Source organism: Drosophila miranda, assembly GCF_003369915.1.
Source record: "Drosophila miranda strain MSH22 chromosome Y unlocalized genomic scaffold, D.miranda_PacBio2.1 Contig_Y1_pilon, whole genome shotgun sequence".
NCBI lineage: Eukaryota > Metazoa > Arthropoda > Insecta > Diptera > Drosophilidae > Drosophila > Drosophila miranda.
The window spans coordinates 6361593-6478518 of NW_022881603.1; the positions used below are offsets into that span (position 1 = coordinate 6361593).

The 116926-nt window shown below is 44.4% G+C and overlaps 9 protein-coding genes and 5 pseudogenes across 9 annotated transcripts; 1 reads left to right on the forward strand and 13 right to left on the reverse strand.

Moving 5' to 3' along the window:
• Positions 1–2646: 2646 nt before the first annotated feature.
• On the reverse strand, positions 2647–4110 carry LOC117191389 (annotated as a pseudogene).
• A 24473-nt stretch (positions 4111–28583) lies between these two features.
• On the reverse strand, positions 28584–30009 carry LOC117190977 (annotated as a pseudogene).
• A 20765-nt stretch (positions 30010–50774) lies between these two features.
• On the reverse strand, positions 50775–52115 carry LOC117191752 (annotated as a pseudogene).
• Positions 52116–56034: 3919 nt separating this feature from the next.
• Positions 56035–57066, reverse strand: LOC117191323 (endocuticle structural glycoprotein ABD-4-like). The gene is made up of 2 exons (XM_033396223.1): positions 56942–57066; positions 56035–56838 (listed from the first exon to the last, which is right to left on the reverse strand). Exons 1-2 carry the CDS (start codon positions 56951–56953, stop codon positions 56272–56274), a joined length of 579 nt encoding a protein of 192 aa, XP_033252114.1. The 5' UTR covers positions 56954–57066; the 3' UTR covers positions 56035–56271.
• A 2351-nt stretch (positions 57067–59417) lies between these two features.
• On the reverse strand, positions 59418–59903 carry LOC117190371. Its single transcript, XM_033395451.1, has 2 exons — positions 59835–59903; positions 59418–59783 (listed from the first exon to the last, which is right to left on the reverse strand). Exons 1-2 carry the CDS (start codon positions 59895–59897, stop codon positions 59418–59420), a joined length of 429 nt encoding a protein of 142 aa, XP_033251342.1. The 5' UTR covers positions 59898–59903.
• Positions 59904–60145: 242 nt separating this feature from the next.
• LOC108157996 lies at positions 60146–60796 on the reverse strand. The gene is given in 4 exon segments (XM_033395452.1): positions 60146–60292; positions 60348–60575; positions 60578–60673; positions 60737–60796. Coding segments are annotated over 4 exon segments (531 nt in total).
• Positions 60797–61538: 742 nt separating this feature from the next.
• LOC108157995 lies at positions 61539–62224 on the reverse strand. The gene is made up of 3 exons (XM_017290138.2): positions 62144–62224; positions 61772–62092; positions 61539–61718 (listed from the first exon to the last, which is right to left on the reverse strand). Exons 1-3 carry the CDS (start codon positions 62222–62224, stop codon positions 61539–61541), a joined length of 582 nt encoding a protein of 193 aa, XP_017145627.2.
• Positions 62225–68322: 6098 nt separating this feature from the next.
• On the reverse strand, positions 68323–68955 carry LOC108160970 (endocuticle structural glycoprotein SgAbd-3). The gene is made up of 2 exons (XM_017295268.2): positions 68707–68955; positions 68323–68640 (listed from the first exon to the last, which is right to left on the reverse strand). Exons 1-2 carry the CDS (start codon positions 68871–68873, stop codon positions 68403–68405), a joined length of 405 nt encoding a protein of 134 aa, XP_017150757.2. The 5' UTR covers positions 68874–68955; the 3' UTR covers positions 68323–68402.
• Positions 68956–71198: 2243 nt separating this feature from the next.
• On the reverse strand, positions 71199–71798 carry LOC117191348 (endocuticle structural glycoprotein SgAbd-3-like). Its single transcript, XM_033396243.1, has 2 exons — positions 71608–71798; positions 71199–71546 (listed from the first exon to the last, which is right to left on the reverse strand). The coding sequence occupies exons 1-2, from the start codon at positions 71718–71720 to the stop codon at positions 71279–71281; spliced, it is 381 nt and encodes a 126-aa protein (XP_033252134.1). The 5' UTR covers positions 71721–71798; the 3' UTR covers positions 71199–71278.
• Positions 71799–72964: 1166 nt separating this feature from the next.
• On the reverse strand, positions 72965–73564 carry LOC117191379 (endocuticle structural glycoprotein SgAbd-3-like). The gene is made up of 2 exons (XM_033396266.1): positions 73374–73564; positions 72965–73312 (listed from the first exon to the last, which is right to left on the reverse strand). Exons 1-2 carry the CDS (start codon positions 73484–73486, stop codon positions 73045–73047), a joined length of 381 nt encoding a protein of 126 aa, XP_033252157.1. The 5' UTR covers positions 73487–73564; the 3' UTR covers positions 72965–73044.
• Positions 73565–77413: 3849 nt separating this feature from the next.
• On the reverse strand, positions 77414–80438 carry LOC108160857 (endocuticle structural glycoprotein ABD-4). The gene is made up of 3 exons (XM_017295120.2): positions 80354–80438; positions 79188–79315; positions 77414–78376 (listed from the first exon to the last, which is right to left on the reverse strand). Exons 1-3 carry the CDS (start codon positions 80372–80374, stop codon positions 78109–78111), a joined length of 417 nt encoding a protein of 138 aa, XP_017150609.2. The 5' UTR covers positions 80375–80438; the 3' UTR covers positions 77414–78108.
• A 3945-nt stretch (positions 80439–84383) lies between these two features.
• On the reverse strand, positions 84384–86658 carry LOC117190372 (annotated as a pseudogene).
• Positions 86659–87564: 906 nt separating this feature from the next.
• On the forward strand, positions 87565–88270 carry LOC117192109 (annotated as a pseudogene).
• Positions 88271–106032: 17762 nt separating this feature from the next.
• Positions 106033–106465, reverse strand: LOC117190374. The gene is made up of 2 exons (XM_033395455.1): positions 106314–106465; positions 106033–106258 (listed from the first exon to the last, which is right to left on the reverse strand). Exons 1-2 carry the CDS (start codon positions 106463–106465, stop codon positions 106033–106035), a joined length of 378 nt encoding a protein of 125 aa, XP_033251346.1.
• Positions 106466–116926: the final 10461 nt, after the last annotated feature.

Below are 116926 nucleotides of genomic sequence, written 5' to 3' on the forward strand. Positions count from 1 at the left end.
TAACGAGCGGTTGGGGCGCAGTTGCTGGTCTTCTTGCAGCATGTGTATTTACAGTGCGTCGACTCCAGTGGTCCAGGTCAGTCCGCTGGGCATCTTGGTTCCGGTTTAGTTACTATTTGTTTCCAACTTTCGGCTTCGTTGCTGCCTATATTGTCGCTTTGCTGCTGCTGCTGCTATCGTTGTCGTTATTGTTGCTGCTGTTGTCTTTGAATCTTTTTATTTTCACTCCAAACTGTATTTATTTACATGTTCTATTTATATTTAACATGTTCGTGACACTTGTCACGGTCGCCATGTTATATTATGTTTTAAAAAGAAGACGTCTCCTTTTTTCAGTTTTACTCTGAGACTTACATAGAATATCCTAAGGAAGTTCCCTGCCGTACAGGAGACAAAAAATATCCTCAACATCGTCGATAATATCAGCTCGTACACTCTAAGTCTTCGTCTCATTGCTTGGATGGTTAGGTTCATAGGGAGATGTCGGAAGCAATCGACGTTTACCACAACATCACCGACGCCAGATGAACTTTGTTTTGCTTCACATTGTCTTATTTGGAACATTCAACAAACTCATTTTGCAGAGGACATCCGTAACAACGAAGGTTTTGATTCTTGCTGTGTTTGCTGCCGTCTGCCGTCGTTTTGTCGCTTCTGCTCTCTTTGGAACGAACGCGCTCAGATTGTCGTCTCTGTGCCGCTTGTCTCCTTGTAGCTCTAGCCTCTCAGACGCAATGCACAACAACAACAACGAAGGTTTTGATTCTTGCTGTGTTTGCTGCCGTCTGCCGTCGTTTTGTCGCTTCAGCTCTCTTGAATGTCTGCTCACACTAATGCGCCTTTTTCGACAAGTGTCTCTCTCGCACTTCTAGGCCAGACTGCCATTCAATTTCGCACCGCGACCGATCTCTTGTGTCACCAGTCTCGTGTTCGCCAAAATTTCCAAATACACGCACAAATCTCACTTGCAAATGTTGTTGTCTTGGGCTTATTTTCGGACGAGCCCCCAATTTGTAGTAGTTTAAGTTGCTTGATGGCAACGAGTAACATTTATTTGATAAGTATGTTGGACTTAAAATTATAACAGCTCCAAGTTTTACAAGTATGTTTGTGACTAATTATATGCGTGTACGTCTGATGCGTGGCTGAACTGACAACTGACTGATCTCTCTCTCTTGCTATCGGCTCTCTCAGAGCCGATTACTGGTCTATCCCGACGACACGACGAAAACACGACCGCTTCGTGTCTCTCTCTTTCCTTCGTTTCCTACATGTATTCAAGATCAATAGAGTGGAGACCTAAGAACATTTTCCATGTCTTTCGATGGGTGTTCTGCTCTCTTTTGAAAAATTTTTTTGAAAAGCTAAAAAAGGAAGCAGTAGATTGTTTTATATTTTTTGGCGTGTTAAAAATGAATCATTTGAATCAGAGCACATTATTTAAAAGAGTAGAGTACTCATTTATCGTTGTGTTTGTATCATGGCTCTCACTATCCTCAGCCATTCATGATAATATTCGCTTTTTATACCCGATACTCAAAATGAGTATTGGGGTATATTAGATTTGTGGTAAAAGTGGATGTGTGTAACGTCCAGAAGGAATCGTTTCCGACCCCATAAAGTATATATATTCTTGATCAGCATCAATAGCCGAGTCGATTGAGACCTGTCTGTCTGTCCGTCCATCCGTCTGTCCGTCTGTCCGTCCCTTCAGCGCCTAGTGCTCAAAGACTATAAGAGCTAGAGCAACGATGTTTTGGATCCAGACTTCTGTGATATGTCACTGCCACAAAAATATTTCAAAACTTCGCCCCGCCCACTTCCGCCCCCACAAAGAACGAAAATCTGTGGCATCCACATTTTTGAAGATACGATAAAACCAAAACGCAGAATCGTAGACGATGACTATATGTTCTAGAGTGTAAAATCTCAACCAGATCGTATAATTATTATAGCCAGAATTAAGAAAACAATTTCATTCTTTCTCTCTCTGTCTCTCTCTAACACACAGGTTTCATGGTCGGTTTTGCCAATTGCAAAATCACTCCTGTGATATCGGACCTTGACCGTTACGTGTCCAAATTTCGCCACACCCCCTTCCGCCCCCGCAAAGGACGAAAATCTGGGGCATCCACAAATCTCAGAGACTATTAAGGCTAGAGTAACCAAATTTGGTATCCGCACTTCTGTTAGATCTCACTATAAAACGTATATCTCAGAATTTCGCCCCACCCCCTTCCGCCCCCACAAAGGACGAAAATCTGTTGCATCCACAATATTGCAGATTCGAGAAAAATAAAAACGCAGAATCATAGATAATGACCATATCTATCAGATTGCTGAATCTGGATCAGATCAGATCATTTTTATAGCCAAAAGGAACAAATCAATTTGCACTGGCTACGCAGCGCCCGACGTCACGCTCAGACTGATCTTCTGTCTCTCTCGCACGCACTCTTTGTCGTGTCGTTTAGTATGGGGTATAACTGTAGAGTTGCGGTGTCCGCAGCAACTCACAACGTTCCCCCTCGTTATTAATGGAAACGTCTTATCGGACCAATAAACATTGATAATAGCTTATCGTTCAACGTTCTCCGATTGGTAAATAAACAAATAGCATCTGCAGAGCCGATAGGATGGGTGTGCTTTGCTTTTATTGTGTAACTAATTGTATATTACGATTAGCCCCTGAGTTATTAAGTGATCTGTGGTAAGTCTAATTCTAAATCAAAATCCTTGGCCAGATACAGTAGCCGATGAGGAGGAATAGCGTCGCAGCGAGTGTGCTGGTTGTCTGGCTGGACCCGGCTGTCACCTCGGTTGGCATTGGCTGCTCCGAAGTGCTCCGTGGCACTGTCCGAAGCCAGAGATGTCTCTGTGACGGTTAGGGGCACGCATATGGTAGGCTCCTCGGCCGCGTTCCGCTCCTCGTAGGGTATCCCAACGCGGGTGATATTGAGCGGCCGTTGCGGCACCAGCGTCTCCGGCACACTCAGCTCGCTGTGCATCTGGGCGGAGTTGAGCGAGTCCTCGTAGTACTTGTAGTCATCCACAGAATCCCCAACGCTATCGTCGCGCCTGTCAATGTTCATGCTGAGATTCCTATCCACGCGTTCGGGTTCGGTGCTCGCGGTGTTGGAGGAGCTGTCGATAAAATCCGTGGGCCAGTTGAGCGAGACCGTTGTTGACCTCGTGGCTTGAGTGGGCGCCGGAGGGTGCACCATGGATGACTGCGGCAGGCTTGAACTCGAGGAGCTAGTTGAAGATGGAGCCAGCACTGTAGTGTCATAGGGATAGGGATACGGCAAAGGCATCCAGCTGTCGTCCGTTGTGGATTGGGCAGGTCTACGTGCCGCCGTTGTCGTCTCCACAGATTCATTGATTTGCTTGGCCATGGCCTTAAGTAGAGGCTGCTGGGAGCTTATGCGCCGACGTCCGTGCTTCTCCGGCGATCGCTCAAAGCTGGCGGGACGAGCAAAGCCTGGACTCTGATATCCTCCAGGAGCGATGGGAGCCTGCTGTTCCTCGCTGGATCTGGATGGCTGCGCATCAATGCCTGAAACGGAGGCGTTTAGGGTTTGAACACACCGAAACATGCACTCTTACCTTCGGCTGGCACTCCCATCAGCATGGCCTCCAACCGCCCTCCAACCCGCTCCTTGGGCTGTTGCTCCGTGTCCGCCTCGTAGGGGTTCTCTGGATGCTCCGGCTTCCAGTTGCCAACTTCGTAGAATTGGGTCTGGACCAGGAATCTGTGCTTGCATATCCGAAATGCGTATACGTCCCCGGGGACGGGGCGGCGGCCCCTGCAGCTGCTGGGTGCTGATCAGGTGACATCCACTGAGGGCCACTAGCCACAGCATCCACTCGTGCGGGTGAATAATCATCTTCGGATCTCACTTATCGGATGGGATTTTGTTTTCGATTTCTGTTTATATTATCGCGGCCTCTCGTGTGCCACTTCTGCTGATTGCTGGAGTATACCTATTCGTATATTTTACAGTTAGTTTTTCAGCGGCTTTATTGTTTCATTCTCGTTTTCAGCGGCGGCCACAATAACAAACCATTGTGCGCGTGCTTTAACGGAGCTTCGATGTCAATTCAATATTCGTTGTTGCTCTCCCCGCCTCCACTTCTCTGCATTTCTTTTCACCCCACTCCACGCCACTACACACACTCCACTCCACTCCACACTTGTAGGGGTACCGCTACCTCTTCTCGGTACCTCTTCGCTCCCGCGAATTCGACCAACCGACGCACACCTGTCCGCCCCTTCTAGATTCTCCAGGTACCTCTGTTCCTCTTTTCCCCAATATCTTCGGGTTTCCCGTAGACGATGAGTTGTGATCTGCACGCGACGGCTTCTAAACGGCAACTGACGTTGGCCAAATCAATTCAAAGCCCAAGCGCTGGTCAGACAGAAACCGAGAAGAAAGATTCTTTCTAACCACAGGCCATAGAAATTTTTCCATTGTTAAACTTATTTTTTTTTCAATTTTTATACCCGATACTCAAAATGAGTATTGGGGTATATTAATTAGATTTGTGGTAAAAGTGGATGTGTGTAACGTCGAAAAGGAATCGTTTCCGACCCCATAAAGTATATATATTCTTGATCAGCATCAATAGCCGAGTCGATTGAGCCATGTCTGTCTGTCCGTCTGTCCGTCCGTCCGTCTGTCCGTCTGTCCGTCCCCTTCAGCGCCTAGTGCTCAAAGACTATAAGAGCGAGAGCAACGATGTTTTGTATCCAGACTTCTGTGATATAAAAGCTAGAGCACCCAATTTTGGGTCCACACTCCTAATATATCGGACCGAGACGAGTTTGTTTCAAAATTTCGCCACACCCCTTCCGCCCCCACAAAGGATGAAAATCTGGGGATATTCACAAATCTCAGAGACTATTAAGGCAAGAGTAACCAAATTTGGTATCCGCACTCCTGTTAGATCTCACTATAAAACGTATATCTCAAAATTTCGCCCCACCCCCTTCCGCCCCACAAAGGACGAAAATCTGTTGCATCCACAATATTGAGGATACGAGAAAACTAAAAACGCAGAATCATAGATAATGATCATATATATCAGATTGCTGAATCTGGATCAGATCAGATCATTTTTATAGCCAAAAGGAACAAATCAATTTGCAAACTGCCGGAGGAGAGCCATACTGACTTAGTATCGGGTATAACTGTAGAGTTGCGGTCTCCGCAGCAACTCACAACGTTCCCCCTCGTTTTCAATTTTAATTATGCGCAAGAGCGTTGAAACTTAATGGCGAATAAACAGTCTTTGGAGTTTTGCTTTTGGGGTCTATGCTTTGCCTGCCATGGCGGTGAAAATGCAGCGGAATTGATTTATTTTTTGGTGGACTCTCCATATTTCTTAACACTTACCATACGACAGTTTGACGACTATAAAAGGTGGTTTGTAGAACTTGTTGAAATTTTGAATAACTCTTAATAGAAAACTCAAAGCATTATAAGTATTGCTTGATCTTATCTGAATAGTTTTATGGTTAAAACTATTGTGATTGACACGTTCTAAACACGAATATATTTAGTTTGTCTTCTTATAGTAGTAGCACCTTCCAAGGCTTCTAAATAATGGCACCAAATTTAATCAAAGTTAAATTATTAGCCATAGAATACTATATTAAATCATACAAACATTCGATTTTTTATTTTTTTTTTTATTTTTTTATGAAGTGTTGAATCCGTACATTGCATATTACGTATCTTAACATCACTGGTAAATAATATTGGGGTAGCCAAACCTAATGCTAAATGCGAGAGGACTTACAAAAAATATAATATTATAATATTGGGAGGGAAACTTAGAGTTGGCCAATAGTTTTTGCAAAACCCAATCTCTTCAACCGCCTCAAAGGCCTGGCAGGTAGTAATCGTCTGGCGAGCATACTATGGTGTCTAATTAGCCTGTCACTGTATCTGCTGGTGTGCCTTCCAATCTGCCTCTACTGTATGCAGATTCAAATCCCGATGTAGGGTGGATCCGCGCACGTACCAAGGGCAGTTCGTTATTTGCCTCATGGCGCGATTCTGCAAGACCTGTATCCGTTTATAGTTCGATTTGGCAGCTATACCCCAAATCTGCACACCGTAGAGCCAGATCGGGGCTACACAGTGTACATAAACTGCTCTTTTGGCTCTCAGTGACATTGTGCTTCTTCTGTTAATCAGCCACCGCAATTGCTGCATTCTTTGCCCCCATTTACGAGCCGTAGCTTTCAAGTGTGGACCAAAAGTAAGACGCTTATCAAGGGTGATACCGAGATACTTTGCTTGCTCTGGTTGGTCCAAAGTTACGCCTTCAAACTTTATGGGTGGGGTGTGGTCTATGAGCGCTTTCAGGGTGAAGCATGGATTGGTGGTCTTCAGTGGGTTGACTTTTAAATTCCATCTTTTGCACCAAGCTGCCAAAGAGTAGAGGTACTCTTGGAGACCATCTGCTGCCTCAAGGCGGCACTTGGAGCTGTAGAACAGTGCTATATCGTCCGCGTAGGTAGCAAGCAGAGCCTTACGGGGGGCCTCCATATGTTGCTCGCTTGGGGAGGGTAGATCTGCAGTATAGATAGAGTAAAGCAGCGGGCCAAGGACGCTGCCCTGTGGAACTCCAGCTCTCATTTGGCAAGGTGTTGAATGTGTGTTCCTGAACCTGACCATAAACTGACGTCCTTCCAAGTATGATCGTAGGACACCGTAGTATGGTGCTGGGAACAGTTTTTTAATTTTGCTCAGTAGGCCGATATGCCAAACTCTATCGAAGGCTTGCTGCATATCAATGAAGACTGCATTGCAGTATTCTAGATCATCATAGGCCTGTAGGATGTGTCCTGCCAATCTGTGGACTTGCTCCACTGTGCCGTGTCCCTCCCGAAAGCCAAACTGGTGATCCGGCAAGATACGGCATTCCTTGATTATACTACCAAGACGATTGGCAAGAAGCCTCTCCCATACCTTAGATAAGGAAGACAAAAGACTTATTGGCCGATACGACTCAGGGTCGTCCTCCGGTTTTCCAGGCTTATGGATCATCAGGATTGTTGCTATCTTCCACTGCTTAGGGAAAAACTGCATCCTTAACATGGCGTTAAAAATGAGCACTATGTAAGTATCGCCCGAGTAGGCAATGCTTTCAGTGTGGAATTGCACACTCTGTCAATGCCAGGAGCCTTCTTCCTCGGTAGGGTCTTGATGACTTCAACAATCTCCTCAGCCCTGGCTGGTTTAATGGGTAAGGCCATTTGTAGAGGTGTTTGCAGACTATCTTTTGTCTCTTTGTACTGCGCCTCCGTGGCGAATTGGTAATGGGTGAACCTGTCCCCTAAATGATGTGCAAACGAATTGGCCTGCTCTTCTTCGTTTCTAGCAAGTTCACCGTTGGGACACCGGATGGAAATCTGTCTGAACGGTTGTCTCTTAAGAGACTTAGTGGTCTTCCAAAGCGAATATCCAGCATCCACGGTGTAATCCATGGAAGCAAGCTTTTGTTCAAAGAAGTTGCTTCGAAGTTCTCTCAGGGTGTTTCGAAGTTGCTTGGCAGCCCGGTTCCATAGAATTCGGTCCCATGGGTCTTGAGATCGGATTGCGCGTCTGCGAAGTCTCCTTTTTTGTGACCAAAGCTCTCTGGCCTCTTTTGTAAGAACTATTCCATAGGCGGCGCTTGTCGGAGGATGCGAGGGCGTTGAGGCAGCAGCAGCCATGTGTATACTCTCTGTGATGTTATCTACAGCCATCTCGATATCTTCCTCAGAGTTTAGCGTGACGTTCAGTTGAATCGACCTCTCCAAATGTTGCCTAAATGCGAGCAGATCAGTGTGCTTGGTGACTAGATGAGGGCTTGGATTTTCTATAATGCCATCTGTTTTAATGCTGATGACTAAGGCCAGATGGTCGGAGTCCAGATCCCAGCTCTGACTTATTGTTGCTCGAGAATCCGGAATACCATGATGTACTGCGAAGTCTATGCAGGACGGCGTGTGATTGAGTACATATGGGTACCTGGTTGGTGATCCAGTTGCAAGGATCTTAGCGCCAGTAGCAGAGATGGCTTCCGCTAGCTCTCGCCCCCTAGGGGAATTGTAGGTGTCTCCCCACAGCCAGTGTCGGGCATTCCAGTCACCACCAACCAAATACCTTTGCCCGCAAGCACGGAGTGCATCGATGTAATGTCTTTCCTCAATCCTGACTCTGGGAGGGCAGTAAATGGCGCAGAACTCCACATCGCCCAGTCCTGTGGCTACTTTTACTGCTGACATTTGCATGCTGCGTGTCTCAATGACCCTTTGTGGAAAATGACGAAGCGAAGTCTTAACTAAAACCGCAACTCCACCAACGCTATTATTATTCCGCGATGGCTTGAAGGCTGGATAGAAGGCATATCCATGTATTTTTACAGCTGCCCCTCTTTTAATTCTGATCTCCGTCAAAAGAAGAATGTCAACGCTATTCTTGTGCGCGAAGAGCTCAACTTCTTTTGCTTTCCCTGAAATGCCGTTAGCATTCCAGATGAGAACCTTTAGTGGGTTCATTGAGATGCTGAAACGTTGTTCTGGAGCTGAAGATTAGATCCAGCCCATTGCTTAATCGTGTTGGCCAATTCAAAAACCATTTTTTCAAGTTTTTCAAGGCGTTGATTGGCTTGACTATTATGCTGCTGCTGTTCTTGCTGCTGTTGCTGTAGCCACATAAGAAACTGCTGCTGCTGCTGCTGTTGGAGCTGTTGTTGCCATTGTTGAAATTTTGTCTGCTGTTGTTGTAGCAGTGCATGAACTTCATATGAATTCTGTTGCTGGTTATTCAATCCTTGTGGCTGATGCGCTTGTAGACTATGAAAACGACGCTGAGCAGGTGTAGCAGGTATTGCATTTGAATTACCATTTGCTACGGCAGCATAGGAGGCTCCTGTATTACTTCTAGTGCCTACCAAAGGTTGCTGCTGAACAATATTTCGCTGGTGCTGCTGTATTGTTGGTCTATTAGCCCCCTTTTTGTGACTAGACTGCAAGGTAGGAAACTGTTGCTGGTCTCCAGGAAGTGTGGTAGAGTAAGCATATGCCACTTGATTATTTAAGGGGACATGACCCGTCCTGTTCGTATTAATTGCCTTCTTTGCGGAGCCCATTGATCGGCGTAGAAACTCCTGATACCATTGGCATCCTTTGTAACTGGCCATATGGCTTCCAGAGCAGTGAATGCGGGTTGGCTGTGCATCTAGGGGGCGTGTGCATTGTGAGGTTTGGTGATTTTCACCGCATCTGGCACAGTTGTGATGTCGGCGGCAGTATTTGTCTGTGTGGCCGAAATCCTGGCATCGACGACATTGAGCAATCTCTGTGGATTTTCGCATCCTTTCAATCCTTATTTTTTGGCGGCAAAGGGTCTTGACTTGGTAAATTTCGTTAATTTTTGCACAAGGCTTAATATTAATGAAAAAAATATTAAGTTTTTCGTCCTTGTTAGTCCTTGAGCTTGGATTATGGATGTGAAGGACCTCGAAGCCCAACATTTTAAAATCGGCGGTAATATCATTGTTTAGGGTGCTATGATGTAGGTCTCTTACAACAGTTCTATGAGGCTTTTCAGTCTGCAATTGGTATGTGTGGAATTCTATTCCAATGGCATCGAAACAATCCACAATTGCTCTATAGGTATCACTGTCTTTGGGGAGGATTCTGACCGTTTCCCCCTGGTTAGCTTTGACGACAACGTTATTCAAATTTGCAACGTCCTTTATGACATCAAATAAGTCATTTAAGTTGCTAATATTGACAACTATTTGCGGTGGTTTTGGAGGGCCTTTAAGCTGAATACCAGAGCTCGTTGATTCTCCTTGAAGACACTGGTCTGACACTGGTTCATCCGAACTTCCTCATTATTACTATCACTTGGGATGTTCGTGTCAAGAATGGAAAATCTGTTGTTGGTGTTTGCCTGTTGGCTTGTAGTGGGGGGCAAGCCCAGGTCCCGGCCGCCGCTCCCTCGTTTAGATTTAGATGACAAAGTCTGATCGTTTTTTCTTTTGCCCGTTCTCCGTTTTTGAGCATCCAGAAGTCGTTCGGCAGCAGTGCGAAGTGTTTTTGCCTCAGTGTCGTCGGGGCATGTGAATATGGAGTTTTCTTGGCTATCAAAGCTTAGTGCAGGGCAGATACTGCTTATTGTAGCAGTTGCCATGGTGTAGGTGGTGTTGTTGGTGGCACTAGTGAATGTTACTGTTGTTGTGGTTTCTGTGCATGTAGAGCGTTCAGCCTCTGAACGGTACTCAGAACGAATCTCAGAAGGTAATTTGCCTGATATTAGAAGCATTATCTCATGATCAGTCCGCTTATTTCTAAGCCGAGAGTCAGATGAACTATTCGCATTCATTATACCGTAGCTGATAAGCCCCTCTTGTGCGGTTGTGCGCAGACTGAGGGGAATGTCTTGCCCGAAGGGCAGTGAATACAGTTGTAAAAACGTTCACAAATGTGTTTTTTGTTTTTGTCCAATTGCCGACACCGCACAAAGCAGCACCCGAATTTACGATGTATGCTATTTTTAGCACACAAGAGAATGCTCCGCTAAAGCAGAATAAAGAAAACAACTATGCACAAGCGCGACACAACCGATCTCTATGAAAGTTCATTCGAGACTCATACAAACATTAGATGATAATAAAATGGAGCTCTTCAAACCCATCCTTATACTTGTTGTAGAACTAAACGGCTTTTTGGTTTTATTTTATTTTACTGATGAGCTTTTTGGCCATACCAATATTTTGACCGCAGGAGTATGCTTACACTTATGCAAATATGTGGCCAAATCGCTTGCCGTTTCGTGGCACAAAAGATTTAGCTGGTTTTAGCCCGTTTGCTGTTTGTTCTTGTAGCCTGTTGATGACAGCTATTTTTGTTTCTTCTTGTTGCTTGTTTGGCTAAGGGCTACTTTTCACCGAAGGCCAACGGTTAAATAGTTTTGGGCCATGAGCTTATGAAATAATTCGCCGATTGAGTGGAGAGACCGGCTGGAGTTGGGCCACTAACCCATTCATGGACCACTACGTCTGTACGGCTCGATTCTCCCCGTTCCCATTCCCGTTCCCAATCCCAATCTCGCAAACTGTCATAATAATGCAACCAGCAACCAGTCGGAGGCGCTCTACAGACAATTTCCATGCATACATCAAGCAGCAGTAAGTGCAACAGCAAGCAGCACTAGAAGAAGATGAAGAGTCGACGGCAGTCGATGTAGAAATATGGAAAATTGGAAAAGCTCAACCTGCGCTGCATGGAATGGGATCAATAAACTGACAGAGGAAACTCGATCTGCGAAAAAGACAGTAAACCAGCAACGAAAAAGATAACAATAAATAAGAAAAAAAAAAAAATAATAATAATAAGACCCATAAACGCTTTGTCACGTCTGTCTGAGCATTATGGACACCAGACGGTGGATGGGGAGGGTGGAGGATGGAGGATGGTGGAGGAGCAGTGGCTCGTAGTGAAATGGGAAAAATGGGAAAATCATCAAGTCGGTTTGGCGTAATGGAAACGTTAGTTTTTCTTTTATTGTTTTATAGCGGCAAAACTTTCACACTCGTTAACAAAATTATAATTTATTGAGTGCCCGATGCGATGAGTGCGAGTGCGTGTGCGTGTGTGTTTCTCAAAATGAGTATTGGGGTATATTAGATTTGTGGTAAAAGTGGATGTGTGTAACGTCCAAAAGGAATCGTTTCCGACCCCATAAAGTATATATATTCTTGATCAGCATCAATAGCCGAGTCGATTGAGCCATGTCTGTCTGTCCGTCTGTCCGTCCGTCTATAAGAGCGAGAGCAACGATGTTTTGGATCCAGACTTCTGTGATATGTCACTGCTACAAGAATATTTCAAAACTTTGCCCCGCCCACTTCCGCCCCACAAAGAGCGAAAATCTGTGGCATCCACAATTTCGACGATACGAAAAAACTAAAAACGCAGAATCGTAGAAGATAACTATATCTTTTAGAGTGCAAAATCTGAACCAGATCGTATAATTATTATAGCCAGAATCAAGAAAACAATTTCATGTTTTCTCGCCCTGTCTCTCTCTAACACACACGTAGCATAGCCGGCTTTGCTTAGAGTAAAACATTAGCGCCTAGATCTCAGAGACTATAAGAGCTGGAGCAACCAAACTTGGTATCCACACTCCTACTATATCGGACCGAGACGAGTTTGTTTCAAAATTTCGCCACACCCCCTTCCGCCCCGCAAAGGATGAAAATCTGGGGATATTCACAAATCTCAGAGACTATTAAGGCTAGAGTAACCAAATTTGGTATCCGCACTCCTGTTAGATCTCACTATAAAACGTATATCTCACAATTTCGCCCCACCCCCTTCCGCCCCCACAAAGGACGAAAATCTGTTGCATCCACAAATTGAGGATACGAGAAAACTAAAAACGCAGAATCATAGATAATGATCATATATATCAGATTGCTGAATCTGGATCAGATCAGATCATTTTTATAACCAAAAGGAACAAATCAATTTGCAAACTGCCGGAGGAGAGCCATACTGACTTAGTATCGGGTATAACTGTAGAGTTGCGGTCTCCGCAGCAACTCACAACGTTCCCCCTCGTTTTCAATTTTAATTATGCGCAAGAGCGTTGAAACTTAATGGCGAATAAACAGTCCTTGGAGTTTTGCTTTTGGGGTCTATGCTTTGCCTGCCATGGCGGTGAAAATGCAGCGGAATTGATTTATTTTTTGGTGGACTCTCCATATTTCTTAACACTTACCATACGACAGTTTGACGACTATAAAAGGTGGTTTGTAGAACTTGTTGAAATTTTGAATAACTCTTAATAGAAAACTCAAAGCATTATAAGTATTGCTTGATCTTATCTGAATAGTTTTATGGTTAAAACTATTGTGATTGACACGTTTGTTCGGAGCAGAACCCAGCCGATTAGCTGCTTGCCAAATAGCACCTAATTCTTGGCCCTCAGCCGCTTATTTTGTTTGTTACTTATGTCTATGTCACTCATTTGTTTGTTAAAGCTCTGCGCTTGCTTGCCCTGCTAAACGCTCTCTGCCAGCTCGCTCTTCGCTATCTCCGCTTTGCGTCTGCCTACCGACGTCGGCCGAGCGAAGCTGCGCTTAGCGATGGGGGCGGCAATGTAAAGGGCAGGCAAGCCACACTTGCAATTTGGATGTCACGCATTAAAGAACATATCGTAATTTTATTTCTGCGCCGAGTTTTATTTAATTCGAAATAATTAGTCGGCCGATTGGGGATAAAAAACATTATCTCCACATAAAATTTGGTGCCCCCGACGTGATCTCTGAGTTGCAGTGTCAATTAATAATCATTCGCGATCGACATTTGTTAGCCCTAGCAAATTTTCGGCGGTTAAGCACAATTCGGTGCTAAAACACACTTACATACACCTACATACACGCATTGCTGGCTATTAATTTCTCTGTCGCGACAATTCGGTCAGTGCAGTGCGGTAGGCAGTGCAGCGAACTCACTAATACACACAAGCGGAGTACAAAGCGGAATCGGACAGCTCGCACAGCCGCACAGCTAAAGGCATTAGCTGTAATCCCTTTGCTTTCGGTTCCCACGTTTATACGTATACAGGGTGTCTTTTTCGGTCGTGCTGAGAGACTCTTTTAAAACCTCAACATGGCAGCACCTGAGCCTACCAATGTCGCGAACGCAGCAATGCCGAGTGATGTAGATTTCTACAAGCACAAGGCCGAGTCCATCGCGCGCCAACTAAAGGCCATGGATCGCTTTCTCACCAAGGAAGAGCTTGCCGAGTTAGATGAGGCAGAACTTCAAGCTCGCTTAGAGCAAATCGAGCGAATGAATGCGGATTTCGATGCCGCTCAAACGAGCCTTGAAAGGCTGGATTTCCTGCAGTTAGCCCATGATGCCCGACTGGACTTTTCGAATGTTTATGTGAAGGTTAGGTCCAGGCTGTCGCGGGAGTTGATGGCTGCTCGCACGGTAAATGTTGCCAATTCAACGGCTCGGCATACTCTCGAGGGGAATTCGTCGTTGTTCGCCTATAATAGTATAGGCCGTTCTCGAATGCCCGAGTTGCAGCTTCCGCGATTCGGGGGGAACTACATGGATTGGCCAGAATTCCACTCGATGTTCTCGACAATGGTGCACAAAGACCATCGTATACCAATCATCGAAAAATTCCAATATCTTCGTGGATGTCTAGATGGTGCTGCGCTGGATACGATTCGTTCCTTGGAACTTTCTGAGGAGAATTACGACAAGGCGTTGAATTTGCTAATGTTGCGATTCGATAATAAACTGTTACATTTTCAGGCACACGTCAAGGCTATTTTCGGGCTGCAAGGGGTGGAGAAGGGCTCAGCTATCGGCTTGCGCGCGCTCAGCGACAAAATCAATTCGCACTTGCGTGCACTTCAGACCTTGGCGACCCCGCAGGAGATTTCGGATGGGTTGCTGATCTTCATCATAGGCACGAAACTGGACCACAAAACAAAGGAGAAATGGGAAGAGAACTTGCCGACGTCAGGATTGCCTCGGTGGTCAAGCATGGCCTCATTTTTGGAAGCGAGATGTCGGATGCTGGAGAATTTGGGATCAGCCATGGCAACAAGTCCTAGTCAACAGGTGGGAGAAGACAAACCTGTCACCCTTATCACCTCCAGTAACGACCATCCTAACCCCATATGTAACCATTGCAATTCCTCCGAGCATTACATATCTAGATGTCAGGCATTCCTGAATCTCTCTGCGTTTGAACGATACAAAGAAGCAAAGAAGAGCCGCTTGTGTTTGAACTGCCTCAACAAAGGCCATGAATTGCAGAGGTGCAAGTCAGGACTTTGCAGGCATTGCCAGGCCAAACATCACACGCTACTCCACATTCCATCGGGAACTGGTGCTTCATCTTCCTCTTCACCGGCCGAGGAATCGATCCAGCAAGAGGCCGCGACTGTGCTTCTAGCAAGCGGGTGTTCTAGCCCTCCCCCTCGATCCAGAAATCTCAGCCTAGCCAGAACGTGTTGCTACCTACTGCCCTCGTCCATGTAACAGATCGTTATGGAGCACTTATCCCATGTCGTGCCATTTTGGATTCTGCATCACAGGCAAACTTTGTAACATCTAGACTTGCTGATCAGTTGCAGTTGGATCATCGCTCGTCTTATGTTCACATCTCTGGAATCGGAGATTCCATTCTACCTTCGAGCAAGTCTGTACATATAGTTGTACAATCCCAGGACGCAAGCTATCGAGCTTCCTTCGCTGCAATTGTCACCAACTCAATTACGGAAATGCAGCCTAACTTCGGCGTAGACGCAAAGGATTGGCCAATGCCGAATAATCTAAAACTAGCTGATCCTAATTTCTCCAAGCCCCAACGTATCGATCTGTTGATAGGTGTTGGTTTGTTCTTCGATTTAATGTGCGTCGGACAGATTCGACTATCAGCCCAATTGCCAACATTGCAGGAGACAAAACTTGGTTGGATAGTATCAGGAAGCATTGATAGCTCGGAGAATAAGCGTGCAGCTTTAACCGCTTTTGAAAATTCCTCGTGCATCTCTATTGACGATTTTCGACCCACAACGCTGGAGTACCAAAACTTAGAGCAGCAATGCAGGAAGCAGCTGCTCGAGTGCCAGGTGCAAGTGGAAAAACTGCGATCGGAGAATCAGGAACTGCAGCGCGAACTTTTCCATATATTAAAAACCTACATATCCACGCCAAATGAAATTCAACTTTCAACAGTTTCTACATTGCCAAATTTCCTGCCATTCTATGAAATTACAGAGGTTCCCGATGATCAAGACGTAGTCACGACAAGCCGCCTTCGTAAAGAAGCGCCGATTGCTGCGTTCGACGATCATCCCAGCGTAGCCGCCAGCTGCGCCCAAGCAAGCATCTTCAAGAGGGCCGTTGGAAAAATAGCGGTTCTGCCCTTCAGGATGGATCTGTTGAAAGCCTTTGCCTTCCAACGGGGGGTGAATGTTCGGAGCAGAACCCAGCCGATTAGCTGCTTGCCAAATAGCACCTAATTCTTGGCCCTCAGCCGCTTATTTTGTTTGTTACTTATGTCTATGTCACTCATTTGTTTGTTAAAGCTCTGCGCTTGCTTGCCCTGCTAAACGCTCTCTGCCAGCTCGCTCTTCGCTATCTCCGCTTTGCGTCTGCCTACCGACGTCGGCCGAGCGAAGCTGCGCTTAGCGATCGGAGCGGCAATGTAAAGGGCAGGCAAGCCACACTTGCAATTTGGATGTCACGCATTAAAGAACATATCGTAATTTTATTTCTGCGCCGAGTTTTATTTAATTCGAAATAATTAGTCGGCCGATTGGGGATAGCACCCTCCAAGGCTCCTAAATAATTGCACCAAATTTAATCCAAGTTAAATTATTAGCCATAGAATACTATATTAAATCATACAAACATTAGATGATAATAAAATGGAGCTCTTCAAACCCATCCTTATACTTGTTGTAGAACTAAACGGCTTTTTGGTTTTATTTTATTTTACTGATGAGCTTTTTGGCCATACCAATATTTTGACCGCAGGTGTATGCGTACACTTATGCAAATATGTGGCCAAATCGCTTGCCGTTTCGTGGCACAAAAGATTTAGCTGGTTTTAGCCCGTTTGCTGTTTGTTCTTGTAGCCTGTTGATGACAGCTATTTTTGTTTCTTCTTGTTGCTTGTTTGGCTAAGGGCTACTTTTCACCGAAGGCCAACGGTTAAATAGTTTTGGGCCATGAGCTTATGAAATAATTCGCCGCTTGAGTGGAGAGACCGGCTGGAGTTGGGCCACTAACCCATTCATGGACCACTACGTCTGTACGGCTCGATTCTCCCCGTTCCCATTCCCGTTCCCAATCCCAATCTCGCAAACTGTCATAATAATGCAACCAGCAACCAGTCGGAGGCGCTCTACAGACAATTTCCATGCATACATCAAGCAGCAGTAAGTGCAACAGCAAGCAGCACTAGAAGAAGATGAAGAGTCGACGGCAGTCGATGTAGAAATATGGAAAATTGGAAAAGCTCAACCTGCGCTGCATGAAATGGGATCAATAAACTGACAGAGGAAACTCGATCTGCGAAAAAGACAGTAAACCAGCAACGAAAAAGATAACAATAAATAAGAAAAAATTAAAAAAAAAAATAATAAGACCCATAAACGCTTTGTCACGTCTGTCTGAGCATTATGGACACCAGACGATGGATGGGGAGGGTGGAGGATGGAGGATGGTGGAGGAGCAGTGGCTCGTAGTGAAATGGGAAAAATGGGAAAATCATCAAGTCGGTTTGGCGTAATGGAAACGTTAGTTTTTCTTTTATTGTTTTATAGCGGCAAAACTTTCACACTCGTTAACAAAATTATAATTTATTGAGTGCCCGATGCGATGAGTGCGAGTGCTTGTGCGTGTGTGTTTCTCAAAATGAGTATTGGGGTATATTAGATTTGTGGTAAAAGTGGATGTGTGTAACGTCCGAAAGGAATCGTTTCCGACCCCATAAAGTATATATATTCTTGATCAGCATCAATAGCCGAGTCGATTGAGCCATGTCTGTCTGTCCGTCTATAAGAGCGAGAGCAACGATGTTTTGGATCCAGACTTCTGTGATATGTCACTGCTACAAGAATATTTCAAAACTTTGCCCCGCCCACTTCCACCCCCACAAAGGGCGAAAATCTGTGGCATCCACAATTTCGACGATACGAGAAAACTAAAAACGCAGAATCGTAGAAGATGACTATATCTTCTAGAGTGCAAAATCTGAACCAGATCGTATAATTATTATAGCCAGAATCAAGAAAACAATTTCATTTTTTCTCGCCCTGTCTCTAACACACACGTAGCATAGCCGGCTTTGCTTAGAGTAAAACATTAGCGCCTAGATCTCAGAGACTATAAAAGCTAGAGCAAGCAAATTTGGTATCCACACTCAGAATATATCGGACCGAGTCGAGTTTGTTTCAAAATTTCGCCACACCCCCTTCCGCCCCCGCAAAGGATGAAAATCTGGGGATATTCACAAATCTCAGAGACTATTAAGGCTAGAGTAACCAAATTTGGTATCCGCACTCCTGTTAGATCTCACTATAAAACGTATATCTCACAATTTCGCCCCACCTCCTTCCGCCCCCACAAAGGACGAAAATCTGTTGCATCCACAAATTGAGGATACGAGAAAACTAAAAACGCAGAATCATAGATAATGATCATATATATCAGATTGCTGAATCTGGATCAGATCAGATCATTTTTATAGCCAAAAGGAACAAATCAATTTGCAAACTGCCGGAGGAGAGCCATACTGACTTAGTATCGGGTATAACTGTAGAGTTGCGGTCTCCGCAGCAACTCACAACGTTCCCCCTCGTTTATCAACTGGCACTGGGAACTTTTCGACTGCCCTCGTCGTCTCATCACTTGGTCTTATCGTATTCTTTTCTATTATATACCCAGAAAATTAACCTTTTGTCGTATCAGCTGACACTTTCTCCAATTTATACGTAGCCCATTCATTTCCGCTATCTTCAGTACTTTTCTCAACTTTAACAAACCCTCTTCTATATCTTGACTACAAATAATAACGTCATCCATATAGACTGCTTTTTTTTTATTTTTTTTTTTATTTAGCGTTGAATCCGTACATAGCATATAACGTATCTTAACATCACTGGTAAATAATATTGGGGTAGCCAAACCTAATGCTAAATGCGAGAGGACTTACAAAAAATATAATATTATAATATTGGGAGGGAAACTTAGAGTTGGCCAATAATTTTGGCAAAACCAAATCTCTTCAACCGCCTCAAAGGCCTGGCAGGTAGTAATCGTCTGGCGAGCATACTATGGTGTCTAATTAGCCTGTCACTGTATCTGCTGGTGTGCCTTCCAATCTGCTCCTCTACTGTATGCAGATTCAAATCCCGATGTAGGGTGGAGCCGCGCACGTACCAAGGGCAGTTCGTTATTTGCCTCATGGCGCGATTCTGCAAGACCTGTATCCGTTTATAGTTCGATTTGGCAGCTATACCCCAAATCTGCACACCGTAGAGCCAGATCGGGGCTACACAGTGTACATAAACTGCTCTTTTGGCTCTCAGTGACATGGTGCTTCTTCTGTTAATCAGCCACCGCAATTGCTGCATTCTTTGCCCACATTTACGAGCCGTAGCTTTCAAGTGTGGACCAAAAGTAAGACGCTTATCAAGGGTGATACCGAGATACTTTGCTTGCTCTGGTTGGTCCAAAGTTACGCCTTCAAACTTTATGGGTGGGGTGTGGTCTATGAGCGCTTTCAGGGTGAAGCATGGATTGGTGGTCTTCAGTGGGTTGACTTTTAAATTCCATCTTTTGCACCAAGCTGCCAAAGAGTAGAGGTACTCTTGGAGACCATCTGCTGCCTCAAGGCGGCACTTGGAGCTGTAGAGCAGTGCTATATCGTCCGCGTAGGTAGCAAGCAGAGCCTTACGGGGGGCCTCCATATGTTGCTCGCTTGGGGAGGGTAGATCTGCAGTATAGTGAATTGCACACTCTGTCAATGCCAGGAGCCTTCTTCCTCGGTAGGGACTTGATGACTTCAACAATCTCCTCAGCCCTGGCTGGTTTAATGGGTAAGGCCATTTGTAGAGGTGTTTGCAGACTATCTTTTGTCTCTTTGTACTGCGCCTCTGTGGCGAATTAATAATGGGTGAACCTGTCCCCTAAATGATGTGCAAACGAATTGGCCTGCTCTTCTTCGTTTCTAGCAAGTTCACCGTTGGGACACCGGATGGAAATCTGTCTCAACGGTTGTCTCTTAAGAAACTTAGTGGTCTTCCAAAGCGAATATCCAGCATCCACGGTGTAATCCATGGAAGCAAGCTTTTGTTCAAAGAAGTTGCTTCGAAGTTCTCTCAGGGTGTTTCGAAGTTGCTTGGCAGCCCGGTTCCATAGAATTCGGTCCCATGGGTCTTGAGATCGGATTGCGCGTCTGCGAAGTCTCCTTTTTTGTGACAAAAGCTCTCTGGCCTCTCTTGTAAGAACTATTCCATAGGCGGCGCTTGTCGGAGGATGCGAGGGCGTTGAGGCAGCAGCAGCCATGTGTATTCTCTCTGTGATGTTATCTACAGCCATCTCGATATCTTCCTCAGAGTTTAGCGTGACGTTCAGTTGAATCGACCTCTCCAAATGTTGCCTAAATGCGAGCAGATCAGTGTGCTTGATGACTAGATGAGGGCTTGGATTTTCTATAATGCCATCTGTTTTAATGCTGATGACTAAGGCCAGATGGTCGGAGTCCAGATCCCAGCTCTGACTTATTGTTGCTCGAGAATCCGGAATACCATGATGTACTGCGAAGTCTATGCAGGACGGCGTGTGATTGAGTACATATGGGTACCTGGTTGGTGATCCAGTTGCAAGGATCTTAGCGCCAGTCGCATAGATGTCTTCCGCTAGCTCTCGCCCCCTAGGGGAATTGTAAGTGTCTCCCCACAGCCAGTGTCGGGCATTCCAGTCACCACCAACCAAATACCTTTGCCCGCAAGCACGGAGTGCATCGATGTAATGTCTTTCCTCAATCCTGACTCTGGGAGGGCAGTAAATGGCGCTGAACTCCACATCGCCCAGTCCTGTGGCTACTTTTACTGCTGACATTTGCATGCTGCGTGTCTCAATGACCCTTTGTGGAAAATGACGAAGCGAAGTCTTAACTAAAACCGCAACTCCACCAACGCTATTATTATCCCGCGATGGCTTGAAGGCTGGATAGAAGGCATATCCATGTATTTTTACAGCTGCCCCTCTTTTAATTCTGATCTCCGTCAAAAGAAGAATGTCAACGCTATTCTTGTGCGCGAAGAGCTCAACTTCTTTTGCTTTCCCTGAAATGCCGTTAGCATTCCAGATGAGAACCTTTAGTGGGTTCATTGAGATGCTGAAACGTTGTTCTGGAGCTGAAGATTAGATCCAGCCCATTGCTTAATCGTGTTGGCCAATTCAAAAACCATTTTTTCAAGTTTTTCAAGGCGTTGATTGGCTTGAATATTATGCTGCTGCTGTTCTTGCTGCTGTTGCTGTAGCCACATAAGAAACTGCTGCTGCTGCTGCTGTTGGAGCTGTTGTTGCCATTGTTGAAATTTTGTCTGCTGTTGTTGTAGCAGAGCATGAACTTCATATGAATTCTGTTGCTGGTTATTCAATCCTTGTGGCTGATGCGCTTGTGGACTATGAAAACGACGCTGAGCAGGTGTAGCAGGTATTGCATTTGAATTACCATTTGCTACGGCAGCATAGGAGGCTCCTGTATTACTTCTAGTGCCTACCAAAGGTTGCTGCTGAACAATATTTCGCTGGTGCTGCTGTATTGTTGGTCTATTAGCCCCCTTTTTGTGACTAGACTGCAAGGTAGGAAACTGTTGCTGGTCTCCAGGAAGTGTGGTAGAGTAAGCATATGCCACTTGATTATTTAAGGGGACATGACCCGTCCTGTTCGTATTAATTGTCTTCTTTGCGGAGCCCATTGATAGGCGTAGAAACTCCTGATACCATTGGCATCCCTTGTAACTGGCCATATGGCTTCCAGAGCAGTGAATGCAGGTTTGCTGTGCATCTAGGGGGCGTGTGCATTGTGAGGTTTGGTGATTTTCACCGCATCTGGCACAGTTGTGATGTCGGCGGCAGTATTTGTCTGTGTGGCCGAAATCCTGGCATCGACGACATTGAGCAATCTCTGTGGATTTTCGCATCCTTTCAATCCTTATTTTTTGGCGGCAAAGGGTCTTGACTTGGTAAATTTCGTTAATTTTTGCACAAGGCTTAATATTAATGAAAAAAATATTAAGTTTTTCGTCCTTGTTAGTCCTTGAGCTTGGATTATGGATGTGAAGGACCTCGAAGCCCAACATTTTAAAATCGGCGGTAATATCATTGTTTAGGGTGCTATGATGTAGGTCTCTTACAACAATTCTATGAGGCTTTTCAGTCTGCAATTGGTATGTGTGGAATTCTATTCCAATGGCATCGAAACAATCCACAATTGCTCTATAGGTATCACTGTCTTTGGGGAGGATTCTGACCGTTTCCCCCTGGTTAGCTTTGACGACAACGTTATTCAAATTTGCAACGTCCTTTATGACATCAAATAAGTCATTTAAGTTGCTAATATTGACAACTATTTGCGGTGGTTTTGGAGGGCCTTTAAGCTGAATACCAGAGCTCGTTGATTCTCCTTGAAGACACTGGTCTGTATTAACTGCTTCATAAAGGTGTTCATCCAGTTGGTCATTTCCAGCGTCTGCATCTACATTCATCCGAACTTCCTCATTATTACTATCACTTGGGATGTTCGTGTCAAGAATGGAAAATCTGTTGTTGGTGTTTGCCTGTTGGCTTGTAGTGGGGGGCAAGCCCAGGTCCCGGCCGCCGCTCCCTCGTTTAGATTTAGATGACAAAGTCTGATCGTTTTTTCTTTTGCCCGTTCTCCGTTTTTGAGCATCCAGAAGTCGTTCGGCAGCAGTGCGAAGTGTTTTTGCCTCAGTGTCGTCGGGGCATGTGAATATGGAGTTTTCTTGGCTATCAAAGCTTAGTGCAGGGCAGATACTGCTTATTGTAGCAGTTGCCATGGTGTAGGTGGTGTTGTTGGTGGCACTAGTGAATATTACTGTTGTTGTGGTTTCTGTGCATGTAGAGCGTTCAGCCTCTGAACGGTACTCAGAACGAATCTCAGAAGGTAATTTGCCTGATATTAGAAGCATTATCTCATGATCAGTCCGCTTATTTCTAAGCCGAGAGTCAGATGAACTATTCGCATTCATTATACCGTAGCTGATAAGCGAAGTTTTTATTGCCCCTCTTGTGCGGCTGTGCGCAGACTGAGGGGAATGTCTTGCCCGAAGGGCAGTGAATACAGTTGTAAAAACGTTCACAAATGTGTTTTTTGTTTTTGTCCAATTGCCGACACCGCACAAAGCAGCACCCGAATTTACGATGTATGCTATTTTTAGCACACAAGAGAATGCTCCGCTAAAGCAGAATAAAGAAAACCACTTTGCACAAGCGCGACACAACCGATCTCTATGAAAGTTGATTCGAGACTATATAGACTGCTGCTTCATTATTCTTTACCAAATCTCTCAACACAGCCATTATAAATCTGGTAAACACCGCTGGAGAATTTGAAATTCCAAATGGTACATATAAAAATTCGAACTGACCATTCTGAGTCACAAAAGACGTATATTTTTGAGACTCGACTTCTACAGGCACATGGAAAAAACCATTTGTTAAATCCAACGTGGTGAAATACTTTGCACCCTGCAGTTTCTCCAACACTGTATCCATATGTGACATTGGAAAGTTATCGCGAACTATTTTCTCATTCAGTTTTCTGTAATCACAGCATAGTCTCTTGCTACCGTTCTTTTTGGGTACCAACACTACTGGTGATGCATACTCCGATGTAATTGGCTTTATAATCTTCTGAGCCAGCCACTCTTCCACTTGCTTGTCCACGATTTCCTGTTCACACAACGGTAATCGTCTCGGATGCTGGAAAACTGGTATCTCATCCACTAATACAATTTTCATTTTTATCGGCGCATCTACATTTCTCTGAGGTTGGTACTTTCCTACCATACCCCTAACCTCTCTAGCATGTGCTTCACTGAGATGACCAACATCAATTGTAAACTCCTTCTCAACTTCGGCAATACTTGACATGCAAATGCCTTTATATTCATTAAACAATTCCACGCATGAGGACGATGCTACCTGATCAAGTTTCTTATCTTTATCCTCGCCACAAACTCTACGAACAAATCTTGTTCCTGTCTTCCTGCATGTCCACATGATCCAGAATAGTCCTTCCTAAAATGGCTTCAAAACCAATATCCTCGTCTGGAATGACATGAAACTCTACCTCCATTTCAATCTCATCGATTTTCACTGGTATCGAAAAGCTACCAAAAGTTACAACTTGGCTATCTCCAATACCTGTTAAACATTTCTCCTGGCCGATCAGTTCAAGATTTCCAAATTTCAAAAATACCCTTCTGCGAATTAAACACAAATCTGCTCCAGTATCAATGAAACCTTGGAATACCAAATTCGCGTACTTAATAACCTTTAATTCCAAACCTGATGGAGTGAAAATACCTGACGGCTTATCAACGACTTCCTTATCTCGAATAATGTTCGTATTCGATCTCTTTTCTTGTCTGGTTTCGACCTTGACATTACAGCTTGCAGCACGGTGTCCTGGTTGGCCACATTTGAAACAACAAAAATCATTTTTGGGACAATCCTTCCTCAAATGCGATTTGTCTCCACACTTAAAACATTTCCTAAAATTCTCTGCCATCGACCCTTTCACCGAACTCTCACTTTTATTACTCAGCGGCCAATTCTTACTCATCGGCTTGGATCCGCCTCTAGCTTTCTGGTAAACATCGATCTGAAATTTAAGCTTCTTTAAGTTTCTAGCTTGGTACAGCATTGCCTATGTTGCCCTAGCGTGTGGTATACCATCCACAAAATATTCGATTAAACTCTCATCATCTAGTTTAATTGGCTTAGCTATCTCCATTAACGCATACAAAAACTCATGCAACGACTCTCCTTTTTTCTGCTGGCGCTTTTGCAACATTTTATTCACTTCTACGGACGACAGTTTAACACTAAACTCATCCAACAGAGTTGCCTTCAACAAATTCCAGTTACGAATATCACGCAAACTACGAGCGAAAGATTTTGCTGCACCAACTAACAACTGCTTGGCATAAATGAATAATTGTAATTGACTCCATTGAACAGTAGCTGCGCATTCTTCTAATTCCTCTATCCATTGATTGATGTCGGGGGTATTAGAACCAGAAAATTGTGACACACTACCTTCCACGTCTTTTAGCGTAAACCAAGATTTATACTCTGCCTGTCGCGTACCTGGTCGAACTGCTACGGTATCATCCACTTCTGTTACTACGGACTCATCCTCTGACTCTTCTTCATCCTCAACTGGAAAGCCGTGATGTATTAATAGTCTATCTTGCAAATCGCGCTTTCGTCCCGTCGTCTGCAACGCAAGCTCTCTTAACTTCTCTCGCAAATCTGCGACTCTCAGTGTCATTATCTCTTCAACTTGCATCGTGACGATTTAAATACAAAATAATTGATATTAGCTTACATATATCTAAGAAAATGTAATTAAATCAACTTAAACAACCTTATTACTGCTGGCCTGTTAACAATTTTCCAGTTAACATCGACTCCGAAAACGCCTTTAAAGTCGTCACTGTTAACGATCGCTTCTCTGTTAACGCTCACCTTACTATGGGTTTACCCTTGTTAACTCTCGCTTTTTTTTTTTTTTTTTTTTTTCATGTGGAAAATTTGTATATTATTGTAAACAAGTTTACTGCTACCTTTCGTGGCAACTTAATCTAGTTTTACATTTAAGGGGAAAAACAATTGATCACAGGAGATACATACTTAAACTTAATGTTACATATATGGAGTAGGTACATACATTATTTAGAATATTTACAAAAAGTTAATGAGATGTTATAGGAGGGATCTAGTAGGGAGATCCAGTGGATGACTCCTTTTGAGTCTTCTTTTCCTTGGCGGGTTAATTAGACGTCTGGCTAGCGCATTAGGGTGACCACCAAGGCGTTGCAAGTACCTTGCTGCATGTAATTGTATAACATCGCCCACTTTGGGAACCTTTAGGTCCCTCTCGATGTCGCTGTTTCGTATGTACCATGGAGCATTGCATATTCGTCAACTCTCGCTTCTGCGCAGAACTTTCCAGACTCCAAATTTGACGCACACACACCACCACATCCAGATCTCGCTTGCCTGTCGATGTCGCTGTTGCCGTCCTCTCTTTGTTGCCTTGCCTTGCTCTCGCTGTTCGCCGTTAACTCGTTGTCGCTTCCCGAATCGTCACTGCTTCTGCTGTTACAAAATGGTCGTCTCCTTGCTGCTTGTCTCTTCTTGTAGTTGTAGTCTCCGTCCGACGCAGTGCAACACAACAACAATCAATGTTCTTTGATTCTTGCTGTTTGCTGCCGTCGTTTTGTCGCTTCTGCTTCCTTTGGAACGAACGCACTCAGATTGTCGTCTCTGTGCCGCTTGTCTCCTTGTAGCTCTAGCCTCTCAGACGCAATGCACAACAACAACAACGAAGGTTTTGATTCTTGCTGTGTTTGCTGCCGTCTGCCGTCGTTTTGTTGCTTCTGCTCTCTTTGGAACGAACGCGCTCAAATTGTCGTCTCTGTGCCGCTTGTCTCCTTGTAGCTCTAGCCTCTCAGACGCAATGCACAACAACAACAACGAAGGTTTTGATTCTTGCTGTGTTTGCTGCCGTCTGCCGTCGTTTTGTCGCTTCTGCTCTCTTTGGAACGAACGCGCTCAGATTGTCGTCTCTGTGCCGCTTGTCTCCTTGTAGCTCTAGCCTCTCAGACGCAATGCACAACAACAACAACGAAGGTTTTGATTCTTGCTGTGTTTGCTGCCGTCTGCCGTCGTTTTGTCGCTTCTGCTCTCTTTGGAACGAACGCGCTCACTGTGCCGCTTGTCTCCTTGTAGCTCTAGCCTCTCAGACGCAATGCACAACAACAACAGCGAAGGTTTTGATTCTTGCTGTGTTTGCTGCCGTCTGCCGTCGTTTTGTCCGCTTCAGCTCTCTTGAATGTCTGCTCACACTAATGCGCCTTCTTCGACAAGTGTCTCTTTCGCACTTCTAGGCCAGACTGCCATTCAATTTCGCACCGCGACCGATCTCTTGTGTCACAAGTCTCGTGTTCGCCAAAATTTCCAAATACACGCACAAATCTCACTTGCAAATGTTGTTGTCTTGGGCTTATTTTCGGACGAGCCCCCAATTTGTAGTAGTTTAAGTTGCTTGATGGCAACGAGTAACATTTATTTGATAAGTATGTTGGACTTAAAATTATAACAGCTCTAAATTTTACAAGTATGTTTGTGCGTGTACGTCTGATGCGTGGCTGAACTGACAACTGACTGATCTCTCTCTCTTGCTATCGGCTCTCTCAGAGCCGATTACTGGTCTATCCCGACGACACGACGAAAACACGACCGCTTCGTGTCTCTCTCTTTCCTTCGTTTCCTACATGTATTCAAGATCAATAGAAGGGAGACCTAAGAACATTTTCCATGTCTTTCGATGGGTGTTCTGCTCTCTTTTGAAAACATTTTTTTGAAAAGCTAAGAAAGGAAGCAGTAGATTGTTTTATATTGTTTGGCGTGTTAAAAATGAATCATTTGAATCAGAGCACATTATTTAAAAGAGTAGAGTACTCATTTATCGTTGTGTTTGTATCATGGCTCTCACTATCCTCAGCCATTCATGATAATATTCGCTTTTTATACCCGATACTCAAAATGAGTATTGGGGTATATTAGATTTGTGGTAAAAGTGGATGTGTGTAACGTCCAGAAGGAATCGTTTCCGACCCCAAAAAGTATATATATTCTTGATCAGCATCAATAGCCGAGTCGATTGAGACCTGTCTGTCTGTCCGTCCCCTTCAGCGCCTAGTGCTCAAAGACTATAAGAGCTAGAGCAACGTTGTTTTGGATCCAGACTTCTGTGATATGTCACTGCTACAAAAATATTTCGAAACTTCGCCCCGCCCACTTCCGCCCCCACAAAGGACGAAAATCTGTGGCATCCACATTTTTAAAGATACGATAAAACCAAAAACGCAGAATCGTAGAGGATGATTATATGTTCTAGAGTGTAAAATCTCAACCAGATCGTATTATTATTATAGCCAGAATCAAGAAAACAATTTCATTCTTTCTCGCTCTGTCTCTCTCTAACACACAGGTTTCATGGTCGGTTTTGCCAATTGCAAAATATGAGTTCAAGGATCTCAGAACCTATTAGAGCCAGAGCAACCAAATTTGGTATCCACACTCCTGTGATATCGGACCTTGACCGTTTCATGTCCAAATTTCGCCACACCCCCTTCCGCCCCGCAAAGGACGAAAATCTGGGGCATCCACAAATCTCAGAGACTATTAAGGCTAGAGTAGCCAAATTTGTTATCCGCACTTCTGTTAGATCTTACTATAAAACGTATATCTCAGAATTTCGCCCCACCCCCTTCCGCCCCCACAAAGGACGAAAATCTGTTGCATCCACAATATTGCAGATTCGCAGAATCATAGATAATGACCATATCTATCAGATTGCTGAATCTGGATCAGATCAGATCATTTTTATAGCCAGAAGGAACAAATCAATTTGCACTGGCTACGCAGCGCCCGACGTCACGCTCAGACTGATTTTCTGTCTCTCTCGCACGCACTCTTTTTCGTGTCGTTTAATATTAGCGGCGTCTGCCAGAGGAGAGCCATACTGACTTAGTATCGGGTATAACTGTAGAGTTGCGGTGTCCGCAGCAACTCACAACGTTCCCCTCGTTATTAATGGAAACGTCTTATCGGACCAATAAACATTGATAATAGCTTATCGTTCAACGTTCTCCGATTGGTAAATAAATAAATAGCATCTGCAGAGCCGATAGGATGGGTGTGCTTTGCTTTTATTGTGTAACTAATTGTATATTACGATTAGCCCCTGAGTTATTAAGTGATCTGTGGTAAGTCTAATTCTAAATCAAAATCCTTGGCCAGATACAGTAGCCGATGAGGAGGAATAGCGTCGCAGCGAGTGTGCTGGTTGTCTGGCTGGCCCCGGCTGTCACCTCGGTTGGCATTGGCTGCTCCGTTGGTTCCATGTCCATTTCGGGGACTTCTCCCCGACTCGACCTTGTTATCTGTTCCACCTGTTGGCGTATGACGCTGCCCGGACGGACCTCCACTTTTGGGCAGGGGAAAGCAGTAGACACGCTCAACCTCCAACACTAGAGGCGTGGCACTGTCCGAAGCCAGAGATGTCTCTGTGACGGTTAGGGGCACGCATATGGTAGGCTCCTCGGCCGCGTTCCGCTCCTCGTAGGGTATCCCAACGCGGGTGATATTGAGCGGCCGTTGCGGCACCAGCGTCTCCGGCACCCTCAGCTCGCTGTGCATCTGGGCGGAGTTGAGCGAGTCCTCGTAGTACTTGTAGTCATCCACAGAATCCCCAACGCTATCGTCGCGCCTGTCAATGTTCATGCTGAGATTCCTATCCACGCGTTCGGGTTCGGTGCTCGCGGTGTTGGAGGAGCTGTCGATAAAATCCGTGGGCCAGTTGAGCGAGACCGTTGTTGACCTCGTGGCTTGAGTGGGCGCCGGAGGGTGCACCATGGATGACTGCGGCAGGCTTGAACTCGAGGAGCTAGTTGAAGATGGAGCCGGCACTGTAGTGTCATAGGGATAGGGATACGGCAAAGGCATCCAGCTGTCGTCCGTTGTGGATTGGGCAGGTCTACGTGCCGCCGTTGTCGTCTCCACAGATTCATTGATTTGCTTGGCCATGGCCTTAAGTAGAGGCTGCTGGGAGCTTATGCGCCGACGTCCGTGCTTCTCCGGCGATCGCTCAAAGCTGGCGGGACGAGCAAAGCCTGGACTCTGATATCCTCCAGGAGCGATGGGAGCCTGCTGTTCCTCGCTGGATCTGGATGGCTGCGCATCAATGCCTGAAACGGAGGCGTTTAGGGTTTGAACACACCGAAACATGCACTCTTACCTTCGGCTGGCACTCCCATCAGCATGGCCTCCAACCGCCCTCCAACCCGCTCCTTGGGCTGTTGCTCCGTGTCCGCCTCGTAGGGGTTCTCTGGATGCTCCGGCTTCCAGTTGCCAACTTCGTAGAATTGGGTCTGGACCAGGAATCTGTGCTTGCATATCCGAAATGCGTATACGTCCCCGGGGACGGGGCGGCGGCCCCTGCAGCTGCTGGGTGCTGATCAGGTGACATCCACTGAGGGCCACTAGCCACAGCATCCACTCGTGCGGGTGAATAATCATCTTCGGATCTCACTTATCGGATGGGATTTTGTTTTCGATTTCTGTTTATATTATCGCGGCCTCTCGTGTGCCACTTCTGCTGATTGCTGGAGTATAACTATTCGTATATTTTACAGTTAGTTTTTCAGCGGCTTTATTGTTTCATTCTCGTTTTCAGCGGCGGCCACAATAACAAACCATTGTGCGCGTGCTTTAACGGAGCTTCGATGTCAATTCAATATTCGTTGTTGCTCTCCCCGCCTCCACTTCTCTGCATTTCTTTTCACCCCACTCCACGCCACTACACACACTCCACTCCACTCCACACTTGTAGGGGTACCGCTACCTCTTCTCGGTACCTCTTCGCTCCCGCGAATTCGACCAACCGACGCACACCTGTCCGCCCCTTCTAGATTCTCCAGGTACCTCTGTTCCTCTTTTCCCCAATATCTTCGGGTTTCCCGTAGACTATGAGTTGTGATCTGCACGCGACGGCTTCTAAACGGCAACTGACGTTGGCCAAATCAATTCAAAGCCCAAGCGCTGGTCAGACAGAAACCGAGAAGAAAGATTCTTTCTAACCACAGGCCATAGAAATTTTTCCATTGTTAAACTTATTTTTTTTTCAATTTTTATACCCGATACTCAAAATGAGTATTGGGGTATATTAATTAGATTTGTGGTAAAAGTGGATGTGTGTAACGTCGAAAAGGAATCGTTTCCGACCCCATAAAGTATATATATTCTTGATCAGCATCAATAGCCGAGTCGATTGAGCCATGTCTGTCTGTCCGTCTGTCCGTCCGTCCGTCTGTCCGTCCCCTTCAGCGCCTAGTGCTCAAAGACTATAAGAGCGAGAGCAACGATGTTTTGTATCCAGACTTCTGTGATATAAAAGCTAGAGCACCCAATTTTGGGTCCACACTCCTAATATATCGGACCGAGACGAGTTTGTTTCAAAATTTCGCCACACCCCCTTCCGCCCCGCAAAGGATGAAAATCTGGGGATATTCACAAATCTCAGAGACTATTAAGGCAAGAGTAACCAAATTTGGTATCCGCACTCCTGTTAGATCTCACTATAAAACGTATATCTCAAAATTTCGCCCCACCCCCTTCCGCCCCACAAAGGACGAAAATCTGTTGCATCCACAATATTGAGGATACGAGAAAACTAAAAACGCAGAATCATAGATAATGATCATATATATCAGATTGATGAATCTGGATCAGATCAGATCATTTTTATAGCCAAAAGGAACAAATCAATTTGCAAACTGCCGGAGGAGAGCCATACTGACTTAGTATCGGGTATAACTGTAGAGTTGCGGTCTCCGCAGCAACTCACAACGTTCCCCTCGTTTTCAATTTTAATTATGCGCAAGAGCGTTGAAACTTAATGGCGAATAAACAGTCTTTGGAGTTTTGCTTTTGGGGTCTATGCTTTGCCTGCCATGGCGGTGAAAATGCAGCGGAATTGATTTATTTTTTGGTGGACTCTCCATATTTCTTAACACTTACCATACGACAGTTTGACGACTATAAAAGGTGGTTTGTAGAACTTGTTGAAATTTTGAATAACTCTTAATAGAAAACTCAAAGCATTATAAGTATTGCTTGATCTTATCTGAATAGTTTTATGGTTAAAACTATTGTGATTGACACGTTCTAAACACGAATATATTTAGTTTGTCTTCTTATAGTAGTAGCACCTTCCAAGGCTTCTAAATAATTGCACCAAATTTAATCAAAGTTAAATTATTAGCCATAGAATACTATATTAAATCATACAAACATTAGATGATAACGAGGAAAAACGTTGTGAGTTGCTGCGGACACCGCAACTCTACAGTTATACCCGATACTTAGTCAGTATGGCTCTCCTCCGGCAGACGCCGCGAAATATTAAACGACACGACAAAGAGTGCGTGCGAGAGAGACAGAAAATCAGTCTGAGCGTGACGTCGGGCGCTGCGTAGCCAGTGCAAATTGATTTGTTTCTTTTGGGAATAAAAATGATCCGATCTGATCCAGATTCAGCAGTCTGATAGATATGGTCATAATCTATGATTCTGCGTTTTTAGTTTTCTCGTATCCTCAATATTGTGGATGCAACAGATTTTCGTCTTTTGTGGGGACGGAAGGGGGTGGGGTGAAATTCTGAGATATACGTTTTATAGTGAGATCTAACAGGAGTGCGGATACCAAATTTGGTTACTCTAGCCTTAATAGTCTCTGAGATTTGTGGATGCCCCAGATTTTCGTCCTTTGCGGGGGCGGAAGGGGGTGTGGCGAAATTTGGACACGAAACGGTCAAGGTCCGATATCACAGGAGTGTGGATACCAAATTTGGTTGCTCTGGCTCTTATAGGTTCTGAGATCCTTGAACTCATATTTTGCAATTGGCAAAGCCGACCATGAAACCTGTGTGTTAGAGAGAGACAGAGCGAGAAAGAATGAAATTGTTTTCTTGATTCTGGCTATACTCATTATACAATCTGGTTCAAATTTTACACTCTAGAACATATAGTCATCCTCTACGATTCTGCGTTTTTGGTTTTATCGTATCTTTAAAAATGTGGATGCCACAGATTTTCGTCCTTTGTGGGGGCGGAAGTGGGCGGGGCGAAGTTTTGAAATATTTTTGTAGCAGTGACATATCACAGAAGTCTGGATCCAAAACATCGTTGATCTAGCTCTTATAGTCTTTGAGCACTAGGCGCTGAAAGGGACGGACAGACGGACAGACGGACGGACGGACAGACGGACAGACAGACATGGCTCAATCGACTCGGCTATTGATGCTGATCAAGAATATATTATACTTTTGGGGTCGGAAACGATTCCTTCTGGACGTTACACACATCCACTTTTACCACAAATCTAATATACCCCAATACTCATTTTGAGTATCGGGTATAATAAAATGGAGCTCTTCAAACCCATCCTTATACTTGTTGTAGAACTAAACGGCTTTTTGGTTTTATTTTATTTTACTGATGAGCTTTTTGGCCATACCAATATTTTGACCGCAGGTGTATGCTTACACTTATGCAAATATGTGGCCAAATCGCTTGCCGTTTCGTGGCACAAAAGATTTAGCTGGTTTTAGCCCGTTTGCTGTTTGTTCTTGTAGCCTGTTGATGACAGCTATTTTTGTTTCTTCTTGTTGCTTGTTTGGCTAAAGGCTACTTTTCACCGAAGGCCAACGGTTAAATAGTTTTGGGCCATGAGCTTATGAAATAATTCGCCGATTGAGTGGAGAGACCGGCTGGAGTTGGGCCACTAACCCATTCATGGACCACTACGTCTGTACGGCTCGATTCTCCCCGTTCCCATTCCCGTTCCCAATCCCAATCTCGCAAACTGTCATAATAATGCAACCAGCAACCAGTCGGAGGCGCTCTACAGACAATTTCCATGCATACATCAAGCAGCAGTAAGTGCAACAGCAAGCAGCACTAGAAGAAGATGAAGAGTCGACGGGAGTCGATGTAGAAATATGGAAAATTGGAAATGCTCAACCTGCGCTGCATGGAATGAGATCAATAAACTGACAGAGGAAACTCGATCTGCGAAAAAGACAGTAAACCAGCAACGAAAAAGATAACAATAAATAAGGAAAAATTAAAAAAAAAAAAACGATGGGGAACGTTGTGAGTTGCTGCGGAGACCGCAACTCTACAGTTATACCCGATACTAAGTCAGTATGGATCTCCTCCGGCAGACGCCGCTAATATTAAACGACACGACAAAGAGTGCGTGCGAGAGAGACAGAAAATCAGTCTGAGCGTGACGTCGGGCGCTGCGTAGCCACTGCAAATTGATTTATTCCTATTGGCTATAAAAATGATCTGATCTGATCCAGATTCAGCAATCGGATAGATATGGTCATTATCTATGATTTTGCGTTTTTAGTTTTCTCAAATGTGCAATATTGTGGATGCAACAGATTTTCGTCTTTTGTGTGGGAGGAAGGGGGTGGGGGGAAATTTTGAGATACACGTTTTATAGCAAGATCTAACAGGAGTGCGGGTACCAAATTTGGTTACTCTAGCCTTAATAGTCTCTGAGATTTGTGAATATCCCCAGATTTTCATCCTTTGCGGGGGCGGAAGGGGGTGTGGCGAAATTTTGAAACAAACTCGTCTCAGTCCGATATATTAGGAGTCTGGATACCAAATTTGGTTGCTCTAGCTTTTATAGTCTCTGAGATCTAGGCGCTAATGTTTTACTCTAAGCAAAGCCGGCTATGCTACGTGTGTGTTAGAGAGAGACAGGGCGAGAAAAAATGAAATCGTTTTCTTGATGCTGGCTATAATAATAATACGATCCAATACAGATTCTGCAGTCTAAAATATATGGTCATTCTCTACGATTCTGCGTTTTTGGTTTTCTCATATCTCTAAAATTGTGGATGCCACAGATTTTCGTCTTTTGTGGGGGCGGAAGTGGGCGGGGCGAAGTTTTGAAATATTTTTGTAGCAGTGACATATCACAGAAGTCTGGATCCAAAACATCGTTGTTCTAGCTCTTATAGTCTTTGAGCACTAGGCGCTGAAGGGGACGGACAGACGGACGGACGGACAGACGGACAGACAGACATGGCTCAATCGACTCGGCTATTGATGCTGATCAAGAATATATATACTTTATGGCGTCGGAAACGATTCCTTCTGGACGTTACACACGTCCATTTTCACCACAAATCTAATATACCCCAATACTCATTTTGAGTATCGGGTATAATAATAAGACCCATAAACGCTTTGTCACGTCTGTCTGAGCATTATGGACACCAGACGATGGATGGGGAGGGTGGAGGATGGAGGATGGTGGAGGAGCAGTGGCTCGTAGTGAAATGGGAAAAATGGGAAAATCATCAAGTCGGTTTGGCGTAATGGAAACGTTAGTTTTTCTTTTATTGTTTTATAGCGGCAAAACTTTCACACTCGTTAACAAAATTATAATTTATTGAGTGCCCGATGCGATGAGTGCGAGTGCGTGTGCGTGTGTGTTTCTCAAAATGAGTATTGGGGTATATTAGATTTGTGGTAAAAGTGGATGTGTGTAACGTCCAAAAGGAATCGTTTCCGACCCCATAAAGTATATATATTCTTGATCAGCATCAATAGCCGAGTCGATTGAGCCATGTCTGTCTGTCCGTCTGTCCGTCCGTCTATAAGAGCGAGAGCAACGATGTTTCGGATCCAGACTTCTGTGATATGTCACTGCTACAAGAATATTTCAAAACTTTGCCCCGCCCACTTCCGCCCCCACAAAGGGCGAAAATCTGTGGCATCCACAATATTGAGGATACGAGAAAACTAAAAACGCAGAATCGTAGAAGATGACTATATCTTCTAGAGTGCAAAATCTGAACCAGATCGTATAATTATTATAGCCAGAATCAAGAAAACAATTTCATTTTTTCTCGCCCTGTCTCTCTCTAACACACACGTAGCATAGCCGGCTTTGCTTAGAGTAAAACATTAGCGCCTAGATCTCAGAGACTATAAGAGCTGGAGCAACCAAACTTGGTATCCACACTCCTACTATATCGGACCGAGACGAGTTTGTTTCAAAATTTCGCCACAATCTGGGGATATTCACAAATCTCAGAGACTATTAAGGCTAGAGTAACCAAATTTGGTATCCGCACTCCTGTTAGATCTCACTATAAGACGTATATCTCACAATTTCGCCCCACCCCCTTCCGCCCCCACAAAGGACGAAAATCTGTTGCATCCACAATATTGAGGATACGAGAAAACTAAAAACGCAGAATCATAGATAATGATCATATATATCAGATTGCTGAATCTGGATCAGATCAGATCATTTTTATAGCCAAAAGGAACAAATCAATTTGCAAACTGCCGGAGGAGAGCCATACTGACTTAGTATCGGGTATAACTGTAGAGTTGCGGTCTCCGCAGCAACTCACAACGTTCCCCCTCGTTTTCAATTTTAATTATGCGCAAGAGCGTTGAAACTTAATGGCGAATAAACAGTCTTTGGAGTTTTGCTATTGGGGTCTATGCTCTGCCTGCCATGGCGGTGAAAATGCAGCGGAATTGATTTATTTTTTGGTGGAATCTCCATATTTCTTAACACTTACCATACGACAGTTTGACGACTATAAAAGGTGGTTTGTAGAACTTGTTGAAATTTTGAATAACTCTTAATAGAAAACTCAAAGCATTATAAGTATTGCTTGATCTTATCTGAATAGTTTTATGGTTAAAACTTTTGTGATTGACACGTTCTAAACACGAATATATTTAGTTTGTCTTCTTATGGTAGTAGCACCTTCCAAGGCTCCTAAATAATTGCACCAAATTTAATCCAAGTTAAATTATTAGCCATAGAATATTATATTAAATCATACAAACATTAGATGATAATAAAATGGAGCTCTTCAAACCCATCTGTTGCAGCAGACGATCGTAATTACCCTATCGTAGCGTGTGCGATGTTGTGAGCAGAGCTTTTGCTCTCACACGCCGCGCTCTTGTACTGCTCTCTGCGCATTCAAGATCGGCTCGACGGTGGAGTCGGGGAGTTTTGCTATCTCTGGCTGCGACCAGTCCAATAAATGCTTTGAAGTCGAGCACTTGTTTTTTTTAGTCATACATTACCTGACAATTTAACGTAAAAACCGAAACTAGAGCCCGCTGGACCGGAGTCATCATCACGTTTGTTTTTGGAAAAAGTCTTCCGAACTTTCATTGGCGCCCGAGCAGGGACATCGGCATCCAGCATTTCGTGTAAATTCGCACGACAAACCAGTGACCTACAGTGCATCTTCGTTGTCTCGGCACAAGTCATTGGTTTTTTTTGTTCTGTTGCGAATAGAGCTCTAGCTGGCTGGTTTTGTGCGACAAATTGGATTCATCTTTACTCAACAAAAAAGGAAAGTGTTCGGCTAATCTATGCCGAATTCTCAGGTATTTAGTGCGAAAAAAATTGAGTGCTAGAACCAAGCCACCATTTTGTGCGCTGTGTTTTGGCCACTGATCTCAATTTCATTGGCACCTCGTTGAATTGGAATACCAATTAAATAAAACACAAAGTAATAAAATAAACCAAAGTGAACAGCCAGCAACATAAAATATTTATTATATGCGGAATATTGGTGGATTGAAGAAAAGTGCAAATTGATGAGGGTTTACGGTACTTGCTAATCAGACGCTCCGGTCATTGCCGCTGTTTTCAATTCTCTTTTGCGAAGTACCGCTTATTGGTGCTGCCTTTACTTCGGTAACGCTATCGTTGCGCCAAATTGTGCATAATTTGGCTGCGTTTGGTTGTGTGCATTGGCAGCATAATTTGTGTTTGTTTCGCTGCGTTTACCCTTTGAAGCCGATACATAGTTTTTTGTGGAAATTTCGCGTTCTTTCATAGTTTTTTGCATACCCTACAGTATTTTGTTAGTTAACCATTGTCTAAACCCAGTGCATTACTTTCCGACCCTCTTGAAGCAAGAGAAAGCGCCAGAATGAGTGAAAAGGAAAGGGAAATTGTTACCAGGGAAGGAGGTTCAAAAGAAGGAGGGGGTCCAAAAGTCCTGCAAAAGTTAGCAACAGCAATGCAAAGACACGATAGGGTGATGGGCGGTCTAAGGCGTGTGAGAACGGCCTTTGAAGAAAAAACTAGTTCGTTCGACTCTCTTCAAATTAAATGCAGACTCGAGCTGATCGAAAATTATTGTGAAAAGTTGATGGATATACAGGCAGACGTGGATTGTTTAAATCCCAACAACGATCTACGAGCATCGGTCGAGGATATGTGTGTTACCACAAAGGCTCTGTACATGTCTGCACTTAAAGAACCCGAAACTCAGCGAATACAGAGGAGGGATAGGAGTAGCCAGCGTCATTCATCACATCTGCCTAAAATGAATCTCCCCAAGTTTAGTGGAAAACATTTTGAATTTAAAAACTTTATAAGCCTTTTCGAGAGTTTGGTGCATAACGACCCAATATTATCAAATGTGGAAAAATTCAACCACTTACTGTCGTGTCTCGTTGACGATGCATTGGGAACAGGGAAGGCGTTTCAGATCTCTGCAGAAAATTATGAGAAGGCTCTTGATAGTTTAAAGGAGGTTTACGACAAAAAATATTTGATCTTTTCTGATACTGTTTCGCAGTTGTTTGAAAGTCCCAGCACAACAAAAGCTTCTGCTTCATGCCTTAGGTCCCTCATTGACAAGGTGTCAGCCATATATTCTTCTCTGCAGTCGTTAGGAAGTGAAAAAGACATAAATAGCGCGATGCTAATTCACATAGCGCTGTCTAAAGTAGATCCCACAACGAAGTCTCGGTTCGAAGAGCAACTGGATTACGATAAACTACCGTCTTGGTCCGAGTGCGCAGCCCAGCTGAATCGGTGCTATCAGCATCTAGCTGCCGAAGAGTCAACACGGAATAAGGGTAAAACTAAACAAGAGACAAGTAAAGGACCCACTAAATCGTCATTTTCATGTGCAAAGACGGATAGGCGAGCTGATTCGTAATGTAGCTATTGCCACGCGGGGAATCATACCATAAGCAATTGTCAATCGTTTAGTGCTCTTCCTGTTCTACAACGGTTCGATATCACCAAGCAACTCCGACTGTGCATAAATTGTTTGAAGCCAGGTCATACAGTGACGAGGTGCAAGACAGCAAAATGTCGAGTGTGCTCTAAGCCCCATAACACTCTGCTTCATCGATACGGGGTTGAGCCACAGCAAAATTGGCCTAGTTCTGTGCCAGTAGAACATTCGTCATCGTCTGAGCCTCAGACAGCTTATTCTAGTCACGTTGCTAGTGCTGACCAGGTTATTCTTGCTCCCGCTGTTGTAAATGTGCAAGATCGGTCCGGACAATTTCAGTATGCACGGGCACTTCTAGATTCCGGCTCCCAAATTAATTTTATATCCGAGGATCTAGCCCAGCGCTTACGATTGCGCCGTGATGAGTCGTGCCTTAATATCACAACTGTTGGAAAAAACTCGTCCGTCATACTTCTGTCCAATCTCGTATCAACGATCACAACTTTGATTCCGATTTTTGGGTGTTAAGGTCGATTTCCACATACCAACCCGATAATGTTGTCAATTTCGCTCAACGGAAGATACCAGCAAACCTGCAGATGGCAGACCCGCAGTTTTACAAGCCTGCTAAGGTTGACTTATTGATAGGGGCAGAAACCTTTTTTGAGTTAATGTGTGTAGGCCAATTAAAGGAAAGTTCCGAACATCCAACAATCCAGAAAACATTGTTGGGATGGATTGTATCAGGAAAATATAAGGCATCAGCACAGGATGCTGTATGCAATATCGCTGTTGGTAGCGATCATTGTTCTCTCGACTCTCTGGTGGAGCGCTTTTGGGAATTGGAACAGGTCCCAGAGAAGTCGAAGGCTGTATATACAGCTGAACAATTGGCTTGCGAACAAAACTTTAAGCAGACTTTACGCAGGCTCGAATCGGGTCGTTTTGAAGTGGGGCTGCCATTTAAAATAAATCCCAACGTGTTGGGTTTCTCGTTCGAGACGGCAAAACGCAGCTTTCTATCCCTAGAACGCAGACTTGCACGAGATCAGTATTTGCATGATCTGTATATGGAGTTTATGAAAGATTATCTCATCCTTGGCCACATGTCATTGCTTCCAGACACTCCTCCAGGACGCCATTACTACATTCCACATCAATGTGTCCTGAGACCTGATAGTAAAACCACCAAGCTACGCGTCGTTTTCGATGCATCGAGCAAAACATCGACTTCAATCTCATTAAATGAGACTTTGATGGTGGGTGCAACTATTCAGAGGGAGCTTTTCGCAACTCTTGCCCGATTTCGATTAAATCGTTTTGCGCTCACAGCTGACATCTCCAAAATGTATAGGCAAGTTCAGGTCGCCGAAGAAGACCGAAATTTCCAATTGATTCTGTGGAGGGATAAGGCAAATGTAGATGTTCAAACGTATCGCCTGAATACGGTTACTTATGGGACAGCCTCAGCTCCATTTCTGGCCATCCGCTGTCTCGTTGAATTGGCAGACGTTTATGCTGAGTCCCATCCTATTGCATCACAAGTCATAAAAAGTGACTTTTACGTCGATGATATGCTTACTGGAGCAAAGAGTCTGGAAGATTTAGAACGTATTCGGCTGGAAGTGTGTGAGGTCTTAGAATCCGGGGGTTTTAAGTTGGCCAAGTGGGCGTCAAATCATCCCCAGCTGCTGTCCGATAGTGGCCAGGAGAAATCGCTGCAGTTTGATCCTTCGTTGTCTGTTAAAACGCTCGGAATTAGATGGAATCCGCAAAATGATTTGTTCCATTATCATTTACATGACTCATTTGATTCATTGACCCCTACAAAGCGAAACATTTTGTCAGTTCCGTCCCGATTGTTCGACCCATTAGGGTTATTATGTCCCTTAATAACGAGGGCAAAAATATTGCTGCAGCAATTGTGGCGGCAAAAGTTGGATTGGGACGAGTCGGTTCCCATGAGTTTGCACACTAGTTGGAACCACTTCAAGCAAAATTTGTTTGAATTAGACAAGATAACCATACCTCGCTACATTGGCCTTCACACGCATAAAAGCGTTCAGATTCACGGATTCGCAGACGCATCAGGTGAAGCGTACGGATGCTGCATTTACATCCGTACCAGTGATGGTAAAAATGTCGTGTCTAAGCTTCTTACCGCAAAGTCTCGAGTAGCTCCTCTCAAAACGAAATCGATTCCAAGACTCGAATTGTGCGCAGCACTCCTGTTATCCACTTTATGGGCTCCTGGACAAGTTCATGATCGAAAGTGTGAACTTTTGGTCGGACTCCCAAGTCACCTTGTACTGGCTGGAAAGGGATCCAGCCACGCTCGCAACGTTTGTGGCCAATAGGGTTGCTGAAATCCAGGAATCGTCAAGCGGTGTGACTTGGCGGCACGTTCCTACTGAGCAAAACCCAGCCGATTTGGTGTCACGTGGCACAGACGTAGACGGTGTAACGTGCTCATTGTGGACTGAGGGTCCCCAGTTTCTGCTCAGGAATTCTGAGGAGTGGCCATGTCTACATCAGGTTGAGTTGTCCCCAGAAATGGAACGGTCGGAAAACAAGAAGTGTTTGGCAACACATTCAGTGGCAAAGTGTCAGGCCAATGATTTCATCGAGTTGATTGAATTGAATTTCTCTTCCTTTGAGAAATTTCTTCGGATTATGGCATATGTAAACCGGTTCCTACAAGGAAGCAAGCGTAGTCGAGAGGTCGTTCTGTCAGCCAAAGAACTTAAGCTCTCATTTCTAAGGCTGGTAGAAGTAGTCCAAAGACACGAGTTGGGACCAGAATTCCACAAGCTAGCGAGGTCGGAAATCCTGTCACCGCATCTTCAACGACTAAACCCGTTCATACATACGAGCGAACTCGACGGAGTAACGCTGCGACTGATTCGAGTGGGAGGAAGGTTGCTCAACGCAGAGATTCCGTATGACGCCAAATTTCCTCTGCTGCTGTCGCAAAAGTCGCAGTTCGTGACGCTTTATCTTCGCAATTTGCATCGGACTCACTACCATGCAGGCGCCAAAGTCATGGTTTCGTTGCTAAGGCAGCAGATATGGCTAATCAATGCTCTAGAAGCATGTACAAGGATCCTGAGAAATTTTGTGCACAGCTTCCGATACATGCCAGTCCTACAGGGACAGATCATGGGAAACCTGCCAGCTGATAGAGTGCGAAGAGCTCGGCCCTTTTTGATTTGTGGGGTAGATTTCTACGGCCCATTCTACGTGTCTCTCAAGATTCGAGGCAGGCCCCCTATTAAGACATATGTAGCCGTCTTCGTCTGCTTTGTATCAAAGGCTGTTCACCTGGAGCTTGTAGCAGATTTGTCCACTGATAGTTTTTTATCTGTTTTTAAAAGGTTCATCGGGAGAAGAGGCCTTCCGGAGAAGGTGTACAGCGACAACGCCACCAACTTCGTGGGCGCGAGCAAGGTGCTGAACGAGCTGCATCAAGCGTACCAGAGGGACCAGGACCGGCTCAAGGCGTACGCAGCGCGCCAAGGCGTCGAGTGGTGGTTCATACCACCGAGAGCACCACACTTCGGCGGATTGTGGGAGGCAGCCGTCAAATCAGCCAAGCAGAGGTTGGTACGCGGAGTGGGCAACGCCAAGCTCACCGCGGTCGAGCTGTGCACCCACCTGGTAGAGGTAGAGGCTCTTCTTCTCAACTCCCGGCCAATCGCGTCCCCAGGCAACGATCCCAGCGATGGAGAAGCGCTAACGCCAGGGCACCTGCTGATCGGGCAGCCGCTTCTTTCGCTGCCGCCCGAATCAGCTCACGACGACAGATGCAGCAGGGGAAGCTTCGCGTACTTGAAGCGGTGGCGAATGCTGTCAGCGCTCAAGCAGCAGTTTTGGCAGGGCTGGTCCAAGGACTACCTGGTCAGCCTGCAGAAGCGTCACCAGTGGGCTACCAAAAGGCCAGACTTGGACATTGGCTGTCTAGTGCTCGTCCACGAGGACAACACACCGCCACAGAAGTGGACCACAGGACGAGTGGTGGCCGCAATCAAGAGAGAAGATGGGAGAGTGCGCGTCGCCGAGGTGCGAACACCCGCGGGCGTAATTAAACGCCCCATACACAAATTGGCAAAACTGCCAATAGACGGTTGAAGCATCGGAGGTCTTCAACGGGGCCGGAATATTGCAGCAGACGGTCGTAATTACCCTATCGTAGCGTGTGCGATGTTGTGAGCAGAGCTTTTGCTCTCACACGCCGCGCTCTTGTACTGCTCTCTGCGCATTCAAGATCGGCTCGACGGTGGAGTCGGGGAGTTTTGCTATCTCTGGCTGCGACCAGTCCAATAAATGCTTTGAAGTCGAGCACTTGTTTTTTTTTAGTCATACATTACCTGACAATTTAACGTAAAAACCGAAACTAGAGCCCGCTGGACCGGAGTCATCATCACGTTTGTTTTTGGAAAAAGTCTTCCGAATTTTCACCATCCTTATACTTGTTGTAGAACTAAACGGCTTTTTGGTTTTATTTTATTTTACTGATGAGCTTTTTGGCCATACCAATATTTTGACAGCAGGTGTATGCTTACACTTATGCAAATATGTGGCCAAATCGCTTGCCGTTTCGTGGCACAAAAGATTTAGCTGGTTTTAGCCCGTTTGCTGTTTGTTCTTGTAGCCTGTTGATGACAGCTATTTTTGTTTCTTCTTGTTGCTTGTTTGGCTAAGGGCTACTTTTCACCGAAGGCCAACGGTTAAATAGTTTTGGGCCATGAGCTTATGAAATAATTCGCCGATTGAGTGGAGAGACCGGCTGGAGTTGGGCCACTAACCCATTCATGGACCACTACGTCTGTACGGCTCGATTCTCCCCGTTCCCATTCCCGTTCCCAATCCCAATCTCGCAAACTGTCATAATAATGCAACCAGCAACCAGTCGGAGGCGCTCTACAGACAATTTCCATGCATACATCAAGCAGCAGTAAGTGCAACAGCAAGCAGCACTAGAAGAAGATGAAGAGTCGACGGCAGTCGATGTAGAAATATGGAAAATTGGAAAAGCTCAACCTGCGCTGCATGGAATGGGATCAATAAACTGACAGAGGAAACTCGATCTGCGAAAAAGACAGTAAACCAGCAACGAAAAAGATAACAATAAATAAGGAAAAATTAAAAAAAAAAATAATAAGACCCATAAACGTTTTGTCACGTCTGTCTGAGCATTATGGACACCAGACGATGGATGGGGAGGGTGGAGGATGGAGGATGGAGGATGGAGGATGGTGGAGGAGCAGTGGCTCGTAGTGAAATGGGAAAAATGGGAAAATCATCAAGTCGGTTTGGCGTAATGGAAACGTTAGTTTTTCTTTTATTGTTTTATTGCGGCAAAACTTTCACACTCGTTAACAAAATTATAATTTATTGAGTGCCCGATGCGATGAGTACGAGTGCGTGTGCGTGTGTGTTTCTCAAAATGAGTATTGGGGTATATTAGATTTGTGGTAAAAGTGGATGTGTGTAACGTCCAAAAGGAATCGTTTCCGACCCCATAAAGTATATATATTCTTGATCAGCATCAATAGCCGAGTCGATTGAGCCATGTCTGTCTGTCCGTCTGTCCGTCCGTCTATAAGAGCGAGAGCAACGATGTTTTGGATCCAGAATCGTAGAAGATGACTATATCTTCTAGAGTGCAAAATCTGAACCAGATCGTATAATTATTATAGCCAGAATCAAGAAAACAATTTCATTTTTTCTTGCCCTGTCTCTCTAACACACACGTAGCATAGCCGGCTTTGCTTAGAGTAAAACATTAGCGCCTAGATCTCAGAGACTATAAAAGCTAGAGCAACCAAATTTGGTATCCACACTCCTAATATATCGGACCGAGACGAGTTTGTTTCAAAATTTCGCCCCACCCCCTTCCGCCCCTACAAAGGACGAAAATCTGTTGCATCCACAATATTGAGGATACGAGAAAACTAAAAACGCAGAATCATAGATAATGAACATATATTAGATTGCTGAATCTGGATCAGATCAGATCATTTTTATAGCCAAAAGGAACAAATCAATTTGCACTGGCTACGCAGCACCCGACGTCACGCTCAGACTGATTTTCTGTCTCTCTCGCACGCACTCCTTGTCGTGTCGTTTAATATTAGCGGCGTCTGCCGGAGGAGAGCCATACTGACTTAGTATCGGGTATAACTGTAGAGTTGCGGTCTCCGCAGCAACTCACAACGTTCCCCCTCGTTTATCAACTGCCACTGGGAACTTTTCGACTGCCCTCGTCTTCTCATCACTTGGTCTTATCGTATTCTTTTCTATTATATACCCCAGAAAATTAACCTTTTGTCGTATCAGCTGACACTTTCTCCAATTTATACGTAGCCCATTCATTTCCGCTATCTTCAGTACTCTTCTCAACTTTAACAAACCCTCTTCTATATCTTGACTACAAATAACGTCATCCATATAGACTGCTGCTTCATTATTCTTTACCAAATCTCTCAACACAGCCATTATAAATCTGGTAAACACCGCTGGAGAATTTGAAATTCCAAATGGTACATATAAAAATTCGAACTGACCATTCTGAGTCACAAAAGACGTATATTTTTGAGACTCGACTTCTACAGGCACATGGAAAAAACCATTTGTTAAATCCAACGTGGTGAAATACTTTGCACCCTGCAGTTTCTCCAACACTGTATCCATATGTGACATTGGAAAGTTATCGCGAACTATTTTCTCATTCAGTTTTCTGTAATCACAGCATAGTCTCTTGCTACCGTTCTTTTTGGGTACCAACACTACTGGTGATGCATACTCCGATGTAATTGGCCTTATAATCTTCTGAGCCAGCCACTCTTCCACTTGCTTGTCCACGATTTCCTGTTCACTCCTGCGAATTAAACACAAATCTGCTCCAGTATCAATCAAACCTTGGAATACCAAATTCGCGTACTTAATATCCTTTAATTCCAAACCTGATGGAGTGAAAATACCTGACGGCTTATCAACGACTTCCTTATCTCGAATAATGTTCGTATTCGATCTCTTTTCTTGTCTGGTTTCGACCTTGACATTACAGCTTGCAGCACGGTGTCCTGGTTGGCCACATTTGAAACAACAAAAATCATTTTTGGGACAATCTTTCCTCAAATGCGATTTGTCTCCACACTTAAAACATTTCCTAAAGTTCTCTGCCATCGACCCTTTCACCGAACTCTCACTTTTATTACTCAGCGGCCAATTCTTACTCATCGGCTTGGATCCGCCTCTAGCTTTCTGGTAAACATCGATCTGAAATTTGAGCTCCTTTAAGTTTCTAGCTTGGTACAGCATTGCCTTACTTGCCCTAGCGTCTGGTACACCATCCACAAAATATTCGATTAAACTCTCATCATCTAGTTTAATTGGCTTAGCTATCTCCATTAACGCATACAAAAACTCATGCAACGACTCTCCTTTTTTCTGCTGGCGCTTTTGCAACATTCTATGTACTTCTACGGACGACAGTTTAACACTAAACTCATCCAACAGAGTTGCCTTCAACGAATTCCAGTTACGAATATCACGCAAACTACGAGCGAAAGATTTTGCTGCACCAACTAACAACTGCTTGGCATAAATGAATAATTGTAATTGACTCCATTGAACAGTAGCTGCGCATTCTTCTAATTCCTCTATCCATTGATTGATGTCGGGGTTATTAGAACCAGAAAATTGTGACACACTACCTTCCACGTCTTTTAGCGTAAACCAAGATTTATACTCTGCCTGTCGCGTACCTGGTCGAACTGCTACGGTATCATCCACTTCTGTTACTACGGACTCATCCTCTGACTCTTCTTCATCCTCAACTGGAAAGCCGTGATGTATTAATAGTCTATCTTGCAAATCGCGCTTTCGTCCCGTCGTCTGCAACGCAAGCTCTCTTAACTTCTCTCGCAAATCTGCGACTCTCAGTGTCATTATCTCTTCAACTTGCATCGTGACGATTTAAATACAAAATAATTGATATTAGCTTATATCTAGAAAATGTAATTAAATCAACTTAAACAACCTTATTACTGCTGGCCTGTTAACAATTTTCCAGTTAACATCGACTCCGAAAACGCCTTTAAAGTCGTCACTGTTAACGATCGCTTCTCTGTTAACGCTCACCTTACTATGGGTTTACCCTTGTTAACTCTCGCTTCTGCGCAGAACTTTCCAGACTCCAAATTTGACGCACACACACCACCACATCCAGATCTCGCTTGCCTGTCGATGTCGCTGTTGCCGTCCTCTCTTTGTTGCCTTGCCTTGCTCTCGCTGTTCGCCGTTAACTCGTTGTCGCTTCCCGAATCGTCGCTGCTTCTGCTGTTACAAAATGGTCGTCTCCTTGCTGCTTGTCTCTTCTTGTAGTTGTAGTCTCCGTCCGACGCAGTGCCACACAACAACAATCAATGTTCTTTGATTCTTGCTGTTTGCTGCCGTCGTTTTGTCGCTTCTGCTTCCTTTGGAACGAACGCACTCAGATTGTCGTCTCTGTGCCGCTTGTCTCCTTGTAGCTCTAGCCTCTCAGACGCAATGCACAACAACAACAACGAAGGTTTTGATTCTTGCTGTGTTTGCTGCCGTCTGCCGTCGTTTTGTCGCTTCTCTCTTTGGAACGAACGCGCTCAGATTGTCGTCTCTGTGCCGCTTGTCTCCTTGTAGCTCTAGCCTCTCAGACGCAATGCACAACAACAAAACGAAGGTTTTGATTCTTGCTGTGTTTGCTGCCGTCTGCCGTCGTTTTGTCGCTTCTGCTCTCTTTGGAACGAACGCGCTCAGATTGTCGTCTCTGTGCCGCTTGTCTCCTTGTAGCTCTAGCCTCTCAGACGCAATGCACAACAACAACAACGAAGGTTTTGATTCTTGCTGTGTTTGCTGCCGTCTGCCGTCGTTTTGTCGCTTCTCTCTTTGGAACGAACGCGCTCAGATTGTCGTCTCTGTGCCGCTTGTCTCCTTGTAGCTCTAGCCTCTCAGACGCAATGCACAACAACAACAGCGAAGGTTTTGATTCTTGCTGTGTTTGCTGCCGTCTGCCGTCGTTTTGTCGCTTCTGCTTTCTTTGGAACGAACGCGCTCAGATTGTCGTCTCTGTGCCGCTTGTCTCCTTGTAGCTCTAGCCTCTCAGACGCAATGCACAACAACAACAACGAAGGTTTTGATTCTTGCTGTGTTTGCTGCCGTCTGCCGTCGTTTTGTCGCTTCAGCTCTCTTGAATGTCTGCTCACACTAATGCGCATTCTTCGAAAGGTGTCTCTCTCGCACTTCTAGGCCAGACTGCCATTCAATTTCGCACCGCGACCGATCTCTTGTGTCACCAGTCTCGTGTTCGCCAAAATTTCCAAATACACGCACAAATCTCACTTGCAAATGTTGTTGTCTTGGGCTTATTTTCGGACGAGCCCCCAATTTGTAGTAGTTTAAGTTGCTTGATGGCAACGAGTAACATTTATTTGATAAGTATGTTGGACTTAAAATTATAACAGCTCTAAATTTTACAAGTATGTTTGTGCGTGTACGTCTGATGCGTGGCTGAACTGACAACTGACTGATCTCTCTCTCTTGCTATCGGCTCTCTCAGAGCCGATTACTGGTCTATCCCGACGACACGACGAAAACACGACCGCTTCGTGTCTCTCTCTTTCCTTCGTTTCCTACATGTATTCAAGATCAATAGAGTGGAGACCTAAGAACATTTTCCATGTCTTTCGATGGGTGTTCTGCTCTCTTTTGAAAACATTTTTTTGAAAAGCTAAGAAAGGAAGCAGTAGATTGTTTTATATTGTTTGGCGTGTTAAAAATGAATCATTTGAATCAGAGCACATTATTTAAAAGAGTAGAGTACTCATTTATCGTTGTGTTTGTATCATGGCTCTCACTATCCTCAGCCATTCATGATAATATTCGCTTTTTATACCCGATACTCAAAATGAGTATTGGGGTATATTAGATTTGTGGTAAAAGTGGATGTGTGTAACGTCCAGAAGGAATCGTTTCCGACCCCATAAAGTATATATATTCTTGATCAGCATCAATAGCCGAGTCGATTGAGACCTGTCTGTCTGTCCGTCCATCCGTCTGTCCGTCTGTCCGTCCACTTCAGCGCCTAGTGCTCAAAGACTATAAGAGCTAGAGCAACGTTGTTTCGGATCCAGACTTCTGTGATATGTCACTGCTACAAAAATATTTCAAAACTTCGCCCCACCCACTTCCGCCCCCACAAAGGACGAAAATCTGTGGCATCCACATTTTTAAAGATACGATAAAACCAAAAACGCAGAATCGTAGAGGATGACTATATGTTCTAGTGTGTAAAATCTCAACCAGATCGTATTATTATTATAGCCAGAATCAAGAAAACAATTTCATTCTTTCTCGCTCTGTCTCTCTCTAACACACAGAAACCTGTCGGTTTTGCCAATTGCAAAATATGAGTTCAAGGATCTCAGTATCCACACTCCTGTGATATCGGACCTTGACCGTTACATGTCCAAATTTCGCCACACCCCCTTCCGCCCCCGCAAAGGACGAAAATCTGGGGCATCCACAAATCTCAGAGACTATTAAGGCTAGAGTAACCAAATTTGGTATCCGCACTCCTGTTAGATCTCACTATAAAACGTATATCTCAAAATTTCACCCCACCCCCTTCCGTCCCCACAAAAGACGAAAATCTGTTGCATCCACAATATTGAGGATACAAGAAAACTAAAAACGCAGAATCATGGATAATGACCATATCTATCAGACTGCTGAATCTGGATCAGATCGGATCATTTTTATTCCCAAAAGGAACAAATCAATTTGCACTGGCTACGCAGCGCCCGACGTCACGCTCAGACTGATTTTCTGTCTCTCTCGCACGCACTCTTTGTCGTGTCGTTTAATATTAGCGGCGTCTGCCAGAGGAGAGCCATACTGACTTAGTATCGGGTATAACTGTAGAGTTGCGGTGTCCGCAGCAACTCACAACGTTCCCCCTCGTTATTAATGGCAACGTCTTATCGGACCAATAAACATTGACGAGGTGGAACGTTGTGAGTTGCTGCGGACACCGCAACTCTACAGTTATACCCGATACTAAGTCAGTATGGCTCTCCTCCGGCAGACGCCGCTAATATTGAACCACACGACAAAGAGTGCGTGCGAGAGAGACAGAAAATCAGTCTGAGCGTGACGTCGGGCGCTGCGTAGCCACTGAAAATTGATTTCTTGCTTTTGGGTACAAAACTGATCCGATCTGATCCAGATTCAGCAATCTGATAGATATGGTCATTATCTATGATTCTGCGTTTTTAGTTTTCTCGAATGTGCAATATTGTGGATGCAACAGATTTTCGTCTTTTTTGGGGGCGGAAGGGGGTGGGGCGAAATTCTGAGATATACGTTTTATAGTGAGATCTAACAGAAGTGCGGATACCAAATTTGGTTACTCTAGCCTTAATAGTCTCTGAGATTTGTGGATGCCCCAGATTTTCGTCCTTTGCGGGGGCGGAAGGGGGTGTGGCGAAATTTGGACACGAAACGGTCAAGGTCCGATATCACAGGAGTGTGGATACCAAATTTGGTTGCTCTGGCTCTTATAGGTTCTGAGATCCTTGAACTCATATTTTGCAATTGACAAAACCGACCATGAAACCTGTGTGTCAGAGAGAGACAGAGCGAGAAAGAATGAAATTGTTTTCTTGATTCTGGCTATACTCATTATACGATCTGGTTCAGATTTTGCACTGTAGAAGATATGGTCATCCTCACCGATTCTGCGTTTTTGGTTTTATCGTATCTTTAAAAATGTGGATTCCACAGATTTTCGTCCTTTGTGGGGGCGGAAGTGGGCGGGGCGAAGTTTTGAAATATTTTTGTAGCAGTGACATATCACAGAAGTCTGGATCCAAAACATCGTTGCTCTAGCTCTTATAGTCTTTGAGCACTAGGCGCTGAAGGGGACGGACGGACGGACGGACGGACGGACAGACAGACAGGGCTCAATCTACTCGGCTATTGATGCTGATCAAGAATATATATACTTTATGGGGTCGGAAACGATTCCTTCTGGACGTTACACACATCCACTTTTACCACAAATCTAATATACCCCAATACTCATTTTGAGTATCGGGTATAATAATAGCTTATCGTTCAACGCCCTCCGATTGGTAAATAAACAAATAGCATCTGCAGAGCCGATAGGATGGGTGTGCTTTGCTTTTATTGTGTAACTAATTGTATATTACGATTAGCCCTTGAGTTATTAAGTGATCTGTGGTAAGTCTAATTCTAAATCAAAATCCTTGGCCAGATACAGTAGCCGATGAGGAGGAATAGCGTCGCAGCGAGTGTGCTGGTTGTCTGGCTGGCCCCGGCTGTCACCTCGGTTGGCATTGGCTGCTCCGTTGGTTCCATGTCCATTTCGGGGACTTCTCCCCGACTCGACCTTGTTATCTGTTCCACCTGTTAGCGTATGACGCTGCCCGGACGGACCTCCACTTTGGGCAGGGGAAAGCAGTAGACACGCTCAACCTCCAACACTAGAGGCGTGGCTCTGTCCGAAGCCAGAGATGTCTCTGTGACGGTTAGGGGCACGCATATGGTAGGCTCCTCGGCCGCGTTCTGCTCCTCGTAGGGTATCCCAACGCGGGTGATATTGAGCGGCCGTTGCGGCACCAGCGTCTCCGGCACACTCAGCTCGCTGTGCATCTGGGCGGAGTTGAGCGAGTCCTCGTAGTACTTGTAGTCATCCACAGAATCCCCAACGCTATCGTCGCGCCTGTCAATGTTCATGCTGAGATTCCTATCCACGCGTTCGGGTTCGGTGCTCGCGGTGTTGGAGGAGCTGTCGATAAAATCCGTGGGCCAGTTGAGCGAGACCGTTGTTGACCTCGTGGCTTGAGTGGGCGCCGGAGGGTGCACCATGGATGACTGCGGCAGGCTTGAACTCGAGGAGCTAGTTGAAGATAGAGCCGGCACTGTAGTGTCATAGGGATAGGGATACGGCAAAGGCATTCAGCTGTCGTCCGTTGTGGATTGGGCTGGTCTACGTGCCGCCGTTGTCGTCTCCACAGATTCATTGATTTGCTTGGCCATGGCCCTAAGTAGAGGCTCGGTGGCAATCAACTGTACCACTTTGAACTGGTGTGGCGTCTGCTGGGAGCTTATGCGCCGACGTCCGTGCTTCTCCGGCGATCGCTCAAAGCTGGCGGGACGAGCAAAGCCTGGACTCTGATATCCTCCAGGAGCGATGGGAGCCTGCTGTTCCTCGCTGGATCTGGATGGCTGCGCATCAATGCCTGAAACGGAGGCGTTTAGGGTTTGAACACACCGAAACATGCACTCTTACCTTCAGCTGGCACTCCCATCAGAATGGCCTCCAACCGCCCGTAGACCCGCTCCTTGGGCTGTTGCTCCGTGTCCGCCTCGTAGGGGTTCTCTGGATGCTCCGGCTTCCAGTTGCCAACTTCGTAGAATTGGGTCTGGACCAGGAATCTGTGCTTGCATATCCAAAATGCGTATACGTCCCCGGGGACAAGGCGGTGGCCCCTGCAGCTGCTGGGCGCTGATCAGGTGACATCCACTGAGGGCCACTAGCCACAGCCTCCACTCGTGCGGGTGACTAATCATCTTCGGATCTCACTTATCGGATGGGATTTTGTTTTCGATTTCTGTTTATATTATCGCGGCCTCTCGTGTGCCACTTCTGCTGATTGCTGGAGTATACCTATTCGTATATTTTACAGTTAGTTTTTCAGCGGCTTTATTGTTTCATTCTCGTTTTCAGCGGCGGCCACAATAACAAACCATTGTGCGCGTGCTTTAACGGAGCTTCGATGTCAATTCGATATTCGTTGTTGCTCTCCCCGCCTCCACTTCTCTGCATTTCTTTTCACCCCACTCCACGCCACTACACACACTCCACTCCACTCCACACTTGTAGGGGTACCGCTACCTCTTCTCGGTACCTCTTCGCTCCCGCGAATTCGACCAACCGACGCACACCTGTCCGCCCCTTATAGATTCTCCAGGTACCTCTGTTCCTCTTTTCCCCAATATCTTCGGGTTTCCCGTAGACGATGAGTTGTGATCTGCACGCGACGGCTTCTAAACGGCAACTGACGTTGGCCAAATCAATTCAAAGCCCAAGCGCTGGTCAGACAGAAACCGAGAAGAAAGATTCTTTCTAACCACAGGCCATAGAAATTTTTCCATTGTTAAACTTATTTTTTTTTCAATTTTTATACCCGATACTCAAAATGAGTATTGGGGTATATTAATTAGATTTGTGGTAAAAGTGGATGTGTGTAACGTCGAAAAGGAATCGTTTCCGACCCCATAAAGTATATATATTCTTGATCAGCATCAATAGCCGAGTCGATTGAGCCATGTCTGTCTGTCCGTCTGTCCGTCCGTCCGTCTGTCCGTCTGTCCGTCCCCTTCAGCGCCTAGTGCTCAAAGACTATAAGAGCGAGAGCAACGATGTTTTGTATCCAGACTTCTGTGATATAAAAGCTAGAGCACCCAATTTTGGGTCCACACTCCTAATATATCGGACCGAGACGAGTTTGTTTCAAAATTTCGCCACACCCCCTTCCGCCCCCACAAAGGATGAAAATCTGGGGATATTCACAAATCTCAGAGACTATTAAGGCAAGAGTAACCAAATTTGGTATCCGCACTCCTGTTAGATCTCACTATAAAACGTATATCTCAAAATTTCGCCCCACCCCCTTCCGCCCCACAAAGGACGAAAATCTGTTGCATCCACAATATTGAGGATACGAGAAAACTAAAAACGCAGAATCATAGATAATGATCATATATATCAGATTGCTGAATCTGGATCAGATCAGATCATTTTTATAGCCAAAAGGAACAAATCAATTTGCAAACTGCCGGAGGAGAGCCATACTGACTTAGTATCGGGTATAACTGTAGAGTTGCGGTCTCCGCAGCAACTCACAACGTTCCCCCTCGTTTTCAATTTTAATTATGCGCAAGAGCGTTGAAACTTAATGGCGAATAAACAGTCTTTGGAGTTTTGCTTTTGGGGTCTATGCTTTGCCTGCCATGGCGGTGAAAATGCAGCGGAATTGATTTATTTTTTGGTGGACTCTCCATATTTCTTAACACTTACCATACGACAGTTTGACGACTATAAAAGGTGGTTTGTAGAACTTGTTGAAATTTTGAATAACTCTTAATAGAAAACTCAAAGCATTATAAGTATTGCTTGATCTTATCTGAATAGTTTTATGGTTAAAACTATTGTGATTGACACGTTCTAAACACGAATATATTTAGTTTGTCTTCTTATAGTAGTAGCACCTTCCAAGGCTTCTAAATAATTGCACCAAATTTAATCAAAGTTAAATTATTAGCCATAGAATACTATATTAAATCATACAAACATTAGATGATAACGAGGAAAAACGTTGTGAGTTGCTGCGGACACCGCAACTCTACAGTTATACCCGATACTTAGTCAGTATGGCTCTCCTCCGGCAGACGCCGCGAAATATTAAACGACACGACAAAGAGTGCGTGCGAGAGAGACAGAAAATCAGTCTGAGCGTGACGTCGGGCGCTGCGTAGCCAGTGCAAATTGATTTGTTCCTTTTGGGAATAAAAATGATCCGATCTGATCCAGATTCAGCAGTCTGATAGATATGGTCATAATCTATGATTCTGCGTTTTTAGTTTTCTCGTATCCTCAATATTGTGGATGCAACAGATTTTCGTCTTTTGTGGGGACGGAAGGGGGTGGGGTGAAATTTTGAGATATACGTTTTATAGTGAGATCTAACAGGAGTGCGGATACCAAATTTGGTTACTCTAGCCTTAATAGTCTCTGAGATTTGTGGATGCCCCAGATTTTCGTCCTTTGCGGGGGCGGAAGGGGGTGTGGCGAAATTTGGACACGAAACGGTCAAGGTCCGATATCACAGGAGTGTGGATACCAAATTTGGTTGCTCTGGCTCTTATAGGTTCTGAGATCCTTGAACTCATATTTTGCAATTGGCAAAGCCGACCATGAAACCTGTGTGTTAGAGAGAGACAGAGCGAGAAAGAATGAAATTGTTTTCTTGATTCTGGCTATACTCATTATACGATCTGGTTCAGATTTTACACTCTAGAACATATAGTCATCCTCTACGATTCTGCGTTTTTGGTTTTATCGTATCTTTAAAAATGTGGATGCCACAGATTTTCGTCCTTTGTGGGGGCGGAAGTGGGCGGGGCGAAGTTTTGAAATATTTTTGTAGCAGTGACATATCACAGAAGTCTGGATCCAAAACATCGTTGCTCTAGCTCTTATAGTCTTTGAGCACTAGGCGCTGAAAGGGACGGACAGACGGACAGACGGACGGACGGACAGACGGACAGACGGACAGACAGACATGGCTCAATCGACTCGGCTATTGATGCTGATCAAGAATATATATACTTTATGGGGTCGGAAACGATTCCTTCTGGACGTTACACACATCCACTTTTACCACAAATCTAATATACCCCAATACTCATTTTGAGTATCGGGTATAATAAAATGGAGCTCTTCAAACCCATCCTTATACTTGTTGTAGAACTAAACGGCTTTTTGGTTTTATTTTATTTTACTGATGAGCTTTTTGGCCATACCAATATTTTGACCGCAGGTGTATGCGTACACTTATGCAAATATGTGGCCAAATCGCTTGCCGTTTCGTGGCACAAAAGATTTAGCTGGTTTTTGCCCGTTTGCTGTTTGTTCTTGTAGCCTGTTGATGACAGCTATTTTTGTTTCTTCTTGTTGCTTGTTTGGCTAAGGGCTACTTTTCACCGAAGGCCAACGGTTAAATAGTTTTGGGCCATGAGCTTATGAAATAATTCGCCGATTGAGTGGAGAGACCGGCTGGAGTTGGGCCACTAGCCCATTCATGGACCACTACGTCTGTACGGCTCGATTCTCCCCGTTCCCATTCCCGTTCCCAATCCCAATCTCGCAAACTGTCATAACAATGCAACCAGCAACCAGTCGGAGGCGCTCTACAGACAATTTCCATGCATACATCAAGCAGCAGTATGTGCAACAGCAAGCAGCACTAGAAGAAGATGAAGAGTCGACGGCAGTCGATGTAGAAATATGGAAAATTGGAAAAGCTCAACCTGCGCTGCATGAAATTAAATCAATAAACTGACAGAGGAAACTCGATCTGCGAAAAAGACAGTAAACCAGCAACGAAAAAGATAACAATAAATAAGGAAAAATTAAAAAAAAAAATAATAAGACCCATAAACGCTTTGTCACGTCTGCATTATGGACACCAGACGATGGATGGAGAGGGTGGAGGATGGAGGATGCTGGAGGAGCAGTGGCTCGTAGTGAAATGGGAAAAATGGGAAAATCATCAAGTCGGTTTGGCGTAATGGACACGTTAGATTTTCTTTTATTGTTTTATAGCGGCAAAACTTTCACACTCGTTAACAAAATTATAATTTATTGAGTGCCCGATGCGATGAGTTCGAGTGCGTGTGCGTGTGTGTTTCTGTAAGTGGAGCTTAGTTATGCAAATTTCATGTTAGTCGATACAGCTTGCCGAGCGGAGAGTGGTTCCAGATTCCAAATGGGAAGCTTTGGAAGAATTTGCAAATGAAATCACAGTCTTATTGTTGTTGGTGTTGTTCTGGCGGGGAATGTTGGTTGGCGGATTAGTAATGTTTAGCAAATGTTTTCAGCACGTTTCCAGGATCATCAGTTCGGTGGGGGTGGAAAGGATGGGGGAATCTGAAGAACACACATCTATTGATTCTCGAGCAGACCGATATATGGCCCATTTTGATTGGCAACGCGACGCTCCTCCAGCTTCCGGGCAAAGTCTGGGTCCGTTTTGGCCCGCTGCTCGAGTCGTTCCTGCTGCAGCTTGATGCCAGCATAGATCTGGTCCAGTCCCTTCTGGATCTCCTCGGGTATGGCGGGCGGGGTGGGTATGTGGTCGCCTGTGGCACGGAAGCCGTTCTCATCGGCCGTGTACTGAACGTTTACCAGCTGGCCCTCCGGTGACTGGTACGAGTACTGGCCATGCTGGACCAGGACTCCATTTGGATTCGTGTCAAAGTCCTTGAGGAAGCCCGTCTCCTTGTGGATGATGTTGTTGCCCGTCTCGTACTCCGTCTTGTAGCTGCCGTCCTCGCTCTGTTCCTTGTTGTAATTGAGAATGGGTATCCATGTACTCGTCTCGCGCAGATCCTCGTGGCGATGATGGTCGGGCTTTTCGTCCCGCGGTATGTTGTTGGCGCTGTGATGCTGGTTATGATGCTGGTGCTGATGCTGGCCGTGGCAGGACAGAGCAAGCATCGAGATGAGTATCTGCAAACGATAGTTGCAGTTTAATAGTTCACAGTTCACACAAATCCCAGATGCGGCTGGGACGGTGTCTAGGTCTGGGGGAGGGGGACGGCACGGGACTTACAAGCACTTTCATTTCGTTGGGAGTCTTTTATCCACTGATTGGTGATTTTTTGTTGGACCGATTTGTCGCCCGTTTGGCTGGCACTACGACTGGCAAGTGAAAGCAGCTCCGTCAGACACTGTGCCAAGCGCGGCCCTATTTAAGCCTTATATAGGCGAATCGCTCCGACTCTGGCCTCCTCTCTTTGTCGCTGTTGCTGCTGCTATAGTTGTCCGACTGAGCAGATCCAACCGATGGGTAATTGTTGTTTGTACGCTCAGTGATGCTTAAATGTTAAAATCAAAAACAAAATCAATTGTCGCTCTTATTACAGACAGTACCAAAGTTTTAACTTTAACTTTAACATATTCAGAGTTTTGGCATTTTATTGGACGACAGTTACCATTTAAAGGATTACCCGTAGAAATTGATATTTGGGATCATCTCATACCGATCAAAGACAGAATTTTTGAAAATTCTTAGAGGAAAATTCTTAGGGAAAAAGGGTGTTCCATTGGCTCTAGTAGACTCCGCTCCGAACTCGTATTTTGAGATCTAGAGATGCCTCAACTCTGGCCCACACCTAAGTCGAGTTTTCGGTTGCATGTATTTCGATTGTGTGGCACGTACAGACATACATAGGTACAGCTCAAATGTCTGCTGATTGTCTGTCGTTATTTAGAAACAAGCCAGAACGAGTTTTTTTTTTGCGTTTGTTGTTGTCTTTGCCAAATGCAGATTACTCGGGGCTCTCTGCAGCTCTTGCCCCATGATATATGCATCTTAAGCGCCGCAGAGATTCCGCAGCTTCGGATTCGGATTCAGATTCACATTCGGATTCGTATTCGGACTCGGATTCTTGTAATTGCAGACGATTCGTGGATGGCTTGGATTGGGATGCCATCCGTGAGGAGAGTGACATACTAACAACACCACAAGTGAACTGAAACGAAAATTGTTGTAACAATTCAAGTGTTTGCCGGTGAGGTGAGGCAAGACGATAATTGACTTCAATGCGGGGCGCATCGGGGTCGGTCTTGGTATTCTCTTGTCTTCGCAAATGTTAATTAGTTGCCATACAATTGTGTTAATCTGCAAAAATTTGTGGGGAAGAGAATCCAAATCAGCAGCAATGCGAGGAAAAAAGATGAATTTAACTATCATCGAGATCCAACACTTGCAACACAATGCCGCCGCGAGTTAAACAACCGGCGGAGAGCCGGCGAAAACCCGAAAAAAGAAATGAAGTCAAAGCGGACTTTGGGGATCGATTATGAAGATACCCTTGGTTCCATATTCAGGAGAATGTAAATAAAATATTTTAATGCGCCACAAATTGTGCCACAACGGATGGTTTCCTTGCGTGGCAAGCAGCTGTTCGCCAAAGTTATAGGATTTTCGGTGAGGGTATAAAAACCGGGCGAACCAAAAGCAGAAAACACCGACGCCTATTGCAACAAACGACCTCTTCGCTGTGCTCCAAGCCTCGTCCCTCGTCCGCTCTGTGTCTGTCCACGTCGGCGTCTCCATCTTCCGCACCCACAACTGCAACTGCAACTGCAACAGCTACAGCCACAGCAACCAAGCCTCCTCCTCGTCTGGTGAGTCACTTATCGGCGCGCCAAGTTGTGCAACTTTTCTGCTGATGCTGCTGATGCTGCCACAGGCACGGACCAAAAAGAAAATGAAAAGGAAAGCTATGCGAGGTTAGCTGTCCAATGCAGTCCCCCACCAAATTTGCCCCACTCACACACTGACCACAAGACTGGGATCTGCCACATCCGAAAGGGGGCAGGCAGCTGTAAATGTCAAACGATTTTTACCCTTACATTCTTAGCATTTGCCGTGATCTGTTGCTGTTGCTGCTGCTGCTTTTGTGGCTGTTCTTTTGAACAACATTTGACATTTGGGTTTTGGCTCTGGCTCTGGCTCTGGCTCCGTCGGTGTGTGAGTGTCATCCGCTGAGACAGCGACTGGTTTACAGAGCCCCGATGCTGGCCATAAATTTCCAGGCTCGTGGTTGTGAAATGTCTTGTCAATGCTGCGAATCTTGAGCTTGAATCGTAAGTAATGCTCTAGTAAGGAATGGCGATGACAGTTTCGTCCACAGTACTTGACATAAAGATCACGTACAGCGTAGGCGACAAGTGGCTGGCCATACAGAACCAAATTAATTCCTAAACTTTAATACACCACTTTTTCAAAAGTGCTTTCGTTTATTTCTCTGCATTCGTTCAGATTCTTTCACCTCTTCATATCGAGAATCTCTTTCCTTGAGCAATTAGTTAAGTTTCATTCAATTACCTTATTTACCCCTCGTTTTGGCTGGATCGTATAACACTGAGACTCGTATTTAACATATAAGAGTCAAGTGATAGAAAACTGATTTCGACTTTAAATCGGTTGTTGGCAAAAAGCCTGGCAAATTATCGGCAATGCTTATATTGGGATATGAGTAGAGGCCCTATAGAAAAATTATAAGTGCTGTAGGGCAAAATCAGCAGCAAAAGCTAGCATCGAGGCTCACCTTTGGACGGGGACACTTCAGCTGGGAGCTCGCCTTCTTGCCAAGCGACTTCACGATCACCGCAATAAACTTGTGGCCATACAGGCCTTTGGAGAACTGACAGACGTCGACATTCAGATCGATAATTTTGTGGTATTCCTTGAAGGGTGGTCGAGGCAAAAACAATTTGAACGTGGCATTGAGCTGAGATATAGCCTGAAGATAGTCAACTTCGACGGTAATCAGAGACTTATCGTTATCCAGGATGATACATTTGTGCCGGCTCACATGGAGTGGGTTCGATGCGCAATTGAAGGTTTTCCATTGCAGACTCAGGCGACTCTTAGAAGGCGAAATCTGTCGAAGAGTTGATTCCAATATTTCCAATTTATTTTTGGCTATGAATACCTTTGCTGCTTTCCCATGGTAGGGCAGAAAAACGATCAAGAACAGCCAGTGAAATTTAGCCATGATCGGGCTCCGAACAATTAGTACTGTCTGGCTGCAAAGCCCAATCACGGCTTATAAGTGTGAACAGTTGCGGATGATTGTTTTGTTAATTGTGCTCAGTAATATGTATTTTTCGTGATTGTTTTTTAAGTGGAATACTGTTCTGTATTTATCTCCCGATCACTTTATGGACACGAGTACAAACGAAAAGGTCGGAATCCAATTTAGTTGTGTTCTGAACTTGACAGCATTTTATTGTAAGGATTCTTTTATATTTCTGAAATGTCTCCTCTTAGAGTCACATTCAAATACGTTTTCTTTGCACGGAAAATGTGGACCTCTACTAAAATACTGCTTGCCGGCAGGAACGAGGGTAAAACTTCCTCTATACTTATGTTGTGATAGTAAATGAAGCCCTGAAATCATGGAAAGATGTCACTTTGTTTTAAGCTACTCCATTAATTAAACTACCTTTTTTATGGGACATTTTCGCTGATTACTGAATTTGACAACGGCATTATAGATCTTAGCCATCATGGTAGTGCCTTTTGACAAATCCGATATTACGCGGCAGCCATCAAAGGAAATGTCAAGGAACTTCCGATACGCTTCCGATTGCTTGAATCGGGTGGATATTTTCATGTAAGTCCTAACGGATGGTACTGCTTCCAGCAACTTAACTTCCACATTCAAGAGTTCAACTTCCAATGCCTTAGGTCCGCAATCTGGCATTTCTGATGGTCTGCATATTGTGGACCTGTTTGGCAATCAAAACAATCCCACCTCAGACGTCTGTGCTGTTGAAAATGATTATATTCAGTTTGTTAGAGACCACTCTTAGGTATAACCCTCATGCGTACCTTGGGCTCGCTGCCTGTGATGAGGAGGATCGCTACCAAGATTAACCACTTGTAGAACATCGCTCTTGGTCAGTTGCTAACCAACTAAGGCTGAATGATTTAGTGAGCTCATTGATTCATAGATTTTTAGATAGATATTGCAATAATAAAATATCCATAGCATAGAATAATATTCCAGCAATTATCTAACGATTAAAGCGATCAATTCTGCGTAAAACCCTGATTTGTTGGTAAATGGGGGAGGATCCACGATTTGGGTTATTCTGGATGATCCCATTCGAACCGGATCTTCAAAATTGTGGACAAATAATAACAAATGTCTATACTTATCTCTCCATAATATAAAATAGTTTTGGGTCGATAAAAATGTATCTTACAGATGCAAATGTATCTCACAGGACCAAACGACAGCCTCGTTAATTCTTGAAAAGTCGCAGGTGGGATGGGCGAGAAGCCCCAAAATATCTACATTCTAACTACATGTTTGGTGGCGACACCTGACGACACATCGAACAAACCGTTTTGACAAATTTTTCCATCGGCTCTTAGTGGCGCCACTTCAAAATATAATTAACTCAAAATTTAATTATTTCAAGCAGATTAGGATCAGGTCATCAGATCAGATAACGTTACTTATGCGGGACACTGCATACCACCAGGAAGTGAAGAATAGAATGACCGCTGAAACAAGTCAATCAACCAGTCAGTCGGTCAGTTAGATCAGATTGATTTTGAAGACTCGATTAATTTGTTCTGAATGTGCAATTTAATTGTTATTGAGATGCTCTGCAGATTGAAAGCATTATAGATATTTCTTTTTCCTGGCATTCTCCTTGGCAGTGTCAAAGAGATGACCCCGGAGTGTTACATTCATCACGACGGCGACCTTGGGTATGAAGATGTCAAAATGGGCCATGAAATCGGTCTCGGTCAGCATGGGCGGCAGGTCGGTTACCGATATGTTCTTCGAGTAGTAATTACCCTGGAATTGTCGAACTTAGTACAGAACTGAGATGCTGAACTTCCATGTCCTACCTTTGGAAAGGGACATCGCATGACCACATTACTGCTTCGGGCCAAAGTGCTCACCAAAAAATCAATCAGCATCTTCCGCTTGCGTTCCCGTATTACTTTGCACACATCGAAGGTGATATCGAATATCTGGGTATATACCTTTTTCGGATTGGGCAGCGATACCCTGAGGGCACCACTCAAAGTGGGAAGATTTTTCAGATGTTCGACAGAACTTTCCATGGTCCTGTTCAGAGGCGGCAAAATCTTGCAGTTTATATTGGTTAAGTATATGGGATTTCCCACGCAGTTCATTTGGCTCATCTGCACGAAGTAGCCCTGGTGCTGAAACGTGGATAATGTGAAGTCTTTAGATCAAAGTACAGAGTAACTTACTATCAAAACGTTGGCCGCTGCTGCACGCTGCGTCTGCAGGAAGCTGGCCATAAAGCCGATGGTCCAGAGCAATTTCCACATTTCGATGTCTCAATTGGTGATGATCAACTGATCCATTAGCCCCTGATGAAATGAAATGCCCCATGCCCCATGCCCCATGCCAAGACTAAAGACAGTTTAATTGTTCAAATTGTAAAGCAATTAAAACATTATTGCCTGATGTCTTGGCCATTGTTTGATATTCTGGCATGGCCCATTGAGTTGGCTAAACAAGTGAAACCGTACGCCCATCTGTATCACTGCAAATATCAAGTGTTTGGGGCTCTTACCATATGCTGGCGAGTGCATACAAATATCACCACTACCCACAGCATCTACTCCACGATTGCGATCATCAGCATTAACCGCAAGCGTGAAGGGCAAATTCGGTAATGTTATAGGCCACCCGAGGCTGAGAAGCACTCGCTCATAGCCCGGCAATGGGACAAATACCTTTAAATCTGTGTTGTCATTTTCATTATCGGAGTCTGAGGTGTGTGAGTGTGTGTTTGCTTAAGACTTTTTTTTTATATTTTTTTTTATTAAGCGTTGAATCCGTACATTGCATATAACGTATCTTAACATCACTGGTAAATAATATTGGGGTAGCCAAACCTAATGCTAAGTGCGAGAGGACTTACAAAAAATATAATATTATAATATTGGGAGGGAAACTTAGAGTTGGCCAATAGTTTTGGCAAAACCCAATCTCTTCAACCGCCTCAAAGGCCTGGCAGGTAGTAATCGTCTGGCGAGCATACTATGGTGTCTAATTAGCCTGTCACTGTATCTGCTGGTGTGCCTTCCAATCTGCTCCTCTACTGTATGCAGATTCAAATCCCGATGTAGGGTGGAGCCGCGCACGTACCAAGGGCAGTTCGTTATTTGCCTCATGGCGCGATTCTGCAAGACCTGTATCCGTTTATAGTTCGATTTGGCAGCTATACCCCAAATCTGCACCCCGAAGAGCCAGATCGGGGCTACACAGTGTACATAAACTGCTCTTTTGGCTCTCAGTGACATGGTGCTTCTTCTGTTAATCAGCCACCGCAATTGCTGCATTCTTTGCCCACATTTACGAGCCGTAGCTTTCAAGTGTGGACCAAGAGTAAGACGCTTATCAAGGGTGATACCGAGATACTTTGCTTGCTCTGGTTGGTCCAAAGTTACGCCTTCAAACTTTATGGGTGGGGTGTGGTCTATGAGCGCTTTCAGGGTGAAGCATGGATTGGTGGTCTTCAGTGGGTTGACTTTTAAATTCCATCTTTTGCACCAAGCTGCCAAAGAGTAGAGGTACTCTTGGAGACATCTGCTGCCTCAAGGCGGCACTTGGAGCTGTAGAGCAGTGCTATATCGTCCGCGTAGGTAGCAAGCAGAGCCTTACGGGGGGCCTCCATATGTTGCTCGCTTGGGGAGGGTAGATCTGCAGTATAGATAGAGTAAAGCAGCGGGCCAAGGACGCTGCCCTGTGGAACTCCAGCTCTCATTTGCCAAGGTGTTGAATGTGTGTTCCTGAACCTGACCATAAACTGACGTCCTTCCAAGTATGATCGTAGGACACCGTAGTATGGTGCTGGGAACAGTTTTTTAATTTTGCTCAGTAGGCCGATATGCCAAACTCTATCGAAGGCTTGCTGCATATCAATGAAGACTGCATTGCAGTATTCTAGATCATCATAGGCCTGTAGGATGTGTCCTGCCAATCTGTGGACTTGCTCCACTGTGCCGTGTCCCTCCCGAAAGCCAAACTGGTGATCCGGCAAGATACGGCATTCCTTGATTATACTACCAAGACGATTGGCAAGAAGCCTCTCCCATACCTTAGATAAGGAAGACAAAAGACTTATTGGTCGATACGACTCAGGGTCGTCCTCCGGTTTTCCAGGCTTATGGATCATCAGGATTGTTGCTATCTTCCACTGCTTAGGGAAAAACTGCATCCTTAACATGGCGTTAAAAATGAGCACTATGTAGAGTATCGCCCGAGTAGGCAATGCTTTCATTGTGGAATTGCACACTCTGTCAATGCCAGGAGCCTTCTTCCTCGGTAGGGACTTGATGACTTCAACAATATCCTCAGCCCTGGCTGGTTTAATGGGTAAGGCCATTTGTAGAGGTGTTTGCAGACTATCTTTTGTCTCTTTGTACTGCGCCTCCGTGGCGAATTGGTAATGGGTGAACCTGTCCCCTAAATGATGTGCAAACGAATTGGCCTGCTCTTCTTCGTTTCTAGCAAGTTCACCGTTGGGACACCGGATGGGAATCTGTCTGAGCGGTTGTCTCTTAAGAGACTTAGTGGTCTTCCAAAGCGAATAGCAGCATCCACGGTGTAATCCATGGAAGCAAGCTTTTGTTCAAAGAAGTTGCTTCGAAGTTCTCTCAGGGTGTTTCGAAGTTGCTTGGCAGCCCGGTTCCATAGAATTCGGTCCCATGGGTCTTGAGATCGGATTGCGCGTCTGCGAAGTCTCCTTTTTTGTGACAAAAGCTCTCTGGCCTCTCTTGTAAGAACTATTCCATAGGCGGCGCTTGTCGGAGGATGCGAGGGCGTTGAGGCAGCAGCAGCCATGTGTATACTCTCTGTGATGTTATCTACAGCCATCTCGATATCTTCCTCAGAGTTTAGCGTGACGTTCAGTTGAATCGACCTCTCCAAATGTAGCCTAAATGCGAGAAGATCAGTGTGCTTGGTGACTAGATGAGGGCTTGGATTTTCTATAATGCCATCTGTTTTAATGCTGATGACTAAGGCCAGATGGTCGGAGTCCAGATCCCAGCTCTGACTCATTGTTGTTCGAGAATCCGGAATACCATGATGTACTGCGAAGTCTATGCAGGACGGCGTGTGATTGAGTACATATGGGTACCTGGTTGGTGATCCAGTTGCAAGGATCTTAGCGCCAGTAGCAGAGATGGCTTCCGCTAGCTCTCGCCCCCTAGGGGAATTGTAAGTGTCTCCCCACAGCCAGTGTCGGGCATTCCAGTCACCACCAACCAAATACCTTTGCCCGCAATCACGGAGTGCATCGATGTAATGTCTTTCCTCAATCCTGACTCTGGGAGGGCAGTAAATGGCGCTGAACTCCACATCGCCCAGTCCTGTGGCTACTTTTACTGCTGACATTTGCATGCTGCGTGTCTCAATGACCCTTTGTGGAAAATGACGAAGCGAAGTCTTAACTAAAACCGCAACTCCACCAACGCTATTATTATTCCGCGATGTCTTGAAGGCTGGATAGAAGGCATATCCATGTATTTTTACAGCTGCGCCTCTTTTAATTCTGATCTCCGTCAAAAGAAGAATGTCAACGCTATTCTTGTGCTCGAAGAGCTCAACTTCTTTTGCTTTCCCTGAAATGCCGTTAGCATTCCAGATGAGAACCTTTAGTGGGTTCATTGAGATGCTGAAACGTTGTTCTGGAGCTGAAGATTAGATCCAGCCCATTGCTTAATCGTGTTGGCCAATTCAAAAACCATTTTTTCAAGTTTTTCAAGGCGTTGATTGGCTTGACTATTATGCTGCTGCTGTTCTTGCTGCTGTTGCTGTAGCCACATAAGAAACTGCTGCTGCTGCTGCTGTTGGAGCTGTTGTTGCCATTGTTGAAATTTTGTCTGCTGTTGTTGTAGCAGTGCATGAACTTCATATGAATTCTGTTGCTGGTTATTCAATCCTTGTGGCTGATGCGCTTGTAGACTATGAAAACGACGCTGAGCAGGTGTAGCAGGTATTGCATTTGAATTACCATTTGCTACGGCAGCATAGGAGGCTCCTGTATTACTTCTAGTGCCTACCAAAGGTTGCTGCTGAACAATATTTCGCTGTTGCTGCTGTATTGTTGGTCTATTAGCCCCCTTTTTGTGACTAGACTGCAAGGTAGGAAACTGTTGCTGGTCTCCAGGAAGTGTGGTAGAGTAAGCATATGCCACTTGATTATTTAAGGGGACATGACCCGTCCTGTTCGTATTAATTGCCTTCTTTGCGGAGCCCATTGATCGGCGTAGAAACTCCTGATACCATTGGCATCCTTTGTAACTGGCCATATGGCTTCCAGAGCAGTGAATGCAGGTTGGCTGTGCATCTAGGGGGCGTGTGCATTGTGAGGTTTGGTGATTTTCACCGCATCTGGCACAGTTGTGATGTCGGCGGCAGTATTTGTCTGTGTGGCCGAAATCCTGGCATCGACGACATTGAGCAATCTCTGTGGATTTTCGCATCCTTTAAATCCTTATTTTTTGGCGGCAAAGGGTCTTGACTTGGTAAATTTCGTTAATTTTTGCACAAGGCTTAATATTAATGAAAAAAATATTAAGTTTTTCGTCCTTGTTAGTCCTTGAGCTTGGGTTATGGATGTGAAGGACCTCGAGTCCCAACATTTTAAAATCGGCGGTAATATCATTGTTTAGGGTGCTATGATGTAGGTCTCTTACAACAATTCTATGAGGCTTTTCAGTCTGCAATTGGTATGTGTGGAATTCTATTCCAATGGCATCGAAACAATCCACAATTGCTCTATAGGTATCACTGTCTTTGGGGAGGATTCTGACCGTTTCCCCCTGGTTAGCTTTGACGACAACGTTATTCAAATTTGCAACGTCCTTTATGACATCAAATAAGTCATTTAGGTAGCTAATATTGACAACTTGATCAGGGGTGACATAGACAGCCCTGATCTGTTGAGCCGCATAAACTTCACGATTCCTATTAGACTGACTAGAAATTTTATACCGTTGTTCCTTCCACTTTGTAGATCGAATTATTCCTTGCATGAACCGTTTAGGGTCTTATGCTCAGATTATAATTCCCTCTACCATATTATATCCACCACTAATTCTCTTCCTCTTATTAAATTATTAATCCTTACACACCTTTCTATTAATTAGTAACTGTAGTGGTATTTGTACTTTGATTGCATGCTTAGTTTCTTAGTAAGTTTAGTACTAATTTTCCTCGAATGTTAGTCTAATAGCTATCTTTCTTGCATGTTCGCGTTTGGTTCGGCTACGCACCGCGCGTCATGCGGCAGCGCCCCTCGGTCGGTTGGGCGGGAGGAGGGCTGCGTTTTGCCTGGGATCCGCGCGTAACAGCCTTCTGCTGGTGTCACACGGGCCACTTGACGGTGCTGTAACTGCATCGCCTCTTGAAAGATGCAGTCATTGCATGTCAACGTCCAACTATTTGCGGTGGTTTTGGAGGGCCTTTAAGCTGATTACCAGAGCTCGTTGATTCTCCTTGAAGACACTGGTCTGTATTAACTGCTTCATAAAGGTGTTCATCCAGTTGGTCATTTCCAGCGTCTGCATCTACATTCATCCGAACTTCCTCATTATTAATATCACTTGGGATGTTCGTGTCAAGAATGGAAAATCTGTTGTTGGTGTTTGCCTGTTGGCTTGTAGTGGGGGGCAAGCCCAGGTCCCGGCCGCCGCTCCCTCGTTTAGATTTAGATGACAAAGTCTGATCGTTTTTTCTTTTGCCCGTTCTCCGTTTTTGAGCATCCAGAAGTCGTTCGGCAGCAGTGCGAAGTGTTTTTGCCTCAGTGTCGTCGGGCATGTGGATATGGAGTTTTCTTGGCTATCAAAGCTTAGTGCAGGGCAGATACTGCTTATTGTAGCAGTTGCCATGGTGTAGGTGTAGGTGGTGTTGTTGGTGGCACTAGTGAATGTTACTGTTGTTGTGGTTTCTGTGCATGTAGAGCGTTCAGCCTCTGAACGGTACTCAGAACGAATCTCAGAAGGTAATTTGCCTGATATTAGAAGCATTCTCTCATGATCAGTCCGCTTATTTCTAAGCCGAGAGTCAGATGAACTATTCGCATTCATTATACCGTAGCTGATAAGCGAAGTTTTTATTGCCCCTCTTGTGCGGCTGTGCGCAGACTGAGGGGAATGTCTTGCCCGAAGGGCAGTGAATACAGTTGTAAAAACGTTCACAAATGTGTTTTTTGTTTTTGTCCAATTGCCGACACCGCACAAAGCAGCACCCGAATTTACGATGTATGCTATTTTTAGCACACAAGAGAATGCTCCGCTAAAGCAGAATAAAGAAAACAACTTTGCACAAGCGCGACACAACCGATCTCTATGAAAGTTGATTCGAGACTCTGCTTAAGACTAACTACGGAAGGTAAGATTTACACAAAACATTTCAATTTCGTATGGCATTTAGGCAGTGTATAATACTTTCAATCAAAATATAATTTAGAAGTAGGACGGCTCCCAGAACTTATTGCGGGGCCACAGGAAGATGATCGCCCTCTGGCTGGAATCCGTTCTCGTCGGCCACATAGCGCAGGGTGATGATGTTGCCTTCCGGGTCGCTGTAGCTGTACGAGCCTGTCTGGACGAGGACCAGTTCCTCGTGCTCGTCGATCACCTGGCCATCGGATGTCTCCGTCTTGGGGATGATGATCTTCTTGAGGTAGCCAATGTTCTCCACGCGTATTCCATTGGACGTCTCGTAGCTGTCATAGAAGGTCGCTTCTTAGGAAACGCTCTTTGTCACTTGATCTAACCACTCCCACACTCACCTGCTGTTGAAGCTGCCGTCGGCAATGTTCACATTGTCCTGCTTCACAATGGTGGCCGCTGTTGTCGTGGTGGTGACGCCTGCCCCAACAGCACGCTGGTCCTGTGGCCGGGCCAGGACATAGCTGAGCAGCATAGCAGAGCAGGCGATGAAGATGAACTTGTACATTTGATTGGCCGTTTATCCTTGATTGTTCCTTGGGTGCGGGTGATATCCAGCAGATTGCGGTGCGACTGTTGACTGCCACAGCCGAGCCGCGTCTTTTTATAGTCTGGTGTCTGGTCGTCTGGTGGTCGGGTACTCTGGTAGTACTCTGGGTCTGCTCTGGCCGACTTCGGCCGCGCTGCTTGCGATTGCCATTACGATGGGCCCACTAGATAAGCGGCGGGTACTCTCGAGTACTCTCTCGCAGAAATTACGACCGGGCGCTCTTCTTCTTAATTTTTCTTTGGGGTTTTTTTCGGTTTTGGTTTCAGTTTTATTGTCCGCGATGAGTAAACATCAGATCAGACCGCCAGATCGCAGAGAAGAAGATGAAGCGACGGTGTCAACAGGTGACAGTTGTCCCTCTACTCCCTTTATCCACTGTACAATATCTCTGCGCCCCATGGTCTGACTGGCGGTCTTGACAGCTACATACGTGATGGTACTGAGCAGAATACTCGTAGTCGAATAATTCTTAAGGCTGGGAGTCATCGCAACTTAGTTCCGTTGAGTCGGATGGCGGTTCCTCGAGATTCCGTTAAGGATTTGAGTTGAGGGAGAGCCCGCATTCATGGCGATTGCTTCGCAGTGCTTTGGAATATTTCAATAAGTCATACCCAATGAGAGAGTACCCAATGTCCGCATTGCGGACACGTTTCAATTATAGAAATAATTTGGCCGAAAACCTGCCTGGGCCTCTAACGGTGAACGATGGAGACAAAGCTGGCCATAAAAATTTAGAGTATTGTTGGCCATAAATCGAATTGATAAGGTTCGGAACATTCACACATATGATGGCTATAGGCTGCGAATATTAACCACAATTGTGTCATAGAGCCCTAGACTTCAGCGGGCATGGAACGGAATGGTCAATGAACTTCGCTAAAAAACCAAAAGAACTCTTTACAAAAAAGAGGTAATTGTCATCGGATGCATATCTGATTAATTTGGGGCAGACAAAGCCAATTTTCCATTGTTCTTTCCTTTAAGTTGAATTTCTTATACGATATGCTCTTAAAGTTAACACTTGTCTGCTAATCGATTGAATGAAACCAGAAACGAACAAATCACACTTTCGGTTTCTGTTTGGATTACATAATTCCTGTTGATTCTGATCAAATCGAATTTGGAGTTCTGAGGCTCATTGGATCTCTTCGACCAACTCTCACTGAATCTTCGGGTATACCGGACTTGGCCTTCAGGTGTTTGCCAGTCTGCTTGTGGTTCAAATTGCTTATTTAACAAGTTAGCTTTTAATTAGTAATTGTTTAGCAAGACTGGCAGCGGAGCAAAAACTGCAAACTGAGGCAAATTTCACAAACATTTTGGCACACATGGGGCTAGTTGGGCAGTCGGAGACAGGGGCTCAGCTGAAGGGGGAATCCATAAGGAACCACCGGAATAATCAGTTTTCTCCCTTCCTGACTACGCCCCTGACTTTCAAGGATTCTGATCAGCGTTTTTATAGCCGATACTCAAAATGAGTATTGGGGTATATTAGATTTGTGGTAAAAGTGGATGTGTGTAACGTCCAGAAGGAATCGTTTCCGACCCCATAAAGTATATATATTCTTGATCAGCATCAATAGCCGAGTCGATTGAGCCCTGTCTGTCTGTCCGTCCGTCCGTCTGTCCGTCTGTCAATTTGCAGTGGCTACGCAGCGCCCGACGTCACGCTCAGACTGATTTTCTGTCTCTCTCGCACGCACTCTTTGTCGTGTCGTTTAATATTAGCGGCGTCTGCCGGAGGAGAGCCATACTGACTTAGTGTCGGGTATAACCGTAGAGTTGCGGTGTCCGCAGCAACTCACAACGTTCCCCTCGTTTTATTTAGGTTTGATTTTTTCTCAATTTTTGTTGCTTATTTATCATTTGCTCTTTTTATACCCGATACTTAAAATGAGTATTGGGGTATATTAGATTTGTGGTAAAAGTGGATGTGTGTAACGTCCAGAAGGAATCGTTTCCGAGCCCATAAAGTATATATATTCTTGATCAGCATCAATAGCCGAGTCGATTGAGCCCTGTCTGTCTGTCCGTCCGTCCGTCTGTCCGTCTGTCAATTTGCAGTGGCTACGCAGCGCCCGACGTCACGCTCAGACTGATTTTCTGTCTCTCTCGCACGCACTCTTTGTCGTGTCGCTTAATATTAGCGGCGTCTGCCGGAGGAAAGCCATACTGACTTAGTATCGGGTATAACCGTAGAGTTGCGGTGTCCGCAGCAACTCACAACGTTCCCCCTCGTTCTACATATTTTGGGCGTGGAAGCTCCAAGTCGAAGTCAGCCTGTTGAGTTGATCATAGTATTGTTTAATTGTTCTCAGTTCTTTTGGTTCTAATCACATTTGTGCTTGGTCCTAGTCGGATCCTCAGTGCTGCTTCTCTGGAGGTTTGTAGGGATGCAGCTTGAGGTACTCAAGAGTCTTTAGAACAGACAGGGGCGTGGGCGGCGGTGAGGGCAGGTGATCGCCCACCGCATGATATCCATTCTCGTCGGCGGCGTAGGACACCACATAGGTGTTCCCATCGTCGGACACAAACGAGTATTTGCCATGGACCGCTTCGCCATCGTGCTCGGCATTCACCGTCTTTAGGAGTCCGTCCTGTGTGGCCTTGGAGCCATCGGCGAGTTCGTACCTGGATGGGGAGGATGTGGCTGTTAGGCTCTGCCGAGATTCTTCCACTGGACTGAACTTACTGGTAGTGATATTTTCCGTTGTACTCCACATTGGATTCTTGGGAGATCAGGTCACTCGTGTCCGAGGCCAAAGCAGCTACCACGAACACGACAAGCAGCAGTAGAGTCCTCATGTCGATCAATCAGTAACCGGTAATATGTTTAGTCAATAATCTTAAAACAGTCCAAGCAAGTGTCTCGAAGCGACTGCCAGTTCCAATGGGTAAACAAAGGCTCTTATATAGGCAAAGGAATTAGCGGATTCCGAGAGGAGAGCCACATAAAAAAAATTCCTGTATTAAAATATTTAACATGAATTAAAATTTGGCCAATAAATAATATTGAACTTGTTTCGATTCGTTTGGCCTTTCGAAAATGGGTGTGAAATTTGGTGCAGACAACTTCAACCCGATCCGGCGCTTCGTTTCGTACGCTTCCACGTTGTTTTCCAAATAAATAAATAATAATAATGCCGTGTCGACTTCTTGGGATCTTGTCACCAGCATCAGCATCACCCTGATTCTGGTTCTCGTTCGCTTTTTTTTTTTTTTTATACCCGATACTCAAAATGAGTATTGGGGTATATTAGATTTGTGGTAAAAGTGGATGTGTGTAACGTCCAGAAGGAATCGTTTCCGACCCCATAAAGTATATATATTCTTGATCAGCATCAATAGCCGAGTCGATTGAGCCCTGTCTGTCTGTCCGTCCGTCCGTCTGTCCGTCTGTCAATTTGCAGTGGCTACGCAGCGCCCGACGTCACGCTCAGACTGATTTTCTGTCTCTCTCGCACGCACTCTTTGTCGTGTCGTTTAATATTAGCGGCGTCTGCCGGAGGAGAGCCATACTGACTTAGTGTCGGGTATAACCGTAGAGTTGCGGTGTCCGCAGCAACTCACAACGTTCCCCCTCGTTTTATTTAGGTTTGATTTTTTCTCAATTTTTGTTGCTTATTTATCATTTGCTCTTTTTATACCCGATACTTAAAATGAGTATTGGGGTATATTAGATTTGTGGTAAAAGTGGATGTGTGTAACGTCCAGAAGGAATCGTTTCCGAGCCCATAAAGTATATATATTCTTGATCAGCATCAATAGCCGAGTCGATTGAGCCCTGTCTGTCTGTCCGTCCGTCCGTCTGTCCGTCTGTCAATTTGCAGTGGCTACGCAGCGCCCGACGTCACGCTCAGACTGATTTTCTGTCTCTCTCGCACGCACTCTTTGTCGTGTCGCTTAATATTAGCGGCGTCTGCCGGAGGAAAGCCATACTGACTTAGTATCGGGTATAACCGTAGAGTTGCGGTGTCCGCAGCAACTCACAACGTTCCCCCTCGTTCTACATATTTTGGGCGTGGAAGCTCCAAGTCGAAGTCAGCCTGTTGAGTTGATCATAGTATTGTTTAATTGTTCTCAGTTCTTTTGGTTCTAATCACATTTGTGCTTGGTCCTAGTCGGATCCTCAGTGCTGCTTCTCTGGAGGTTTGTAGGGATGCAGCTTGAGGTACTCAAGAGTCTTTAGAACAGACAGGGGCGTGGGCGGCGGTGAGGGCAGGTGATCGCCCACCGCATGATATCCATTCTCGTCGGCGGCGTAGGACACCACATAGGTGTTCCCATCGTCGGACACAAACGAGTATTTGCCATGGACCGCTTCGCCATCGTGCTCGGCATTCACCGTCTTTAGGAGTCCGTCCTGTGTGGCCTTGGAGCCATCGGCGAGTTCGTACCTGGATGGGGAGGATGTGGCTGTTAGGCTCTGCCGAGATTCTTCCACTGGACTGAACTTACTGGTAGTGATATTTTCCGTTGTACTCCACATTGGATTCTTGGGAGATCAGGTCACTCGTGTCCGAGGCCAAAGCAGCTACCACGAACACGACAAGCAGCAGTAGAGTCCTCATGTCGATCAATCAGTAACCGGTAATATGTTTAGTCAATAATCTTAAAACAGTCCAAGCAAGTGTCTCGAAGCGACTGCCAGTTCCAATGGGTAAACAAAGGCTCTTATATAGGCAAAGGAATTAGCGGATTCCGAGAGGAGAGCCACATAAAAAAAATTCCTGTATTAAAATATTTAACATGAATTAAAATTTGGCCAATAAATAATATTGAACTTGTTTCGATTCGTTTGGCCTTTCGAAAATGGGTGTGAAATTTGGTGCAGACAACTTCAACCCGATCCGGCGCTTCGTTTCGTACGCTTCCACGTTGTTTTCCAAATAAATAAATAATAATAATGCCGTGTCGACTTCTTCGGATCTTGCCACCAGCATCAGCATCACCCTGATTCTGGTTCTCGTTCGCTTTTTTTTTTTTTTTATACCCGATACTCAAAATGAGTATTGGGGGATATTAGGTTTGGGGTAAAAGTGGATGTGTGTAACGTCCAGAAGGAATCGTTTCCGACCCCATAAAGTATATATATTCTTGATCAGCATCAATAGCCGAGTCGATTGAGCCCTGTCTGTCTGTCCGTCTGTCCGTCCGTCCGTCCGTCCGTCCGTCCGTCCGTCCGTCCGTCCCCTTCAGCGCCTAGTGCTCAAAGACTATAAGAGCTAGAGCAACGATGTTTTGGATCCAGACTTCTGTGATATGTCACTGCTACAAAAATATTTCAAAACTTCGCCCCGCCCACTTCCGCCCCCACAAAGGACGAAAATCTGTGGCATCCACATTTTTAAAGATACGATAAAACCAAAAACGCAGAATCGGTGTGGATGACCATATCTTCCTCAGTGCAAAATCTGAACCAGATCGAATAATGATTATAGCCAGAATCAAGAAAACAATTTCATTCTTTCTCACTCTGTCTCTCTCTAACACACAGGTTTCATGGTCGGTTTTGCCAATTGCAAAATATGAGTTCAAGTATCTCAGAACCTATAAGAGCCAGAGCAACCAAATTTGGTATTCACACTCCTGTGATATCGGACCTTGACCGTTTCGTGTCCAAATTTCGACACACCCCCTTCCGCCCCCGCAAAGGACGAAAATCTGGGGCATCCACAAATCTCAGAGACTATTAAGGCTAGAGTAACCAAATTTGGTTACCCAGCCACCCGAACCTGCTTATGGGACGGGTTAGCGTTCACGTCCGTTCGCGTCGGAAATTATGTAAACACTTGAGAAGACCTATAAAATAATTCGTTAGGCTTAGCTGAAAATAACGAACTAAGGATTCTTTCGAAAAACGAAGAGCAGCCTTGGGTTTTATTGGTTTACTATTGCCGATTCGAAAAGAAGAGCCAACAGCTTTTAAAGTCCCCTTTCGAATATCCTCCGCATCCGCATCTTTATTAGGAATATTTTAAGCTTCTGTCGAAGCCATAAATCTGGATTCGCAAAATCTCGAATACCTGCGATGACAGCAGCACCCTAACTCGTTAGGAAGATGCACACTTGAGGATATACTTAGTAGCTTACAAGCCAATCGATGGGTTCTTAGATTGATCTGTCATATATTCATAAGCTGCGTCCAAAAATACTCAAAATGAGTATTGGGGTATATTAGATTTGTGGTAAAAGTGGATGTGTGTAACGTCCAGAAGGAATCGTTTCCGACCCCATAAAGTATATATATTCTTGATCAGCATCAATAGCCGAGTCGATTGAGCCCTGTCTGTCTGTCCGTCTGTCCGTCCGTCCGTCCGTCCGTCCGTCCGTCCGTCCGTCCGTCCGTCCGTCCGTCCCCTTCAGCGCCTAGTGCTCAAAGACTATAAGAGCTAGAGCAACGATGTTTTGGATCCAGACTTCTGTGATATGTCACTGCTACAAAAATATTTCAAAACTTCGCCCCGCCCACTTCCGCCCCCACAAAGGACGAAAATCTGTGGCATCCACATTTTTAAAGATACGATAAAACCAAAAACGCAGAATCGGTGTGGATGACCATATCTTCCTCAGTGCAAAATCTGAACCAGATCGAATAATGATTATAGCCAGAATCAAGAAAACAATTTCATTCTTTCTCCCTCTGTCTCTCTCTAACACACAGGTTTCATGGTCGGTTTTGCCAATTGCAAAATATGAGTTCAAGGATCTCAGAACCTATAAGAGCCAGAGCAACCAAATTTGGTATTCACACTCCTGTGATATCGGACCTTGACCGTTTCGTGTCCAAATTTCGACACACCCCCTTCCGCCCCCGCAAAGGACGAAAATCTGGGGCATCCACAAATCTCAGAGACTATTAAGGCTAGAGTAACCAAATTTGGTATCCGCACTTCTGTTAGATCTCACTATAAAACGTATATCTCAGAATTTCGCCCCACCCCTTCCGCCTCCACAAAAAACGAAAATCTGTTGCATCCACAATATTCCACATTCGAGAAAACTAAAAACGCAGAATCATAGATAATGACCATATCTATCAGATTGCTGAAGCTGGATCAGATCGGATCATTTTTGTAGCCAAAAGCAAGAAATCAATTTTCAGTGGCTACGCAGCGCCCGACGTCACGCTCAGACTGATTTTCTGTCTCTCTCGCACGCACTCTTTGTCGTGTCGTTTAATATTAGCGGCGTCTGCCGGAGTGGCTCTCTCTCCTACTGACTTAGTATCGGGTATAACCGAAAATCAGTCTGAGCGTGACGTCGGGCGCTGCGTAGCCACTGCAAATTGATTTATTCCTATTGGCTATAAAAATGATCTGATCTGATCCAGATTCAGCAATCGGATAGATATGGTCATTATCTATGATTCTGCGTTTTTAGTTTTCTCGAATGTGCAATATTGTGGATGCAACAGATTTTCGTCCTTTGTGGGGGCGGAAAGGGGTGGGGCGAAATTCTGAGATATACGTTTTATAGTGAGATCTAACAGAAGTGCGGATACCAAATTTGGTTACTCTAGCCTTAAAAGTCTCTGAGATTTGTGGATGCCCCAGATTTTCGTCCTTTGCGGGGGCGGAAGGGGGTGTGTCGAAATTTGGACACGTAACGGTCAAGGTCCGATATCACAGGAGTGTGGATACCAAATTTGGTTGCTCTGGCTTTTATAGGTTCTGAGATCCTTGAACTGATATTTTGCAATTTGCAAAACCGACCATGAAACCTGTGTGTTAGAGAGAGACAGAGCGAGAAAGAATGAAATTGTTTTCTTGATTCTGGCTATAACAATTATACGATCTGGTTGAGATTTTGCACTCTAGAAGATATAGTCATCTTCTACGATTCTGCGTTTTTGGTATTCTCGTATCTTTAAAAATGTGGATGCCACAGATTTTCGTCTCTTGTGGGGGCGAAAGTGGGCGGGGCGAAGTTTTGAAATATTTTTGTAGCAGTGACATATCACAGAAGTCTGGATCCAAAACATCGTTGCTCTAGCTCTTATAGTCTTTGAGCACTAGGCGCTGAAGGGGACGGACAGACGGACAGACGGACGGACGGACAGACGGACAGACAGACATGGCTCAATCGACTCGGCTATTGATGCTGATCAAGAATATATATACTTTATGGGGTCGGAAACGATTCCTTCTGGACGTTACACACATCCACTTTTACCACAAATCTAATATACCCCAATACTCATTTTGAGTATTTTTGGACGCAGCTTATGAATATATGACAGATCAATCTAAGAACCCATCGATTGGCTTGTAAGCTACTAAGTATATCCTCAAGTGTGCATCTTCCTAACGAGTTAGGGTGCTGCTGTCATCGCAGGTATTCGAGATTTTGCGAATCCAGATTTATGGCTTCGACAGAAGCTTAAAATATTCCTAATAAAGATGCGGATGCGGAGGATATTCGAAAGGGGACTTTAAAAGCTGTTGGCTCTTCTTTTCGAATCGGCAATAGTAAACCAATAAAACCCAAGGCTGCTCTTCGTTTTTCGAAAGAATCCTTAGTTCTTTATTTTCAGCTAAGCCTAACGAATTTTTTTATAGGTCTTCTCAAGTGTTTACATAATTTCCGACGCGAACGGACGTGAACGCTAACCCGTCCCATAAGCAGGTTCGGGTGGCTGGCCATCGTCTTCGTCGACGTCATCGCTTATATATAATGTGTAAATGTTCCTAATTTACAGACTATTTACAAAAATTTTGCTGTGGATAATTAGTGTTCCTATATATTATTTCTTGTATGTTTTTTTTTTACATTTTCTTTCATTTCATTGATAAATCGACGATATCACATGAGTCCGAAAATGGCAAAGTTCCGGCGACTAAAAGATCTGAAGAAATTCGTGTCAAAGTGAAAGTGGAAGAAAGCAAGATAGCAGACAAAATGAAGTAATAGAGTCAATGTATTGGTTGTGTGTGTGTGTGTTTCGTGTCATGTCCCTCAATTCCGTTTGAGATTGTGTTCTTCAGTCAAATCCACTAACAACCTCCTGGGGAGGCTTCAGCCCTTGTGTGATTGTCTAGATAGTGGGGGGAGAGCAGATAATGGGGTGTACGAGCATATTGTGGTAACAGCAACATTGCAGCATCACATCGACCGTAGAGTATATGTATATATATATATATATATATATTGGCATGGGTCGGACTGGAAGGAATCATCCAGAGGAAGCGCCTTAACGGCGCTTGGCTGGCGGCAGACTCAGCAGATAGTCGAGGGCCTTCTGGATCGCTGGCGGGATTGGTGGCGGAGTCGGCAAATGGTCGCCCTGTGGCTGGAAACCGTTCTCATCATCAGCCGAGTAGTTCAGGGTAATCAGATTTCCTTCCGGCGAGGTGTAGGAGACAGAGCCCCTGGCGATGATTACGTCGCTGCTGTCCGGGGAGGTAGCCTTCTTCAGGGTGCCCGTTTCTTCGGCCTTGATTCCGTTGGCTGTCTCATAGCTGCAACAGGCAACGCAACCGAAATGAACGAAAGAAAGAAATAAAAACCAATTTTCAAATGGTTTAACCAAATTCACCTTGAAATCTTGCGAAATTTCTTTGACAATATTAATTTAAGTTCGCGATTTCTGTTTAAGATTAATGTCTTTTTTTTATATTTGAATGAGTCACTAACTGGCGCTAGACTTTTTTATACCCGCATTCAAAGCCATAATACTGCGCCTAACAGTCACCACAAAAACTCTGTTATAGGTTAACAGCGCTGCGCTAATCACTAACAGGTGCTAGTGCACAACAGCTGATTCGTATAAAAGTGTTTGCACAGTACCGAACAAAACATAACGGGTCTGGAGCATGATGAAATTATAATATTAAGTATTAACATTATATTATAATATAATATTGTAGTATATAATTATATAGTAATAGTATAATTACATCATGGTCTATCAAATTTGCATTCATATCCGTGTCACTCATTCGCTTTCAAACAATTTCTATTTGGCTTCAATTAAATTTTAGACACAATTCCAAAACAAGGGAGTCCTTAAAATTAGCCAGTCATATAGAAAATCAATTAATTAATCGGATAAAATTATGTGCTCAGGACTGAGAATCCTGTCTAGCTAGTTATATCAAATCAAATATAAAAATCGACGAATTTAACTTCTTTGAACAAATGACCTACGAAAATTATGAATCTTGAAGAAGGATGGGCTTTCATTTAATTTTGTAGTTTTATCTTTGGGAATCCAAGCATTTGTTAGAGCAATACGAATTCTATAGTAGGATAATATGTAGTCAAACTTACGCATAATTGTAGGAACCATCTGGTTCGATGTTGGACTCCTGGCTGATGATCGCAATGGGCTCCTCGGCCCGCTGCGGTGCCGCCTCAACCAGGCACATCAGCGCCGTGGCGACCAGGCACAAAACGAACTGCAAAGGGAAGACAGGCAGGAAGGCATTGAGAGTGTTTCAGCGAGTGTTGGCCGCAAATGTTACTCGAGTTAGTAAACATCTTGAAATCGTGCTCCGATGATATAATGCAAGGCCCCCCACCCCGCCACTTGTTTACCTGGGAGCCGAGATTTATTGCCTTAGCGCTTTTATTTGCTGTTCTCACATACCATGTTTTAGACACCTTTTGAGGTCGGCAAATAGATGCCAATTAAATATTTTCCACATTTCCACACACACGACGTATTCCCAATTATCTTGTGCACAAAAGTGCTTTGAAAATTGTGGGGCGTGGTCGGTCGTCCGTCTCATCTCTGTCGCCGCCATCGTCGCCGTCGCCGTCGCCATCATCGTCACCTTCCCAGTCTCTGTTTCTTTCGAAACCTATGTAGGTTCACCCCAGATCGACTCTTGGGCAATTAGCTGCCCAAAAACACTTTGAATGGAACTTGGTTTGGGTTTCGGTTCCATTTTCGTGTCTGAACTTTTCAGTTTAATGTGCCGGCCAGATGGACAGCTGCCAGGTGTTGTTCTGACCTTTGAATTGCATGCGGGCTCGAGCTCTACTGAGAGCCATTTCGAGCACACGTCTTCGCTGCATCCATTAATTGCCTTTGCCTTTTAGCCGCTCTAAATGGCATACTGTTGCTGCTGCCACCGTAGGCTGTTCCTCTGTTCCCTGTGCCATAAGCTCCACGCCTGGGGAGTACTTTAATTGCGGAAGTTATGACGAAGGTCCCTGAATGGTCTTGAAGGGTCTTAAGTGTTAATGTGCGTTTTAGAGGTGTACGAGTTTACGATTGATTTATGCTGTCTGCACTTTTACTACTCAAATGTGTGTCTGGCTCTGTCTGGGAGTAAGTGTGGCAGAGAATTAATGAAAGCAGTTTGAGGATAATGAAAGGTATCGTATCCTTTCTTTTGCCTCTTCTAATCATGTTCTAATCACCCCAACATTGTTCATCCAATCCTTTTTAAGAACGGTCTGAAATCCCCAAACTTGTGCGATTCACTTACATTTTTCATGTTGTACCACATACAATATTGTAATCCAAAGGCCTAGCACTGCAGTTGTTAATTGAACAAACGTTTTCTATTTAATGATACCCAATGCCGGCAGGTGAGTCTATTTATACGAAAATGCACGGTGCGGCGGGCGCTGCCAGCAGTGCAGTTGGCAGAGCATCGCAAACACACACACACTCACACAGACGGAGGCAAGCATCTACTGCACGAGTACGAATCCAAACCAATAGAGTGCGCGGGCGGTGGGCGGAGGGCGGGTGGCGTTATGTGGAGGCAAAAAAGAGAAAAGAAAAAGTAAATTAAAGATTCAACGCCTAAGTCGCCGATGTCGACGGCGCAGCGCTCGGAAAGAGCAGCAGAGGCAGAGAGTCAGCCTGTCCACAGGCACCGGCCGCTAGGAGGCACCGGGGGGTAGGCAGGCAGGCATGCAGGCAGAGCCACGACGCTCAGCTGTTCTGGGCAAGCAGTTCAGAATCAGCTTTGTACTAAGTTTAATTTATGCAATTGTTTCAGGTTTTTGCAGACAGACTGCACATTTAAATAGATTGCCGGTAATGGTAATTGCATCAGCCAGCGGAAATAGTAAGGCACCAAGAAAACACCGAGCAAACGGCCAACGAAAAATGGTCTTAGGTTTAATGATACTGGGGAGGAATATCGGTATCACTCCCATCAGGCCCGGCGGCCCTGCCACCTGACTCGAAATGGGGCAGCCTCAGGGTTTTCGGGGATTTAAATGCGCCTCCATTAATCGTCTATTGACATCAAAGTCAGGCGGCAAGACCCTCAGACTGAGGCTGCAGTTGCAGTCGAGGCTGTGCAGGAGGTTAAAATGCCAGAAATTGCTAAACGCCAAGGGGCCATCGTAGTCGTCGTCGTCGTCATCGTCGCTGCCAAAGTGTAGGCGCGTCTAATGAATACTTAGCCTGGGCCAGCAGATGGGGCCAGACCTTGACTCCAAGACTCCGACTCTAGCCCCGACACAGACGGCGGCAGAATTTCGTGACAAGATTGTCCCAAAGATTGTGAGCATATACTCGTACTATTGCTATTGTATTGCTATTGTCTTTGGCAACCGAAAATCCAAGCTTGTTTTCGGCTAAAGTTGGATTCGAAGTGGAGGTCCAACTCGGGTGCCGTTTGCCTGATGATTGTTTCCCTCGGCGTTTCTGGTGGCCGTAATTATGAAGACATTCGGCTGCAATAATTATAATATTTATTGTTCTACTTTTTAATATGTTTAATTTAGGATCGCTCGCTCGCTGCTCACTGAATTTCCGCTCCGAGATGAGGGCATTTTGTGTGCAAATTTTGTTGGGCAAGAACCTTGAAATATGTATTACGCATGACTTCTCTGATTACGAGCCACAAACTACACAGATGCCACAAAATGTCAGTCGCTGTCTGCCGTCTGGTTCTGGTACTTTTCTTCAACCTGTTCTCGCCCGCTGTCCACTCTGAAAGTCGCGGCGGGTTCTTTATGGCACACAACATAATGTAATTTGTTTTAAAGATGTTTGCGCAGCGTCTGCAATTTGATACCTAGCAAAGAGCAGGGTATAATGCGCCAGCGGTACACTCAAAACTTGAAGTTTGCAACGAACCTCGTTAAATAAAACTATTTTGAATTGTCAAAAACTTAAGAGGATTTAATTTAAATTTCACTCAAATGAGTCTGGAATTCACCACCAACAACCAATTGAAGGAATATTTGAGAAGACTAATCTGGGTCTGGAATAAAATTCTCAGGTCACCAACAGATCCTTACCAGAGTATTTGGAGCTCGACTATCCACCTGAATAGGCCCGTGTTTATTTAGCGTTGCGTAAGAAGCTAGAGCCGCCTTTGGCATGGTCTTCGGTCTGGCCTGGCATACTTTGAAACGGCTAATGCTAATGTCAATGAAGGCATAAATAAATAATTGCGCATAGCTGGGGCTGAAGCAGCAGTAGCACTCAATGGCTGGAGACGCTGCAACGCTGCATCGCTGCACCACTGCTCCGATGCACCGCTGCACTGCTGCAGACGTCGAACCAGTTGCGGTGGTTAAATGTCAGTGCTTCTGGTCATGTCGAGAAAACAGCTACTGCACCGCTGCGGGCATCACGCGGAGATTACGCGGAGAATGGGGCTCGGATCTTGGAATGGGCAATGGTTCCCCGCGCGGGGGACGTCGGTGCTGCCCATTTAATGGTCAAGGATGCACTTGAGTAACTTTGCTCCGCTTTGCCAGCGTAAACTGGTTCGCCTCTGTCTGGTGTGGTCAGGGAAGCTGAACTGGTAGCTGGAGCTCTGTCGGGGCTGAATCATCTTCTGACCTTGAAGCCTGCAGCATTGGAATGGGTTCTATGACGCCGACTAAAATGCAGTTGCAGTTTATGCTGATATCGATGCTAATCCGTCTGGGTACGCGTCGGGGTATCTTTGGGCACAGTAGTCTTCGCATTAATGTGATTTATGCAAATTGACAGCGGTCTTAAATGGCAGAGGGATCCATCCGCAGCACGTGGGCATCGTCGATTACGAATCATGGCTAATTAATGCAAATCGCGGCCAAGACATTTAATATGCGGGAGTGGGTCTTCTAGCAACTCCCCAATTATCATATGTCAAGTGAAGCTAAACACTTTTGTTTCGCTCTTTTAATTAATTAAAAAAAAACGTCAAAAGTTTTCGGAGATTAAGTTAAACGTTTGGCTTACACGATTTGTCAATACTTACATGGATATGTATAATTGCCACTTGAATAAACGATGTTCTAATTGTTTTGCCACTCAAGTGTGAGGTATTTAGTTTTATTAGCCCAAGCCGTTGATGGGTGTATGATTTACGTATATTAATATTTGAGTACTTTATGTATTAGCAATCAGCACAGAGTTACTGATCTAATACAGTAGGACCATCGGACATCTAAATTGAAAGTTTGTTATTCTTTTGCCACGAGACGATCTACACGAAACCATTATTTAGTTTGGATTACATGATAAATTCATTGGTTAGACATTTATCAAGCCCTCAGATAACGAGTTTGGCTCTATCTTCCGATAGATGAAGCGAATTAGGAGCTGACATAATTCCGGAGTGAATATTTAAAGACTGAAGCTAAATAAATTCGAGCAAATTAATTGGATGGCAAATATTCAACGGCTCGTTTATGAAAAACAGCCAATAAAGATCTTTTGTTTGGGCTTTGGGCTAATCTGTTTAACGCATTCCGCAGATCTTCTTCCAAAAGACCCAGCAGTGGGACCATAAAGTCTCCGAATGGGCAGCGCTGGACATTTATGGGTCCGGTTGAGAGCAAAGTGTGGTTTCGATTTGAATGGAAGCCGATTTTGTTTGGACCTTTGGGTGTTTATACGAGACTCTACGATACTTCGTATGCAAATTTTATTATATCAAATGAGCCATATTCTCGTTTTAAGATAGGCATTAAAGGTTCCAATTAATAAAACAAAAGTGGAATTATTAACTATTCTTGGCCGGCTGGCACGTGACTTTGGCTGGACAGTGTAGCTGCAATCACAGCGCTATTGTTGCACTTGTTGACTGCTGTCAAATCGCACGCGAAATGTGAAGGCCGGCTATGCAATCGAGATGACTCCCCTCCCCAGCCCGAATGCCACTACACTACTCTCCACTCCATGTATCATCTCCAACGCCAACTCCAACTTCATTCATATTCATTCATGGGGCCGTGTCTCAGTCGCCCCATTCATGCTTTATTCACCTCAATTTCTGATGGAAATAATAAATTAAATTTGACTGAATCGAGTTGAGGTAAAGAGTGGGAAAACATGGGAAAATATATACAAAGGTGCAAAAATGCTGAAAGAGATCCAGTTATGGATTAGAAAACTCTGACATACGAGTATATTTCAATAAACATAATTCCTTTAAAATAAGGTTTATTAGCTAGCGAAAAATTGAAAATACAAATTAATAAAATCAAGGAAATTTTTCTATACATAGAATAAATAATAATTGACGTTTAAACATATTCTATATACTGAAGAATAGATCACTTTCCCACTGTTTGTCGCATAGCCGTAAAGAATCGATAGGTGATGGTCATCAACTGTCAAACCAGTTGGAAAATTATTCAAATTAAAACAAACGAGGGGGAACGTTGTGAGTTGCTGCGGACACCGCAACTCTACAGTTATACCCGATACTTAGTCAGTATTGCTCTCCTCCGGCAGACGCAGCTAATATTAAACGACACGACAAAGAGTGCGTGCGAGAGAGACAGAAAATCAGTCTGAGCGTGACGTCGGGCGCTGCGTAGCCAGTGCAAATTGATTTGTTCCTTTTGGGTATAAAAATGATCCGATCTGATCCAGATTTTAGTGAGATCTAACAGAAGTGCGGATACCAAATTTGGTTACTCTAGCCTTAATATTCTCTGAGATTTGTGGATGCCCCAGATTTTCGTCCTTTGCGGGGGCGAAAGGGGGTGTGGCGAAATTTGGACACGAAACGGTCAAGGTCCGATATCACAGGAGTGTGGATACCAAATTTGGTTGCTCTGGCTCTTATGGGTTCTGACATCCTCATATTTTGCAATTGGCAAAGCCGACCATGAAACCTGTGTGTTAGAGAGAGACAGAGCGAGAAAGAATGAAATTGTTTTCTTGATTCTGGCTATAATAATTATACGATCTGGTTGAGATTTTACACTCTAGGAAATATAGTCATCCTCTACGATTCTGCGTTTTTGGTTTTATCGTATCTTTAAAAATGTGGATGCCACAGATTTTCGTCTTTTGTGGGGGCGGAAGTGGGCGGGGCGAAGTTTTGAAATATATTTTTGTAGCAGTGACATATCACAGACGTCTGGATCCAAAACAACGTTGCTCTAGCTCTTATAGTCTTTGAGCACTAGGCGCTGAAGGGGACGGACAGACGGACAGACGGACGGACGGACAGACAGACAGGGCTCAATCGACTCGGCTATTGATGCTGATCAAGGATATATATACTTTATGGGGTCGGAAACGATTCCTTCTGGACGTTACACACATCCACTTTTACCACAAATCTAATATACCCCAATACTCATTTTGAGTATCGGGTATAAAAACGAGAGGTTTACCCACGATCTTAAAGGTGTCAAGGGATATAATGATAATACCCTTTGCGGATATCTCCGCTGGACGCTGGGCGCGAGCCATAATACGGATGAGGTCTTTCTTATAGCGTATGGATCCATCATACCAATATTGCGAATAGGCAGCCATGGAAATGCTGGAACTCTGAAGGGGAAAAGTTTAGTGTTTACCGAGATTATATATATGTACTTCGTACCAAGTCGATCAGCCGCTGCGCATAGGAGCTGATCATGTAGGACATTCCCTCCTCATTTCGGCCTTCGACAACGGTGTAGAAGCCAATGCAGCAGAGCAGACTGGCTGTGGTAAAAAGATTGGAGGCCAAGAGAATGCCAAAAATCTGATTCACCTCCTTGTGCAACCTTTAACAAAGTGCAAAGCCTCAGCACTTATTAAATATCCGTGATGTGAAAAATTCCCACCTGAGGATCAGCTGATGTTTCTGCACGAGGCTGGCCAAGAACTCACAATCCTCTCTTTCTCGTTCTCGACTCGGAAGGTATGCGGCCAGCTTCTTGGCCAGATATCCAAAGTGCATGGAGATCTGGCTCGAGACACACATCATCCAGAGGTCTGCGCCCAAACTGACATTGACGACGAATTGGCTGTATGTTAAGTCCATGAAATAGGCTACCGCATAGCCTAGGGGAGTATCCGAGCTGAAGCAGAGCTGCGTTGGAAAGGTCCGTAGAAAGGGAAAATGTCCCTTTAGAAAATACTTCATAAAAGACTGAAGAAGAGGCCCTATTGCCATCACGGTCATCATGAAGTAGTAAGAGTACAACACATATCGCGTCGATCGGGAAGATAGTATCTGTTAACCTCATACTCCCTCCGAAGCGACTCGTCCGCAGGATACAATTCCTTCAAACTTAGGATAAGCGTACGCAGTCGTTTGCTGTAGATTATTAGGGTGACGAACTTCTCTGCTGCACTGAGCATGTAGAAAAAGTGGAGGGCCCGGCGCATGATTTTGGATGGACTCCCGGCCACAGACTCCACCTGGAGACACTCTAGGGCCACGAATAAAGCCTCATAAGAGCTGCTGGCAATGCATAAGTAGCAGCGGAGGAGACCCTTCTGCTACGATGGCCTGGCCGAGTCCAGAAAGTCGTATCCCAATGTCTTGAACATTATGTTCGCCAAAAAGGTGAAGTCCTGGTATTCGCGTTGCTTCTCCTGCATCTTTTTGTTTTGCCGCTTTTCGACTTCTGATATTTTGAAAGGTTTGTATTCCAGCTCTTAACTTGTTTGTGTTTTTCGACAATCGTAGGCTTTATACCCTAAAAGGGAGGAAAACGTCCATCGATTGTCCTATACACAATTGTCCATTGAATAATTGATGTTCTAATTGTTTTGTTAAATATGAGGTTATTATAAAGTTGTTGGTACGATGACTATACGTAGTATACAGCCTTGATTAATAAATAATTGCAGTGAAATTAATTGGAGTTAGATCCGAATCAATTGTTGTTTGGGTATAACTTTTTATACATGCTGTTATAAAAAAACTATTCATCATTAATTAAATCTGGTCCTTAAGATACTAAAAGTTGTTTAGTTAATATAACATGCAATTATATAAAGAAAGTTAATTATTATGTGATTTCCAATAGCGCTCATGTAAGCCACTGGGAGAAGCCGGAAAATAATGGAAACATTTATTTATAATTTATTCAGTGGCTTCTCGAATTTCACTACTGATTATATAAAATTCATATAGCAGACATTTGCATATACAACTTCTTATGGTTAGGCAAAAACTTAACGCCCCCCAACTGTGTTTCAGCCACTTTATTCGATTGCCTTGCCAACCGTTTTGCCGCATTTTGGCAGCGATTGGCTCAAAAGTGGCTCAACTCTTTGCTCTTGATTTTAATTACTTATACAGTCAGCAAATTATAATAAAAAACAATCTAAATTCTAAACGGAAATTGACAAAACTCTCTGTTCGCAAAAGTAAGAGATGAGCGTTGACCGAATACAATGAACTTTATGGACTATAGACTGAAATTAGATGCTTTTGCTAAATTGGTCTCCAAAGTTGGTTATAAAACGATCCGTTGGTCTGCGAAACTGTTACAGTTCTGTCGGGTAGATCAGCGTTGAAAGTTGTTATCGAAAATGTCTCTAAAACTGGTAAATCATAGTGTGCCCTCCAGGAAGTGATGTGTTCTAATCCAAAGTTGATGTGTTTGCAGTTGTCGTGCCTTTTCGTGCTGGTTTTGGCCGCGATCGCCTGCGAGGGGCAGACCCAATACAATCCGTATCTGAGGAACCCCTACTACAGGGACCTGTACTACAAAAACCGCGATCTGTACAATCTGCTCCGCTACTACGAAGGCTTCTACAAAAAGTACAACCCCTTCATTGCTTCAACGCCCAGGCCCGCGTTGTGGCCCAGTCCAACGAGGCCAACTACGGCACGGGATCCTATGTCTACAACTATGAGACGGAGAACGGCATCCACGGTGAGGAGCGCGGTGTGCCCGTCAATATAGGCAACCAGGAGCAGGAGGAACAGGTCGAGGGTGCCTACTCCTACATCTCGCCGGAGGGTCTGCGCGTGGGCGTCAAATACGTGGCCGATGCCAACGGCTTCCGTCCAGTGATCACCTGTTAGTATGCCCAGTATGATATTGCATGAGCTAAACACTACAGTGAAGTATTTCTCTTTCAAATGATGGCGTAAGCTCTGCCTTCTATGCCAGCCAGCCTGCCCCGGCAAATGTGGTCTACACGAAGCATTGAGGCAAGATTTCTTCCTATTCATTGTTACTTGAGTGAAATAAGTGTGTTCAGCCTTCTTCTTAATAAAAATATAATCTTAACAAATCGTTTTTGATCTTTGAAAGCCCCTGAATCATGACTCTAAAAATGCACATCGCAGTTAGCTTAGGCCTTGCTTGTCCATTGATTCAGAACATTTGTATTTGATCCTCTTAACTATTGATAAAAGTATTACCAATCTGGAATCCACCATTTCCATGCAAAATCACTCAGAGATATTATACTTTGACGACCTTTAGCCTTACCTATCAATAGATGCAAAACAGGCTTAAATTGGATCGAATAAAGTAATTCATACAAATAATAGAGCGCAGCGTGATCAATGACATATGTTTGTACCGTAATGCTTACAGTCTTCTCCTCCTCCATAACCACATATGGCCATAAACTGACGAACGCCATTTTGCCTTCCTTCGATTGATTTTTTTAAACCACATAAGCTCTTCTTAATAGTACGAAAGCTTTTTCAAATTAGTCTTCAGCACAAAAGTGTGCTTTTAAAATCTTTTTTGATTATTAAATTTTTTTTATTTTTTTGGGTGAAGGGGATGCCGACAATCGATTTTTTTCTTTTTTTATGAATTATTTGAATTTTGCCAACATAAACAAAATTCTCTGCAGTTGATTGAATCATTTATTTTCCAATTTTTTTGTCCGAAATAAGTTTAAGTACATTATATATATATATCTATTATATACTCCTTAATTTTAATCGAGTACAATTTGATAACATAAATTATACTATACAGACATATGTAGATATCCTTGAGCAAATTCACAAAAATTACCTTATTTATACCTACTTAAGGGTATGATCGAGATCCATGCACGCGTTGCTGCCGGTCTCATGGTTAGTCGGGTAGAGTGGGGGTGGGGTAGGGAGAGATCGCGTCACGAGCTCGAGCATTAGGAGCAAAGACAATAAAAATAAGTTTCGCGTGCGGTTCAAGGTTCAGACGGAAGAAATTTATAGAGAACTGACAGTGTAGGGAGATGAGTCAGCGGAACGAATTCGAGCGGGAGTTGCTTGCGGTGTCATTGCAACTCGGTATGCCCACCCTTCCTTGATCGCACCGGTCCAAATAGGCTGAGTAATGGGTAACGATCCCTAAAATAAAGGCTCTACTTCTGCTAGGTTACGTCATCTCGGCGCCACATGATCCTTAATAACGGCAACAATTAACGGGAATTCATTACAAACAGTTTATTCATTAAACTTTCCTACAAGCTCTCATGGCTGCTAGGAGGGTAGATATATATGTATAAAGGCTATTAAAGTAATAAGGATAATATGTTCAAATAAGCTGCAATTAAGATTAATTATATATATAACGAGGGGAACGTTGTGAGTTGCTGCGGACACCGCAACTCTACAGTTATACCCGATACTAAGTCAGTATGGCTCTCCTGCGGCAGACGCCGCTAATATTGAACCACACGACAAAGAGTGGGTGCGAGAGAGACAGAAAATCAGTATGAGCGTGACGTCGGGCGCTGCGTAGCCACTGAAAATTGATTTCTTGCTTTTGGCTACAAAAATGATCCGATCTGATCCAGGTTCAGCAATCTGATAGATATGGTCATTATCTATGATTCTGCGTTTTTAGTTTTCTCGAATGTGCAATATTGTGGATGCAACAGATTTTCGTCTTTTGTTGGTGCGGAAGGGGGTGGGGCGAAATTCTGAGATAAACGTTTTATAGTGAGATCTAACAGAAGTGCGGATACCAAATTTGGTTACTCTAGCCTTAATAGTCTCTGAGATTTGTGGATGCCCCAGATTTTCGTCCTTTGCGGGGGCGGAAGGGGGTGTGGCGAAATTTGGACACGAAACGGTCATGGTCCGATATCACAGGAGTGTGAATGAAATTGTTTTCTTGATTCTGGCTATAATAATTATACGATCTGGTTGAGATTTTACAATCTAGAACATATAGTCATCCTCTACGATTCTGCTGTTTTGGTTTTATCGTATCTTTAAAAATGTGGATTCCACAGATTTTCGTCCTTTGTGGGGGCGGAAGTGGGCGGGGCGAAGTTTTGAAATATTTTTGTAGCAGTGACATATCCCAGAAGTCTGGATCCAAAATATCGTTGCTCTAGCTCTTATAGTCTTTGAGCACTAGGCGCTGAAGGGGACGGACAGACGGACAGACGGACGGACGGACAGACAGACAGGGCTCAATCGACTCGGCTATTGATGCTGATCAAGAATATATATACTTTATGGGGTCGGAAACGATTCCTTCTGGACGTTACATACATCCACTTTTACCACAAATCTAATATACCCCAATACTCATTTTGAGTATCGGGTATAAAAACTGCAACTAAACTTCCTTGCGTATACTCTCAACTCCGCGAGATAGGTTATAGCTTGTCGCCATAAATTAACCCAATTTCGATCGACGGATGCAATATCTACTAGCACTCGATCGATATACCGGCAGTGGTTAAGTCAGATGCAGCTTAAGTGGACTGGACCAAGAGCTTAATGGAAAACATCAGGATTTCAACAGTCTCTCGCTTCACTTTACCTTCACAACCGATACTGAGGAATTTAGCAAGGTTGTCTGAACTAAGAAGGATAAGGAATTTCCAGTCGGGTGTAGTTGACTGTCTTTCGGACATTTACTGGGGCTGTGACAGCTCGGGCCCCACGTTGGGCGCCAATTATTTTTATTTTTCTTTTAAATTTATTATATATATAAATATATATTGCTAATACTGTAACACATAACGAAGCAGGAGGCTAGGATCTGAAACGGTAGACGAGCAGATGGAGGGTATGATCGAGATCCATGCACGCGTTGCTGCCGGTCTCATGGTTAGTCGGGTAGAGTGGGGGTGGGGAAGGGAGAGATCGCGTCACGAGCTCGAGCATTAGGAGCAAAGACAATAAAAATAAGTTTCGCGTGCGGTTCAAGGTTCAGACGGAAGAAATTTAAAGAAAAACGAGGGGGAACGTTGTGAGTTGCAGCGGACACCGCAACTCTACAGTTATACCCGATACTAAGTCAGTATGGCTCTCCTCCGGCAGACGCCGCTAATATTGAACGACACGACAAGGAGTGCGTGCGAGAGAGACAGAAAATCAGTCTGAGCGTGACGTCGGGCGCTGCGTAGCCAGTGCAAATTGATTTGTTTCTTTTGGCTATAAAAATGATCTGATTTGATCCAGATTCAGCAATCTGATAGATATGGTCATTATCTATGATTCTGCGTTTTTAGTTTTCTCGTATCCTCAATATTGTGGATGCAACAGATTTTCGTCCTTTGTGGAGGCGGAAAAGGGTGTGGCGAAATTCTGAGATATACGTTTTATAGTGATATCTAACAGAAGTGCGGATACCAAATTTGGTTACTCTAGCCTTAATAGTCTCTGAGATTTGTGGATGCCACAGATTTTCGTCCTTTGTGGGGGCGGAAGTGGGCGGGGCGAAGTTTTGAAATATTTTTGTAGCAGTGACATATCACAGAAGTCTGGATCCAAAACATCGTTGCTCTAGCTCTTATAGTCTTTGAGCACTAGGCGCTGAAGGGGACGGACAGACGGACAGACAGACATGGCTCAATCGACTCGGCTATTGATGCTGATCAAGAATATATATACTTTATGGGGTCGGAAACGATTCCTTCTGGACGTTACACACATCCACTTTTACCACAAATCGAATATACCCCAATACTCATTTTGAGTATCGGGTATAAAAACTGCAACTAAACTTCCTTGCGTATACTCTCAACTCCGCGAGATAGGTTATAGCTTGTCGCCATAAATTAACCCAATTTCGATCGACGGATGGAATATCTACTTGCACTCGATCGATATACCGGCAGTGGTTAAGTCAGATGCAGCTTAAGTGGACTGGACCAAGAGCTTAATGGAAAACATCAGGATTTCAACAGTCTCTCGCTACACTTTACCTTCACAACCGATACTGAGGAAGTTAGCAAGGTTGTCTGAACCAAGAAGGATAAGGAATTTCCAGTCGGGTGTAGTTGACTGTCTTTCGGACATTTACTGGGGCTGTGACAGCTCGGGCCCCACGTTGGGCGCCAATTATTTTTATTATACCCGATACTCAAAATGAGTATTGGGGTATATTAGATTTGTGGTAAAAGTGGATGTGTGTAACGTCCAGAAGGAATCGTTTCCGACCCCATAAAGTATATATATTCTTGATCAGCATCAATAGCCGAGTCGATTGAGCCCTGTCTGTCTGTCCGTCTGTCCGTCCGTCCGTCCGTCCGTCCGTCCGTCCGTCCGTCCGTCCCCTTCAGCGCCTAGTGCTCAAAGACTATAAGATCTAGAGCAACGATGTTTTGGATCCAGACTTCTGTGATATGTCACTGCTACAAAAATATTTCAAAACTTCGCCCCGCCCACTTCCGCCCCCACAAAGGACGAAAATCTGTGGAATCCACATTTTTAAAGATACGATAAAACCAAAACAGCAGAATCGTAGAGGATGACTATATGTTCTAGATTGTAAAATCTCAACCAGATCGTATAATTATTATAGCCAGAATCAAGAAAACAATTTCATTCACACTCCTGTGATATCGGACCATGACCGTTTCGTGTCCAAATTTCGCCACACCCCCTTCCGCCCCGCAAAGGACGAAAATCTGGGGCATCCACAAATCTCAGAGACTATTAAGGCTAGAGTAACCAAATTTGGTATCCGCACTTCTGTTAGATCTCACTAAAAAACGTATATCTCAGAATTTCGCCGCACCCTTTTCCGCCCCCACAAAGGAGGAAAATCTGTTGCATCCACAATATTGAGGATACGAGAAAACTAAAAACGCAGAATCATAGATAATGACCATATCTATCAGATTGCTGAATCTGGATCAAATCAGATCATTTTTATAGCCAATAGGAACAAATCAATTTGCAGTGGCTACGCAGCGCCCGACGTCACGCTCAGACTGATTTTCTGTCTCTCTAGCACGCACTCTTTGTCGTGTCGTTTAATATTAGCGGCGTCTGCCGGAGGAGAGCCGTACTGACTTAGTATCGGGTATAAATTTGGAGTTGCGGTCTCCGCAGCAACTCACAACGTTCCCCCTCGTTTTTCTTTTAAATTTATTATATATATAAATATATATTGCTAATACTGTAACACATAACGAAGCAGGAGGCTTGGATCTGAAACGGTAGACGAGCAGATGGAGGGTATGATCGAGATCCATGCACGCGTTGCTGCTGGTCTCATGGTTAGTCGGGTAGAGTGGGGGTGGGGTAGGGAGAGATCGCGTCACGAGCTCGAGCATTAGGAGCAAAGACAATAAAAATAAGTTTCGCGTGCGGTTCAAGGTTCAGACGGAAGAAATTTACAGAGAAATGACAGTGTAGGGAGATGAGTCAGCGGAACGAATTCGAGCGGGAGTTGCTTGCGGTGTCATTGCAACTCGGTATGCCCACCCTTCCTTGATCGCACCGGTCCAAATAGGCTGAGTAATGGGTAACGATCCCTAAAATAAACGCTCTACTTCTGCTAGGTTACGTCATCTCGGCGCCACATGATCCTTAATAACGGCAACAATTAACGGGAAACAGTTTATTCATTAAACTTTCCTACAAGCTCTCATGGCTGCTAAGAGGGTAGATATATATGTATAAAGGCTATTAAAGTAATAAGGATAATATGTTCAAATAAGCTGCAATTAAGATTAATTATATATATAACGAGGGGGAACGTTGTGAGTTGCAGCGGACACCGCAACTCTACAGTTATACCCGATAATAAGTCAGTAGGAGAGAGAGCCACTCCGGCAGACGCCGCTAATTTGAACGACACGACAAAGAGTGCGTGCGAGAGAGACAGAAAATCAGTCTGAGCGTGACGTCGGGGGGCTGCGTAGCCAGTGCAAATTGATTTGTTCCTATTGGCTATAAAAATGATCTGATTTGATCCAGATTCAGCAATCTGATAGATATGATCATTATCTATGATTCTGCGTTTTTAGTTTTCTCGTATCCTCAATATTGTGGATGCAACAGATTTTCGTTTTTTGTGGGGGCGGAAGGGGGTGGGGCGAAATTTTGAGATATACGTTTTAAAGTGAGATCTAACAGGAGTGCGGATACCAAATTTGGTTACTCTAGCCTTAATAGTCTCTGAGATTTGTGAATATCCCCAGATTTTCATCCTTTGCGGGGGCGGAAGGGGGTGTGGCGAAATTTTGAAACAAACTCGTCTCGGTCCGATATATTAGGAGTGTGGATACCAAATTTGGTTGCTCTAGCTTTTATAGTCTCTGAGATCTAGGCGCTAATGTTTTACTCTAAGCAAAGCCGGCTATGCTACGTGTGTGTTAGAGAGAGACAGGGCGAGAAAAAATGAAATTGTTTTCTTGATGCTGGCTATAATAATAATACGATTGTTCGGGCCAGCCGCTGAAGAATAACCGTAACTTTAGCATTATTATTGTATGAGCAGAGAGAGCCGCCTATGTTGTAAAACGTTGACGTTCTGCAGAGCTGCTGCGCTCTCCCGCTAAAGGGGCTCTCTGCCGCCGCCACTTCGGCAACTACTTTGATCTGCTGCCGCCACTTCGGCAATCACTTTGATCTAACGCCGTCGTCTATAGTTTAGTTCTATGCTAACCCCTCTGCGCATTGGTTGCATATCGATCTCGCATAAAGTTTATCTGGCAATAGCAAGAAATCGGCTTCCGCTAAGCCACCAAGATTAAATACGAATTATAAGGTTTAACCCAAAATCTCTTTTCATTTTTGAAACACATAGGTGCCAAAAAAGCTTGGCATCTCAAACATTGGTGACCCCGACGTGATATAAAACCATTGCTTAATCGCGTTCCGTTAAAACACTTATTATTTATACAATATTTTGTTGTTGGGTAGTTTAACTACCAACAAATACATTTGGGTGCACGTTGAAAAACAGTTTAAAGTGCAAATTCAGTGAGAGTGCGGCTGGAATATTTATAGACAAATTCCGGTACTTTAAGCGTCGAATCTCTCATTCTCTGCGCAGCTTCAGCCGCGGTTCTTGACTTTTCGTGTCTTGCATTCTCGCTCTCGCGTCTATACATCGTCGCTTAAGCGGTATTTCATTTTCCGTTGTTGTGCCGAATTGCACAACGGTTCACATGGACAACGATCCGAATACAGGCGCGGGCGGAAATATTGTGGTGGCTGATTCCAGACTGAATCTGTATAAGCGTAAAAGTCAGTCATTATATGATCGATTGCACAGGCTTGGCGAATCCTTCGCGGGGAATAAAATCGATAAGCTGACCGCCGCGGAAGTCGAGGTGCGCCTTGATATGTTGGCAGAAATTCGAGAGGAATTTAATAAGGCCCATAATGAGTTGGAGGCTCTCGATCAAAACGAGATTGGGAGTGAGCTGCGCGAAATCTTCGATACTCTTTTCATATCGTTGAAAGCTGAGTTGCTGGCTGCTGTTGAAGTAAGCCAGTCACACGCCGCTGCCCATTCTACGACTCTGCCAAGCCATTCCGGACATAGTACCATCATCATGGCTCACAAGCAGCGACTTCCTGAGCTGAACGTGCCTAAATTTTCTGGTGGATACGTCGAGTTCTCGAATTTTATGGCAATTTTCAAATCGGTGATTGAAGCGGATGCGGATCTCAGTGACATCGAGAAATTCCAGCACCTTCGCTCTTGCCTCGCTGATGCGGCTTTGGATTCGGTTCGATCGTTAGAGCTCTCCAGTGCCAATTATCGTGCGGCTCTGGATATACTTAATAAACGCTTTAAAAAACAAAAGACTTGTTTTCCAGGCACACATCAAGAAGATTCTTGGGCTAAAGAGGGTAGACTCGCCTTCTGCTAAAAGGCTTCGGGAGTTTTCGGATGCAGTCAATTTACACATGCGAGCGTTGCAGACATTGGGAACTGCTGAGGAGATTTCAGGATTCATGGTCATCAACATGCTGCTGCAGAAGTTGGATTCGAAGACGCAAACCAAATGGGAGGAGCAGAGGAATTCTTCGAATTCTTGCAGCAACGCTGCCAGAAAATGGAGCGATTGGAATATGCTACAGCGACACACGCTAGTAGCGATCAGGTGGGAAAAAACCATTCCTATACGCAGGTTAAGAAAACGTTTGTAGCTTCCAACTCTTCCGCCGACCCGTCTGTATGCGTCTTTTGCCACTCAGCGGGCCATGGAAGATTCAGATAGATTCAGGATCGCAGCTGCATCTCGTCACATCCAGGTTCGCCCAGCAGCTTCAGCTTAGGAGAACTCAATCGTCTGCCCTTGTGTCTGGGCTAGGCGATACCAGCGTTTCTACTGAGGGATCCACCATAAGCATTTGTATGCATTCTCGCACCTCTGCTTACACAAATACACTTACTGCTCTCATCGCCCCCACGATCACCGATTCTCAACCAAGTATGACAGTAAATGTATCCGATTGGCGTATTCCATCAAACATTCAGCTCGCTGATCCTGCATTTTTCAATCCTCAACGGGTTGATCTTCTCATTGGTGCGAGCGTTTTTTATGATCTCCTCTGCGTAGGGCAAATCAAACTCACCGATGGACTGCCTCTTCTGCAGAAGACCCGGCTTGGGTGGATCGTATCTGGCGGTGGACAGAAGGTATCAAGCTCGGCGTTTTTGGCTACGCACAATTGTCCAGATTCGATAGCTGAGATGGAAGCAAGGTTGGATAAAACTCTTCGTATGTTTTGGGAAGTCGAGAATTGTGTGGAGGGTGGTTTGAATACCAAAGAAGAAGACGATTGTGAAGCACATTTCGTAAGCCACCTTTCACGGTTGCCATCCGGGGAGTATGCAGTTCGTCTGCCGCTAAATAACAATACTGATCGTTTAGGAGAATCTTATGCTCAGGCTTATCGACGGTTCATCAGTCTGGAGCGAAAACTGGAGCGTAATCCTACACTCAAGGAGCGGTATTCCGCCTTTATGAGGGAGTACATTGATTTGCATCATATGCACCAAGTCAACCCTGATTCCCGTATTCTCTGCAAATATTTCTTGCCTCATCACTGTGTCCTAAAGGAGGACAGTACGACGACAAAACTCCGTGTCGTTTTCGACAGATCCGCAGCTACATCAACTGGATATTCTCTAAATGATGTGATGATGACAGGCCCTGTTATTCAGCCTGCATTGTTTAACATATTGATTCGCTTTCGAACATATCCAGTCGCTCTCACTGGGGACATTTGTAAAATGTACCGCTGCGTACGAGTGTCTCCACCCGACAATTTGTATCAGTGCATCCTATGGCGAGATTCCATCGAGTCCGAGGTTCAAGTCTACACATTAGACACCGTCACATACGGGACGAGGGCTGCATCATTTTTAGCGGTCCGCGCAATGCACCAGCTGGCCATCGACGAGGGTGAGTCCTACCCTCTTGGCTCAGCTGCTCTGCGGCAGGAGTTTTACGTGAATGACCTTATTTCGGGCGGTAATTCGGTCGCACAGGTCAAGGACAAGATGCACCAAACATCAGCTTTACTGTCCCGTGGTAATTTTAGACTTAGGAAATGGTGCTCCAGTCACCAGGAAGTACTTGAGGGAACCCCTGAAGATGACATAGAGAAGTTCCTAAAGTTTAATGATGGAAGCGACATTGCCAAAACTCTCGGCTTAGCGTGGGACCCTGCTTCGGATCAGCTGCTTTTTGCCTTGTCCGCACTGGACACAAACTCAAAGCCATCAAAGCGGTCGGTTTTATCTACGATTGCGCGGTTCTACGACCCTCTTGGATTGATAAATCCAGTCATTGTCCGGTGCAAAATCTTCCTTCAGCAGCTTTGGAGAGAAAATTTGGATTGGGATGAAAGCCTACCCTCAGCGTTGCATTCAACTTGGATGGACTTGAGAAATAGTTTGGCAAGCATTTCTCGGATCTCATTTCCTCGCTTGGTTCTTCGTTCTAGTGTGGCTACAGAAGTTCACGGATTCTGTGATGCCAGCTTAGAAGCATATGGCGCTTGCGTGTATGTCGTGTTCCAGGGAAGCCCAGTCTTTGAGCCACGTTTTGTGCTCAAAGTCGCGAGTGGCGCCGCTAAAGACTATATCGATTCCTAAGCTGGAATTAAGTGGAGCCCATTTGCTTGCGAAAATCATGCAGAATGTAAAGGACATGGGAATCTTTACAGGTCGGGTTTATTGCTGGTCGGATTCGTCAACAGCATTATCTTGGATTAGGGACGAGCCAGCTAAATTTCAAGTTTTCGTGGCAAATCGAGTGGCATCAATTCAGGAGTTGACGGCAGCCATGGAATGGCGCTAATTGTGCAAATCGTTAAATCCTGCTGATATTCTCTCGAGAGGCTCGCTTCCCAACAACCATCTTATCCAGTCAGAGCTATGGTTTCACGGCCCATCCTTTTTGCTAGGCTCCAAGGATAAGTGGCCTGTATCTCCATCTAACATCATAGCAACTTTGGAGCTTCGCAAGGGAGGATTGCTAATCACGTCTCCACATGCCGATCTCAAGTCCGGATGCAAATTTGCGAATTCATTCTTTCGCATGCAGCGCACATTTGCCTACATGCATAAATTTATACATCGTCTTAGGCATCCAGGACTCACCGTTTCTGATATTCGGCAAGGAACGCATCTTCTAATTCGACACATTCAGCTGGCAAATTTGTGGATGGACATAAAGGAGATTCGGCGCAATGGTCAAGTCATGAAATCCAGTTCTATTAGTTCGCTCAACCCGTTCATCGATCATTCTGGACTACTTAGAGTTGGAGGTCGTCTTGGCAACTCATCGCTAGGATTTGACGCTCAGCACCCGCTCATTCTGCCAAAGGGACATTCCATTACCTTTGCGCTGATAAGATATTATCATGAAAGAAACCTCCATGCCGGACCTCGCGCCTTGCTTTCCAAAATTCGGCTGGAATATTGGCCCATTGGAGGTGTTAAGGCAGTGTCAAGGGTCGTCAGCAGATGTGTGAGATGCTTCAGGACTAGGCCGCGCATGGTCGAACACATCATGGGAGACCTACCTAAGGAACGTTTGGAAGGATCTCGAGCTTTTGAAGTCACTGGAGTAGATTACTGTGGACCTTTTTTCTACCGATCAGAAATCCGCACGAGGCCTCCGATCAAGTGCTACATTAGCGTATTCATCTGTTTCACTTCTAAGGCTATACACATGGAGCTCGTAAAGGATTTGACCACCGCATCGTTTTTAGGCGCACTAAAGCGTTTTACTTCCACTCGAGGAAGGCCAAGTCAAATTTGGTCGGACAATGCGACAAACTTCGTTGGGGCCAAGAACGAGCTTCTGGAGCTAAAGAAGCTTTGTCTGAGCGAACCGCATATGAAGGAGGTCCACGAATCCTGCTTGGCTGACTCGATCGACTGGCGTTTCATCCCACCTCGCTCTCCGCATTTTGGCGGGTTGTGGGAAGGGGCCGTGAAGGCCGCAAAATATCACCTGTACCGCTCAGTTGGACCATCTGTGCTTAGCTTCGACGAGCTGCGCACTCTGATCTGTGAGATCACTGCAATTGTTAACTCTCGCCCTTTGCTCTCGCTTTCAGAAAATCCTGATGATTTAGACGTTTTGACTCCTGCTCGGGCCATCCGCTGAAGAATAACCGTAACTTTAGCATTATTATTGTATGAGCAGAGAGAGCCGCCTATGTTGTAAAACGTTGACGTTCTGCAGAGCTGCTGCGCTCTCCCGCTAAAGGGGCTCTCTGCCGCCGCCACTTCGGCAACTACTTTGATCTGCTGCCGCCACTTCGGCAACCACTTTGATCTAACGCCGTCGTCTATAGTTTAGTTCTATGCTAACCGCTCTGCGCATTGGTTGCATATCGATCTCGCATAAAGTTTATCTGACAATAGCAAGCAATCAGCTTCCGCTAAGCCACCAAGATTAAATACGAATTATAAGGTTTAACCCAAAATCTCTTTTCATTTTTGAAACACATAGGTGCCAAAAAAGCTTGGCATCTCAAACAACGATCTTATTCAAATTCTGCAGTCTAAAATTAATGGTCATTCTCTACGATTCTGCGTTTTTGGTTTTCTCGTATCTTTAAAATTTTGGATGCCACAGATTTTCGTCCTTTGTGGGGGCGGAAGTGGGCGGGGCGAAGTTTTGAAATATTTTTGTAGCAGTGACATATCACAGAAGTCTGGACCCAAAACATCGTTGCTCTAGCTCTTATAGTCTTTGAGCACTAGGCGCTAATAGGGACGGACAGACGGACGGACAGACGGACAGACGGACAGACAGACGGACAGACGGACGGACGGACAGACGGACAGACAGACATGGCTTAATTGACTCGGCTTTTGATGCTGATCAAGAATATATATACTTTATGGGGTCGGAAACGATTCCTTCTGGACGTTACACACATCCACTTTTACCACAAATCTAATATACCCCAATACTCATTTTGAGTATCGGGTATAAAAACGAACTTTAATTTTCTGTAAGCCGGCAGTTGGGGTTCAATTTTCACTCACCCGATGGGTTCGGCCTTAGCTTAATAAACGTAGGAATGGTCGGCTGATCTTTTGACTAGATCTTAGCCACGAGGGACACGCGGTATTTACGGTCGAGGTTAGAATTTTTCCTTTCACTGCACTACTTGAGTATTTTCCTCAGACGTCCGTCTGGGATCGCGAGTAAAATTGGAAAGAACATGCCCAAGCCGCTCTCCTTCCGCTTGAGCCCTTGGTTCTCTCATTCCCCTTTTCTCACCACACCTTGACAGTAGCCGCTGTTAACTTATGTCATTTTTTTTTGCGCGTAACTGCCCAAAAGGTGCAAGGTGCATGTCTAAGGGAAGGGGAAACCGTGGGACGGTTATCCGATATTTTTATACCCGATACTCAAAATGAGTATTGGGGTATATTAGATTTGTGGTAAAAGTGGATGTGTGTAACGTCCAGAAGGAATCGTTTCCGACCCCATAAAGTATATATATTCTTGATCAGCATCAATAGCCGAGTCGATTGAGCCATGTCTGTCTGTCCGTCTGTCCGTCCGTCCGTCTGTCCGTCTGTCCGTCCCTATTAGCGCCTAGTGCTCAAAGACTATAAGAGCTAGAGCAACGATGTTTTGGATCCAGACTTCTGTGATATGTCACTGCTACAAAAATATTTCAAAACTTCGCCCCGCCCACTTCCGCCCCACAAAGGACGAAAATCTGTGGCATCCACAATTTTAAAGATACGAGAAAACCAAAAACGCAGAATCGTAGAGAATGACCATATCTTTTAGACTGCAGAATTTGAATAATATCGTATTTTTATTATAGCCAGCATCAAGAAAACAATTTCATTTTTTCTCGCCCTGTCTCTCTCTAACACACACGTAGCATAGCCGGCTTTGCTTAGAGTAAAACATTAGCGCCTAGATCTCAGAGACTATAAAAGCTAGAGCAACCAAATTTGGTATCCACACTCCTAATATATCGGACCGAGACGAGTTTGTTTCAAAATTTCGCCACACCCCCTTCCGCCCCTGCAAAGGATGAAAATCTGGGGATATTCACAAATCTCAGAGACTATTAACGCTAGAGTAACCAAATTTGGTATCCGCACTCCTACTAGATCTCACTATAAAACCTTAATCTCAAAATTTTGCCCCACCCCTTTCCGCTCACACAAAGGACGAAAATCTGTTGCATCCACAATATTGCAGATTCGAAAAAACTAAAAACGCAGAATCATAGATAACGACCATATCTATCAGATTGCTGAATCTGGATCAGATCAGATCATTTTTATAGCCAAAAGGAACAAATCAATTTGCAGTGGCTACGCAGCCCCCCGACGTCACGCTCAGACTGATTTTCTGTCTCTCTCGCACGCACTCTTTGTCGTGTCGTTCAAATTAGCGGCGTCTGCCGGAGTGGCTCTCTCTCCTACTGACTTAGTATCGGGTATAACTGTAGAGTTGCGGTGTCCGCTGCAACTCACAACGTTCCCCCTCGTTTTGGTTGGACAGGCGCCACTACAAACTGGTTAATATTGGAAGACCTTTTCTCAGCGTGAGCTTGGAGAATACAGGATATGCAGAGCACTGATCTGAAAACAATTGAGAAATAGTTAGTAAACGTAAAATTATATTTAATAAAAAATCTTGAAAAAGTCGTCTCTTTCTATTTTATTCTATTTATTTTTTAAAATTAAGCAAATCACTCTTATGGGTTACCCCCAGATCAAGCTGGGCCTGCCGACAAAAATGGGTCAACTTTCGCTTATCGGAAATGTGAATAGTTAGTGTACGAGTACTCGGTGTACGAGTACACAGCGACTACTTAGACGGAGACTTGTTTTTGTCTTGACTTTGGGAGAGCAAAAAACCCATTAATTTTAAACGGAGCCCGAATATTGGGTATTCAAAATGTGGAATATAATTTGGCAAAATGTCAGACAGCTTCATTATCATAGGTCCTCTCGCATTTAGCATTAGGTTTGGCTAACCCAATATTATTTACCAGTGATGTTAAGATACGTTATATGCAATGTACGGATTCAACGATTAATAAAAAAAAAAAAAAAAAAAAGATTCATGATCAAATGCGATGCGATGTGACCTTTGGTTCAGAATAATAAAACATTCGTTCAACTCAAGGGCTCAAGATGATCTTCAAGTTTTTCGCTCGTTGAAAAAAAACACTTGATTCTTCGTAACAGATATCATAGTTGGGTGTGTATTTTGATATATAAAATAACAAATATGAATTATCTTATGCTTAGCAACGTTGTCACATTGAGTTAGATAGATAAAAAAATACGAAATAACATAGGAGAGTACTACATATACGACTACAATTCGATTCCTCCATTCGTCTCCTTCCTTTTGCTTTTTCTGTGGATTTTTTCCTGGATTTTTTCGATGGCTTGTTATAGGGTTTGCCCGATGATCATTCGGCAAATGCAAGGGAATGGTGGTCTGCTCCCGCCAAGTCTGAGGTGTGACCGCTGGCGACACGCAGAGAGGATTGCTCTTTCCCATGCACGCCGGTGGTAGCAGTCACGCTTGCCACCGACGTTTGCGTTGACATCCCAACCCGTGCTTTATCCTTCTTCGCCTCCATATTTGGCCCGAGGGTCCATACTGGTTAATATTTTTCGGGGGGACCACCCCTAGCGTTTTAGGCCTGACCGCCAGGCACCTCTAGCCATGGCCATGGTTCGGTTCCCCCGACTTTGAATCGGGAAGCCTTAGCTAGACACTGCATTACCCCGGACTGAGCAAGCGACAGTGCATTACCCTTGTCCGGGGTAATGCAGTGTCCATTGCCCAGCCGGCACCCTCGTGGAGGGTTCAGATAGAGGATTTTCGCCAGCCTAACTACATATATAATCAATGAAAAATTTGTATAATTTGGCAAACGTCGTCTCCTCGGGTTCAGCGACCCTTTGAACTTGAATTATATCCATAAGTATAACCGGAATCGGAATCGGAATCGGAATAAGACTCGGATTGAACCGGCATAAGAAAAATGTTGACAAAAATGATTTTAATTGTTTGTAGCAAACGTTGACACCGCCAGCAACAGCGGCGGTGTCAGCTCGGGGATCGGCTTGGAATTTGTCTCTAACGGTTTCGGAGTCTGCAGATGAATCCAAGATTAACGATATATTACTATGTAGGTACATATATTTGTATGTAGATGCAAGCAGCCGAAACGGAGAATGATTGTCAGCGCACATTGCCGGTCTTAGGCCAATTAATAACGACCATAAACATAAACTGTGATTAAAACGCAACAGTTTGGGACACGGGAAGCCGAGTGCTGGCCTGGCCACGGGCAGAGGGTAAAGAGTACCGAACACCAAGTACCAAGTATCGATGATGCGTCACAGTCAGTGTACTCCAAAGGTCGTACGCTGAACCTACGGCTGGGAGCCAGACCAGCAGAGATTAAATGAAACGAGACCACAGACCAGAGACCAGGCTAGACCAGACCCGACCCGACCCAAAGCAGTGCCAGATTGTTGTGTGAATCACGGCGAGTGCTGTTATTGTTACTTTTTGAATCATTTCGTTTGTTTTTGGGTTCTGTCGATTTCTACATACTATATAGGGGGGGAATTCATAAAAGTCACAAAAACTTAATAAATATTTTAATAAAATGTCTTTTTAATCAATTACAAGTTCGATTTGTGATGCCCGGGCGGTTGTCACTTGATTTGCATGCTACGAGTATTTGCGATCAGATATCAGATCAGATCTTCACACCGCAGGGTGCTGCTGGTGTTATTATACCCGATACTCAAAATGAGTACTGGGGTATATTAGATTTGTGGTAAAAGTGGATGTGTGTAACGTCCAAAAGGAATCGTTTCCGATCCCATAAAGTATATATATTCTTGATCAGCATCAATAGCCGAGTCGATTGAGCCATGTCTGTCTGTCCGTCTGTCCGTCCGTCCGTCTGTCCGTCTGTCCGTCCCCTTCAGCGCCTAGTGCTCAAAGACTATAAGAGCGAGAGCAACGATGTTGTGGATCCAGACTTCTGTGATATGTCACTGCTACAAGAATATTTCAAAACTTTGCCCCGCCCACTTCCTCCCCCACAAAGGGCGAAAATCTGTGGCATCCACAATTTCGACGATACGAGAAAACTAAAAATGTAGAATTGTAGAGAATGACCATATCTTTAAGACTGCGGAATCTGAATTGGATCGTATTCTTATTATAGCCAGCATCAAGAAAACAATTTCATTTTTTCTCGCCCTGTCTCTCTCTAACACACACGTAGCATAGGCGGCTTTGCTTAGAGTAAAACATTAGCGCCTAGATCTCAGAGACTACAAAAGCTAGAGCAACCAAATTTGGTATCCACACTCCTAATATATCGGACCGAGACGAGTTTGTTTCAAAATTTCGCCACACCCCCTTCCGCCCCCGCAAAGGACGAAAATCTGGTGATATTCAAAAATCTCAGAGACTATTAAGGCTAGAGTAACCAAATTTGGTATCCGCACTCCTGTTAGATCTTACTATAAAACGTGTATCTCAAAATTTCGCCCCACCCCCTTCCGCCCACACAAAGGACGAAAATCTGTTGCATCCACAATATTGCACATTCGAGAAAACAAAAAACGCAGAATCATAGATAATGACCATATCTATCAGATTGCTGAATCTGGATCAGATCAGAACATTTTTATAGCCAATAGGAACAAATCAATTTGCAGTGGCTACGCAGCGCCCGACGTCACGCTCAGACTGATTTTCTGTCTCTCTCGCACGCACTCTTTGTCGTGTCGTTTAATATTAGCGGCGTCTGCCGGAGGAGAGCCATACTGACTTAGTATCGGGTATAACCGTAGAGTTGCGGTGTCCGCAGCAACTCACAACGTTCCCCCTCGTTTTATTATAAAAATGCACACATACAGACTATATCTATATGGAGAAATATTTTTAATGGCCAGCACTGGCATTGACCTTGGATCACATTCTGTCCAAATCTCACACTTTCTTCGATACGATGCGTCACTATCACATCACACGGCCAGGTAGGATCGGCTTGGATGGGCTCGGTTGGATGATAATCTCCGCTAAATTCAAGTATTTACGATCCATATCCAATATCAGAACAAGTTTGAGTGTGTTTCATTTCATTGACATAAAGTTTTAATCTGTTAAAACTAATTTCAAACAATTTGAGTCGGCTTAGAGAGCAGGAAGTATCAACACGGGCACTCCAAAAAAAGTGCCCCCGACTAGTAGGCGATCACATGTGTAATTTCCTATAGCTCCAGTACCAGATGAAGCCTGTGAGGATCAGCGGCAGCATTCGGCCGTCAAGTGCGGGACTGCTCGATGCGTTGCGCAGGTGTCGTTGCGGCAGTGGCAGAGGAGAACGGTGTTCCTGAAGTTCACCTTCTCCTCGAAGCAGCCCTCTTCGTACGGCTCCTCCACGACGGATTTCTCCTCCCACGACTTGTTGACGAAGACGTTTGTGGTGCTCAGTTGCTGGGCACATCCCCGCATTGATACACTGGTTTCCCTCCAGTAGGCTCATGGTTAATACGGTTTTCGTGCACATGGTTGAGTGGGGGCACTCTCCAATGTGTCCGAGGGGCTTTTGCGGGCCGCCGCACGTCTGATCAGCCTCGTTGCACTGGTAACACTTGAGAATCTCGCCGACTGCCACGCTTCCGATTAGGAAAACCACTGTTCCCACAGTCGGCCAGAGCTTGGTTCCGATGCCCATTATTTCCGGGGATAGAATACGAGTAACTCTGCTTCCGAAGTCGTTTGCGCTTGCGTTTCCGATACAAGCTTTGCGCTTCGAGGGCCTGAAGAGAACTGGAGTCACAGTGGGAAAGGAAAGTCTCGTATGTTTAAAATAAGATAATTTATGAGTAATACGCACTCTTTTGGAGCAGTCGCTGATCAACTAAAGTTAATCTCAGCCGACAAAAGTTTTATTTTTTTTGGAGGGCGTTCTCATATCACCGAGTGCTCTGCAGCATTACAATTGAAGTGAAATGAAATTAAACTTACTGGGTATGCATGAAATTTCATTGGATTATTCGAATAAACCTTGAGCAACTGCTTCCACTCCCCGTTCCTCTCTCTCCAAATGCTTCCAGATGTTTCATTATGCACCTTTGTTTGCTTCTTTGTCTTTCTTTCGCTCTCTGTATTGGGAGGCGGACAGCTCTTATCAAGAATGCGATCGACGCCTCTTCTTTTGCCATTCCAATGCGTCGCAGATACGAATATGTATTTGCGCTCATCGATTCCTATCGATTGTTTGAGCACTTTATCCCTTGGCCAAGCCCGGAGTTTGCCAGTGGAATTTAATTGGATTATAATGACAGCATTGTTCAGTTCGACTCCCATTCCCATTCCCATTCCTGTTCCCGTTCCAGAGACTGCGCTCCCCACATATGACTTACGCGTATTTTCACCCCCTCTAAGTCGGCCTTTTGGACAGACAGCCTTTAGCATTTCGTGCAAAACAAATGAAATCTTTATAGGCTGGCATTGTTTTTCTGTCCATAAATTACCCCCGACTTTGCGTGGGTTTTCACACATACTGGGACTGTCAATGTCAACTCGATACTCAAAATGAGTATTGGGGTATATTCGATTTGTGGTAAAAGTGGATGTGTGTAACGTCCAAAAGGAATCGTTTCCGACCCCATAAAGTATATATATTCTTGATCAGCATCAATAGCCGAGTCGATTGAGCCATGTCTGTCTGTCCGTCCGTCCGTCTGTCCGTCCCTATTAGCGCCTAGTGCTCAAAGACTATAAGAGCTAGAGCAACGACGTTTTGGATCCAGACTTCGTTGCTATGTCACTGCTACAAGAATATTTCAAAACTTCGCCCCGCCCACTTCCGCCCCCACAAAGGACGAAAATCTGTGGCATCCACAATTTTAAAGATATGAGAAAACCAAAAACGTAGAATTGTAGAGAATGACCATATCTTTTAGACTGTGGAATCTGAATTGAATCGTATTATTATTATAGCCAGCATCAAGAAAACAATTTCATTTTTTCTCGCCCTGTCTCTCTCTAACACACACGTAGCATAGGCGGCTTTGCTTAGAGTAAAACATTAGCGCCCAGATCTCAGAGACTACAAAAGCTAGAGCAACCAAATTTGGTATCCACACTCCTAATATATCGGACCGAGACGAGTTTGTTTCAAAATTTCGCCACCCCCCCTTCCGCCCCCGCAAAGAACGAAAATCTGGGGATATTCAAAAATCTCAGAGACTATTAAGGCTAGAGTAACCAAATTTGGTATCCGCCCTCCTGTTAGATCTTACTATAAAACGTGTATCTCAAAATTTCGCCCCACCCCCTTCCGCCCACACAAAGGACGAAAATCTGGCGCATCCACAATATTGCAGATTCGAGAAAACTGAAAACGCAGAATCATAGATAATGACCATATCTATCAAGTTGCTGAATCTGGATCAGATCAGATTATTTTTATAGCCAAAAGGAACAAATCAATTTGCACTGGCTACGCAGCACCCGACGTCACGCTCAGACTGATTTTCTGTCTCTCTCGCACGCACTCCTTGTCGTGTCGTTTAATATTAGCGGGGTCTGCCGGAGGAGAGCCATACTGACTTAGTATCGGGTATAACTGTAGAGTTGCGGTCTCCGCAGCATTTCACAACGTTCCCCCTCGTTTTATTTAGGTTTGATTTTTTCTCAATTTTTGTTGCTTATTTATAATTTGCTCTTTTTTTGGTTTAATTAGTATGTTCTGAGTCATCACGGGGCGGTATAAATCAAAATGGAATGTCTATAAATATTGGTGGATGCTGAAGCCAGTTTGGCCACCGAATGCCAGAATAGATGGATGGTTTGTGGTAGCACACGGAGCATTCACATTTTAATCGATCCCATTAAATACAAACGATTTGTGCCATTAATTGCTGGCATTTGTTTCGCCCAACGAATTAATTTACAAAGCGCCATTTTGATGTATGTCCGAGGAAAACCCACCCAAAAAAATCAGGCTTATTGACAAACTGCAATTGGAGAAGACTCCAGAACAATGAAACAAATTACCAGCCACAATGAGGCGTAATTGGATACGAGTTGATGCCTCTTCAGTATGGTATTCGTGATATGTGGGATCTTCAACCTGACACCTGACACCTGGGACTGGGACTGGGACTACCTGCAGGAGGGAACCAAATTGCAAGCGAGTTCAAAGCTCCTCTCCTAAATAATTGATCAGTCCCCTTCGCATTGTCGGAACCCAGCAATATCCGACCGCCGCGATTGTAAAGTCCAAAGGTGCTAAATAAAATACGCATTCATGTTTTGGGTGCCTTCAATTTTTACATCTCTCTTGTCGCTTGGCCAAAAAGCGCATAAAATAAATTTATATAAAATGGAAAAATCGCATATAAATAAATTTCCAGCTCGACAAGTGCGAAGAAGAGATATGTGTTTTTATTTCACAAACGCCCCCGGTATGACATCTTGTCAATGGAATCTCAATCTTGTATAAACTTCCCCAGAAATCTCTAGTTCCGCTGGCAGAGCTTCTTTCGAATGGGTTAACGTTAACGCTGACCGCAGAACTGTCGTTAAATATTTTACTTTAGGCGCCGTCTGCTGGCAACTAAGTTGAGTTCAATTTACGAGTAAACGGCCATATCCTGCCAATTGTCAGCCTTAAGCGGTGATACTTTTCGGCACTCATTTCCCCCCAAGGACGCTCCGCGGGCCAAGTGGTGGCAGAGGGGCAGTGGGGAGGTGCAGGCATGAACATGCAAGCGAACATTTTGTGAAATTAATTAATTGCATGTAAAACACCAAATTACGCGTTTCTGGCGACTCAGTGCCAGGGGCAGTCTCTCTTTATTTATCTCCAGCGAATAATTTAAAGTCCCGCGACCATTCCAGATCTCAAAGAGAGAGAGAGAGAGAGAGAGAGATATGTAAATGCTAACCTGTTGTTGCAGTTTTAATAGAATACATACACATTCCTACAAGCGATCCATCGATCGTACGGAATCACTTATAAGTGAGTAATCCGTGATGATTCTACGTAGGTTCTACGACCTCATGATTCACGGCACCCAATCATCATTCACTTCCTTACCATGATCAGGTATTTGAAATATTTGCAAGGTTCAATCAAGTCAAGAGTTCAAGTCAAGACCCCAGCCTACGGAAACGAAACCTTGTCTGGCAGCAGGCGTGGGCGTGGTCGCTTTCGATTTCTGGAACCGCCTCAACATTCTAGAGTTGTCGTGCTATGGCATCTACAACGATGTTATGAATGGTATGACTGCCCAAATCAATGGGCTGACAAGGTGATTAATGAATATCGAACCTAAACCGTTGACCGATCTCACAGCTCGATGGACTGACAGTTGTTGTTGTTATAAATGCCTTTTAAGTAAGACAAACGAGCGTCTCATTTTTATACCCGATACTCAAAATGAGTATTGGGGTATATTCGATTTGTGGTAAAAGTGGATGTGTGTAACGTCCAGAAGGAATCGTTTCCGACCCCATAAAGTATATATATTCTTGATCAGCATCAATAGCCGAGTCGATTGAGCCCTGTCTGTCTGTCCCTCCGTCCGTCTGTCCGTCTGTCCGTCCCCTTCAGCGCCTAGTGCTCAAAGACTATAAGAGCTAGAGCAACGATGTTTTGGATCCAGACTTCTGTGATATGTCACTGCTACAAAAATATTTCAAAATTTCGCCCCGCCCACTTCCACCCCCACAAAGGACGAAAATCTGTGGCATCCACAATTTTAAAGATATGAGAAAACCAAAAACGTAGAATTGTAGAGAATGACCATATCTTTTAGACTGTGGAATCTGAATTGAATCGTATTATTATTATAGCCAGCATCAAGAAAACAATTTCATTTTTTCTCGCCCTGTCTCTCTCTAACACACACGTAGCATAGGCGGCTTTGCTTAGAGTAAAACATTAGCGCCTAGATCTCAGAGACTACAAAAGCTAGAGCAACCAAATTTGGTATCCACACTCCTAATATATCGGACCGAGACGAGTTTGTTTCAAAATTTCGCCACACCCCCTTCCGCCCCCGCAAAGAACGAAAATCTGTGGCATCCACAAATCTCAGAGACTATTAAGGCTAGAGTAACCAAATTTGGTATCCGCACTCCTGTTAGATCTTACTATAAAACGTGTATCTCAAAATTTCGCCCCACCCCCTTCCGCCCCCACAAAGGACGAAAATCTGTTGCATCCACAATATTGAGGATACGAGAAAACTAAAAACTCAGAATCATAGATAACGACCATATCTATCAGATTGCTGAATCTGGACCAGATCAGATAATTTTTATAGCCAAAAGGAACAAATCAATTTGCAGTGGCTACGCAGCGCCCAACGTCACGCTCAGACTGATTTTCTGTCTCTCTCGCACGCACTCTTTGTCGTGTCGTTTAATATTAGCGGCGTCTGCCGGAGGAGAGCCATACTGACTTAGTATCGGGTATAACCGTAGAGTTGCGGTGTCCGCAGCAACTCACAACGTTCCCCCTCGTTTTATTTAGGTTTGATTTTTTCTCAATTTTTGTTGCTTATTTATAATTTGCTCTTTTTATACCCGATACTTAAAATGAGTATTGGGGTATATTAGATTTGTGGTAAAAGTGGATGTGTGTAACGTCCAGAAGGAATCGTTTCCGACCCCATAAAGTATATATATTCTTGATTAGCATCAATAGCCGAGTCGATTGAGCCCTGTCTGTCTGTCCGTCTGTCCGTCCGTCCGTCCGTCCGTCCGTCCGTCCGTCCGTCCCCTTCAGCGCCTAGTGCTCAAAGACTATAAGAGCTAGAGCAACGATGTTTTGGATCAGACTTCTGTGATATGTCACTGCTACAAAAATATTTCAAAACTTCGCCCCGCCCACTTCCGCCCCCACAAAGGACGAAAATCTGTGGCATCCACAATTTTAAAGATATGAGAAAACCAAAAACGTAGAATTGTAGAGAATGACCATATCTTTAAGACTGCAGAATCTGAATTGGATCGTATTATTATTATAGCCAGCATCAAGAAAACAATTTCATTTTTTCTCGCCCTGTCTCTCTCTAACACACACGTAGCATAGGCGGCTTTTCTTAGAGTAAAACATTAGCGCCTAGATCTCAGAGACTACAAAAGCTAGAGCAACCAAATTTGGTATCCACACTCCTAATATATCGGACCGAGACGAGTTTGTTTCAAAATTTCGCCACACCCCCTTCCGCCCCCGCAAAGAACGAAAATCTGGGGATATTCAAAAATTTCAGAGACTATTAAGGCTAGAGTAACCAAATTTGGTATCCGCACTCCTGTTAGATCTTACTATAAAACGTGTATCTCAAAATTTCGCCCCACCCCCTTCCGCCCACACAAAGGACGAAAATCTGTTGCATCCACAATATTGCAGATTCGAGAAAACTGAAAACGCAGAATCATAGATAATGACCATATCTATCAAGTTGCTGAATCTGGATCAGATCAGATTATTTTTATAGCCAAAAGGAACAAATCAATTTGCACTGGCTACGCAGCACCCGACGTCACGCTCAGACTGATTTTCTGTCTCTCTCGCACGCACTCCTTGTCGTGTCGTTTAATATTAGCGGGGTCTGCCGGAGGAGAGCCATACTGACTTAGTATCGGGTATAACTGTAGAGTTGCGGTCTCCGCAGCATTTCACAACGTTCCCCCTCGTTTTATTTAGGTTTGATTTTTTCTCAATTTTTGTTGCTTATTTATAATTTGCTCTTTTTTTGGTTTAATTAGTATGTTCTGAGTCATCACGGGGCGGTATAAATCAAAATGGAATGTCTATAAATATTGGTGGATGCTGAAGCCAGTTTGGCCACCGAATGCCAGAATAGATGGATGGTTTGTGGTAGCACACGGAGCATTCACATTTTAATCGATCCCATTAAATACAAGCGATTTGTGCCATTAATTGCTGTCATTTGTTTCGCCCAACGAATTAATTTACAAAGCGCCATTTTGATGTATGTCCGAGGAAAACCCACCCAAAAAAATCAGGCTTATTGACAAACTGCAATTGGAGAAGACTCCAGAACAATGAAACAAATGTAGGAAACGAAGGAAAGAGAGAGACACGAAGCGGTCGTGTTTTCGTCGTGTCGTCGGGATAGAGCAGTAATCGGCTCTGAGAGAGCCGATAGCAAGAGAGAGAGATAGTCAGTTGTCAGTTCAGCCACGCATCAGACGTACACGCATATAATTATTCACAAACATACTTGTAAAACTTGGAGCTGTTATAATTTTAAGTCCAACATACTTATCAAATAAATGTTACTCGTTGCCATCAAGCAACTTAAACTACTACAAATTGGGGGCTCGTCCGAAAATAAGCCCAAGACAACAACATTTGCAAGTGAGATTTGTGCGTGTATTTGGAAATTTTGGCGAACACGAGGCTAGAGCTACAAGGAGACAAGCGGCACAGAGACGACAATCTGAGCGCGTTCGTTCCAAAGGAAGCAGAAGCGACAAAACGACGGCAGCAAACAGCAAGAATCAAAGAACATTGATTGTTGTTGTGTTGCACTGCGTCGGACGGAGACTACAACTACAAGAAAAGACAAGCAGCAGTTCATTTTGTAACAGCAGAAGCAGCGACGATTCGGGAAGCGACAACAAGTTATCGGCGAACGGCGAAAGCAAGGCAAGGCAACAAAGAGAGGACGGCAACAGCGACATCGACAGGCAAGCGAGATCTGGATGTGGTGGTGTGTGTGCGTCAAATTTGGAGTCTGGAAAGTTCTGCGCAGAAGCGAGAGTTAACAAGGGTAAACCCATAGTAAGGTGAGCGTTAACAGAGAAGCGATCGTTAACAGTGACGACTTTAAAGGCGTTTTCGAAATCGATGTTAACTGGAAAATTGTTAACAGGCCAGCAGTAATAAGGTTGTTTAAGTTGATTTAATTACATTTTCTTAGATATAAGCTAATATCAATTATTTTGTATTTAAATCGTCACGATGCAAGTTGAAGAGATAATGACACTGAGAGTCGCACATTTGCGAGAGAAGATAAGAGAGCTTGCGTTGCAGACGACGGGACGAAAGCGCGATTTGCAAGATAGACTATTAATACATCACGGCTTTCCAGTTGAGGATGAAGAAGAGTCAGAGAATGAGTCCGTAGTAACAGCAGTGGATGATACCGTAGCAGTTCAACCAGGTACGCGACAGGCAGAGTATAAATCTTGGTTTACGCTAAAAGACGTGGAAGGTAGTGTGTCACAATTTTCTGGTTCTAATAACCCCGATATCAATCAATGGATAGAGGAATTAGAAGAATGCGCAGCTACTGTTCAATGGGGTCAATTACAATTATTCATTTATGCCAAGCAGTTGTCAGTTGGTGCAGCAAAATCTTTCGTTCGTAGTTTGCGTGATATTCGTAACTGGAATTCGTTGAAGGCAGCTCTGTTGGATGAGTTTAGTGTTAAACTGTCGTCCGTAGAAGTACATAGAGTGTTGCAAAAGCGCCAGCAGAAAAAAGGAGAGTCGTTGCATGAGTTTTTGTATGCGTTAATGGAGATAGTCAAGTTGTAACTTTTGGTAGCTTTTCGATACCAGTGAAAATCGATGAGATTGGAATGGAGGTAGAATTTCATGTCATTCCAGACGAGGATATTGGTTTTGAAGCCATTTTAGGAAGGACTATTCTGGATCATGTGGACATGCAAGTTTCTAAGACAGGAACAAGATTTGTTCGTAGAGTTTGTGGCGAGGATAAAGATAAGAAACTTGATCAGGTAGCATCGTCCTCATGCGTGGAATTGTTTAATGAATATAAAGGCATTTGCATGTCAAGTATTGACGAAGTTGAGAAGGAGTTTTCAATTGATGTTGGTCATCTCAGTGAAGCACATGCTAGAGAGGTTAGGGGTATGGTAGGAAAGTACCAACCTCAGAGAAATGTAGATGCGCCGATAAAAATGAAAATTGTATTAGTGGATGAGATACCAGTTTTCCAGCATCCAAGACGATTACCGTTGTGTGAACAGGAAATCGTGGACAAGCAAGTGGAAGAGTGGCTGGCTCAGAAGTTTATAAAGCCAAGTACATCGGAGTATGCATCACCAGTATTGTTGGTACCCAAAAAGAACGGTAGCAAGAGACTATGCTGTGATTACCGAAAGCTGAATGAGAAAATAGTTCGCGATAACTTTCCAATGTCACATATGGATACAGTGTTGGAGAAACTGCAGGGTGCAAAGTATTTCACCACGTTGGATTTAACGAATGGTTTTTTCCATGTGCCTGTAGAAGTCGAGTCTCAAAAATATACGTCTTTTGTGACTCAGAATGGTCAGTTCGAATTTTTATATGTACCATTTGGAATTTCAAATTCTCCAGCGGTGTTTACCAGATTTATAATGGCTGTGTTGAGAGATTTGGTAAAGAATAATGAAGCAGCAGTCTATATGGATGACGTTATTATTTGTAGTCAAGATATAGAAGAGGGTTTGTTAAAGTTGAGAAAAGTACTGAAGATAGCGGAAATGAATGGGCTACGTATAAATTGGAGAAAGTGTCAGCTGTTACGACAAAAGGTTAATTTTCTGGGGTATATAATAGAAAAGAACACGATAAGACCAAGTGATGAGAAGACGAGGGCAGTCGAAAAGTTCCCAGTGCCAGTTGATAAAAAAACAGTGCAGCGTTTCATAGGATTGACTTCTTATTTCCGAAAGTTTATTGAGGGTTATGCTGTTATTGCAAAACCATTGACAGATCTGCTGCGGAAGGATGTTAAATTTGAATTTAAGGAGATACATCAGGTTGCGTTTGAACAACTAAAGGTAGCATTGATTAGTAGACCTGTTTTAGAAATGTACAACCCGAAGTTGGAGACAGAAATCCATACTGATGCATCAAAATGGGGGTATGGAGCCGTGTTACTGCAAAAGAGTTTGGAAGACAGCCAATTCCATCCAGTTCAATATATGAGCCGTAGGACTAAGCCATGTGAAGAGAAATATCCTGCTTATGACCTTGAGGTTCTGGCAATTATCGAAGCTTTAGCGAAATGGCGTGTATACGTTTTGGGTATAAAGTTCAAAATTGTCACAGATTGTAATGCATTTACAATGACGATCAAAAAGAAAGACGTTCCTTTGAGAGTAGCACGTTGGGCCATGTACCTACAAGATTTTAATTATGTTATAGAACATCGCTCAGGAACGAAGATGAGGCACGTTGACGCGTTGAGTCGTGTATCTTGTTTTATGGTGACCGAAAGTATAGCTCATCGTTTGAAAGAAGCTCAGCTAACCGACGATTGGGTTAAGGCTGTTAAAAGTATTGTGGAGGACAAGGAATATGAGGATTATTATATTCAGAATCAGATTTTGTTTAAGGATCCGGATAAGGAGCTCATCGTAGTACCAGCTCAGTTGGAAAATGAGATTATATCAATAGCACATAAGCAAGGACATTTTTCAGTTAAAAAGACACAAGATATCATTGAAAAGTCGTATTATATTCCGAAGTTAAAAGACAAAGTATGGCGCGTAATAAATAGTTGTGTCGAGTGTATCATTGTCAATGAAAAGACAGGAAAACGTGAGGGTTATTTGCAACCAATAGACAAGGGTGATAGGCCGTTACAAACGTATCACATTGATCACGTTGGACCAATGGAAATGACTAAAAAACAGTACAATTATATACTGGTTGTCGTTGATGGATTTTCTAAGTTTGTTTGGTTATATTCTACACGTAGTACAGGTGTTGAAGAGGTCGTTAAGTGTTTGGAAATTCAAGGGACTAGTTTTGGTAATCCGAACAGAATAGTGACGGATAGGGGTGCAGCGTTTATGTCCAATTTGTTTCGTGAATATTGTGAGAGAGAGAAAATACAGCATTTAATGATTGCCACAGGCGTTCCACGTGGGAATGGTCAAGTCGAAAGGATGCACAAGATAGTGGTGCCTATGTTGTCGAAATTGTGTCAGGGTAATTCCGGTAGTTGGTATAAGCATCTAGGAAAAGTACAGCAAATGATCAACAGTGTTGAGCCGCGAAGTACCAAGGTAACACCTTTCAAGATATTGACTGGGCTAGACATGCGTATAGGAATGGATCCAAAAATAAAAGAAATATTGGAAGAATCACTTATCGAAGAGTTGAACAAGGACCGATAAAAAATTA

Coding starts and splice junctions, on each gene's coding strand:
- LOC117190371 (XM_033395451.1), bottom strand. CDS start 59,897: ATGGCTAAATTTCACTGGCTGTTCTTGATCGTTTTTCTGCCCTACCAT. Junction 59,784..59,834: donor ACCATGGGAAAGCAGCAAAG/GTATTCATAGCC, acceptor ACTCTTCGACAG/ATTTCGCCTTCTAAGAGTCG.
- LOC108157995 (XM_017290138.2), bottom strand. CDS start 62,224: ATGTGGAAATTGCTCTGGACCATCGGCTTTATGGCCAGCTTCCTGCAG. Junction 62,093..62,143: donor CAGCGGCCAACGTTTTGATA/GTAAGTTACTCT, acceptor TCCACGTTTCAG/CACCAGGGCTACTTCGTGCA. Junction 61,719..61,771: donor TGCGATGTCCCTTTCCAAAG/GTAGGACATGGA, acceptor CGACAATTCCAG/GGTAATTACTACTCGAAGAA.
- LOC108160970 (XM_017295268.2), bottom strand. CDS start 68,873: ATGTACAAGTTCATCTTCATCGCCTGCTCTGCTATGCTGCTCAGCTAT. Junction 68,641..68,706: donor GACGGCAGCTTCAACAGCAG/GTGAGTGTGGGA, acceptor CTTCTATGACAG/CTACGAGACGTCCAATGGAA.
- LOC117191348 (XM_033396243.1), bottom strand. CDS start 71,720: ATGAGGACTCTACTGCTGCTTGTCGTGTTCGTGGTAGCTGCTTTGGCC. Junction 71,547..71,607: donor AACGGAAAATATCACTACCA/GTAAGTTCAGTC, acceptor CTCCCCATCCAG/GTACGAACTCGCCGATGGCT.
- LOC117191379 (XM_033396266.1), bottom strand. CDS start 73,486: ATGAGGACTCTACTGCTGCTTGTCGTGTTCGTGGTAGCTGCTTTGGCC. Junction 73,313..73,373: donor AACGGAAAATATCACTACCA/GTAAGTTCAGTC, acceptor CTCCCCATCCAG/GTACGAACTCGCCGATGGCT.
- LOC108160857 (XM_017295120.2), bottom strand. CDS start 80,374: ATGTGGTACAACATGAAAAAT. Junction 79,316..80,353: donor TGTGGTACAACATGAAAAAT/GTAAGTGAATCG, acceptor TTCCCTTTGCAG/TTCGTTTTGTGCCTGGTCGC. Junction 78,377..79,187: donor GATGGTTCCTACAATTATGC/GTAAGTTTGACT, acceptor TGCCTGTTGCAG/CTATGAGACAGCCAACGGAA.
- LOC117190374 (XM_033395455.1), bottom strand. CDS start 106,465: ATGGGCATCGGAACCAAGCTCTGGCCGACTGTGGGAACAGTGGTTTTC. Junction 106,259..106,313: donor CCCCTCGGACACATTGGAGA/GTGCCCCCACTC, acceptor AGCCTACTGGAG/GGAAACCAGTGTATCAATGC.